Source organism: Myripristis murdjan, chromosome 6 (genome assembly GCF_902150065.1).
Source record: "Myripristis murdjan chromosome 6, fMyrMur1.1, whole genome shotgun sequence".
Classification (NCBI taxonomy): Eukaryota; Metazoa; Chordata; class Actinopteri; order Holocentriformes; family Holocentridae; genus Myripristis; species Myripristis murdjan.
In genome coordinates this window covers 16,668,129-16,793,005 of record NC_043985.1, presented here as the reverse complement: position 1 = coordinate 16,793,005, position 124,877 = coordinate 16,668,129, and the positions used below count along the sequence as shown (strand labels likewise).

The 124,877-nt window shown below is 41.9% G+C and overlaps 3 protein-coding genes and 1 long non-coding RNA gene across 6 annotated transcripts; 1 reads left to right on the top strand and 3 right to left on the bottom strand.

The window, feature by feature from the left end:
* Positions 1-6,514: 6,514 nt before the first annotated feature.
* Positions 6,515-37,373, bottom strand: tspan18b (tetraspanin 18b). The gene is made up of 9 exons (XM_030054569.1): positions 37,050-37,373; positions 19,719-19,802; positions 11,475-11,570; positions 10,162-10,356; positions 9,657-9,731; positions 8,917-9,015; positions 8,523-8,699; positions 7,705-7,788; positions 6,515-7,397 (listed from the first exon to the last, which is right to left on the bottom strand). The coding sequence occupies exons 2-9, from the start codon at positions 19,719-19,721 to the stop codon at positions 7,350-7,352; spliced, it is 777 nt and encodes a 258-aa protein (XP_029910429.1). The 5' UTR covers positions 19,722-19,802; positions 37,050-37,373; the 3' UTR covers positions 6,515-7,349.
* A 7,719-nt stretch (positions 37,374-45,092) lies between these two features.
* Positions 45,093-47,356, top strand: LOC115361211 (uncharacterized). Its single transcript, XR_003928401.1, has 3 exons — positions 45,093-45,162; positions 45,739-45,869; positions 46,533-47,356. It is a non-coding gene; the product is annotated as an uncharacterized LOC115361211 (long non-coding RNA).
* A 13,087-nt stretch (positions 47,357-60,443) lies between these two features.
* Positions 60,444-81,420, bottom strand: cd82b (CD82 molecule b). Of its 2 annotated transcripts, none has more exons than XM_030054372.1 (9): positions 81,276-81,420; positions 76,213-76,285; positions 74,874-74,946; positions 69,752-69,876; positions 68,735-68,809; positions 66,896-66,994; positions 64,806-64,979; positions 63,294-63,377; positions 60,444-62,533 (listed from the first exon to the last, which is right to left on the bottom strand). In XM_030054372.1, exons 2-9 carry the CDS (start codon positions 76,273-76,275, stop codon positions 62,456-62,458), a joined length of 771 nt encoding a protein of 256 aa, XP_029910232.1. In that variant the 5' UTR covers positions 76,276-76,285; positions 81,276-81,420; the 3' UTR covers positions 60,444-62,455. The 2 variants fall into 2 exon arrangements, with proteins under 2 accessions (XP_029910232.1, XP_029910233.1); XM_030054373.1 differs by having other exon boundaries at positions 76,213-76,282; positions 81,276-81,393.
* A 971-nt stretch (positions 81,421-82,391) lies between these two features.
* tp53i11b (tumor protein p53 inducible protein 11b) lies at positions 82,392-123,775 on the bottom strand. Of its 2 annotated transcripts, XM_030054233.1 has the most exons (8): positions 123,373-123,773; positions 118,777-118,909; positions 98,635-98,774; positions 88,654-88,712; positions 88,424-88,472; positions 87,833-87,929; positions 85,871-85,972; positions 82,392-85,318 (listed from the first exon to the last, which is right to left on the bottom strand). In XM_030054233.1, exons 3-8 carry the CDS (start codon positions 98,761-98,763, stop codon positions 85,185-85,187), a joined length of 570 nt encoding a protein of 189 aa, XP_029910093.1. In that variant the 5' UTR covers positions 98,764-98,774; positions 118,777-118,909; positions 123,373-123,773; the 3' UTR covers positions 82,392-85,184. The 2 variants fall into 2 exon arrangements, with proteins under 2 accessions (XP_029910093.1, XP_029910094.1); XM_030054234.1 differs by lacking the exon at positions 118,777-118,909 and having other exon boundaries at positions 123,373-123,775.
* Between the last annotated feature and the right edge of the window lie 1,102 nt (positions 123,776-124,877).

Genomic DNA, 124,877 nt, shown 5'->3' with positions numbered 1-124,877 from the left:
TTCTTATTTGATGTGTTCATTGCAACCAAGAGAAAATGTGTAGGATTTTTTCCAAACATTTTGTGTAGCACCTGGTCATCTTCTATGCTCCTGTCATGGAAAATAATGAGGTGTGCTAAGGACATACTGTTTGAATTCAGCCAAAAGAAAAAAGTACTACTGCCTGCAGTGGGCATTGTACAAGGCTATAACTTACAAGGAATTCACTGCCAACCCCCAAGTGAGTCTATCAGAGCATGCATCTTCCCATGTCTGAGAGGGTATGAGATGGCTTTGTTACTCTGTGGTCTTCTCCAACCTCTCCTCCATTTTCCCATCAGCTGACAGTGGCCACCAAACAGCCTACGCTCTGCCAGTTGCCTGACAGACATCTCTGTGGTCTGTAACCATGGAGACAGCCTCACGACTCCTTGCATCATTCACTGACTCCCACTAATAAAACTCCAGTTTATTAGAGTGTGGAAATGTCTAGTGCGGCTTTTTGACATGCTAACATAAACAGAGAGGGAAAGGATTTAAAGTGGTACTGACACATGGAAGTAGGTTTGGGCAGGGTAAAAGAGGTGAACAGTGTGGATCTAACCACCGGGTTAGTGGGTTAAATCAACACTCAGGCATCAGCGTTTAAGTGTATTGTTGCGGAAAAGCTGCAGTGTCAAGATAACAAGCGAGGACAAAGAATCAAATTGAATGGCAAGCATGATATATACAATATGCATATAGTATAACATGAATAACGTGACTGACAGAATGACTTGTTAACACGTTACATCTGTCTACTTGCATGCTGTAGTGGTGTAACGACTCACCCTGTTGATCCCTCTGCTTTGCACCTCTGCACGTGTTTAGCCTTTTAAAACAGAGGAGTCACAATATCGAGATGAGGAGCCTCTGTGATCCCACACCAAAAACATGCAGATTCCCTCCTCACACGCTTCAAATGTGTTATCAGGCTGTGTTTCTAACCTCCTCAACCCCCTCACCCCCTAACCCTCATGGCAGCCCTTTGCTCCCCTCTCTACAATATGCTTCCAATTATGAATCTGGTGGATATGGGGGCGGTAAAGCATCCTTCTGATTTATTGTGTACTCAAGTCCGGCCGTGTTCGGTGCATTTGCACAAGGAGCCCTCCTGCTGTAGAGCTCAAAGGTCAGAAATACACAACAGTTGACCTCTTGCGGACTCGTGTGCACCGGGTCCTGATTGACAGGCAGCATTGAAGACAGGACAGTGAGGGCCTAAACATGCATTTGTCTCCAGCTGCAAGAAAACGATACAGCTAGAAAAATAGGAAGAACAAAGAAAATGATGACTCTCCCAAACAGAACGAGATAACTAATGAGGAATAATGAAGTGGCGGTACATACGAGAGGCCCTCATATAGTCACTATCAGTAGATGGCTTGTCACTGGACATTATTCTTTGCCTCTGTTACCACAGAGCTCTTTGTGGTCCTCTCACATGGGGTGGCTGGGACTATCTATTTGTAGTCAACAACTAAATCCAAGTCGCGTAGACTAAAAACACATGGCTCAGGAGTGAGTCACAGAGTATAAGCGATCTCTCATGACAGCGGTGATGCTAGGCCTGAGAAACGTCCCATCCCAGCAGACTCATGTCCTGGCCATTTCAGCTCACTTCCTGTTTCATGCTGGGTAGTTGGCACCACACTGTGCGTCACAGAGGCTGCTAGTTCTGTGGGACTCGTCAGTAGCTGTGGGACAGTTCTGTTATTTCATACCACAACAACAGGGCTCACAGCCAGATCCCGGGCTATTATAGTGGGCTTGCAGTATTATTTGGTTTTCTGCATGTCCTGTATATCAAACTGTGTCATTGAGAATATTTTGTACATTCTCACATTCTCGCAATGGGTTTTGCGGTCTCATCGCAGCAGATGTGAATCGTCTGCCCTGGTATGGTTTCTGTTGTACAGTCCTCAGGGGCTTCTCTGGGCCCTCAGACTCTCCACCGGACCTAACACCTTTCACACTGGATAAACATAACACAAGGAGAGACTTAAGTTTTATGTTAGAGGGTGGGTTATTACACGCAGGAAAAAAGGACTTTCTAATTCCTCTGGGAGTCTAACCACTCATAAATCATTAAGCAATGAAAGTTTCCTCTCCAAACAGGGGGCTAAAACAAACTGAACACGGAGCCCTTCAACCCCACCCCCATCTCTTGCTCTCTTCTCCCTTTTCCTGGTAGGAATTTTATGAGGAGAGAAGAGATGTGGTGGTAGATGCAAGACTACTCTAGAACAAAGAGGTAAATACTACAACATCAATTCCCCTCGGTGACCCACAACTAAAAAGAATCAAACATTATTTTAAGAGCTTTTACACAAATTCCTACAACAGCAACAGGAAAGCTAAAAGTTCCACCCCTGTAACTCATAGCATATCAAGATCAGAGGAACTTTCGTGAATGGATCTCGCTCACTATTTGCTCTTCCCTTAATATTTGTTACTATAGAGCAGATCCTAGAACTTTTGCCAGGCTGTTCTGGCAACCACAATTCACATGGAAATGGCTGACATATTGGACAGCTCAGCAAGAAGCTTTAGCAAGGGTTGTCAATTCATAAATCCCAAATTTAATACTCTGGTCTTATGCAGTGAAATGAGTGTGGTCTTCAGCGGGTATGATATTACACACGGAAAACTCCACGGGATATGTACCCCACAACATTTTCATGAGATTGGTTTTCAATTGATTTTTAAATTTAGCTTCTTGCATTTGATCTCACTGGTCTAAATAACAAGCCTTGTCATACGGGAGGGAGAAGCGATGTTGCAGCACAAAGAGGTGACACAACTGACCATATTTGGGGTGGCAGGATAGCCTTGTGGTTAAAGAGACCTTCAACGAGGGGACCAGGGCTCAAGTGTCTCTTTTGGCAAGTGTCTGTCCTGCTGAAGTGTCCATGAGCAAGACATTAAATCCCTACCGTCTGTAACTGGCACATGTAATGAGAATTTTTTGCATAATAACTCTTACACTGTGTGCTGTGAAACCCTGATGCCACTATGTCTCGGTGGAAAATAGCACACCTCCAGCCTGTGTTAATGCAACACGTGTGTGATCTGACCTGGGCACTCTGGAGGGAGAGGAAGCCCAAGACCAGGAGCCATGGTGCTGACCACCGGTAACATTTAGCAGCTGTTAAATATTCAGTGCGATCCTGACCTGAATCAATGCAGACATTTTAAATGGGAGGGAAGGCGGGCACTCTGACACATTGACTGCTACTGGTGGTTACTCTCTCATCAGCAGGTCAAACACAAAATGTGCCTAAAATACCAAAGACACACTGTTTTAATTTAGGATACGGCCTTATAGTCATGTCAAATTTGCTTCAGTCAACACTTGGAGTTTGTAGGATAAAAATTTGAGCCCTCTTGAGAGTCAGCGCATTGGGGTTGACTGTTTAGAGAGTCAATGAAAGGGCAACATCTGCAGATAACATACAGCGTACAGGTGCCGGTCTATGGCGAGCAGCAACACCAATTTCATTACCACCAATAATCTGCTTGACAGGAGGGAGACAACCATGTCTGTTTTTGAATAGATCTATGATTGCACATCGAAAAACATGTCTAACTTGTGAATCTTACATCACCCTTATGAATAACGCTACTTTCTGTAACTGAGAGGTTGAATCCTTCTCTTTTCATTAAAATCAGTCTCTTTTGTTACTGCTTCTTAACCAGTGGAAATCAAAAGCTGCATTAAGTGAATGCAGGAACCCTACTGCCCTCATGTGGCGAGTTTTATTGCTGTTTTCTGATTAATTTGAAAATAGCATCCAGTTTTCTCAGCTGCTCTATGATTCATTTTAGTTATGTATCATGGTAAACTCTGTTTTCTTCCATAATACCCATTAAGGATAAATTGCACAGGCAAAAGAGCTTCACATTTCCCTTCTTGAGGTGAAGGTAATGAGCTCTGAGTTATATTATTGAGGGAGGAAGAGAAATTAACTGGCTATTGTTTAGCTCAGCTGGAGGCTTAACACATTTACAATGTCTCAAAGGTGTTTCAGTGATGCTTAATACGTTTCACTGGGGCTTTAAAAGTAAAATCAGAATCAGGTGTTCTACTCTTTAGGGTGTTAGGGAGGCTTAAGCCAGTATTATCACTATTTCATCATACCAGTGTCCGAATACACATGTTTGATGTAATGTGAAATGTAACTGTGATCCCTGAAAAGGCTTTTAATTAAAATACACACAGTGCTGGGGAATATGCTTATGCAGTTTTAAAAATTCTAACAGTTACTTCAAAAATAACAATAAAACTAAATAATATTTTAAAAATCCTGTCTAAGTCTGCAGTGCCTTATATAAAATCATGTGATTTCTCTTTGTAACCCTAACTAACATACGTTCCACATTCCTGAGTCTGAATTTAAAATTTTAATTATTGGTTTATTTACCCCTAAACTATTCTCAAACACTGATTACACATACAAAAAGAGCATTGAAATAATTACTTACTGTATTTATAACTATATCTCCTCAAGTAATAAACAAAGTTTATGGCAAAGCACACTCTAAAAAGTAGTATGGACACAGAGAGCTTTGCTCTCTGGTACAGTGAGTCTCGTCTAGCTATACTGGAAAGTTTAAAGACTCTGACACATGCCCAACACATTATTGCCTTAATTGCAATCTGGTGACTTCATCTCTTCTCACCCTCCACTTTCCTCCGTTCTAACTTCATTCAGTACATCAATGGAAGACACAGCAGAAGAAGACTTCAGACAGGCTGCATGTAAATATAAACGACGCCTTTGGCTCCATACATATTTTCTTTATAACACACACTGAATTACAAAAGACATTACACCCCTCCTTAAAAGGCAAACGAGGCTTTCAGGGCTGAGGGCTGGGAAGATGTTAAAGCTGAAGCTGAGCTGAATAAAATTAAGGGTGGAAAAAAACACCTACAGGGAGAGAGCTGAAAATAAGCTCTGACACAGGAGGCATGGAGGCAGATGAGGAAAATCACAGCTTATAAGCAGCCGGGACAAATGATGGAAAGTAACCAGGAAAGAGTGAACAAGTAACAGGTGTTACTCGTTCAAGCCAGAGCTATAAGGACTTACCACCCGACACACACACTCCAACACCTTTGAGATTCTGCTCCTTCTGCGCCTCTGGCCCAGGCGACCGACTCTGTGCACCCCCTGCTTCACACTTATCAGGCCAAGACAGGCAGGGACAATGCCGTCACACCTGCTCCACAGGGCTTACCCACATCATGAGAAGCCTATAGGCATGTAGTGAATCATACTCTTTCATGTTATTTACTTTGATGATGGTGCATATTTCTGGAAATATATTTGTGCGACCTCTGCTCAAGAGAAAAGACAGAAATGCAAATATGTCCTGGTATACTCACACCTTTTCTGCATACGTCCATCTGCTCTTTCTGGTAAGGTGAACTGGCGACAAGTCATTGATAAAGCGAATAGTGTTTCAGTACAAGCCTTGACACTTGCTGTACATATGTATGACCATCTGTTGGCCTAGAAATGCAAATATGGTGCAGTTTTGTGTATCCTGTGTGTATGCACTGAATAAACAGTTGCTTTATCCATGTGTGGTTATTCATACTGCATATATTTAAAGTTTTGTGCATTTCTTGTATTTATATTGTTTGCTATTCTTCATTCAGTATGCTGTACTGAGCCTGAGAGCACATTTCATATATTTACATTTTCCTTTTGTTCTTATTTTTTTGTTGTTTAGGTGTAAGTTTGAGTTACATTTCACCTCAGTATACTAACTTGTCATATTTGTATCCTTATCACCTTTATTACACACAGAATCAGCTGTTTCAAAACGACATGTCCCAAAAACTACAAAGAAGCAAAATTTGATGTGAAAAGATTCTACCTATCCTACCAGGAAACAAGGAATATCATTTCTTGCACATAATCCTTTCTTTTGCATATAAAAATTCTTAGATACCATTTTTTGTTTACTTTGTTTTAGTTTGCCTTACCTTTTCATACTCAGGGACAATTAATTGGCTGGGACAGTGGTAAACCTTGTGTTCAATCTAACTTTTATTTAGATAAGCAAAAACCACAAATCACGTCAACGTGTTTATGTTGGACATTAGCATTGGTCAAACCTGTTTAGCTCTTAATTTCAGTTATGTATGTATATCAAAATCTTCCACACTCCGAGCAGGCCTTTTTTTCCCTCTTGTCAGACTGTAACGGTTAATAATGATTATGAAAAAAGGGGAAATCATATGCTGTTAGTTGACCTGGCTGGGTTTAAAACAAACAAACAAACAAACAAAAAAATAATACAGAACAAACAAGCAAAAACAAAAAACAAAACAAACATATGTGCTGCCCCTTTGCCAAGATTCTTTATCATTAATAATGACTACTTGAAAAAGACTTACAAATAAGACCATTTAGGCTACGTCTAATCCAAGTATAATTCAAAAGTATGAAATTGCACCAATTTGAGGAAAACACAAGGACAGTAATTTAGAATGCCATTTATGTCATTGACTTTTCAAGAATCTAATACAAATGCAAACACTTACATTTCACCAGCTAAAACCACATAGAACCACTACTGCAATAAACAGCACCATACAAATTGAAAAAAGAATCAGAAGTTGGCTTTCAAGCTTGGGGAGGGTCTGAAGAACCACGGGCTCACATGCACACACACTGGTTCACATACTTTCATGAAGATCATATGTACACACACACACACACACACACACACACACACACACACATGCTCGTACGCACACACACGCACACACACACTCAGTCACACACTAAGCTTATATAATACAGCATTAAAGAAGTGTGGCTCTGTCAAAGTCATGTAGAGGGGGGATCGTGATATCAGTATATGAAGGGGAGGGGGTAACAGCCAAAGTGTACATAAAACACACATTTTCTATACAGTTAAGCCAACTCTACTTTACTCAATATAAATATTCTTCATCCAAAAGTCAGTGCAGTGCCTTCTGCTCAGGCTTCACCTGGTCCTCCTCATGCCCGGTCCACATTATGCCCAGTCTGTGCTAGACCTGGTCCACAAAATTACTTGTTTCCATTTTACATACAAATCAGTTACATCAGTTTTTCCGATCTCCCATTTTCTGTAAGGTTTGTATCTTTTTTTTTTTTTTTTTTTTTTTTGCCACCCAGTACCTCAAAAGTCCAGCTGTGAAGTACAGAGTTTGTTTCCCACCAATTAACCAATATAAAAGAGATCAACAAATTTGCAGGTGTCCATTTTTTTCTTCTCCTGAATTCCCTTATTTTTTTCTTTAAAAAAAGTTCACAGGTGAAACTACTTTACTGGATCCCCCTAAACAGACACATTGCAAAGACCATGGCAAAGAGCTGTGGAAGGAAAAGAAAAAAAGAAACTTTAGAACACAAAATGAACAAATAAACCAATGATTCAATTCATATGCCAACCTATAATTGCACTGTGCACTTTTCATGACAAATAATCTTGCAGAGTCAACCTAACGGCAGCAATGTTCTTGTAATATCAACTTTCACCACAAGATGGAGCTCTCACCATACAAAATAATGCTACTCACAGAAAAGGAAAATTTTCCATTTTCCATCAGAATTACAAGGTTCTAAAATTACCATTCACATAGGTATAAAAAAGATGATTTGACTAAACTGAAGTCCATACCTCAATAGTCAGCACCACGATGGCCAGAGCTCCAGCCACATAGATGTACAGTTCAAAGTAGTCAACCACTGCAGAGTAGCAGCCCTGTGGACACACAGAGAGATGTGACAATCAGCACAGAATCAATATAAGCTTGCTGCAACACATAGGAACAATAAAAATAGCATCACAGCTTTAAGTGAGTGCAGGCTCTGAACAAAGGCCATACTGACTGGCAGGGAAGCAGGGCCCCCGGCCTCATTGCCTTTTAATGAGGGGCTCTTTGTGTGAATGCAAGAGACAGACGCCTTACGGGTATCTCGCATTATTCTAGTGGCTTGAACAACAACAGGTGGAGAAGACAGAAAAACCTCTTCCGTTCAGCTTTCACTGTAATTACATTTCACTCTCGAGGCATTCATCTCACACACGAGCAGATAAAGAATCCTGCATGTGTGTGGGAGCCTGCGTGTGCACATGTTTATGTAGCTATTTAGAACTGGTTATTAAATGCAAACTCATATTCAAATACCCCTAATCTTCTCTTTTTTTGTATATGCATGCATGCAGGACAGAAATTCAAATTTGCAGATGCACACAAGCACAAATTCATGCATGCACATTTCATATCACCACTGATTCCACGCCATACCACATAAGATGGACTCCCATGACACCCAGAACATGGAAAAGCACTAATCAGCCATGGAGGAGTCAGTTAGTCCCTGGATGTCACCCCTCAACTGTCTCCTGCTCTAATTAAGCCCAGGGCTGGAGGTGGTTTAGACAGAGAGAGAGAGGAAAAGCAGGGGGTTGGTATGGAAGATGTCAGTACCTACCTTGTTATGGCGAAACATCATATTGCCTGATAAGCACTGCTCCTGGCTGAGATAGGCCATGTCCCCGGGCTGACTGGTCTGCTGGCAGCAGGCTGCTGGCACCATCTCTTTTGGGTTCATCAGCCTGAACAGACTCTCCTTAAAATCCTCCGGGCTGTTCACTCCACAGCAGTCAAACTGAGCACAGGAGAGCAGGGAAGGGACAAGAAGTCGTGGCTGAGTGCCTGTTTGTGCTCTGGCCTGTGGTCGACTGTGTGCGCGCACCAGCCCAGCATGAATATTGACCTAAAAGTCTAGGATTGTATCTATAAAACATAGCTCCTCCTTGTTTCCACAGTGCTGGTGGTAAAAGCTACAGTATGTAACCTCTGTGCCATGCGTGCTGTGGCCTTACCGTGGTCATGATGGCATTCCATGTGGAGGTGAAGACATCAGTGTTGTTGTACCCCTGATAATGTCTCTTCAGCTCCTTGGTGAAATACTCCCTGGTGAGCTGCAGGAACAATAGGGGATGTATCAGTACTTATAAAATAATACTTACAATACTTTTTAAATGCCAAAGCAAACAATACTACTTTTTAAATGTCAATGCAAATACAGAGAACAAAACATAGTGGACTATTGACCGATACTAAGTACTGATCCGATATGTATACAGGCTTCTGTATGACAAAAATGCATACAATCAAGAAAGATTGCTTTTATCTCTGACATGCTACTTTGTTGTTGTTATTTTGGATGTTAGTCTCAGGAAGTGCTGAAATGATAAGCTGATTAACTGATCAGTCAATCAACAGAAAATGAATCAATTAGGATTTTGATAATTCAATGTTTTAATAATTTATGAAGTAAATATACCAAACTGTTGCTAGTCACAGCTTTATAACTACTGAGGTTTGCTTGCTTTACTCCATTTCATATAATTTTAAAATGAAGAGGGGGGGTTCTGGTCAGACTATGAAAGCAATTTTCAAATAATCCTTTTGATTCTGACAACTTGTGATTGGCATAAGTCGTTTAATTGGGGGAAAAAAATCATCAGATCAATCAACAATGCAAATAATCATTAGCAGCAGCCTTAATCTCTTAATCTTAATCTTCCTCAAAGGAGGAATGAACACTGAGTCAACTTACATGCTCCCGGAATATGAAGGCCAGTATGGCAGCGGCCAGCTCTGCCAGGAAGATGAGGAGGATGAGCATGAAGAACTGCCACAAGACAAAGGGACAAAGGCAAAGAAGGTGAGGAAGAGAGAGAGGGGGAGAGGGAGAGGGAGAGAGAGAGAGAGAGAGAGAGAGAGAGAGAGAGAGAGAGAGAGAGAGAGAGAGAGAGAGAGAGAGAGAGCGAGGGGGGTGGGGGCGAGAGAAGTCAGGAGAAGTGCATGTGAGTCACTAAAAAAAAATCATAAGCTTGCTGTGCCGACTTCACTCTGCATTAAGTATGAATGAGGCTTGATGCACGAAGGCAAATAAAAGGCTGTTTTGGTCATTTGGTTTCTACAGCACTCTTTCCTACTTCGAGCATGACAGTCCCTAAACTGGCAGACGACACACATGCACACAAACAAGAGCAGAAACATTTCTGATTCCTCAGTGCTCTGCCAGCCACTGATGCATTCCCTCGCAGGAGCCTACTTACAAAGAGCAGCAGGCATTTGTTTTCGCGGATGGCTCCACAGCAGCCCAGGAAGCCCAAAAGGAAGAGCATGCCTCCCATGGCCAGGATGATGTAGACACCGGTGAACAGCAGGGGGTTGGCTGCCACGATCTCCCTGAATCCTGTGGGGTCCACCAGCACCCACACTCCAACCCCCAGGAGGAAGGAGCCACCCAGCTGACAGAGAGGAAGAGCAAACATAAAAACTAGAGAAAACAGAAATTGGGTGCATTTCTTTTTTTCAAAATTCAGGAGGATATTATCATATGGAAATAACTGGACCGTCAATATCCCTTAATGGAAAATAAATTTGTGCCTTTTTTCCTGGGCAGTAAAAATGGCAATGTTGAATAGTTGAATAAAACAGTTGACCATCTGAGTGAAATGCAAATTTTTGAAAGGTTGGGAGGAGGGTTCAGGGAGATATAAATGGCTGGTTATCTACAAAGCCTTAATGCCTTCATGGGGGGTAGGTGGAGATAGCTTGCTCACTTCAACTAACCCCCCACCTGTCAAAGAACTCCACTATACCGCTGCCTCCATCCTCTCCCATCGTCCCTTTCACTAAAACCCTATCTTCAGCCTCCGTGGGGTGACTCATGTGATTAAGAAAAGCCACAGAGGTAGGGGGAAGAGATCTGAGCCTCATGCACGTCTCTCACAATCCCCGTCTTCCTGACAGAGGGAGAGACCCGGGTGTCTTTAAATAAATGGCACATAGGGGGAAGGGGGCATTCTGAAAGCTCAGTGGGCTTGAAAAACACTCTTGTCTCATATGGGTGTGAAACAGTCACAACAAACACAAAGGGGTAGCGGGGACAAAACAACGGTTGTTATTGAGCGGCACTAACAGCAAAGTTCATTCTTCGCTCGGCTGGTGACATTATTACTTCAGCCTTGAACGACCATGTTTGAGTAGAGTGTCTAAAAGGCTTGGTTGTGCTTAATAAAGCAGGAAAAGAGAGGAACCTGCTTACTCCCAACCCCCCTCCTTTTATAAGCTCACTCTAATGGGATTACCTTTGATTGTCTGATCAAGACTGATAAACTCAGGTGCCAGTCACAAACTCCGCATGGCACAGTGTGCCTCAGATGTGTGTCAGCACACTAAAATCTAATCAAAGGAGAATTTGATAGAATCAAGATTGCCTTCGTCTAATGAAATGCAAATGTGGCACCATTAGTCAGCCGGGTGGGGGGCAACCATGAGCCCCGCTAAAATCACTAGATTGACACTAACATCAGAGATGGCCAGATAAAAGTATCTTTGAGAGGGAGAATCGAAGAGTACTTACAAAGATGAGGAAATTGAAGACAAACATGAGGTACTTAATGCAGCTGAGACAGTCACCCTCCATGGTTGTCCCTCTTGCTGAAGCTTCTCCCTGCCCCTGAAAGAAAACACAACATAAAACACACAGACCTGCCACGTAATGAATTCTGCCAAGTGCTCTCACAGCTTTCACATTTCTCTTACTGTGTGGATAGGCATTCGGATGAAACTGCCAGGAAAATAACAGTGTAAAACCCACTCACATTTTTAATGAGTTCTGCCAGTCAAACATATACAAAGCACACACACAGACCTGTCAGTTTAGCTGGTCCAGTTTCAGCAGAAAATCCTTGTATTATCCCTCCGGCTTACTGTACCAGCAAGAGTTTCTGAGCAATTCCTGAGTAACTACAAGTTTGGGCAACACATTCATGATGTCAGCTCAACCTGACGCAAGACATCTCACAACAGACTGTGACAACTCATGTAAGTTTGTAGTCTTTACTGCCAGATGAACTGATTCCCTATCAGCACTCTGGATACATGGGGTTCCAGGGTTCTGCGTTGTATTATCTCCACACATTTTAAAGATATGAGTCCTGACTTGGGCTTCATGTGCATTAACTAACAACATATTTCCTTTACTGGAGCCTCTCTTTCTTAATGTAATGGGAGGCAGGGGCTCTGTGGTCCCACCGGCCATCCTTCTACCTGACATAAACACACTTTGCCTGATGAGGGCCCATCCAGGAGGCACTCCTGGCTAATGAAGAGCCCCTCTTTTTTCATTAAGAGACAACATGGGTGTCACGGAGTCCATGACCCAGCACACACACAAACACACACACACACACACACGTACATATGTGTGTGTATGTATGTGTATATTTCTGACCCATTAACAAAGCCTCCATTGCAGCACTTGTTTAACCAACAAACTGTGCTACTAGTGAAGATTTTCCTCTCAGAGTGTGTAAAAATTGTCCAAGTATTCTCTAAAACCAGAGGTGGAAGCAACCCATGGGGCAGCGATAATTGCAGTCTCGGAGAAAGAAGAAAATTAATTATTTGGCACAAATGAACCGGCACTCTTTGCTTTGTAGTTGTGATTATTAATTTGCTCTCCCATAGTGATAGCCTGTTTGAGGCTGGGTAACAAGCAGATTAAAAAGCCATTTCTCCGAGGAACTGTAAATAGGTTTGGGCAACAAGGCAACCCACACAGCCAAACTGGAAAGGAAAAAAGTTCAAATGACTTCCTTTCACTTGTTCTGTCTGAGCTTTACGGTACGTCCATCAGACATAATCTCATAATCTTCAGGCAGTCTTTCCCCTGACTGATGTGCTGTGAAAGGACTCCTCTGGGTGATCTCTCTGCTTCACTGAGGCAGTGGTGAAGCTTGGGCCACGATCGACCCGGGCTTTGATGCCTGTCGGTCTACAGGTGAGGTGGGGAGTGGAAGGGCTCTGCTGTCGCTCAAATTTGATTTAGCCCTGACCTTTTCACCTCTACCCACGCACTTCAGACTCACTCCTTCAGCTGAGCTAAGCCATAGCCCATAGGCCTTCCTCTGTCTGCACTACATGTGTCAAACTCCAGGCCCACAGACCAGATCAGGCCCATGGCACAATTATATCCAGCCTGCGAGATGACTTTTGATTTTCTGTTAATACCAGCCCAGTTCCAGCCCACAACTCGGACACTACGAACCCATGTACAAACCCAACACATATGTGTAGCTGACGTGGCCATAATGAAAGAATATAACGTTAGGAGACATTATGAGACAGTAATTGTTAAGGGTTTTGTTTTGTTTTGTGTTTGTAGTCACAACTCAGTCTGCCCATACTTTGGTGACTTTTGGATTACTTTGGCATATTTTGACCAAAGGACTTGTGGTTTAACATGAAAATATTATTTCTAGTTTTTATTTATTTATTTTTTTATTTCTAGTTGGATTTGTGGGACAGTGATAATCATGTATGAATACAAACATGTGACTGTAGATTTCTCTTCAGTAAAATATCAGTTATGGGTTAGGGTTATTTTTAGGGGTTATTTTTTTATTCCATGTGATGAAACTATTTGTCATTTGAAAAGATTCGGGGTAGGCTTGCAGATATAATGTGCCAGAAAAAACAAACATTGGACAAAACATGCATTAGACTCTTGTCATATCATCCTCTACTATTTAATCAGTTTGGTTTTAGATATCCTTGTTTGTTTTATTTTTTGGGGAGGAATGTCTCATGTAAAGTTCATGCTTGTGTATGAATCATTTTTATTACACGAGACATATCTTGATTATTTGATATTTTTCAAAGGCATTTAATCAAAATAGGCACTATTTGGCTCTTGAATTGGTTGCAATTTATTAGTACGGTCCCTTCAGTGGTTGAGTTTGACACCCCTGGGTTAGACTGTTTTGTCTTGTTCTGTGTTTGCTTGCGCAGTTTTGTTTTCCATCCTGCTCTTGTTTGGACTGCGCAATAACCCAAAAAAGTTCCCTGTTTCACTGTGTGCTTGTGAAAGTTGGCCTGACAATAAAATTGAACAATACTAAAGATATGAGGGCGGAGTGAACACTGAGTGGGAACATTTCCTCCCTTCACCAGCTTGAACGCTTTTGATTTCTCCCTTTCCTTCTCTCTCCAGACCTAAAGAAATTGATTTAAAGCTGCGGTTAAACACCTCCTCTAAATCATAATGATATGCTTAGGTATTGATTATTCCTCCTAGTGTGGTTCTGAGAGTAACCAGCAGCCTTGTTGCCAGAGATGGTTTTTAATTAACCCCTCCCTTTCCTAAGCCCTTCTGAGAGCCCTAACGAGGGCACAGGAGGTCTTAATTGAGATTTGCATACATTACAGGCTCACAGCAAAAGTGTTAGAGAGGGGCCTCTTTCTTATACCTCCTGCTCTCTCTGTTGAATCTCGGGCTCCTATGATGAGAGCAAACCCATTTAGTGGAGCAAGGGATGAAGGGGCGGAACGAAGGGGGGGAGTCAGCTGGAAAAACTCTCAGAGCTTAACTCACATCTCAAGCCCCAAACAAAATGTCTGATTTCTCTCCAAGCTTCAACCTTCTTGCCCCTCTCTCTCCTCTCAGGGTCAAACCACTGTCAGATCTGGAGCCAATTTTCTTTTATGCATTAAAATGCATTGGATGTTTAAAAATGAAGTGGGCTATAAGGACCGAGCCAGGCTCCAAATAACAAGTCCATGGTGCACACCAGCACAGTATAAATCAAACTGCCACAGAGACCTCGGAGAAAGTGCAGAGTAAACAAACTGGTCTTTCCCATGACTCCCATGGGACGGCAGCTCCTCATCGATCACAGCCCAGCCATGGAGATCAGACCGCTAAGTCTCTCTGAATATTCTGCTGGGTACATTAAGTAGACAAGAGGAAGAAGGGTTCACACCCGAGGAGCTCCAGTCCTGCACTAACATGCACAGTGAAAATTTATAGATTAAGGACAGATCCTTCTCAGGTGTGTTGCCTGGCCATGTTAGCAATGAATCAAGATAAAAAGCGGTTTGGCTTAATGTGTGTATACAGTAGCACAAATCCACCCACTATAAACAAACACTCTGACACCCACAGTGATGAGGACTACTGCATAACTATCATTGCAGATAATGTGCTTGTTAGTGGGTAATATATGACTAATATGTTCTCAATCTGACAATCTAAGCGGCAAAGCAGTCTTTGCCCTGAGGTATCAGCCAGTAAATGCCAGCTCCATCTACATCTACAGCGTCTCCCATTACTGACATCATGAAATGCCACACGACCCTAAGATCCTGCTCAAAGCTATGCTTATTCCAAGCAGTGACTGATTCACAGCCAGCTTGGGCTGTGGAGCCCAGCCTGGTTGAGTTTGACAGCAGAGTAATGAGAACTGATCCTAAATCAACTTTACAGTACAGAAAGAAGACAGAACTCTTTAATGAGGGCAAACCCATATGACCTAAATTATTTTCTGTTTGAAGATGAGGAATTCAGAGATGTTGCTATGTTACTGCATGCCGTCCTTCATGGTTAACTCGGAAAAAGAGCAGTCCGCTTGGCTTGGCCTGTGCATCAACACAATCAACCATGATGGCCATGTCAACTCACTGTAATTAAGAGATAAGGAAGACACAGACCCACAGAGAGAGTGTGCTCAATATAAATAGAACACCCTTGGGTGGTTCTCCTTGAAGTTGACACTTTCAGCACGATTAATGAAGTGAGTCCATATCCCCCGGTCCACTAGCTACCACCCAGGACAAATGGATCAGCAAGACAAGGACACTGTGTCTGCTCCCAGCCAAACCGTCACCACTGCCCCCATCCCCAGATACCAGCCAGCCCACTTCATCTCAAGCATGAGCCTGCATACCAAATAATCATTAATACCTAGACACTGCTGAGATTATAAGGGTTGGAACTTGACCCCTTTAAATGTCGTTGACCCCCTAAATGATCACCTGTAATTGAACCCTGGGGAGGGTGCAAATCGTCCTCTGGCTCCTTATGCAGCTGGAGCAGGTGTGTGTATCCTTCAGTTATACACTACACAGCCCCCCTCTGGACTGTACTAATACCCTCTGACAATGACACTAAGGGACCACACACATGCAGCTTCACCTTTTATCTCAATTAAAAACCCATTTCATATTTCTCCATGACTTCCTAAATCACTCTCGGCAAGTAAACACCCAAAAATACGAATAAAGACAGGCTCCTGTGGCAGTGAGCAGGGCTCCCCTGAGGCACACCCTGTCCCTTAATGAACCTCCAATTAGGAGGGAATGAGCCCTGGGCTGTGCTGTCACACTGAGGAGCTTTGAAGTGTACTGCATGCTAAGCAGCTATAGCACTGTATGCTGCTTTAGAGGGCATACAGCTTGCAGACAACAGGGAACAACCACGGAGAGAAAGTGTACAGAAGTCGCTCAAAGGCAACCAAGCACACAGTTTGTGTGGGTGTAGCTCACACAGAGAACAGAGTTTAGGAACTCAATTTGGTTAGGTAGTTAGGGCAACTGGTTGGCAGGAGGCCAATGTCCTGACTGCTGGTTAGAAGCCCACGTAGGGACATACAACTATCCTGCCTGGAGGCAAGGTAGCCTAATTAGTTTGCAGAATAAATGTTTAGTATTGGTGAACGTTATAGGCTTTCTGCATTACAGGCACTGCAAGATCACCACATAAAGTGGACAGTCTCTGATGAATTCGCTCTGCCTTCCAAAGCCATTTATCATTTCAGTTCCTTGTTCCAATGCGTGCTGTGAATCTAAACCAGTTCTCATCAGAGCCTTTGAGTGGCGCTCTTCTGACCCATTCAGCATAGAAATGAGATTATGTGAATCCCTGAGGGCAGAAATTCTCTGACCAGGCAGCTGACACACTCCTGCACAATAGGCTGATTAACTGGAGAAGGCTCCCAGTAAGAACAAACACACAGTGGAGACACATGGAGACTGACCATGTGTTGTCAACAGCACTGCAGGCCACATTCTTACCATTGCAACTGGGCACACATCCAGCTGTACTCATACTCATATGGTGAAATGAATTCTCCATCCCATTAAGTGAGACTGGAAGGCAAATGGCATTGTTAGTATCTGGTATCGCCCTCCAGCTTCTTGGCTGGATCAGCTAGCGGACATGTGATCATGATGAGGAGATTCTGGCTTGTATCCAGCACCAGTGTGTGATACTCCAATTTCTCTTACACAAGACGCTCCAATGCAGAGATTCTCACTTAATTGTGTCGGCACCTCTATCTGGCTGAGTTAAGATACAAACTGGCTGTGTGGGGCTGGATCAATACCGCACTAGGCAGTGGTCAATGATGCATTGATCCCCTGGAGTTCAAGCTCTTACTCCTCTAGATCCCTGGTTGTCTGGGAGTGAGGGCATGTGGTAGCAGCAAACAATGAACACATAAACACTTCTCTGCAGACGCCTGTTAGGACACAGCTAGGGCTTTTCCCAGGGGGAGCTTTAGAGATGACATATTGCCACTGGGGCTTTCCACAAAAATGAGCTACAGTATAACTCAATTTAGGACTAAATGCTCAATAATTACTGTGATGACAATGGGAGAGATTATCTGTGCTTTGGTTAAGGATATTTCACTATAATCGCCTTGATGCCGCTTCCTTGGCAAGGTCTCCTTCATGAATGTGATTCCTAACCTCAGTAGGACAAACAGATTTGAATCAAAGTGGAAAAAACACTGCCCTTCAGTGGAATCAATACAAAACAGCAAATGATCCATTCACTTAGTCCACAGTTTGAAAAAATTGAAATCTCACCAACACTACACTGACCAGTCTTCCACTTAAAATGACTGAAAAGGCAGGGATGTTCCTTCTGGATGCTGCTCTAAATAGAAGCTGAGTTTAGTTCAAGTTGTCCTCTTTGTCAGTACTTCACACAAACACAAGTTACATCACAGATGGTCTCGGAAGAAGTAAACAAATGGAGACACAGGTCCTGATTTATGGAAAAACAACTATTTGAGCCTCAGGGGACTAGATACAAAGGGACACAGAGGAGCTTCAGCATATACAGGAACACAGACTACACAGTAATGCACACATGTAAGTGCTCATATGGCTCTATTCATCTGAATTTTGATAGAACAGAAACATGTACAAAGCAATGGAACAGATCATTAATCTGAGCTGTTATTTTTCTGTAGGGGGGAGGGGCAACAAATAGGTGATTTTGTGAATTCCTCTGCAGATTTTTAGGATATGATGGAAACTTTCCAAGACTGTGTCCAAATCCATGTGTTCACCAAGAAGGACAGTGGTCTCTAGGCTACCGGGATATGGGGTGAGAGTAGTCTTTGTCCACTGAGTAGTGTTTGGCCTCTCCACTTAGCACTAGTTCCTGCTACAGAAAACAAAGGAGCACAGTGTCGAGCACTTTTCAGCAGGGGGACAGCTTGGCCGGCCATTTGTCTAATGAGTGATCACTCACACCCTGTTACAAGGCCATGTGTTAGTTGGAACACAGCTAGAGTCCCTGTGCAGAATGTCGAAAACCTGTTCATCAGCACACTGCTGATTATTTGAAAAACTGTTTTGTGAGAAGTACTTCTAAAGCTGCATACAGAGATTAAAATTCAGCCAAGAAAAAGAAACATAGCAAAAGCAGCAATGTAACCTAATTTGTGGTACAGGCTGGGGTTTAATTGCGATGAAATGCAAAGATGAAAACAAAGCCTTGAGGATAAAGTGCGTGTGTGTTTGTGTTTTTTGTGGGAGCCTCAGATAAAAGCGATATCCGCATATATCAGAGGCCCCACTGCAAATACAGAGTTCAAGGAAATAAATCAAAAAGTGTGTTAATAACTTTGTGTGAATGGTGTAAGTTGCAAAATTCATGATTATTTAATCTCGCTTTAATAATAATCTGCTGCTACAGCTGAACCACCTTGTACTTGATTATTAATGTGACATATAGCTGGGGCTTAGTACATGCTAAGTGATTCTGGAGCACTTGGTTCAGATTATTGTTGTTTAAAGAATATATCACTGAAATTGCATCAGTACTTATAAAGAACAAAGTGCATTTCAAATGAATGGTTACAACTTTATGGTACCTGCACATTTAACACACAGTTTAGATGGTGTGGTTGCACGCTTTTATGGTTATGTGCTGTAGTAGATTACGAATGATGTGTCTGGTTCTAAACTCCCCTTTAACCTCTCAATCTATACATGTCTGCTGCTCAGGCATGCCTGGAATACTAATGTTATAAATGCCAATGCAAATCAGAGGCTAACAAAGAACAGTGCTGACCTACTGTGATGGTGAGGGACAAAGCACTCAGGCTGTCTGTGCACATAGGACCTGCTTTACACACAAACTCTCGCCGGCACCTTGCCTCCTGTTGACCGTGTAACAATGGCCCTGCGCCTCTGTCGTCAGCATCTTACTAAACCAAGTCTGTCTACAAGGGCTTTCTGCTGGTTCTCTTTCAGGTTTAACATATTATCTGCTGGAGTTGACTCTCTGCGTAGGGAAAGTGGGTTTTGGTAAAAATCACTCACAGCATCACTGCAACGACACACAAGCTTAGGGAGAACTAATGGCAGAAACGTCTTTCACACGGGAATACTGAAGTGTAGGTGATTTTACAGATGAAAGATGTAAGCCTCAATGAAGCACTCAAGATGCAAAGAGTACCTTGTGTTGAGAAGCAATGTGTGTTTCAACAGAGAATACAGATGAAATAGTTCTATGTTAGTGCCATACCATGTGTATCTGCTTGTGCTTCGTCTTTGTTCAGGTGAAGCTGATAACTTCTCTTGGTCTTTGCTCCTCTCCTGTTTTCATGGGCTGTTGGAGAGAAACACAAGGAAAAGCAGAGGTCATGTACTGAGCCAGTGACATGAATAAACAGTGAGACTCCAGCAAAGAGCCAGAAGTGAGGCACATTTGTCACGCTTTGTGTAATTCATTTGATGAGAATAAGACTGGTGCTGGAAAACATTGAAAATAAAATTCTAGGACACTTAAAATGACCGGGTTTGCATCTATTATTTATGAAGCACTCGCTCCCAGCAGCAAGCTAATCTAAGACTGAAACAGTGTTTTATCCATGTGAATATTTCACTTCTCAGCTGGAGGGCAAAATTAACAGGGTCAGAGAATAGAAAAAAGAAAACTACTGCCTTCCACAGTAGCAATCCAGGCCTATGTGCTGGGCAGGTAAAATTTTAATGCCTGCCGTGAGTTATTAAGACCTGCGTACCTTCCTACTTGGTTAATTACCCTTTATTACAGGACCCGACACTCACCACTCTCTCCTCATAGAGCTTCTGACGCAAATCTTGATTAGCATCTCAGCTTATGCATTATTCATTGAAAATAGCATACCTTGCTTGTTACATGTTGCTGACTTTAACTGTCAATGTGCATCTCCAGCCGAGTGAGTCTAATGAGCGTAAATGCTTTTAACTTCTTACTTTTCTAAAATGCTTTGCCACAAGTGTCTCCCAGCTGAAAATAATGATATAGCAATGAGAGCCAATTAAACTGCTGGTGCAAAAATAGTCAGCAGCAGGGTTCTGACTGACAATACTTTGGAGCCTGTTTCAAAGTACTGGCACTGACAACTATAGCATCAGATATGGCAAGCTGTCTATGGAGGCATGAACAGCATGCAGTTCTTGCCACATTAGATGGTGAAATACAGGCAGTGTATGCTCATCCTTACAGAGGCTGGGGATGGAAAATATCCCAGGAGTATTCTGGCTGATGGAACCAGCCACATCATCTAGCCGACACACCATATTGCCAGCAGACATCAGATTCACCAGGACACAGAACCCAGCTGACAGTGGCAGCAACACACCATCCCCCATATATAGAATACAGGGCTCTGATTACATCTACCAGAGGCAATCAAAGCCTGAGTGGGGAAACAGCCAAATCTGCGAAGTGGGGAGATGCACTGGAATGATACACTCCCTTATCACAAAGCCTTGAATTCAGCCACTACAGCGCATACATACTCAGGGAATCAATAAAAATCTCCATAGTGGTGCAATGGCTACATAATACATGTGGAGCTGAGGGGGTGTGTAAATTATTAGAAAGAATAACAAATTCACCATATAGCTTTGCTAACGTATCCTCAAGCAATTCAGCACACATAGAAATCAATTTACATTTTGTTTCATTTTTTCGTTTGTGTTTTTTCTTCCAGCACCATGACAGAGTCTGTTCAAACAGCAGCAGATAGATACATAACTGTCATCATCATGGCTATAATCTAGTATTCAGCCCAGGAGTGGTCAGATTTGATCCTGAAGCCTGTTGCAGGGTAGTCTCTCCTGTACCCCTGTTTAGAGAGCTATTAGCTGGTGGAGAGCAACAGTGGTGAGGGTCTGCATTATTTTTGGTTTCCATGGAAACCTGTTCATGGGAAAGTGGAGCAATAGAATCACAGAGGCTCATTGAATCGGTTATGGGGGTGAGAGGAGAGATCAGCACAGACGACTGAGAAAGCACAACAATAGGACATACCCTCAAGGGAGACTAGAAAGGCCAGGCCACTGAGGGCCCGACAAAGAAAGGAAAGACTCAACGCCAGACAGCAGTTTCATCTACATCCGCTCAATGTTTTGCCTTTAAATGAATTCCTCTTACCAACATGGTATTGACATTTAAGCTCAGCTGCTCTGCAAGCAATTTAACCATCAAGGCCGCCGCTAATTGATTAGTCTCTGTTGATATTTCAAGCTCTGCCATATTATTGCATCACCAACATCTACAGCTATCACGTAGTTATAAGTTATGATCTTCTACGCGTTTTTCCACCACTGTTCTATTCACGACAGAGTATGATCAGAGACAGTACAGGAAGCCGTAACCATAAAGAAATAACCATAGGGGAATTCTGTGCTTTTGGCTCTAGAGCTATTCATTTGGGTTTTCAGCTTGCCTTCATATGACACACCATCCTGCCAGTCTAACCTTGACTACAATGTGAGAGGTCAGAGAACAGCAGGGACTTTGATCAGGGACACTTCCTCTGGGGACAGGAAATAGACAGGGAAATGAAAAAGGAAGTGACAAATCCTCCTGCTGTTGTACATCTACACCTCACAGCTGGGCTTGATTCTAAATGATGCTGACAAGAACAAACCTCAGAGCTTTGGGAGAAACTCTGAATTTGGAGCTAATGACCTGCGGGGCCATTTACTCAGCTGGCAGCCTCAATTCCTAGCTTTATAAAGACACTTGATGAAGAGAGAAGTCTGTAGCTCTGGACATCACCTTCCCCCAGTGATCTCAGGCCACAACTTGGCCGGAGATTCACATACATCACAGTCTAATATTGTGGAGATGAGAAAGAGGGCAAGTGCCGCAGGCCGTATATCTCCTGGAAGTCTGTTTTAATGAGAGCAATGCTGAGACAGAGTTATCGCCTTAGCCAATCCAGATTTATTGATCTAACAGTGTAAGTCAACCACCAGAGATAAAGATAAACCACTAAGATGGAGAAACAATCCCCACTCTGATCACAGGGCATCACACAACTAATCACTCACTCTCCTCTCTCTGGCCACGGCTAACCCAGTCTTTGCTTCGTTTTTCCTGCTCTGGAGGTTACAGACAGGGTTACAGCTTATTCAGCCACTTGGAGTACACAATTACACCGGCTAAAAGATTCAGATTGAACTCATTAAGCAAGTCCTCTGTTTTCTCAATGTTAATAGTTTTGAGCTAAATGGAAACCTCAGAAGAATGCAGTCCCTGCATTTGTTAAGATGGTGCTGTTTTGATGCTGATGAAAGCTGACACATCATCCACCTCTTTGCTAATTCAGAGGAAAACAATAACCAGGCCTCTTTCTTTGTAATAGATTTATTTTTTTGGCAGTGAATGTGTATATTTCACATCTCCAAGGATGCTCTTGTCAAAGAATGGGTGACGAGTGTCTTGGCTCTGCAGACCTCTCCAACATCTGTACCTTGCTTCTATAATTGCACAGCCCCAGCTCTGTTCTGGTCATACGGCAATGATGAACAGCCACTGAACTACTTGTTGTTGTTTTCTTTAAGCACTGCCTGTCTGTCTTTCTCAACCACCCCCTTCACTATCACACTTTCACCCTACTTCCCAGGCCCCCAAGGCCAGCCCTCATCTCTGAGGGGCCAGGGGCCTAGGGGGGGCATCACAACACTGCTTTGAAGTAGAGCGATTAAAGAGGAAAGACCTGTCGAATTGGGATGATGTTGGTGCGGCTGGAAGAGGGGGAAGATCACTGTGAGGGACAGGAAAGCCTGTGAATACTGAGAGCTGGGAGCCCATGGGACACAATTAAGAGCAACACTTTTTAGTGAGGGTTACAAAAACACAGCGAGGATAGCAGCAGTGCAGCCTTCCAAGACATGGTAAGAGTACATTACAGAGGGGGTTAGGGCTGTTAAACTCTCACCCGTTTGTTCACTGGCTCTCCCACACACAGCCCTGTGAGCTGGTGCTGAACAGCCGCATGATAACCATTTCCATCACAGTTAAATCCTACAGCCCAGTGAAGCTGGGGAATCATGCAGCTCATAGCTCAAAGTTCGCAGAGCTCCCAACTCAGACAGTAATTGTCTTAGAGATGAGGATCCAGGCTGCTTGCAAAATGCAGAAGTCGGTACAGAGCTGCTCTTTATGATGATATGTCTTCCTCAGGTGAAATACCGGGAGTGCACATAAGACAATGTATGAAATTTGCAGTAAAGTCAAAATCGAGTCATATCAAATTAAATGCACTAATATGAAAAACCTGTCTGTGGAAAACGTAATTGTAATGACTGATTGTTATTCAATTTATAGATATAGATGTGACTCAGCTGTAACTTACCATAACTTTAAGAAGACTAAGGATAGTATACCAATGTGGCAATATGAATACTTGTTTTTCTGACCTTACTGTACACTGCTACACCTGTAACATTCACATCCATAGGGATTGCAGGGATATGAACTACTAAAACATATGTCCTACAATATATTTTTTCACCAAGAAGGTGAATGTCAGAATCGGTGGCCACCGTTACACCATAATTCAAACTAGCCTCTTAAGCATGTTTTAAGAACACATCTGGTATCCATTCCCAGGCCTCATTTCAATCATGCTAAAATACCATAGACTAGTGGGTTTTTTGTGTTGCTTTGTTTAACAGGATTCTGCAGCACCAGTCGTCATAGCTGTGATCATCACACAGCCCTTTGCAGAATTTCTTTCTGTTATATGAATATTGAGCAAGTGCGGCCTAGATGTGCCCTCACCTTGACCTTCCTGCCAGCTTAAGGCTCATGAAGCATTGTTTAGTGTACTGACAAACAATGCGGTAAACATCTCAAAGCAGAAGACACTCAAGAAGTGGAAACAGATTCCTGGCTCAACAGCACCATACGCAACGTATTTTCATAATTAAAACCAGGGGAGGGCATTTGAGTTTGGACTCTTCTACAAGCAAGCCTCCTTTTCTGTGAAAGCCATTTTGCCCATGTACACAATGGCCTGTGCCAAAGCAGTGGTGTTGTACTGTTGCCCATCTGAATCTTTACCCATGACTGCTCTACAATTGACTATGTATCACTTACAGTGAAATGACAAACAATTAGCTTCAGTGCATTTCAGATTAGCAGAAAATAAAAATCTCAATAAAGAAAATTATAAGATAACCTAACTGGACTGAGGAGCAACTGCATAGCTGTCCAATATTTCCTACACCTTTCCTGCCTGTACTGGGAGGCCCAGAGTGCCTGGTTCTCATTGTTCATGGCTTTCACTGCATCACTTCCTGTGCACATCCTGCAAAGCTTTCTCTATCCACACTCTATTCTATTCAGCCTCCAGAAATTCAGATGACTATAAGAGGAAGGCACTAGTCTGCAATGGATAGAACAATTTAAGCACAGTTGGACCACAAATCCCTATGTTGTCTATTTGAGATGTTCTGAAGCCTGCCGCACCAGCTGAATTTATGCATAATCCGGGTGTGCAAAGTCATCACAAAATGGTAAACTGAAAAGAAATTGACACAAAAGCTGTGTCTTTGTTTAGTTACATGGAGACTTTTTAAGGTACATGTTTTGTATGTACCTCGGCACCACTGAAAATGAGGGCTCTCTCTCAATGTGTTTTCCGAGGTTTTAAATGAATGAACGAATGAATGATGTTTTAACTAATAGAGCAAAAAAACAAACAAAAAAAACCAACCCACAAACCAAAACATTGCTGTAAACGTTGATGTTTTCACCATCCGTGAGTGATTAAGTACATGCCAAAATCAATTTCTCTTGTCCCTAAAAACAGCACCACAAATTAATATCCAACAACTTATGGGAAAAATAGAAAAAAATCATGAACCTATCTAATTTAACATCATCAAATGTCAAGAAATAAGTGTCATCTTGCACAAAATGTTAGGATTACTTTGTAGTTTGTTTACCTACTACAACCACAGTCATAACTCTAGGTAAACAGCCAAATGTAACTCATACAGTCAATAATAATGACATCAAGTGGTGTAACCACAGACTTCAACAAGCCAGTAGTTACACCTTATCAAATTTCTGCATTACTTATTTTACTGTAAGATAGCTAGAACTGTAGTTTGGTTGTTCCTCCAGCAAGTTTTGTGCCATGCCAGCACCTATTTACTCCTGCCTGCCTTTCCTCCGACAGGGTGGTATAAGACTCAAGCGTCTACACTGAAACTATTTTAGTTGGCACAAATAGTTTATTTCAGTAATTTATTTTAGTAATACCAAAGTAAGGACTCAGTGAGAATTTATGTACACAATAGCCTGTGTTTTAATTTGTAACAGATTTTTGTTTCAGCAATGTTTGTGACAAGTACAGAGCAGGATTTCATTACAAGAAAAAAGCCAACACAGAAATATCCTACATGCTCTTAAGGCAATGAATAAATAAATAAATACACAAAAAAAAAAAATAAAGAAAGAAAGAAAGAAACGTGACATTAGATTAAGAGACAAGCTGCACAGAAGTGTGACATCAGTGATCAGCAGTACTGAATGGTTGCATGGTTCTTCCATATGGATAAATGGTAATCCTTGTCTCTCTGGATTTTGATTTTGTGGGGGCTGTACAGGAGCAGCAGGGCAAGTGTCCCACTGGGTTATGAGAGCTAGAAGCCTTGCATCTGGATCATTTCCTCAGCCCAGAGGGAGCTCCACACTGGGACCTCCTCGTAAAGTTGCACATGTGCCAAAGAACCCACTCCAAATCCTCTCCAAAATGCTTTGTATACATCATCCTGTATGTGACGGCTGTGACGATACAAGCCAAGCAGTGACATACTTACAACATCTAAGAGAGATCATTGAAAACGACCCATGCTTTTTGCATTGCACACTGTGACATGTGCTTGGACTGGTGGCCAAATAGCTTGGATATGTGCTCCTGATGGGCAAAAAAGTGGTTTTATCACCCATGTTCTCCGACATAAGGGTGAGATTGATGGCATGAAGATTACTGGAGCAGTGGAAGATGAAACCAGGATAAAGTGGGACACTGAGCAGTGTGAGTAAGAGTTCCACCGCTTCAAAACTCTTAAGTTGCACTCCCTTCCATATTGGTTCGCTCTAAGCTCAATACTCGCAGGACAAGGAGTTGAAAGATATCCTTCAGGAGATATCCTGCCTTTAAGTGAGTCCCAGGAGGAAGCCAGGAGGGACTGAAATGTGGAAAAAGGGGTTGGACATTTTCCACGGGACAATCTCGTGAAAACGCAGGAGTGCTTTAAGGAGCATTCCTTCGACAGGCTGAGGAAGCCACAAGTGGGGAGACGTCAGGAGAAATCACGCTTGGCTCAACACAAAGAGCACTCAGAGAAATGAGATTTAATCTTCTGAGCTTAAAGGGCATGAGCCAGATGTAAACAGTCAGTACCAGCTGTGAGAAAGTAAACTTCTCAAACTGTACTGCTTCGAAAAATAATGCATAAAACATCAAACATTATCAATGAAAACGAGCACTGCGATTACTGATATTTACAGGCCAAAATAAAACTTTCACAAGACGTGACCACAGTGGAGGGACTTTTCTGGGAACCAGTGGGTTAAGGTTAACTGGCCACTCTGAAACACTTTCTCTCTGAGAATGCTCTGCCTCCAGACCCAAGCTGTGGGAAAGGGAGTTTACGCAATTACATCACATTGATTTATGGGAGAGAGAGGAAAGATGGGGAGAGGATGGAAACTGAGCTGGTTGGAGGCGGTCCAAGATTAGGTCCCTGAAGAAACACAAGTCAATAGGTTTCCACCACAAAACATGATGAATATGAAGCAATTGTAAAAGGATGAATGTGGTCAGAGAAAGGCAGACAACATGGTCACCTAAAATCGTTGGTTTGAGTTACAACTGAAAACATTACACTCAAAACACTGTGAAAGGAGCCATAATTATAATGCACAGGCTTTGCAGTGAACCTGTTCATCGAGCTCATGCTGACATCAAGTTCAGAATAATAATGCCTCCTTTCAGCTTACTTTCAATTTCCCCGACTCTGGGGAACTGATGACAACTGTCTTGGTAGAGCAGATGCTGCAGATGCTGCCTTGAGTATTAATTGGGGATAGTGATGAAATTGTGAGTAATGCGTCCAAGCGTGCACTGCAGCTTAAGCAGGGTAGCAATCTCCATCAGCCCACCATAGCATAACAGTTATAAATAAACAGCCTATTTAGTGCTCTCCAGTGCAGCCACACACTGCAACAGGACCACACATGCCTGCAGTGACCACAGCTGGCATATTTCTGGTGAAACACATTACCGTGTTCTGCTAATTTAACACAGCATGCATGTGACTTGGGATCTTTTTAAAAGTGAAACCCAAAAAACAGAACTATCTTCTCTATCACATAGTGGTCTTATGATTCAAGGCAGGAAGGCTGTGTGACTGAGATGATAATCACCTGCAGAGGTAAATGAAACCATGTTCACATGCTCTGAGCTATATGTAGATTGCCAGAGATGAGAGACTTGCAGATTACGGCGATATATTGCACTAAAACACCAATATTCATTCTGACATTGTCATAGAAGAGATTTACAAAAAAAAAAAATCAAGACACAAATGTATTATGGACCAGAAAATGAAAAACAGCCTTTTAGCTCTCATTAATTTCACTGCATGATACTTGAGCTTTGATGCCAGGCGCCAAATGGTGAAGATATGAACAAAGCAGGGGGAGATTATAGAAAGCAGGGGATATATAATGAGCTGTGGAGGTACATTAGAAAAAGCTAAATGGTTTTCTTTTTCAACTCTTCAAAATCTCCTGCTTCACCCTCCAATGTCTCAGATTGCTTAAAAGCATGACAAAACTATGAGTCAGGCCGAAGGCAATAGAATAAATATCTAGACATTAAGAGGAGCCCGGGCGTGATGGGGGTGTTTTGAAAGCCTGGAGTATTGACTGGATTATCAAGGGTGAGGGGGTTGCTCTAGATGTGGCAATTGGATGGAGAGCTTACCCAGAGATGTTTTGAGCAGGAAAAGATTGGACATCTGCTTCTTGTTAAAGTAAAAAAAGCAGATTATCCAATTTTCAGCTGCCTGCAGTGATAAGGAAAAGTGGTTGTGATAATTGCTCACAACATTGGCTTCCTCCTCTGTATTGTTTCTCTTGAGCATCATTTTCATGTGGTGAGATCACCTGAGGTTATAGACAAAGGCAGCTACATTTCATTTACGTATTAAATGAAGTAATTTATTAATACAAAACTACTTTAATCAGGTTTCATCATGCTTTGTTATCTCTCCAGTCAACATACCAGCTTGGAGATTTTTTGGCATCCAGGTTTGGGGCGTACGGCTGGCAGACAGATGGATGAATGTTACTGTATGCCTTGACGGATAAAGCCCAAGGAATCCCTGCACATCCATCGGCTTCAGAGACACCCACAAAATTACTTTGGCTTCAACATTGGTACTACGGCATATCACATGGGATCTATCTCCTGCCAAGTGTTATCGGGAAAGATGATCTGAGCCCCATTTCTTCAGGGTGCAAACTCTTGGAGAGATGCCTGAACTGTCTGCTTTTGCCTTGCGCACTTCACTCTTCAAGCATTCATGTCACACACAGGTGGTCAAGATTAGGTTGGACGACTTTGCTCCCAGGCTGTAGTCCTGAAATGGGACAGGTGACAAAGGGAACCTGTCCAAGATTGCCTGACATTCCATTTTTTAAAAAAATCCCTCAGAGCTTCAGTACTCAGTATTTTTTCACTACTTAAATCAATGAACACTAGAGCCAATTTAATTTCTCATACTGGAGACACCTGCAATGCCCGCGTTATCTCCGGTGAGCACATGCGATGGCGATCCCTGGATGCTACTGTCGGAAGCACCAGGACTGAAATGCATTTCCATGACAATATCAAAGACCTTTTATATACTTCAAATGTTTAAACAGTGGCCAGATTTCTTATGCAGTGGATTCTCCTTTTCGCTCGAGCTTCAAAGAGAGGCAGATACACAGAGGTAAGGATTAAGGTTGAAAGGGATTATGCTTCACAGAGTGCATGTGTTTCTCTAATAACTATTAGTAAAGCAATAGTATAGTGAAGAAAGTGCCAGCTCAATTTAAAAGGCTATATCTAACTCTGCTCTTCTCTTTTTCAACAGCCTAGCGTCTCAAGAACCTCGCTCCTTGTGCTGGTTGATCCAGTGATCTGATTCAAGGTAACACATTTCCTGCACATCTCCACATTAACCATAGCGTGGTTTGCTTGTGGCTGTACCACATAGGTTGGAATTGACCGTTTGTTTGCCCAAAGGACAGAGGGTGCGTTTTAGTGCAGTGACCCAGGAATGCTGTCAGGAGTAGCACACTTTTAAAGTGGTAGTGGGCTAAAAATTTCATAAAGCGATATAAAAAAATCATAAGGTAGCAAGGCTCTCGGTCTTTGCTGTCTAATTGTTTCCCCTCTGAGGAGCAAAAATAACTATGTACAACATGCACATCTGAACTGCTGTTAAGCAGCAAGTCTATTAGTCAGACAGACATGCAAGAGCCTGTCCAGGCAAATAAATGTAGAAATGTCTAAAGCAAATAGTGGAGCTGTCTGCCAGTGACTTAAAGAACTATAAGAGCAATATTCACAAAAGAAAAAAAGGTCTCGATCACAGATAATAGGTTGGTTGAGTGACCTCAGCTGGCTTCACAGCTAGTTTGTAAAATAGTTGAGCACCTTTTAGCTTTGAGCTTCTGTTTTCATCCACAAATGGTTGAATAGTGTAACTGCAGGCTATAACCAGTTAGTGACCCCAAAGGAACATTTTTGCCGTTTTTCCACACACATCGATGGCTGGCTTGTCTCTAGTCAGTTTGACTCGGCATGTGAGTGTTTTCATTACAAAAGGGCTACTGCTTAAATATGTATTTTTAACTAAAAGCAAAGCTCCACTGGTGTCCTGTATGTGTGTTGACTAGTTTTTCTTCCCTTCTCTACCAAATGAAATTTGGTAGAGAAGGTGAAATTTTTTTTATTTTCATGTTTAGATTATCAACTATGGTACACCTTTCATGAGTGTTATTATAGGAACATCTTGGTTGTAAGCAGCTCTATTTCACAGCTGATCATTTTCTCTCTGACCAATGAATGATGATGAAGTCCTCTGACGTCACTGCGGCCTGCCTGAGGGTGGGCCTACTCTGGAGATGGTCCATCTCTGGCGTGGCTCAGCACAACTTGGCGCGCTTTAACTGGTAATGGAAATGCAAATCAGCGCAGCATGGTTTAACCAAAGAGAGTGGCCAGACATGCCAATCGAAAAATGGCTCAGCAGGTTTGAGTAAGTATCCTGTAAAAAACACAGCAGGTGAGATAATATGATCACACTACTAACCAACTTTATACCCTCAAGTAATGTAAACCACCGAAGTGGTCTACAAGCAAAAAAGACTTAGCGAGATGGGCTCCACCTGCACAGCTACTGGTTAATAAAAATTTCCAGTTCCTGCTCTTTAACACTGTTAAGTCTGTTAAGTCACAGTTGTATATATCTAGGAGGCATGTGGTCCTAGCAGGAGAGAGATCATTAGCTGGCCCTTCTCCCAAGGTACCCCATGTAAACTGTGGAGCCAGTGGGGGATTTTTTTTTTTTTAATAAAACACTTATCTGTCACCCAGGCAGGTCCCTGATGCTGTGGAAGCTGACAAGGAGCACAGACATCTAATGGACCTGTGGTGAGACTCGCCCTGTGGGAGGGACTGTAACTTTGCTGCTATCCCACAGGATCTGGGGGAAGGTACTGTGGGCAAGGTGTGTGGGCTTCAAAGCAAGCAAGGCAGCCAGGCTTGTAAAAAAAAAAAAAAAAAAAAAAAAAAAAAAAACACAGCCTAGGCTTTTTAAGGGCACTTACTTTCACATCAGAGTGTTATGTGAATGTACATAATCAGATTGAAGAAAAGAGAGCAAGAATCACATTAGCCCACTTAGGCCCTCTGAAGTTTAACACATTCACCTACAAATCAAAGGGAAGAAATTTCTGCTTACCTGAGCTTTTTCTATGCCAAGATCATCACTATCTGCATGTGCAACGTTTAGCCTAGAATCAAAGGGATATGTGAGAACCACGCAGTAGCTTCAACAACCCCAATTCCAGTTGAGTTCTGTCAGCAGCGAGGTGTGTACCCACACGAGTCTGAGTGTGAGCTCATGGACATTTGTGTTTGTGTGTTTGGGGTTTGTATGGTTATCATTGACTGGAACGGCAAAGTGTTATTAGGAGACTTGGACGCAGAGCCAAATCACGCTCAAAATAAATCTCTTAGAGGTACTCTATAATTCAGCCAGGCTTGGAAAAGCCGAGACAGCAAACAAGACTACGTCATATGCAGCAACTAACAGTTCTCTCCATGTCTATAAATCTGATTTAACTGCTCCCTCTCAGCATAATATCCTGACTTCCTATCGTAATTCCCCAAACAAGAGACCCTTAGTTAATGAGCTACCAGACAGCCCAAACACCAGATACATGTTTAATTTGTTTAAAATGATAGTAGGCTAATTAGTGGGGTCATCCTTAACAACCAACGGTCCATCCCTACAACAATTTGTGCACTCAAAATTACCAAATCAATTTGTGGTGTGAGTGAGCTTGTGTGTTTGTATTTGCAAGTAACAATTATCATATCACATTATACTGTGAAACCCTCATCAGTAATTAAAAATAAACAAGATATTTACAGGGGCTAGAATCCCCTTCAGGCAAAGGAAATAAAAATGCAGAACAGAAGATGCAAAAACACAGGGCACCACTGTGCACATACTGTAGCCCCCATATGACTAATAAGGATTTCTTGCAAGGTGATGTTCTCTCACTCTAAAAACCTGGATGGAAAGTGCAGGGGCACTTGAGAGCGAGAATGTGGGCAGACAAAAAGATAGAAGGGAGGGGAGGAGCAGGAGCAGAAGCAGAAGAGAGAGAGAGAGTTGGGACACAGTTGTGGCTGGGGCAACAGAAACAGAGAAAGACCAGAAGCTGGGAGAGAGTCCCATTTCATCAGAAAAATGCCTGAGTCAGGAGACGGGAGAACCATTAGTGAGTCACAGGGAGAGGCTGTAAAAACAGATCTGGGCTCAGCTCGGCTCACAGTACCGTCCCTGAAAACAGCAAGAGCAGGGCAGTCGTCTATCTGACCCACAATGGATGTGTGTACGTATAAAGGTCTCTATATCCACTACTGTATTCTCGTTTCACTACAGACTGAGACAAGACACTGTCTTCATAGTCAGCATTTTCTTTTCCTTTTTTTTATTTACAGAGGGTCCCTTAAATCATTGATAACACTATAACTACTGTAGTCAATCTGCCATTTGTGTAGCAGTGAGTCCTCTGTAGATGGAGTCTTTATCCAGACCCATAACAGGATCCAAATCATTTAAGCAAGATGTAAAGCAAGTGAAGGGAGTCTCACAAAGGCTGCTTATCTTGAAATGTTTCAGCCTGCCACAAAAAAATGTCCGGTGAAAGGTTCTAGTGTCAAGCAGAGTGGATGGAAAACAATCCCACATCACACATCCTTAAAATGAGCCCTTCCGTCCTGGTGAGGCTTGATTAGCACTCAGCTTCCTCCTGCCCAGTGTGCCAACAGTGAACCCAATGTGAGTCAACCCCAGTGCCATTGTGCACCTCCAAAGAACTGGTTGTGTATCTGGCAAACAAACGCCTCCATTTTATCCAGATAAGGCACACTGCTGTGTGGCGCTGATCCATCTCGCTTGTTGCTTGTTCTCCGAAGCAGCAGTGTGCTTAATCTCCAGCATCACTCTGCGTGTTGGCTCAGAGCTGTGCCTCTGTCTGTCCAGAGCAAGGCAGGTAATCTCCCCACACCTTCGGCCTGTGTCACATGTCTATCAGGCCCTGACTGCAGCCAGCCTAAGCCCTTCTCGGAGCTTTGACTGAGTCTGGGGGGATGAATAGAGCACAAGGTGATGGAGCCTCCCGGTGATAGTGTAGGGATTTACTGAGTGTGCTTACTGTCTGTAATGACCAGCGGGTCCTCACTGCCAGCCTTTAATGGACACCTGAGTGACACGGCTTATTAGCTCTGAAAAACATTGTGTGGGGGGGAAAGATGGCTGAGGGGATTTCAGCGGAGAAGTGTTTTGAACATCCTGAGATGGGGCTGAATGTATCCTCAACTAAGCGGCTGGCAGCCCGTGAGCCTGTCGGAGAGCCCGCTATCTGCTGGGCCCAGCTTGTCAAATACATACCTTTTACCTCATTACCTGCTCAGCACAGCCATTATTGAGGGAAATAGGGTGAATGCAAGATAAGCACAAAGAATCCTTGGGCTGAACATAAACAAGCGGCCTGCTTCCTTCTGATAAAAAGGAAGTGTCAGCAGAGAGGCCAGTGGACTTCCCGCTCTCAGTGAACTGTGGGGCTGCCAGCTGCCCCAGTCTTAGGTCACTCAGTACTTCCTGGCCCAGATGGAGACACGCAAGGGCTTAAGGAATGTATGTCTTTGTGGATATTATTATGCGGCGTTTTCTTCTGCGTTCACACTGGAGTGCCTTCTAAAAAAGCATGCTGAGAAATTTAAGGCAGCAACCAAACTAGGCCGTTACTGTACTCGCTGGCAAATTGACAATTTTTGATGCAACATGACCTTCAGCTAAATAAAAACATTGCCTTCAGCAGACTACATCAAACCAGCATATCTCAAACCTTCAGTAGTTTAAAAATGCAGACATACACAGCAACATACACCCATGTAGCTTTTAAAAGGCTGATGAAAAATACACCTTTCCTGGAGTAAATTATTTCTGCCAGCTGAAAAGCAAATTTCATTTTCTCATGTCTCCTGACAACAAAGATACTGAACCCATTACTGGCCGAGGCCTCTACATCACACACATTAAATGAAGGGTCCTCTAGCAATCGAAAAAAGCAATTTTCTCATTGAGCCAATAGATACTCCATTTAGTTCCGGGCTCTCTACGGACCGCTGGTGCTGTAGCGGGGCTGATACAGGGGAACTGAGTGTAGAGTGATGACCCGCCTCGTTTTCCTCTGCCTTGCTGCTCTAAACCCATCGATATGGATACAGACGTGCCCCGCAGGCTGTATGAGGGAGGGGGGGATGTAGAAGAGGAAGGAGAGGAATAGATGAAAACAGAAGAAAAAAGGGTGGGGTGGAAAGAGAAGAAAGAATAACAGATGAGATGGTACACAGGGAGAGGGATGGAGAACGTGGAAAGAGGATGTGGGGAGGCAATGGTGCAGCATGAATCACCTGGTGCGTTCAGGGTTGGTGATCAAATGACTGGCCAAACAGGCAGCAGCCTCATTTGCAGGCATGTCACCAGATATTAAGGAAAGAAAGAAGACAGGGAGCAAGAGAGAGAGAGAGACTGGAGACACCCTACCATGTGGAACCACAGATTGATTAATTTCAGCTCTTTAATGAGTGGTATTCTGCCAGGCCGGGCAGCATCCAGTCACTCACCCCCTCCCTCTCAGCAGGAACTGCCATATACTGCAATTCACACTATTACATCTCAGCCAAAGACTAGATAGCAGAGGAACAAAGAGCTCACCACACACATACTCACAGTTCCCTTCCTGCTCATTTGTTTTCTCGTCCATTTTATCATCATGGCACTGCAAAAGCCTGATTAAGAGCAACACATTATCAAAGGCACCATTAAAATGTGTGCACCGATCAGCGAAGCCAAGTCTCACACCAGGTGTTCCATGTTATGTAGGCGGAATAAATACCAGCTTGCTCGTTGGAGTTTTCAATTCACTCAAACATACTCTCTCCTAATTGCTATCTTCTGCGGTCCACCGAGGAAACCAAATACATTGTTGCTGCTAACCTTTATTCCCTGTGTAATTACATTGTAGGTTTACAAACCCTGTTGTTTGCTTTTCTGCTTATCCTGCAGACATAACTTCTGTATCTGAGCAACAAAACTGTTTTCTAACACTCATGTAAACCAGGGCTTCGGGCGGAATTTAGTCATCCGTGTTGGCAGCTGCTCCAAAAGCATCAATACTACTGTTTTTTTTTTTCTTTCTTTTTTTGACAAGGCAAAGGCTTGCCCGCAACATCGTGAACAAACGAGCCTCTGTTTCCAGTTTGTGTGACTCTTTCTCTACAAATTGTTAACTCTGAACCGCTTAGTTTGGAGGAAAAAATCCAGGGCACAAACAGAGGCGAGGAAGAGTGAGAGAGACACAGACAGAGATGAGAAACGGGGAAAAAAAAAGCGAGATGCAGCACAAACCTACATCCTTACACGATGCAACACTATTGCCCAGCCCATTAATCATGATAGGAGATGATTTGTCAGTCTGTCCAAGGTGGTGGGTCATGATATGAGTCTTCTCTCCTCTGTTTCTCGCCCCGTATCTTGCACACTGACTGTTGTGGCCTCGGGGAGATGAAGAGCCTGAGTGAGTGGTTGTGACTTTAACCATGGGCAAGGCAATCCAGCACAGCTCACTCACCTGGCCAGTGGTTGGTGTTAATGGATCCCATGGAGCCAATCTCCTCAGGCATCTCTAAGCCCTATGGAGCAAGTGCACTGCCTATCTGAGCAGCTTTAGACTGAGAAACCACACTATTCTGCTGCACTGCTCAAGCAGCTGATGCATAACCCTTAACCAACTCAACCTGCAAACTTTTGAGTGGACAGATTGCTTTACACCACAGGGACAATAGGACAGCTACAGACACCACAGATAACACTTCATAAACCATATGTTAATGCCTTCACTGTGCCCACCAAATTATTTAGTCAGTTTAGCCCATGACTACTGGATGTGTCATGTTCTCTCCAGCGGAAATCAAATGGCAAGAGGAGTTTTGTATGATCCAAGCCTGTGATTAATACAAACTGACAGTGAACTCCTGCCCTACAGCAAAGGTGCCGCCGACAGAGACATCCATCTGGTGACCCCCCATACATCTCCGGAGACAGGCTCGGTTATGACTGAGCCCCCGTGGGAAGGATGCCAGCTTGGAGACTTGACACACATCGCCCTGGACTCTCCCTGATGTCGGCTTTCTCATAACAAAACCCACTAATCTAAAAGCATTAATCTAATGACATATAATGACGGGTCTGCGATTCCGCGGACATTTGGTCCTGACTGGATACTCAGTGTTATAACAGTCTGCATCGCTCTTTTAATAGAAAATGTCAACCAAATTCGACTTAAACCTGATTACAAACAACTTACACAATCAGGATGCGCCTTCTTCACTCCCTTTTATAGAATTTCTCACATAAAATCTCTGTTTAGACAATTATAAAACATTTGAGCTCTGTGGCTGCTCTGATCACCGGATTTGATTATAACTTGCAGCAACAAAAGTAACCAGAGACGCCAACAAATGCGCACTGCCTTGTCCATCAGTCACAGCCAACCAGAAAATAATGAGTCCGCTCCACAAGGCAAACAAAAAAGTCACATTGCAGGAGAAAGAAACTAATTTATCTCAACAGCCATTTTTTTTAAACAACGTTTGTAAGTTGCAAGCAGTTTGTTGTGGAGCAGCGATGCGATCGCTCTTACCTCAAAGCACAGCTCAGTGCCGAAACCTTTCGCTGTGATAAGCTGTTTCCCTGCGAAGATGTCAGTAAATATTTGTACAGCCTACAATCAACGGAAATAGGTACAGCTGATTTAGAAAAAGCGCCGATCGATTGGGATTGTCCACGGAGGGGGAGAAAAGCCCAGCAGTCCAACTAATAAATTCCACCGCTCGGAGATCTACAAGCCCAGTTTGGTCTTGCAGTATTGAGGGGAGACTGGTATGCAAACAGTTTTCTTACTAACTCATTGAGCGCTGGAAAGCTTTGCGCTGCATCCAGCCTGTTCAGCTCCGGAGGGCGGAGACTCCCGACATACACACCTCCTTCTTACCTTCCAGCGACGTGGTAACGCGTTACTTAAGGATAACTATTTAACGAGTAGCGCATAGGATGTCTATTTCCTTCATATTACAGTTAACCAATCAAAAGCAGTGTCACCTTTTATTCGACATAAGTATCAGATTGAGGTTGAGTCACCAAAAAACTCCCTGCAAGTAAGATCACTGAAATCGGAAATTTTGGGAATTAAAGGAAATTGCAGCACGGAGCCAAAAGTCTAATGACTACTTAAGAAAGAAGCCAGGCACAAAGATGCCCAAACTAGGTAAAATCGAGCCCTTAGATGCTTGTAGTTGTTGTGGAATTGTTTGTTTCTTAATTATTTAAGTTGTGCCTCCCCCCTCAGCCACAAGACAAATGGAGCGCTTTTGTTTTGGGGGGTGAGGGGGGCAAAAGGGTGACTGAAGTGTTTTCTTTCCTTCCGCGCTCCTCGTGTCACAAAATCTACCACAGATGGGGAGAACGATAAGCGCTCCCGAGCCTGATCTCTCTGCCTTCTCCTCTGAGGTCGTGACACTGACATTCCCAGTGGCATACGCGATACTTGCACCCCCCAACCAAGTCTCCTTGTGTTTTCTCCTGATCCGGTTCTTATTGGGCCCCTGGATCCATTGAGCAGCCTAATAAGAGCATTTTCTCCTTCAAAGTACAAACATCAAATCATCTGCTCAAAGCAAGACCCCATAGAAACGCTGGATGGGCTTTCAGGGGAGCCAGGCCCATGTCTGTGTAAGAAAAGTATCACAGGAGTGGTTTAGCTGTTTGAAACAACAGCTGTGAGGTATTTTCTTTTTTGGCTCCTTTGGTATTTTCAGTGGGCTCAGAGGGTAAGGAGAGGCTGAGGTGAAGTCACCCACTAAAGAGCTTCCTCCCCCTCCTTGGTCACATGGAGAGGTCACTGGTGTTGGGGAGAATTCATCTCTAAAGTCAATCAGAGAAGCTCTGGCTGCTGCTTACACAGATACAGATCAGTGAAGCAATGGACTGGTAATTAGTTCTGTTTAACCAATCAGTGACTGATCAGCAAATGCAGTGAACCATGGCCCTTAAGCTGTACTACACAAGTCAATACTCAGCCAACAAAGGATCTTACCAAATAAGAGGTTGAGACAAAGAAAAAAGAAATGTAATTTTTTTCTGCAAGTTACTGATAATATTTGAGGTGGTTATAATGAAGTGAACAAGTAAAACAAACTGTCTATTAAAGCTGTTCACTTGAGTGAAGAGTCATTAGTGATGCGAAGGTTAAGCCGTAGCTAAATTGTATTACATGCAGTGTGTACTGACTATAATGTTTCAGTTCAACCCAATTTCTTTCTCCCGCATGATTTGGTGCACAGTCTACTTGTTCCTCCCCCATGCAACTTGCTGCTAAAGAAAATTACTGTTGTGTCCATGTTAATCACATAACAGACACAGTGATAGGCAGACTATCCTAGCTCGCGGGCCATTCCTCACATGCGCATTCTTATCACACGCAAACCCATTGAATTCAATTTACACAGCCCACACTTCAATTTCACACACACAGCATCATTCCACGTGTTATCTCATTAAACAGGCCGTGGTAATGCTTCACAAACTATCACAAAGTAACCGTCCTTGTGACAAACACACAGGCGTGCACATGCACTTGCACACTTGCAGCACACACACACACACACACTTAGACACACACAGATGCGCACAGGGCTGTAATACTGAGGAATTTCACCAACAGTGGCAGGGAAGTAATGTAATATACTCCATTTTGTTGTAAGGTTGTTTTGTCTAATGTTTTTTAAATGTAAATGTTGAGTCCCTGCAAGCACGGGACCCAGTTTCAATGCTCCGTTGTTGCATGAAGATAAGATTTCCTTATTGTTGAAAAGCGGATGCATTTCTTGGCGTTGTGCAGGAATGTTTGTTGAGTTGGCATCAAAGTTCCTTTTCCATTACAACTCTGCCTACTGTTTCTCTTCTACTGCCACTGCTGTGTGCAGCGTGTAGCCCACATCTGTTCAACGTAAAGTTGTTATAGGCATCAGAAACAGGCCCAGTCAAGCATAGATATTCTATGATTAAACAGAGAGAGTTTGTTATAGGCTTAATGAAGGTCTCTGCCCCTCATCCACACAAGATCAACTCAAGTGTATTGTACCAACTTTGGGAGAGATCCTGAATAAAGTGGTGCTGACATTGGAAAGAATGGAAACAAACAGTTCATTGTTAGTTTTAGGGATAATTTTTTTCAAATTGGAAAATGAGCAACCCACCTGCAACAAAATATTAGGCATAGTGGGCAAAGAAAAACAACAACACAAACAAACAAACAAACAAAACATAGTGGTATGCAGTTGGGGATGATCCTATTATTGTGATATTACTTTAAATTAAATATAACTGCCACACACACACACACACACACATACATGCACAAACACAGTTACACAGTTACACACACTCAGAGATGCTAAACACACCCTGGCAGCCTCATTCTGTCAGGGGGCATCATCCAATGCCCAGGGGAGCAGTGCCATGCGTCACAGCTTCCTGGCCCCTGTGTGACTCTGGGATCAGGAACAAACTGTGAGTTTGGGTGCAGCTTGGCCCTGTTGCATCGCAGCGGCTGTGCGGGAAAGATGTGGCGAGACTCTTCTGCTGGATGCCCTGTAGGGGAACCACACAGACATTCTGCAACACCAGCTCTGAATAGGCCTGCTGTCTTTAATCTTCCACTTCATTGTCTGACTCATAATATTAGGTTTCCAGCATTTAACTTCAACATGTATTTGTCTTTCCTGCAGCAAATCTCTGTGCCTCATTTGGAAAAGAGTTTTCTCTAACATAGATATCCAACTAGGAGCCTTTCCTTATGAGGTACATTGACTGTACAGAGGGAAAAAAAAAAAAAAAAAAAGTTTTGTTTTTTTTCTCCAAAGAAGTTGTTTGAGCCAGCACTGACAGCTAGTGCCAGTTTTCTAGAGGTATGCCTTCACATGATACATGCATCTCCATTTATCCCAGTAGGCCTGTTCTGTATCTCTTACCTACCCAGACTCATAGAGAGGAGACAGGAAGGTGACAGTAGAAACAACTCTTCACAGATTTGCTCTTCAGCTTACAGGTAGTGAATCATCTTTATTTGGAAACACCTTCATCTTAACAGCTGCTGTGGTAATGATGTGTGTTACGTGGTTGTCACCTAGCAACAAGCCATAACACTGTTTAGAAGAGTAATTGGACAAATCCTTCAGAAGAGGCATAAAAAAAGAAAATCAAGGCATTAACACTAAACCTGCCTCTATAGAGCCATTAGAGCAATAAGTGCCTTAGAAGTATTTTTTTTATTGTTTTCCATTTTTATTACAATTTTTTTTGCTCTGTATTTCATTTTCACCTTTTTTTTTGCTATTTCTGTGTGTATTCCACTCCATCTAAAAACACCTGTAGGCGATCGACTGTGAAGCTTTCCTCCTTCTTAATAATTACGGAGGTCTACCTGCAATAGCTCACTCAGTGACAGGAGCCTGAGGGCAGGAGAGAGAGAGAGAGAGAGAGAGAGAGAGAGAGAGAGGGCATGTCAGTCTACCCAGGTATTTTATCCACTAACCATTCTTTGAGAGAAATCACAGAAAAGAACCATCTGCTATGGGTCTGGGCTCATCCGAGCAGCACAGCACGAGGCACCTCAGTAGTAAGGTGAGAGGAAGTGCAGAGTGTGAAGATGGAAAGGGAGAAACAACTGGACTATTTTTGCTTATGCATCCCTCCCCATGTACAGTAAGTGTGCTGACTCTTTCCCCTCCCCCCCAATGTGTAGCCATCTCTTTGGCGTCTTGCAGTGACAGGCCAAGCGTGGCTGAACTCCCTCCATATACCTCCGCTGTTCCCAGGAGGATGGACTGGCTGGTGAATGGAGGAAAGTAGGCCAGGGGAGCCACCACTCCACCCCCTCCTCCCGCTCTCCCTCTCCTCCAGAAATCTGATTCACTCGAAGGGAATGATCCATTTGTCTGTCGCTCAGAATTTCACTTTGCTTTCCATTTCATTAGGGGTTTTCATTTTCCTCAGAGAGAGCATGTATTTTTAACCGTGTGCTAAATTCACCCATGTTCCATATGTGTGCTATGCTTTCTTTAAGAGCGCTTTTGTATGCGCCTTTTGACAAGACATCACTCCTCATTCAAATTGCCCAAGTCGAGAACCGAGCAAGGTCTGCTGTCAAGGGCCTGTGGTTGAGTGGACGGCAGAAGCATGGAGCGCTATGGTTGTTGGTCCAGCCCAGACACATTTTCTGGTTAGGGAGTCTGGGGAGGTGGGACTGTGGGATATAAGAGATTTTGAAAATGAATTATGATTTGTGGATTGAGATGCTGTGGCTCAGTGCTTTTGTGGCAGGGCTGTTAAGGCAGAGTTTCTGTTTTCAGAGCTATTGCTTGTGTTAAATAGAGAGCAGTAGCCAGGTGAGGAAACAACAGTGTCATGGTGGTCACTGTTTTTTTTTCTCCCTCCGGCCTATTAGAGAGCGTCTTGACTGAGGCTAATGTGAAAACCTGTTCATACAGTTTCAGCTGGGAGCTTTCACAACCATAACTCTTGCTGCTGTCTGATCCCACCATTACCCCGGCTCTAATGTCCATGAGTCTTTAATGATGTTCCCAGAGTTTATTTTGGATCAGCTACAGTTTATGCAGCAGCCTTTTCACAGCTGCCTAGGTAATTTTCCTCTGCGCTGCTCACCTTCCCTTCAGAGAACTTGTATACATAAATGAAATATGGATGCAGCTTGAAATCAACTCCAGCGGCATCCAATCTCCTGTATCAACTTTGGGGATGTTTCCCTGCCAACTCCTGCCTGGATACCAACACTTCCTTAGCAACTGCATGCCCAGCGGCTATATATGTGCATTTAATGCTGACAGGAGCTGCAGGGCTCAGCTGTTGATGGAACACTGTTATCCCTTTTCTCATTACTGTCTGCTATATGTGCGATACACCCGGTCTGAGGGGATCCATCAGGGACCTCATACATGTGTGTGCACAGTGTAACCAATAAGGAGACCAGGCCCTTCCCTTGGAAACACCTGTCCAACATTCTGAATCAAAATGTGAGCATACAGACAAAGGATTTTCCTCATCACATCCCTGCTGTCACTTGATATGGCTGTAAACACAGCTCTGGAGACCAAGAAAATTGCTCAAACAAGTTGAAGCATTGGAACTCAATGCATAATTTAACTGGGGATCATAAAAACCAAGTTAGGGTGCATCATCAGGTGCTCTGTCCATGATGGTAGCAGATGGTAGTAGAATGCTAACCTGTCTCGACATGCACAGGAACTGCAGCCATGCTTGCAGTGACTAACATACAAGGCTGGGAATACCCCAAAACCAGTGTCCAAAACAAAACATGCTGCACATTCACAGCCTGATGAACAGCTGTGTTTTGCTTTGGTCTTGATTCCGTAGATAAATGAACGCACACCTTGTGCGGGAAAAAAGGTGAAGTCATGCTTAAAGGGACATTACACAGAATTTCCTATAATAAATAACCACTGCACTATAATTCATATTACTTTAAAAGAACATAATTAGGACGTGGCTGCCTGCTTTAGTTGGGTTGTTCAAATCATCACCTTATCTTGTCAAAGAAAGTGGATGGATGGACAAGAAGTCGGTGATTACTTGTCCACTGGGTCACTGATGATTCCCATTGCGTCTGAGTGATGCGGCGTGTTCATTCTGCAATGGATCTCAGTCTCATTATTTGAAGATGTGATAGGTATTCAAAGACAATCCACGTGATTGATTGGAATAGTGTCCAGCAGCAATAGCCTGCTCCTATCATGAGAAATCAAGGCGAAATGGTGTAATTATTCCTAGACAAGGACAGGACAAGGTGAAGGTGGGAGAGTTTGAAATGAACATTTATCTCTGGGTTGGATCAATGGTAATACAAAGCCCAGCCAATGAGCTTATAGGGACATGCTCAGATGAACTGCTTTGAAAAAAAAAAAAAAAATGTCACATGAAGGATCTTCCTCAAGATCCATCTGTTACCTTCAAAGAATAACTGGCAAACATGTCACATACCATATGAGAGGTAGTGTTAATGAAAGGGAAAAGGAGAAACAAAGCAGCGCAGGCTGCATATCATCCCCTTCATGTCAAAACTCAGCAGGTTTCAGGGGAATCACCTGCCTGCCTGGTTCAATATAGAAGCTCATTTTTAAATCATAAAACCAAGAGCCAAAGCCCATCAAGTAACTGACAAATACCTACGGAGTTTATAGATTTGTCACTTAGCAGTGCACATAGTCTCAATAAAAAGAATCCAGCTCTTTGATGTGATATTTATATCCCCATGGGACGAATGTTCAGTTTGCTATGATTCTCCGATACCACTCAGATCCTGACAGATAAATTAAACATTAACGTGAGATCTGGATACAGGGAAGAGTGCTCATAAAAAAGCAGGCCCCCGGAATCTGTTTTCTTCTTTTCAGTTTAACAGGAAGCCTTGTTGTAAATCTGACTTCTTGTAAATCAGTTCCAACCGATCACCTTGTGTCAAGAGCTTCCATTTCAGCTGCCTTCCTTTTTTGTTTAACTGTTTATCCTGAAGGAGAGTGCATTGTTAATTACAGCTAACGATGCACACGTTGGATGCCGGAGGGCTTTGTTTAATAATGAAAGCATTTTCCTCTCTCCTAGTGGGGATATGACAGGTTGCACACAACTGCTAAACTGAAACAAATTACTGCATGTTCTGTTTTACCCAAACAATGGTCAAGGTATACCATCCACATGAGTCCAGCTCAAGAATAAAAAAAAAGGATAGACTGGTTACATTGTTTATGTTTATGCCCTCACCTTCAACCCTTCTCAGATCTTTGTCTATTTTGTGTGTCCTCCAAGAGCTCAAGCATTCAACCTTTAGGATGACCGCTGCTCTGAAAGAAAGGACAAAATCAGAGCTTTGTTGCAGAGATCTTTTATTTCATAAATGTTTCACAAAATGAAATAGAAAAGGACACTCCAGTGCTGGAGGGAGGGGTGGGGTAACCAATCCTCCATCCACGTCCTTCCCTCTGAACCCTGTATAATGGCTATTTAATTCATAGTAATAACGGATTATCAAAGCCATTTAAATTAGTCATTAAGGAGAGGATGGACTGTAAGACAGCCATGGGAGGTGGGTCATGTTAACAAAAAAGCCTGGAGGAAAGATGGGGAAAGCATGCAAATGAAAAATAAAAGGGATGATTTTTCCTCTGTCCCTGTAGATTCCACAGGCTCTGCTTATGATTTAATCTTCCATAAAGCTGAGCCTACTGTTGAACAGCCTTCAGGGAGGAGCCGTTATCCTACACTTTCACCAGAAATAATGTAACGGATTCAAGAGAGAGTCTTAAGAGAAAGAGGGAAGACAAAAGAGGATGTGTCTGTGTTACAGAGGACAGAGGATGAGTGTTGAAATGGGGAACAAGGGAGAGAATGGAAAGTACAGGAAGCACAGAAAGAAGAAGCCAAAGAAATATAAAACCTTCCTTGTGACCACACTTAATGGTCCAGTACAGAGGACTCAAAGGCTACAAGGTTACACTTATCATTTCAATGTGATTTATGAAAACTGATTGTGGCTGCATTTTTTTACAGTTTGTGTCTACATCTCCGTCTCTTTTACAGGGTTATGATGCACGCACAGCATGGTGACTGGATTGTATCCAGACGATGCAGAACTGCCATCATAAAGAGGATCTGACAGCAATGTGAGCAAAATCTGATCTGTATACATTCAGACCTTTCACTATCACTATGTATCAAGCTGTGATAGATGTCAAATTGATGCTAAAAGTTGCAGTAAAACGATAAGTGCAGCCATAACCAAAAACTTGGAATCTGTGTCAAAGCTTACTGTGAGCATACTGTGTTTCCAGGCTTCTTCAGCAGACATTAATGATACAGCTTTGGAGGAATACTGGAGCACAGGCTGGGAAGTGAATGTATGTCAAACACCCCGAGGCCCTGTTTCTATGTTACACTGAATTCCAACATTAATATCCTTGTAGCTATGAGATAAATATAATATTGTAATTGGGGAACCAAAGGCTTTGAAAGTGTACTGAGAGATACACTTGTGCATTGACACACACGCACGCAGTCACACATGTATGACATAGACCACTTCATCAACTCATGTCTTGCCTCACCACAGGCCATGGCACTTCTCCACCATGAAGATACCCTCCAAACCATATAAATATTTATGCCCATTAATAGTAAAGAGGCAGGACAAGTGGATGCATAATGCTGAGCGCTGGTCTTTTTTTTTTTTTTTTCCAAAGGAGATGCACTCCAAGTGCCACGACGTCGCTGTCACCATGACAACAGAGTTCAGCGAGTGAGCCAGGCAGGACTTGGCCCTGTCACTCTCCTCAGACAAAGGAAGTATGATTTTCTGAGCGAGAGAAACAATGTGCGCATCAAGTGTGCTCCAGCGGCAATATGCATGTTAATGTTTACTTATAGCTAACATCATATCAGCGGGACTGGGGAGTGAGTGCAACACGGTGTAATGTTACCTTTGTGAACAGGCGAACACTGATGTCAAAATGGGGATATGCACATGGTTAGATCTCAGGCCATATCCTGACATTGTTACCAAGTGGCATGAGCCGCAGAATAGTTTGACCATATAAAGATGTGGACGTCTATGAGGAAAGCAGATGTGTGGAATTACAAGCTATCACATTCACATTCCACAGACCGGTGCCTGTCCAAAAAGTCCAAAACATTGTCTTTACAAGGAGTGGGAGATTTATTGTCCTCTGCTGTTAGACATCCGATGAGGGAATTTTGACAAAATCGCAGCAGCTCATGCATATAAAGACATACACACACACCCAGAGCAAGGCATACTAGTGCACACATACACAAACAAACAAACAAGTTCACCCCTACTTCACTTCTTTGTTTCTCTCTATCCTTGTCTTTCTCTCTCACCCTTCCTCTCTCACTCTCTGTTACTCTCACACACACACAAGCACATCGGGTGTGTGGTGCTCTGGGCCTAGTCTGTCAGTGCACTGAAGTTTTGTGAACACAGACATGATTTCTTTTTACGTTGACATCTCCTCAGGGAGCAGCGGGATGGAAGATGGATGGAGTAGAAGGGGACCATTCCGGTTGTGCGGCGGCAGGATGTGCAACAAATGAAAGACAGGAAACACAGATAAAGCGCGGCGTGTGTCAGAAAACACAAGCTGAGTGTTATTAGAGTGTGTGTTGAACAGAACAGCTCTGCGAGGGATTAGGAGGCTGAGCAGCAGGAGCGATCTGCTCTGGAGAGAACAGCTTACTGACGCTGCTTTCAAGGTAACACTGCTCTCACTCCCAAACTCGGCATGGATGCACCGTCTCAAAGCACCTGCTGCAAGATTAACAGGGAAATTTCCTCTTTGTGTGGAGACAATCAGAAATCCTTCACCACGAAAGGGACCTGGGAAAGTTGAGGCTGTGAGATGGCAAAGTTTAGGAGGTGAGGGTTCATATAGTTCATAGTAGGGCTGAGCAAGATGGATAAAATCAAATATCACAATATGTTTAGAAAATATAATGTGGGACTGACTTGTAACTTTGATAACTTTAAGACATTTACACAGGAGATCATATATAATATTTTTTAGGAATGTTAACATGATGACCATGTGGGTAGAAACTTATAAAAAAAACCACAGATGAGTCTGATTAGTTCAGAAAATTGCACCCCTTTACTGTAATGCAGCCTTCACAACCAGGAAAAGACAAAAATTATGTCATGTCACGATTACATCATTAAAAATCCCAGACAATATCAATATATTGTCTATACCCAGTTCAGTGTTAGTCATTTTCCCCATGTTGACCTTGGATGACAATGGAACTCAGCTGACCTTGGGAGAGAGAAGCAGATGTAAGGAAATTCTACTTTTTCCATCTATTTTTGGCATTATTTATAATCAGCTCATTGGAAATTTTGCATTATCCCTGCATGAACGTTTCCATTCAACATGCTCCTGCTTTGTATCGTCTAACCACTAGAAATGATGTAATTAGTCCAGACTGTGACCTCCCCGACACCCCACCCCACCCCACTCAAGTCTGTGTGCAACAGAAACCCCCATGGTGAGACATAAACGAGGGTGAGGGGAATGACTGGCCGGCCTGCGGTGACAGCAGGGCGTTCCCATACGCAGCACCCCCCCACCCCCCCAGTCCCCCTGATATCCCTTAAAAGCAGAACACACCCCGGGGAGTATGAGGGGTGTGTGGAGAGGAGAGAGAGAGGGTGTGTGTTGGAGGATTGCATGGAGGCGTCAGCTGTGCCTGAGGATAGTGAGACAGCAAGATCCGGGACAGGGCCATACACACACCAACAGACAAAAACACATGCCACTCTCACTGATATTAATACAGGTCATCAATTAGGCCTGACCTAAAAAGCCTGTCTGCACGAACACAACAAGCTGAAACAGTTTAAACCCCTCCACATATCTCTCTGGATTAATGCACACATACACACACACACACGCACATATGAAAATAAATAAATAAATAAAATACAATAAATAACACATGCAGACACGCAGCAGCATTATGAAAATGGCACTTTAAAAACTCACCAATCTTGAGAGAGATTTACAGATGCACACACACACACACACACACACACACACACATATAGGCATAGGAACAGTGACACACATGCGTGCACACATTGTACGACAAAAACAGAGATATGGGAAGAGTGCCGACACAGAAATTAGGCAACCAATTTCATGCCTTTGAAGTTGCTTTCTGTGCGATTGTCAGCAGAATGTGAGCCAACTTTGTGCGATTCGTTCCAGCGTGTCTATGGCTTCTTTCTCTCTGAAAACTGTGACCCTTCTGGTGACTGAGCAGTGCGGAGAACCTGGCAAACCATGACTGGAAAAAAAAAAAAAAAAAGAAAAGAAATGCAATGCTAACCAGCAGTGGTGAGATGGAACAGCGATGGAAGCAAGTCTCACATGCTGTTGCGGACGTCCTGGACCCCGTGTTTTTCCCCTCCCTCTCTCCTCAGCTGAAGTACAAGGAGCTATAATGTCAGTGCCAGGGTCTCTGCCCTGCATAAGAGAGAATGGGGGCAATACTGAGTGCATTAGCAGAAGTGCTGGAGGAAGGGTTGGGGGAGGAGGAGAGGGATGCTGAAGGTGTGGAGGGTGAAAGTTGTCCTCCTGTGCCAGGCATATGCACTCAGTTAGTGGGCAAGGAGACGCCAGGGGCAAGCAGTCGCTTTTTGGCTCTGTTCCCTGCTATCATTCATGTCCTAATCTAAAGGGCTTTTCTCCCTCCATTGTTGCACAGGGCCTATCTAAAGGGTTTATGCTTCTGACTTCTGCTAAGCACTCGGGGTGACAGAGCCAGAGCTCATCACAAATCCTAAAACCCTCTGCAAATGCCTCTTCTCCTTCCTCTTTGCTCTCTGTCTATATTATTGTTTTTCTCCACCCCCCCACACCACCCCTCCTGCCCTCCCTCCCCTCTGTTCCCCTGCCTCCTCGCTCTCTGCTCTCCCCATCTCTGAATGCCTCTATCTCCTCTCCATTCTCAGTGTGACAGCAGAGTGCAGGCGGCTTCTAATCTAAGCCAGATGAGCTAGAAAAACACAGGCTTCCTTTGCCGGTTGCTTTCCCCATTAACCAAGAGGCCCATCATTTCTCTCTCCAATCACAGGGCAGCCCTCTGAGGTTTACCCGCACGTCTGCATATGCACTAAAGCAGACGAGCCAGTAAAACTCCTCTATGATTGATTTATAATGACACCCAGTGGCCTCGCTGCTGCCATCCTCTATCTCCTCACGGCACATTATTCGTCAGTGGCTCTGAGCCAGTCTCATGGCACCTGTTGAAAATACTACGGGGTCAAAGCCCTCCTATATAATATTCAGTGGATTTGGATGTCCAGTTTATTTATGATAGTGCAATTGGGTGCAATCTTACATTAAGTCCTGGTTCCCGGCCAGCCCGGGTGTCACATGGCCGGTGCATATCCCGATCAGGGTGAGCCGAGGCTCTGTCCTCCGTGTCATTGTGAGTTTGGGATGAGGCTTTTATTTTGGACTGGCTGGCTCTCACTCACCGCTGAAGCAGAAGGACATCACATGCCTCTGGGGACCATCGCTGTCCCACCCTGTCACTTTTGCTCTCATATCCAAAGGCCACAAAGCACATGGCATGGCATACAAGACAGAGAAAGACAGAGAAAGAGAGAGAGAGAGAGAGAGAGAGAGAGAGGGGGGGGAGAAAGAAAGGGAGAGAGAGCAGAGGGTTGTAGGTAATGAGGACAAAATAAACAAAGATTACATTAACACTGTGGATTTCAGAGAGCACATTTGTGTCCGACTTAATCCCATCTTTACTTAGTGCACCACCATGCTTTAGCAGAAACAACACATTTTGAAATGCTGGTTCCTAATGGTGCCGACAGATTAGAGGTCAGATTTTTCACCTGATTTTGTGTGAACACAGCTTTCACCACTCTCCAGGGTGGGTGAGAGGATCTGTTTGGCAGCCGAGGAACTAACATGAGCAAAGGCGAGAGGTGAAAAAGCGGCTGTTATATCCATAATCATGCACTGCTCTCTGCTGTCATGTATTGCACGCCAAATCGAGCTCTTTTCAATATTCTCCCTGGTGCTTTCTCCCCCGCACTCCTTGTCCTTCCTCCTCTCTCTTGTCTCCCCGTCGTCCACCCACCTGCGACACACAGCGCCAGGAACGTTGAAGACAGTGACATCTCAATCGGTCACATGCAGATTTGGAAAACGAATAGAGAAAAAAAAAAATAATTTCCTTTCACAGTCTATCACTTTCACGGTCCCCCAGTGTCTCCTCAGCTTTTACAGGGCATATCTAAGATTCTAAGTTAATAACGTAGGGAGAGGAATATGGCACAGGAGGAGAACGGGGAGCAGGATTTCACAATAACACACTCACCAGCGGGCCCCACATGAATCAAAATGACAAAGCCAATCTAGCGACAAATTCTCTCTTGCTGGCTGTAAACTGCTTTGCTCTGTGGATGGGTGGATACAGGCACACAGGCAGGGGAGATTGTGGGTTGACTTTAAAAGGTAAAAATTCAATTAGGTGTGCAGCCTATACAACCCCACCTCCTATTCCCGATAGTGGAATTAATAGGGGCATTTTGGTTTATGGGACTAGTATTCCTCCTGATGATACACGCTTGCCCTTTTGTGGCTGCACATGTGTCTTATAAAGGCCCGTCAGCAAACATGGGGAGGTCAGTAAAAGTCAAATGTGTTCCCTTATCCCTCCAGCTGCTCCAGAGTATAAAACTAACCAGAACCACAAGCCAACCTCAAGAGGGTACAATATGCTGCACATATACTGTGTACTTTCACTGCTGAGTTCTGCTGCATCTAAGAGAAACCAACAGTACCATAAAGGCAGCACATCATCAGTAGGTGAATGCAAAAGCATAAAAAGGTCCATTTTTCTGTGGCGTTTCATTATTTTCCAGTCGGGGCCCAGCAAAACCACAAAGTCCCATAGGAGACGGGGGTGGCTTCACCTGACTAAATCAGAGCTCCTAACCACAGTGGAGGGTTACAAGGGAACAATAATGAAAGAGAAATGGGAAAGGGAAGGACATGGCTGAGATAAGAAGAGGTTAATGAAAGGAACAGTTTACCCCAAAATGACAATTTTACAATCATCTAATCACCTCTGGATGAGGAATACAAGTCATGTGTTTTTTTCTCACCGGGAAGTAACGTTTTAGCTCCATAGCATCCTTCTCCAAAATGAAATGAAATTAAGTTAATGGGTAGTACTAAAACGTGCAAAACAGTGGCGACAAAATGACTTAATATAGCATATGCTGCAAGACTCAAATCCTCCAAAGCTAATCGAGACGATCCTAGTGGAAAACTTATATTTGCATCGTTATTTAACATGATGCAAGCTTTGATAGGAACAAGGTCTCGCTAACAACCCTTTTGCTTTCAAATCCTGCTCAGTGAGAACTCATACGGCTGCTTCTCCCAGCTGAAGCATCTAGAAAAAGCACACACTTTAACCATTTTCAACATACCAGGATTAAGGAACGAAGCCACAACAGCTTGGTATGCCAGCATCTCTCAGTTTGTGTATCATTAGCATTAATGACACACAACAGGAGACATCGCTGTGAGTTTGTGCATTATGAGAGCGCTCTCACTGAACAGATTGTGGACATGCACGGCTTGAGAGCATGTTAGCGGTAACTGTTTTGCTGTCAAAAGCCATCGTGAAGTACCGTGCTAAGTAACAGTGTAAATGTAGGTCTTTTCCACTCGGCATGTGATGACTTCAGAAAACTTGGATCATGCAGCACAAGCTGTATACAGTCATGCTGCTGTTGTTGTTGTTGTTGTTATTGTCGGTAGAGGTTCTCAGTCATTCAGGTCATAGTTGTCCACATAGAGTTGAATTGAGGTCAACTGGACTTGTTTGTAGATTCTCAAAGACCTTTCACTTCTCATCCAAGAGGCCTCTTCAGTTGTTGTTTTTGTGTTTTTTGTCCAATTTAGAACTCTAAAAAGTGCTACCCATTGACCTCAGTTGTTTTGAATAAGGCTGCTACAGGTATACGCTAGTTGTGCTGTGTTTTATGGACAAAGAAACCTCACCTGTGTTTCACCTGACACATTTTCATTTCTTGGAGTACTGTTCCTTTAAGTATCTTCCCCCAGCCGGATCCCAGGTGCATCATGGCCCAGCCTCAGGATGTGAGAGGTGGAAGCACACTATCCCCAATACTCCATAAAACACAGTGTGTCTCTGTCCCATTCCTCCTGTCTGTCTGGTATGGCCTCATAAAAGACTTAACTGGTCTCACGTGACCCCTGGAGCCCCCTGCACCAGCAGTGTGGTGATTGGACAGGCTCTGAAATGCAGTGTGTGATTCGATGGCTTAAGATTGTAAAGGGCAAGGTGGTTCAGTGCCTCAGAGATGAGCTCATCTGTCCTGCTGTCCAGTTCATATGAGGGGGGCCCCTTCCTCTGTGGTAACACACATCACCTGGGCCTGGGCTGTGGAGGACAAAGGTTGCACTACTCTAATGTTTTGCACTGTCCAAGAAATGTTATGGTAAAAAGAAGAGGAAGGAATTAAATGTTATAGTGTGTTTTAATGTAGGATAGAGTATTTCAGAATCACATTTTCCTTCTTTACCTGCCATAAGGTAAAGAAGGGAATTTTTTTGTCATAAAAATATGCAGTTAATTGAATTCAAATACTTTCCTGTGATTTTTTTTTTAACTTTCTTGCATTGACATGTGAAGCAACTATGCTTAGTATGCTTAAAAGCGGACTAAACTATGCTAAAGAAACACATTACATAAACATTAAAGACTATTTTAAAATACAATTTGGCTCAGCCTGGCTGTGTTATTGTATCATTATGGAATTATGGAATTTATATGATTTCACATCATGTGGGAAAATGATTACATATCATATGTCGGGGCACAGTATGCCAAAAACATGTGACCAGTGAGTTTCTGCAGTACAGCTTAGACAGGAGAAGTGTGCAGTCTGCTGAGGCATGTTTACTTGTGGTTTTGGTTTTTTGTCCTTCCTCTCATGGGGGAAGCTGCGTGTTGTGACCAGAGCAAACACAACTCCCTGGAGTCTGTTGCTCCACCTGACCTTTCCTGACCTCTCCTGCTTTGTCCCAACTGTGTGGCTGTGGCCACTCAACCAACATGGCTAAAGAAGTGTGCGGCCTCGGGGATGCCATTAGCAGCAGCCCCTCTCTTTCCACTGAAACAAGATCGCCTACGCACACAGCCACACTTCTGCTTAATAGGGGCCACTTAGTCTGGGAGAATATACCTCCAGCCCCCTCCCTGCTGTCCACAATCCTATTCTCAACTATTTCCTCAGGAATTTCTCTCTCTCTCTCTCTCTCTCTCTCTCTCTCTCTCTCTCTCTCTCTCTCTCTCTCTCTCACTCTCACATACACACCCACTGACATACCGACACACTGATATATTTTTTCAAATGTCCTGTGTTTTACCCTTCCATCTTTATTTCTAAGTATTTCTATGCCAAGAAACGTAATTAGGTCACAGTTAACTGAGCAATGGTATTAACACAATAGTTGCATCTCCAACTTTTTTCCTTATGTGCAGGATATGTACTGTATGTGTATGTCTTTAAACTTGCTGGATTAAGAGTTCCTTTTTGGGGTCAATAGAGCTGAAAGCCTCAGATGTTCTCCCAATGAACTCATCCTAAAGCTTATTGAGCTAAAACATCTGGGCCCCCTACTTTCCCTGCACAGCCTTCCACTGAGCCAGGAGATAGATCCTTCAGGATTTGGCTGGTGGGCAGCACAGATCTCTCTCTCTCTCTCTCTCTCTCTCTCTCTCTCTCTCTCTCTCTCTCTCTCTCTCTCACACACACACACACACACACACACACACACACACACACACACTACACACACACGCACACATCTGAACACACACAGACTGCAGCGTACTGTTGAATGACAGCACCTGAGAGGCTATGATGCACTGCTTAGCCGGAAAACCAACAGCAGTGGCCCATTTGTCATTACTCCACTTAATATGGCCCAGCTGCCTGCCTGTCACGTGGCGCCACCCGCGCCCAAATCCCAAGGTGCCTGGTGTGTGTGTGTGTGTGTGCGACTGTCTTGGCTGGCTACTCCTCCTGCTGAGAGCCCCTCAGGAAGTGGAGACGGGAGGGCTGGGAGAAGCGTGTGATGTTAAAGTTGAGACTGTGCGGCTGCAATCATCACAGAGTATGGTGGCAAGGCCAGATCACCCGCTGTCTTTGTCCCATGTAAGCATGGTTCCTTCTGTGAGGACAGAGGGAGGAACAGAAAGAGAGACAGAGAAAGAGGAGGGGAAGCACAGGCACAAAAAAAAAAACAAGACAAGAAAAAGGGGACAGGGAGAAGGGGACAGAACAGACAGCCACAGCAGGGCGCATGCTGTTCTCCATATTAGATTGTGCCAATGAATCTCATTAACAAGGCTTCTCTAATCAACCTCTGAAAATACTCAACTGAAGGCCATCCGCTTGGCTCCCCACCTCCTTCCTCTCATTTAGATTACACCAACGCATACATTTAGCATTTCTTTTATTTATTAAGGGGCCTGATTAAAACTCCTTTTAGAAAGTGCTGCGTGGCATCTGTCGTATGCTGCTGCAATCATGCACAATGGCCTGTCTTCATCAGCTGAGTGATGCACAGCAGGCATCCATGTTAAGGATATCAAGCCTGCCCCTTGTCACATCAGGGGGAGGCTTGTTTTCCACCATTTCAGCATCCCCAAATAAGCAGTGGAAATAACTGGGCAGTCATGCTGAAAGCAGCCTTTTCCAAATGACAGCTTACTAGATAAATAAAGCCGAATTACTTCCAAACATGGCTCACAGTGACACAAAAATTTGGGGTTGCTGGAAAATAGTAACAGGGTTTTCTGAAATGCTGACAAAAACCTAACTTGGTTTTATCTTTTCACATTTGTTGACACCACTTGATGTTCTTGCCAGTGGGTCCTTTTGAATTTGTGTGTGTGTATATTTGTATATTGGGCAGGGAGTGGAAGGATGTTTGGATTTTCTTTTGTTGGGGTGCATGTTTGCCCACCGCCACAGTCTTCAAAGGCAGTGGAGGAACTCGGGGCATTCTCTTAAAAAGTCCGGGGACAAAGGAGTGTCAATGACCTGTCAGTCAGACATGTCACATGATAGGGCCCCACCAGGAAGTTGGTTGGGTGTTAAACAGGAAAGCCTGACCCTATGAAGTGGGAGTTCCTCTTCTTTATGTGCCCTGTGCATTTCCTTAATGAGGGGCAGCCGGTACAGAACACATATGGGCCCAGGCCACTGCCCAAAGACATAAAAACAGGAATAGTTGATTGTCCTCAGAGAGAATGGCAAGGCATGAGACGAAATGGAGGGGATTTGAGGTCGGTGCCAAGAAGTCATGCCAGAGACATTCCCAGTGCCACACATGCTCATTCTTTAATCATGATAAAGTTGTGCCAAAACCTGAAATCTGAATTCCAAGGGCTGCTCGGCATCAAATGGGACTGATGGAGACCACTATCTCTCTTACATCTGAGGGAGTGGGAGGTTTTACCCCCCAACCCCCACCTCCCAAATACTCTCTCTCTCTCACTCTCTTTCTCTCTCTCACACACACACACACACACAAGTGCATCCACCTCCTAGATCCAACAACATCTTACGAAGAAACCTCTCCTGGAGCATGACATGCCGCAGTTCCGCTGCACATCTTTTGTCTCGGAGCGATGTGCTGTCTGTCCTCTAAGTCCTCTTTCGCTTTCTGTTCACTCACGGCACCATTCCCATAGTCCTGTGAGCTCTCAGGGTGTGTTCCTGGCACTGAATGTGTGGATAGGATAAATAAATCACACAGGGCCTCTGGAGAGCTGAGGATCTGACTGGAAGGGACTGTAGAGAATAAAAGAAGACATCTGGTGATGGAGCTTCTTTTCTGGTGGCAACACAATGAGAGGAAATGGGACACTGATTACTGGTGCAGTGTGAGATTTTAAGTTGCATCTAAGCTGAATATCTGACAGTAATGGTCCGCTCAGTGTTTGATGAAATGAACCACTGACCAGACCAGAAGGAGGTATCACATCTCTGTCAGCCAGCAATGCATCTAATCTAACTCAGAGGGCTTATGCAGTGTGATGGCACATACTGTACGCCACTTTGGAGAGGCCCTGCCACATTTGTAGTCCATACACAAACAGGGTCCCGTCGGCTGGAGCAGGATACAGTTGGTCTGGTATCAGCCTCTGTCCCACTGGGTTAGTGAACACAGATTCTATTAAATACTGTAGCTGCTGCTGCTTTCAACAGAGCAGGGGAGAACACAGACACACACACACACACACACACACATACAAACCTCCATCTGCTATAGTGAGCTTTGGCACAGGGTCAGCAAAGACTCCCGTCACTGCTCCAAACCCCAAAGCTAACTTCTGGAGTGTGTGTGTGTGTGTGTGTGTGTGTGTGTGTGTGTGTGTGTGTGTCTTTGGGTGTACACAAGTGAAAAAGAAATTGAGAGAGAAAGCGAGACAGAAGGAGATGGATGGAGCGGGGAGGGAAGTCGGGCGAAGAAAGAGCGAAGAAGCGAGGACAGCCATTCGCAACAAATGTGCTGCGAGGCTTTCGTGTCGAGGTGACAGGTGCATTATCATAGGTTAATGAGAAGCCGAGTGCTGCCTGTAGCTGCAATCAGGGGAGCGCTGCCTCCACTCCCACCTCCATCAATCAGATCAGACATAAACTCCCACGCACGCAACGAGCGTACACACACTCGCACACACAAATACAAACACCCACATATGCATATACACAGATGCACACACGTACACACATACACAAAAACACCCCTGAAGCCTTGATACTGAGATAGCTCATTATAGCTTGCGGCGTACACTGATGCAACAATATTATGGCTATAATTTGGTACACAAGATTACGGTGTGATTATGAAGTTTTATGAACACAAAGGGATAATTAGCACCCCAAGCACAGTCCTCAGGTGTGATTATCAAACATGTTAACTAGCTAATACTGCAGTCCATCATCTTTGTTTCTTACTGGTTCCCCTCCAGAAACAGGCTGTCCCTGCACACTGCTCCCTGTGTGGTATCTGTATGGAATATACAGGATAGGAATGATGACTTTGACTGGCGCCGGCTACAGTTTCTTCCTCTCTCTTTCCACACTTGGCGCCGGGTGTCTTTCTTGATGTCCCACACACGCAGCACTACCTCCCTTTTTCTCCCTCTCTCCCTTTCCCTCTCTCTCTCTCTCTCTCTCTCTCACCCCCATCTCACCGGAGTGAAGCGGAAACAGCATGTTTTCACAGACTCATATTGCTGATGTCCCCCGATCTTTGGCAGGGCGCTGGAGCCGTGCCAGAGTGATTGCAGAGGTCTGCGCTCTCCATGGGCCACAGAGGCCGCATGGAGAGGAGAGCTCGCCCTTATCACGCTGGATTAGCCTGCAAGAGGAAAGAGAGACAGCGGCAGAGAGACAGAGAGAGGGAGAGAAAGGGAGGTGGCGCTGGTGTGTGTGTGTGTGTGTGTGTGTGTGTGTGTGTGTGTGTGTGTGTGTGTATCTTTCTTGGTGCGGGATTCTACAAGCCACTGGGCAGGAAATGAGGCGGAGGGCACCCACTGACCTGCAGCCACTCACTGCCTCTCAGCCTATCACAGAAACAATTTAAACAGCTAATGGAACGAGCCTGATCCTCTCTCCCTCTCATACAGGGCCAGCGTGACTCATACATCTCATTTCTGATTGCAGCTCCTCTCCTCAGGCTTAAAGTAATCTGCACCAGACAGGGAATAGACCTAACTAGGTATATTACAGTGTGTGTGTGTGTGTGTGTGTGTGTGTGTGTGTGTGTGTGTGTGTGTGAAAATATGCGCCCATCAGATGCATATGTGTCAGTGTGAGTGTGTGTGCGCCCGCTGCTCATTTGTGCAGAGAGAATTAAAACAGGAAGGCCAGTGGTGCCGGATGTGGAAGGGGGACCAGGCAGCCAGGTCAGTCAGCAGGTGGAGGTGGGGGTACATGGGGTGACTGAGGGGGGTCTGAGGATGCTCGCCTCAATATGCCCATGACTCAATGTGAACAGGATACTGCTGTGAGACAGGAAGAGGACAGTGGGCAGCAGGCACCACCGGAGAATCTTCCGCTTTCAACTGCACTGGATGAGCACCGACACAGTGGAAAGCTCATTATTAAAAAAAAAAACAAAAAACAAAAAACAAGCACACACTGATAGCAAGTCAAATTATTCTGAGACTGCCTCCTGACTCTTTCTCTCTCTCTCTCTCTCACACACACACACACACACACACACACACACACACACACACACGTTCAACTTTTAACTTCATGTTCAAAGAACAATGAAAACAGCTGATATCCCAGAGAATATGCTGCAGTGTCCAATAGTATAGCACAAAATAGATTGCATTAAACAATACAAAGGATATAAAACAGTGCATAACGAATGGACGCACACACACCTGACTCTCTGTTACACAAGTAATATGTTATGAAATGTGTGCTTGCTCCACATACAAGATACTGTTACAAAGCAGTTTTGCCTTAAGGCACTATTTCACATACTCACATGAGACCCTGCTTCAGCAAGTTGTTTTGAATTGCTCTGGGTTACTCAGTGTTTACGGAGCATGTGGGTATGAAGTCTTCATTATTCATCCCATTATTTCATGGAGTCTCAGTGGACTCATCATCAGAGGGAAGCCCCTCTGTCCCACTTCCTCCAGCCTGGACCTGGTGACAGTTACATGGAAAGAAACGGAGGAGGCTTTCCTTCCTCACTGTTGGACCTGAGTGGAAAGTGTGTGTTTGTATGGGTGTGTGTATTTATGATCTGATGAATCCAGCAGAAGCTGTCTGTCCGGACCACAGAAAGGCATGGACCAAAATGTTGACAGACTTTTTGTATGAGCAAATACCGGCTTTAAAAAGCAATATCATTGATCCAATATATGGTTGATTGTGAAATTGACACGTGTGACCTTCTTTTACTGAGAGTAAAATTGGAAACTTACTAACTTTGGTATATTAAAGCAGACCTATCTGAAAAGCTGAAGTGGTTTTGCACCTGCATTTGTGTTACAATTCTTATAAAATGCACATTGGTATTGGCACTGAGTGTTACTAAGAGGGGAGATGTTTGATGTTGGTATTGGCCTTAACAAACCATATCATTTGATCTCTACCATAAACTCATTTAAGCCTGTTTTCTCAACATGCATAAATAGAAACGCACACATGTGCAAACAAACACACATGCACACACACCTTTTCCCACCAGTGAATCAATAATAAATGAAGCAACAAAAGGAATTGACTTATCTAAATCCTGACTGTACTGAATCTCGCCCACAGCTCTGCAGACTTCACAACTGCAAAGTGGGACAATCCCCAACCTTGCTTCTGCCCCAATTTAGCCTGAGGTTGTAACTCTTGAGCATCATATGATGTTCTGGCAAAAAGGTTGAGGTATAGCGCTCTATGCACTCATCATGGATGGAGGTCCCTGATGAAGTACTTGAAAGTCTCCTGAGAGAGCTAAGCAGTGCTCATTATGCCTCACCAAGTGCTAAGGTTAAGTGTCACAGCCAGCCGTGGATTAGATTAGAGAAACATGGTCATCCATGCTGTGATTCTTTTGTTTTGCTTGATAGCAGTGCTGGTGAGTCAGTGGTGTGCTGAGGTATTAGCTTGTAGCATGACATGACATCATGGGGCATAATTCCCTCGATAAGAGTCATTGTCATTAAATCTTTTGAATACAGTGATATTGTTTTTTTTTTTTTTTTTTTTTTTTGCGGAAGAAAATTTGACTCCATTACCTGGAGAGGACAAATGACCAAAGGCTCTTTTTTCTTGTTTATCCTGGTCTTTGTTCTATTCTTAAGTCTGCCTTGCTACAAGAGAGGTTTAATTTGAACCTGAAAAATACCTCATTAAACAGTCAAATCATCAGAGAAGAAATGGACTGGCCAAAGGTAGGGTGACTGGGCAGGGAGTGGGAAAATGTGTGTTTTAGCTGAAAAGAATTAAACCCACCACTTATACAAATCAACAATTAAGACATAATTAATCTATTCATAAAGCATTTTTTGTTTCTCAGAAAATACAAGTCACTCATTTCTTGCCCTCCTTTGTCTTGTTCTAACCAAATGTGTTACTCCCATAGCCAACAACAGCAAGTATATACTGCCATCTTCTGGCTGTCTTAAGTATATGAATGAACTGGAGTAAATCTCTAGGGGAATACTTGGGACTTTCCTTAGTATATGCTTTCCAAAACGGCTCTGTGTCCCAATTCTCAACTCTACCTCTGTTACTTTAAACTAGGTTTGAACTAATGACATGAAATAAGACAAGCACTCAGTGGACTGTCTTGGGTTCAGTTTATTAATAATTCGGGACAAAGAAAAGAAATGCACTTAAAAAAAAAACATGGCTTCTAAACATAGTTTTTTTTTTTTTTTGTATAAGTGTATAAACATTTTAAACAAAATAAAAAGCCTTCATCTATATTTAAGTTAAATTAATGTTTCAATTTGGCAGGTCATAAAGCAGAGGCTGATTGTAACAGTCTGATAGACTCCATTATTTTTTTTTTTCATGACAAATGACCAGTTTCCTCTCTCCTGTGTAATTGCAGCTTGAGAAGCACAGTCTGAAATGGCTGTTGAATTGAGCTAATGTGAAATGCATGACAAACTACACACCACATAAAACAGCAATTTCTCCACTAAATTAACCGGTAAAGTCACCCATAATAGTGTGTTTGAAATGAAGTGGAAGAGTTGAGATGGGGAGATGGATAAGTGGGACTAGGACACTTCAAAGCAATATTTAAACACTTTTGTAGAACAAGTTTTATCACAAATACCAAAAATATAAAGGTGATGAACAGTCACTTTCTGGCGTCACTACCAGCTTCAAGCTTATCGCTATTGTTGCTAATAATATACAAGCAAACCTATAGGGAGAAAACACACAGAGCAAGGAAAAATAAGGCAACATTGTTGCAGTTATCATTCACAATATGCTACCACTAGGGCTGTATACCAAAGGTGTTCAAAATAACAGGTGTGAGTGACTTAACTACAGATTCTGGGGAAGCCACTGTGGTTGGTCTGTTGACAAAGTCATGTGATGGTACACTTGATTAAAAAAAAAAAAAAAAAGAAAAAAGAAAAAGAAAATATCACTTTAGGAGGGGAAGACAGACTCAAGTCAAGGACAAACTTAAAATTACCCTTCAATTTCTCTGATTCAAGCCAAAATAGTGCTGACAGCAGCTCTGGCAGCTGCACTCTGTAAATCATAAACAACAGGCTAGAGACAAAGAACAATAGGAGTCTTAAAACATGAGCATGTGGGTGACCGTTTTCCCACATATTATGCTGACCAAGCACAGTAGTGCAATAATCCCTTACCAAAAACATATATACAGCGGTAAAAAAACAGAGATGACATGAGAATGTAATAAAAAAAAAAAAAGAATCGGAAGAAATAAAATACTCACTCAACACATTATACACACATGTACTTCATGCAGAACTAATCATTTTGGAAGCTACTGGTTACCAGTCAGACACACCCAAGAGGAGGACAGAGAAGAAGAGAAGCTGACAGAAGATGGATGCATGGATGGATGGATGGGTGGGGGAGGAAGAGGTGGTGGGGGAAAAAGTGAGGTTAATATTAGGGCTCCACAGAAAGAGCAACTGATGGCGAAAGGCAAATACTCCACCACAGAAACCCTGCCCTGGCTCAGCCCGGGGCCTCTCTTCTACCCTCTACACCAAAAATACCACTTCTGGGATTACAGAGTAGGATTAATTTTAGTGAGCATCCAACATGCACCCACCCACACCCTCCGATTTCCTTCTCATCTTCCTGCCTCGAGTCAGAAGATGCTCCAGCTCTCTGCTCACCAAATGTCAAAGTGCTCTCTCCCACAGAGATGGGGCTAACTGCTAGAATGGTAAGCACTTCAGAGAAGACAGCCAAGGAAAACAATACCACACAAACATTCACACATGAACATTGCATATCATTACACTGCAAAAACAGTCTCTTGCTCCCACCAAAAGTCATCACCTGGAGCTACTAAGTCTCTCCTGAAAAAAAGTATTTCACTGGAGGTAAGACGAGAAAGTACATGCACTTGTGGCCCACGGTAACTTGTGAATGTGTGTCCAAATGGGGGGGATACATTTGGAGTGAGAGATTTGCACAGTTGTCTAGGCAGGAGAGGCTTAACGGGTGGAAACAGCTGCCTCCCTTTGTGTGTGTACCAAAGAGTGTGAGAGAGAAAGAGTACGAGAAAAGAGAGAGAGAGAGTCCATCTGTCTTTGTGGCATGAAGCTGGTCCTGTCTTCAGCTCAGTATTTGGGTACTTTGGTGTAATCCTCCTGGACAACACTCTTGCACAGACACATGGATAGGATCATTCCCAGGAGCTGGAGGAGATGGAGATGTCAACTGAGTTACCAAAGCAACAACTTACTTTTTTTTAGTTTCATCAACCAGCACACACAAGCACACACTCAAATACGTCAGAGTTCTCCTACACATCAGTGTTGATTGTGACGCACATTTTTGGATTTAGTCGAGTAGCTATCTTGTGTCAGTGTGACTAATTGTTCTTGTCACATTTTAGTCATTTTGATTCAGTCTAGCTACTTTTAAGTTGACTAAATCTCTAATTACATGCTGTCCATTTGCAAAAAAAAGGGTTAGGGTTAGGGTTAGGGTTAAAAAAAAGCAAGTTTATATTTGTCATTGGAATTTGAGTTATTCCACTGTAGCCTGCAATTCTCACCAATGATAAATTGTTATTCATTGTGCATGAATTCAACCAAGGTACTAGAGAAAACCATAGACTCAGAGATCAACATTTTTGTCCCATTACCATGTCAACAACCTTCAGTATACAAGGGATTTAGTTTTAGTTACTGTTTTTTTAAAGGTGTTGTGGACTGTCTGATTCATTATCATTTGTCTGAAAAAGCGGGTGCTTGATGAACATTTTAGTCATGTTTTTTGTCGACTAAATGAACACTGCTACACACAAGTGTCCACGCACAAGCAATCGCACATGTATGCACACACACAACAGGCTTCCTATAAATAGAGGTCCGAGAGGGTGCTGGGGTCATCTGCACAGCTAACATGTGCCTAATTCGCATATTAGGGTCACTGTGAGGGAGTGACAGATACCTCCAAGACTGCCACTGCAACACAGATTCCAAGAATAACTCCACAGTTCTCCAGGAGCCATTCCTCCACACTGGAAATACACCCCTAGAGAGATGAGACAGAGGGGGAGAGGGAGCGGGAAAGAGGTTAAGAAAGACACAGAAAGGCAGGCAGCATGACTGCGAGTGTGTGTAGGGGTAGGGGCAGAGAGAGCGATGAATGGCCGTATGATCCCAGCCGGACATGAACAGAGCCCTCTCCAAACACAACTGTTGTCTTTGGACTGAGCCACTGAGGGGAAGAATAGCAGGGCTTAGCTGAGACTGAGGAAAATGGTCCACTGAGAGAGATAGCTATATAGTGAGGGAGAGAAGGTAGGGGGGTGGGGGGTCTGAAACACACAGACCAAACAACAGCACAGAAAAGCTTTCCTGGTGTTTGAACAAATCACACAGTACAAACAACACGCCTCAGCTGTCAGTATTCACTTGGCTGATTAAGCACGACCATACAGCCACACTGAGCTGGCAGTGGGAGTTACACAACGTGAATCAAATCGGGTTACGTAATGAGTAAAGGTGTGAAGTCTCAAAGAACAATGCAGGCAGAGCTTGTGTTTCACGCTGCTGAGGTAAACTTTAGTCAACCCAACCACAGTCTAGACCTGGGACATGGGATGTGTTTATCATAGAAGAACAATTCAGATTGGGTAAGGTGAGGTGTCAATCAGACAAAGAGAATAAAAATATAGTAAACTGATTTTCAGATAGTCATTGTGATTGTCTAAACTATAAAAACACTCACTGTTCACTGTCTTAAAAATCAAAGTTAAATGCGTTAAAATCTACCGCTTACATACTTAAAGCAAAAATCTGTATTGCTATGACACTTAAAGGAAAAGTTCCTTTAAGCGTCCTTTAAGTTCACCCAAAATTTACCCCATATACCTCAAATTTCTACATGGTGAAGGTGGACAGATGCAGTCTGCCAATGTTCTTCATCAGGAAATAGCTCCCAATGAAACAGCCCCCAAGGGCTGTGACTTATGCTGGGTATCCACGTCATTGTTTTTGGAAAGAACTGCTGCTGCTGTTGCGTTTTTCCGCATGTAGATTTTTTAATTTGACCTCCTCAAAACAATACCCATCCAGCCCCATTGTATTAGGGTGGCTAGAGACAGGAAAGAGTGTGGCAGACTGGAAACCTCACCAAATTATACAGAAACTCTACAGAAACTAACTAAAACATATATATATATATATATATATATATATATATATATATATATATATATATATATATATATATATATATATATATATTTATATATATATATATATATATTGTTTTTTGGGTGAACTGTCCCTTTAAGTATATTTATAAATACTATTTGATTCTGCCATGCTGTTCCTGCTTCTATTCACTTTTAATACTGGCATAGCTGCAGAAGTGTATTTTAAAGAGATTTATTTTTTTACAGATTTTCAACCATGGTGACAAAATGACATTGAAAATTTTGTAAGCACTACGTACCGTTTCATAAACAGGAAGATCTGTGGATAGATGCTCACACAGCCCTGTCTCCTTGATGTCAGTGCCAGGCTGGGAATCATTGCGACAGGAGCAGGGATAGAGGATCTGGGAACTGTTCCTAATCCAGATGTTGTCGGACCAGTTACCTGGACCAGTCCACCCGCAGCACTTCATCTGGTCAGAGAAACAGAGGGAGATAGACAGACAGAGGGAAAAGAATATAAGGAAAATGAGAAAAGAAGTTCAACTTAGTATAATAATAAAAACTTTTTAAAGCAGGATATTGGCAAGGGCAAAAAATGCTCAAAAAGAGGACAAAAGAAAGGAGAGAAAGCACTAGCGAGATTTATGGCACATCAAGTAAGATTAATATAAAACTGTCAAATCCATTGCAGCAGTGAAGGAGCATTCCAATTGTTTTGTTTGAGACCAATCCCTTCTTGGCTGCTGTCCCCAACAATACCACAGGGAAAAGAGGCTTGGCAGGAGAGAGGGGAAGAAAGAAGGGGGAAGGAAACAGGGCAGAAAATTCAGAAAATCTTGTCTAACAGTATCAGACCATGGAGCCTTCTGGCTTCAGCTGGTTATAGACTGTTAATTTTATTTGCTGTATTATTTTATTGGGTTTCATGTGTTGTAATGTGGTTCTGCATTGTACATGGGACTAACTCTGACAGGGTGGTGGTTCAGTTCCCCTTGGGGGCACGCACGCTGCAACTATACACATGCACATTGCTGTAAGGCACTTTAGATGAGAGTGTCAGATAATGGTGTACGTTCTACTGATACTGATGGTACAAACCTGAGCTCTACCACTCCTACTGATATTACTGCTCTACTATTTGTAGCAGAGCAGTCACATGCCTCTACTACTGCTCATACTTCTACTACTTCTTAAAACATTATTACCTATTATTCTATTCCTTCATAAATACAGTTTTTATTATTTCTTCTTCTGAGATACTTCCTAATTCATATTTTCTGTAAGGCACTCTAATATATTACATGGCTCTGTGGTATTTGTCCATGTTTAATGGGTATTGATGAAGTCAGCAATAAAATTTATCTCTCTATCATAGTTGTCTGGTTCGATACATTAATTTGTTCCTTTTAGGCCAAACAAAATAATACCTTGGGTTCCGGTTCCTTCTCATTTAAGGGCATGAGTAGGTAGGGAATTTATTTTATTTATTTATTTATTTATTTTATTTAGCATTTTAAGGATGGGTAGGGAGGATTTATTTTATTTTATTTATTCATGGGAAGGATGGGTAGGTAGGGATTTTATTTTATTGTATTCTTTTTTTTCTTTTCAGAAACAATGCACGGGTTACTTTTTAAATATAATTAATTCAATATTTGCATAAGTTACCACCTTTTTAATGGACGGAGCAGCGTTATTACTCGCAGAGGGAGGTGTCTCTGGCTCGCATCACAGCACTAGGTACCTGAAGTCGAATACACCCATCACACCCACCGCCATAAAGCCGAGCTCCATGGTGGGGGCAACATGACGGATCCCCCGTCATGTTTGCCTGCTGCACTTGCAAATCTACAATGGCACTGCTTCACCTCTTTCACTGCATCTGCAAAGGTTTTCTCTTATAGTCAGATTACTTTCACTGGTGGTTTGCGAGGACAAATCACACACACCGTGCAGAAGTCCATTCTTTCCATCCAGTGCTGTCGGTGTCGATGTGATTCCATGAAGTTATTTTCCAAAGTTACGTGAGAACATCACAAATAAGGCGAGTGCAACATAGATCAAAATAAAAGCCCTGCTTAACTTTTGACCAATGCCAACAAGGTCACACTCGGTCGCATAGTGCCTTTATTCTATTTTTTTTAATTTTATTTTTACACAGAGGCCAATAAAATAACCTGACTCGGGGGGTAAATGGGACACTCGGTCGGGAACCAGAACCCAGAAATGTTTTTTGTCTGGCCTTATATTGCAACACTGTAACTTGCTTATGAAAAGAGTTTTACAAATAGATACTTAATAGCTACAGTCAATCTTCATTAGTATCCGCTGTGTAGACTCATGCAGCCTTGACACATGTGTAAAGCAGGTCCAGGAGTCAACTCACCGTCCTCTGGATGTAGTCCCAAGTATGCTCTGTGGTTCTGTTCTGGCCAGTGTAGTTGACCATCATGCCCTTAATGATGTTGGACATCTCGAATTTCAGCTGAGGAAAACAAATGAGAAAGGCATATCAGTCATCAAAGTGAATAATGTACATAATACTGACTGTTAGTTTAGAGTGCACACAAACAATATGAATGGTTGTACATTTATATGTACGAGGATGTGTGTCTGATATAAGTGATATAAGTTAATCTTATAAATTAAAGGTGATGCTGAGGAAATGAAAAAACATGCCCGCACACTGAACCCCTTCCACTGAGATTTAATTGTGTGACTTTTTAACCAAATGGTATTTATCAGGCAAGACCTGAGTAAGTAAAGTCTGATAAAGCACTGCTTCTGTTTTTATGTGGGGTGACTGGGAGGTATCTGCAGAGCACTACAGAGATGAGTGAGAGCCTCACCCTGTTCTGGTAAAGGGCACCACCCTGCCCTGTGGTAAACCTTAAACACAGGGAGCAGGTCTGCGCAGGGACACACACATGCTCTCGCAGACACATATAAACACACACCCGCACACACACACATTCACAAATGCAAACACACAGCTCAAAGGCAAACAAAAGAAACCGTGACAGCACTCTCCACCTATCCTGAGTCCTGGAGCGGTGAGGTTAATCACAGGAATGGCTTTTAAAGTGCTGAGGAGAAAATGGTCGTGTTCATGAAATATGAAACCGGCTGGTGCGGTAGGTGTGTGTTCAAACAAAACACTCCCTTTATGAATGGAGAGCAAAAACACGTAGGCTTTATGCCTTATTACATCTCGGCATTGTTCCTCACAAGCGATCACAACAAGATTATCTCAAATGCCCCTTTTCAACCAACCATGGTGAGTTACTAATCCCACCTGTAGAGGGCACTATGTCATCAGACACTTCAGCAAATGGTTTCCACCCCTGAGGGAGTAGTTACCACTGCCTCAGACATTGCAATTTTAGACATACCGGTTAAATATGTCAGCATATAACAGTAGCTTATGCCCCTACTACCCCACCATAAACCTTTTGCTCTCTCTCTCTCTCTCCTCCTCCCTCACACACAAATGCACACACACACACACTAACACACTAAGTTTGAGGGATGGAGACATACAGTGCATGAGCCTCTACATTACCTCCTCTACACATGTCACACATCTCACTGAGCCCACCTGCTCACTCTGTCTCACTTTCCATCACATCAATCAAAAACCTGTGCCCCCATCATTGCCCATGTTTCCCCTACCACAAAAATTAGTAATGACAATCATCTACCCACTAATGGTTCAAATATGTGGCCTCAATTACGCACAGTAGTTTGTTTACATAGTTGGTTTATAATTTGTTTTATTTTTATGTGTAAGGAGGAAATATAAATATGAGCAATGTCTAATTCAGTACGGCTTTCATATTTCTGTTGCACATTTCAGTCCCTGCCCTCATCCCTGCTACTAATAATGATTCCTCCAGAGGAAATGCTGCTCTCTATATTCTGAGCTAACTCTCACTTTCATCACGAGGTGTACAGCGGTTTCTTAAAAGGCCTCAGTCAAGATCTGAGTGCAGCAAAAAAGAAAAGTGGAGAAGCAGGAATACCAAGTAGGTCCCAGGTGTATTGAGGGCAGGAAGGATGAGGGAGAGAAAGAAAGCAAGGAAAGAACAGGGGAGAAGGTTATAGAGGAAATAAAAGTTCAACAGAGAATAAAGAGAGATGGACAAATTACGAGGGAAAAGAGTAAGCACGCATGAGCAGACAAAAGATGGAGATATTGTACTAAAACTAGGTAACAATGACTTACCCGGTCCCTCTGGAAGTAAATGAGCGCTGCAGCAGTCACCTGGGCGATGAGGATGAGCAGGAGGCAGGTAAAATACTGTGGCGGGGGAAGAGATGAGGCATTACAACTATGTTCGCACACAACTAAAAAACTAAAAAAATAATAATGTGCTGTCTACAGAGAATATCAAGGAAGGATATGATGGGATATGAGCAGTCACACACAAAAAAACAGGAAAAAGCAGGAAACCACTGTTCTGCCATTATAAATGAGACCCGGAAACACAAAAAAATCATGAAACCCTGAAATCTCTAAACAAGACCGGTGGGGAAAAAAATGAATCACATCCCCAGGCAAGGCAGACACTGTTACTTTCATTTTTGTTTGGCATTAATCTGCATTAAGAGTTCCAGCATACCAACAATAATCTCTGAAGCCATTAACAGAGGAACAGTGTAAGCCATCAAAGACCCTTCCACAATAATGTCAGTATGTCCCCCCCTAAGCATATAGGATGTCACATGGAGGAAGAGGGGTGGTGTGTGAGATCCCCAGGCTAGGGGCTGCCAGCTGGTCATTGTCATTTGGGGAAGTAGGTCACTGCAGTGTGTCTGTTAACCCCTAGCAGGTTTAACCCTTTGGAGGTCGTTTACTCATCCCCACTCTTCCTGTAACCCCTAAGTCTCACTAGCTTTATCCCTGTAACGGCCCTCCTCTCAGTAAATCCACACATGCTGCTGCACCCCACACTGACACACATACACAGAAATGAGAAAGGGCTTTTCTGTCACCAGGTATCCATCATGTGCTCTTAGTTTTGCTTCAGTTTTCTAGCAGGTGCATTTACATTTAGGTTTCCTTTCTCACCTTCAGAAGAAAAAAAATAACTCTGCTTTGTGTATTATAAAAGTTTGTATAGCAATTTAAACAGACAGCCAGATGGCCTGAGTATTATTAGTTTATGCACTGTGGTTGGGTGTTAGGTCTTAAATAAGTTACAGTTTGAGACGAGTTAGAGAAGTGACTATAATGCCTCACCAGGCCCAGCAGACAACGGATTTCATAGATGGCTCCTATGCAGCCGAAGAAGCCCATGGCCATGGACAGGGAGCCCACTCCAATAAGGATGTAGGAGGCCACCTTCAACGTGTTTGATGACTCCTCTGAAGAAAACAAACACACAGGAAGAGGTTAACTGTTTAGCACATCACAGAAATACAGACACAAGCCAGCTGCAAAGTCTACATATGCTACCTTGTGACTGTGTATTAACCTTTACAGCTAATCTCATGGTATATGTTTAACACTAAATACAACCCTGCAGAGCACAGCATGCACTGACACATATAATCTTGTCTGGTAAAGCGAGAGCACGGAAGGCCTGTTCTCTGTTCTTGTTTTTCTTTCAACCAGTGCGCGTCAGACAGCAAATCTGGAGCTCAGAGGTAGGCCTGGTGCACACACAAAACCATGTTGATACAGAAGGTTACAGCAACTAAAAAAAGGTTTCACAGAACAAAGCAACAGAAAGCCTTGAATTACCATGCTGAATTCAGAGCTTTCAGTTGCTTCTCTATACCAAAAGATCATGTTAATAGTTCTGGACATGACAAGACAAGTTAAAGTGCTGAGTTGATTTGTCTCTTTTCCCTCCATCTCCACGTATGTAGAGAGGGAATGATCCAGGAGAATGGGGGCAGGGACTGGAATGGATGACTATAAGGATGGAGAGGAGATAAACTTTAGCCAGTATGTGAATGTGTGTTATCTGGTCTGGAGAAGCTCCAGAGATCAAGAGCTTGGTGTGCAGATGAGGCCTGGATCTGTGCTCTGTGATATGGCTCCAACTCCCAGAGAATCCTGGTCTAAGCAAACCAGCCAGCGCTATCAGATATCTCACCCTTTCATGACCCATAGTGGAGAAAACAGACAGTCACAGCAGCCCATCTACCACTGTTCCATGAATAAAATGTAATGCTGCTTCAAAGCTCTGGCTTGTTCACTATGATGCTAAATAGTTATTCCAAAACCCTGTGTCATATTATCTGTTGATTCTCCATGCAGCAATCATGAGATAAACCCTGGCACATAAACAATGTGAAAGAACATTCCCACATGAAAACTTGCAGCCTTTCCAAGTACAACTCCACGGTGCAAAATCATATGAATGTAAATATATACCCTGCTAAGTACCGGTGTGCACACATACACATGCATGCATGTATGCACATACACACACACACACACACACACACAATCATACAAGCATAAACACAATGACGCATGCAAAGACGCATGTACATCCCTGGTTCTACATATTGCAAGAAAAACACTTCTGTCGTGGTGGTTTGGGAATAATTGAAAGCTAAAAGGCCTCGTGGGCCCTCCACCTCTTTTAAGTAGAGAGCAGGCACCATATAGAGTGTGTATGTGGCTGTAAGGTAGCATTTAAATGGGGGGCAGAGAAACATATAATCTATATTCAGCACTCTTGCACCATTTCAGTCTCTCTCTCTCTGTCTTTTACTCACTCACATACACAGCATCAGCAACAGCAACAGCCTTAGAGATGGATATCACATAGAGGGATGCATAGCGTGCTTAGTGCAGGAAATCTCCCACCACTAACAGAGATTCACTGTAGAGATAGAGAGCAGCAGCCATACTGAAAAAGTGTGTTTTGTCAAATGGAGACATCTGATGCTCAAATCAGTCACATAAAATATCAATATCTGTAGTACAGAAAATAGTGGTGAAAAAGAGCGCAGTTCTGAACTAGGGTTGCTCATAAGTGGGTAAAATGATAATGTTATTTATTCTGCTAGATGTTGTCACCTTTTTTAATCACAATTATTGGTCTCAATGATCTGAGAAGCTCTAATCTGCTATTAATAATTTAAAATTGTGATGTGTTTGCACATCTGCAGCCCTAGGTTTTACTCAACATGTGTCCCAGTAAAAATATACACCGTGGAGTTGTCGGAAATGCCTCGCAACATTAATGCAATCTCAAAATAATTATGCACGTGGGCCACAGCTGAATGCTTAATTGAAGTGCTGAAATGATTAGTTGATTCATCAATTAGTTGCCTGACAGGAAATTAATCTATTATAAATTTTTATAATTAATTCATTGGTATTTTTATTTTATTAATGACTTCAATAAAGATTTGCTGATTACAGCTTCACTAAAATTCAGATTAAGATTAAGGTTTAAATTAAGAAAACAATTTCAAGCATGACTTTGGGCTCAATTAACTGACAATTAGTATTTTTGATTATGTTGGACACATTATACATGCTTAATCAATTAATTTATTGCATTGTATATGTATTGTATCATTCCTGGCATGTAAAAGTAACTCATCCATTTGTTTTGCCTGACAGTTTCCTTTGTCATCTTACTGAGCTAGAATTAGCAGAAAACAATGCAGAAAAGAACATTCAGAGGGATTTTAACCTTTCAGCTGCAATTTGTATCCTACATTCTTAAAATGAAGATCTTTTCAAAATTCAGACATGTGTTTCCTCAAGCTCTCCACCAGGTGTATCCAAGCTGCAGAGCAACAGATACTTTACAAGCCCTCCTCTGTTGGGCTAGCATCTGTGTGTCTTCTGTGGTAATGCTAAAACATAGCTTTCTCCTGAAGTCAGCATGTGTTTGCCTGGTTGCTCTGTGCTGCTCTGTCTTGTAAGATGGCAAGTTTCCATCTAGGTCTCGGCTGGATATTCGAAAATAGTTCCACGGGTTGTTTCCATGGAAATTTCCATTTAAAGAGGCAAGAATCATGGTGCCCTTTAAGAAAGTTGCTCAAGGAGGAGGAGAACTGTTTGGTAATGCAGGTCCTTATGTAAACACAGCCAAACACTATACATTCAGTCTATGTAGAGTTGAAGAAAATGAATGCTTGACATTATTTACAAATTTAAGCTGTAAACATAACATCAGTGCTACACTGAATTTGTATAGTTAGAGGTATGCATGATTTTCCAACCTTACTCTGGAACATTGGAAAAGGTTTCCGAATTGAACTGCAGCTCACCTCCATATTGTGCTTTGGCTCACTTCTCAGCTCAAAGAGCTCCTCTCCAAGGCATACTTTTGTTTAACTTAAGACAAGCTTTGTTTTGGCAAGTGCCACTATGATAAACTCAAGATGTCATATCACGGTGGTAAACTGTTAACAGTGCTGCACTGATAGAGAGAATACATTGAAGGGAAGCTGACCTTTTAACTAAAGAATAGAGGGACTGAAACCAAAACATTCCATAAGTTCCCCTGAAGTACTTGGGACAGCTGCAAAGGGCTCTATTAATGCAACTCGTAAAGAATGGAAACTAAAAACACAGAGATCCTGTTTTCGGTTAGGCTATGGTACAACTTCTGAGGAGAGCCCAGAGAGTCAATAAACAATGTTGCCTGCTGCTTTGGTTTTTGTTCCTCTATGGAGAGTGGTGCGGAGTTTCCAGTGAAGTTACAATTCCAGGGACTGATGAAGGAGCTGAGGAGGAACTCAGGGTAGAGAAAGAGAAGGAGCAAAGAGGGTCACTAGGCCCCACATAGTAAGGGATATCCTCACGGTATCAGCAGAGCGGGATCGTGGCTATCTCTGGAGGAGCAGCTGGATTATCATAACAATTGGACTGGGGCTAGTAGGATAGTGGGGATAGTAGAAAGGCACTGTGCTGGCTTCTGTGGTTCAGACTCCAAACTAGTGATACGCAGACTCAGCTCAGCAATGACCTTAGAGTGATTCCACTGAGGGCTGTGGCCTTGAGTATTGAAATATGAGCCAGAGGGAGATAGGACCCAGTTTGACTGGTGCAGGAAACAAGGCCAGCTCTGGTCAGTCTTTGTCAAAACTTCATTTTTTTTTTTTTTTTTTTTTTGCAACTCATTAGTCAAAGCAGCATGGGTGTCCAGTCTAAATATAGATTACTGCTGGCCTGTTCAGCCTTCAAAAATGGACCTTGCCCTTTTGGACAATTCTCATTGTGATAGACTGCATACAAAACAGCTAAAAAAAATATTCCAAGTGTTAACTAGAATTAAAAGCAAGAGTTACGGCCTCTTGTGCAAAGCATTCTTGTTCAGGGGCAGTAAATCTCACACAGTCTCGTTACAAAGTATTGTATTTGCCTTCCAAAGCATACCAAGTTGCCAGATAAGAAATTGAAAGAATTCTTCGTTATGGACAAGCTTTGGGAGCACAACTTCACTGCTGCTCTTGGCAACGCTGCATCTGGGCCAAACACATTGAAAGCATTTATAACAAGATTTATGGTAGTTTGAGTTTCCATCCATGGTTCCCTGTGCTCTTCAGGCAAGATTGAAACGAGGATTCATTACGCTTCTATGACTTTAGGCAACTTGGTTTCACTTTCTGCAGTTTCTGTATTCTAAATAACCTAAATTAGACACAATGTGTTCATGATAAAGGTAACAAATTTGCCACCTGGAGGACTGGCTTGATTTTTTTCTCACAGAGTTCATCTGTTACCTCCCACTCACTCAGCAAGAAAAGTCTAGAAATAGATCTGTGACATCTGTATAAGGGTGTGGGTGTGTATTTGTGCGCCTCTGCAAGCTCAGGGGGTGAGAGATGGTGAACAGGCAGGGTAAAAGTACTCAATAACCTCAATAACCCACTGCTCAGAGGTAAGCGGCTATTTTCCAACATAAGATGAAAAAACTTGAGATACCTTGATAATCATTTTTATAGTGAGAGCCTGTCACCTCTTGTCACTGACCAAATCCCCTTGCACATACACGCAATGTCTGTTACTGTATGCTCATGAACGTCTAAACAAGAGAACAGCTTTCGAGTGGTTGAGGAAGTCATCAGCTTTCAGTGCCGTGCCACATTTTTGGTTTGCTGTGAACATCCGTCTGATTTTATTGCCTGCTTCCCTTGGGTCCGTGGGAACGAGGCCAACGGGATGAAATCCACATAAGCTGCACAGAGCGGGCCAGGGGTTTTAGGATTTGACAAGCACACTCTCCAAACTCTATTTTCATTTTTGCTGTGCTTAGAACAGCTGAACCGACATGGATCAAAAGTGCTGAATGTTTGCTGGCATGTGTGTATCACTGTAGGACATAGTAGAAGTTCTCTGTAGGTGTGTGTGTGTGTGTGTGTACATGTGTCATATTACTTACGTAAAACAGCAATGAAACTTTGATTATCAAGGAGAACCCACAGTCCAAAGCCCATGATCAGTGCTCCAAAAATCTGTGGACAGTAAATTGAAGAGTCAGGTACTACCTTAGAGGATGTATGGCAGACATGCATGAGATAAAACAAGATGTTTTGTGTTGGTGTGTCTCAAAGAGAAGGCCGTATGTTTGCTTCTCCAGCCTTTCACATCTGGGACTAATCAGATCCTGTCCTCTCTCTGTCTGTCTGTTTCTCTCTCTAATAGCACAAGTGAGGGAAAAAAAGAGGATGTGGAAGGAGTTCAAGAGACCCATTCTGCTGGCTTGGTGGACAATTAATGCATGCCATCATCAAATATTTGTGGAAGATCTACCACTCAGACACAGCCTAACCCCTTAACATTAGAAAACTGGGTAGCATAAGTAATGATAAATGGGTCAAGACCAACGGCAGCAGAAATGGAAGGAATCATCACCTCTGGAGCGGAATGTACTGGCACTTGTGTCTGAACCAAGAAGAGGAGTAGGTTTATCCCCAAGACTGTTGTAATGAGGTTATGAAGCTGAGAACTTCTGTGTAATTAAGGGGATCCTTGTTTAGGAGATGTGGGGCGATGCAGTGGGGGCTACGTCCATAGATGAGAGGGTCTGTTGATTCACCAGCTTCCTCCTTCAACCCCCAACCCCGACAAGTAATTAGAGCCCTGGTTAAGAGTGGTTCACGTTGGAGGGACTGCTGAGCTCCTGGCAGTCATCATTAGCCCACCACTTCCTGGCTGCCCCTAGCCTCCGTTAGTCTCCTCTGTCCACACAGACACACACTGGTGCGTACACTCACACGCTTCCCATTAGACACCAGTCGAGTGTTCACATCAAAAGGTCTGTGTCAGATTTACAGCTGCAGACTCATTGGAAAGGTCTGGACATCCTCGGTGCAGAATTTAAAGAGAGGAGCAGTTGAGTCGGTTTTAAGAGAACCTGGGGTTTTATCAACCCCTGGACCTTGTGTTGTTGCTGGTGTGAGACAGGAGGCAACAAACAGAAACCATCTGCTCTTACTCAGCTCTGACTGTGCTGCGGTACACTGTAAAGCCTCTTCCTCAGGCACAACCACAGGTGATATTTCCCTGTCTATCTTTGCTGTGTTTGGTGTTATTTGAATAAAGAAGCCTATTCAAATAACCAACAGCTGAGAGGTTAAAAGAGCGTATCTCCTTTTTTTAAAAAAAAAAACTTAGATCAACAACATTGCTGGCAGTGAAAGTCCTGTGAGTTTGACAGTGTGAGCTGTGCGTGTGTAGGTATTATTGCATAGTTATGATGATGAAATGTAGTAACTTACAAAGAAGAGGAGGTTGAAAAGGAAGAGGAAGTACTTGGTGGCTGTGATGCATCCTTTCCCCATGGCTGATCTTCTGAAAAAGAGACATTTTTGAGTTATCCAAGCTTAAACTGAGAGTATCAGAAAACAGGAGACAGAGAAAAAGAGAGCTGCTTTCATTTATTTAAGCTACACAATAGGGGTCTTGACTGAACAGAGCTTTAATGGCCAAAGCAGCAGCAGCAGCTTTTTCGACGCACATGTTTTTCAACTCCCAGACAACCCAACATACACTAATCCCCTCTTTTGCATGAAAACAACAACTGGCCTGTTTTCTTAGGATATTAGATTTATATGCCAGTATTTCATGCTTATGACAAACAAGAAAAACTACCCTGGTGAGACAGATTGGACAGAGAACAAACACAAAGTCATGATGACTTTGTGGTCAGCAACAGAGTCCATGTGGTCAAGCATGCAACTGTCATCACTAGCAAAGGGAAACCATTCCTATCTACGGCTGTTTGTGGACAACACAAGGCCTGTTGTAATGAAACAAAGTCTTTAACAGTCAACTTTATGAAGCATTTCAAGCCTATAAAAAGAAATATCCAGCCAAAATCAACAGGTCTGCTGAAGCCATATGACCACATAAGTAATTTGTAGTAGTAGTTACTGCTGTGAATCAGATAGTCATGACAAGTTGAGAACTGTAGCAGACGGTCTTTACTTGAGGCGTGTTACAGCAACAGATGTCTGTTACAGCAACAGATGTCAACATTGTTTTGCTATGATCAGTTTACATCTTTACGTCAGGGATCAACACAGAATGCCCATGACAAGCTCCCTCATACACACCTACAGAAACCCAAAAAACCACGTGCCCCACACACATGGTGAGAAGCAATGAACAGACACAGTGGTGAGAAACAACTTCCTGTGAGAAACACCTGCACAGGCCAGCTCCACACATACAGCAGGAAGCCTGGTTCAGAAACTCTCTGGCTACACGATTCAGCCTGTGCTCCAGAAAACCAAAGAAAATATTTACACCACCAGACCTTTTCCAACACTGAAAGCACTGAAAATATAACCGGCCATTGTGGTTATTTGACGAGTCTGAAAATATCCTATGAGGACAACTCCCCATGTATCAGATGACAAGCTATTCTCCTAGCCTCTTTTCCACGGCTGTAAGCTCTTCCCAGTCAACATTGTGATATGCTAGACCTTCCAAAAAAAAAAAAAAAAAAAAAATCGTTTTTGGCAGAAGAAAAAGTCTCTCTAAAATAGGAGGATTCTGCCCATAGAAGTGTTTTTTTTTTTTTTTTTTTTTTTTTTTTTTGGGTTATCCAAGGATTTATAATTCTTTAAAAAGGTCCCAATGCTTTATGCTATTGATCACTATAATTACAGGTGTCACTTTTTTTCAAATGGTGCATACCTCATTTTGGGATGAAACTGTACATGCACAATCCACAGCACATGGCTGTTGTGTTGGGTTTGTACAGTGTTGAGGAACAACGTTTAAAAAAACGTTAAAAGTAACACCTCTTGATAGTCAAAGTGGTTAAGTCGAAGTAATCCCCTGACTAATGTACTTTACTTTGCAAACACCCCCTTTATACACTCACTTACTCATACATTATAAATTGTGTACCTGTGTACTTACCCAAGAAACAGTTCATTAGAATGATGTCATAGCTACCATCTCTCTTTGATAAGTGGTTCATGACAACAAGACATGAGTTACAGGATAATTTCAACAAGACATGAGCTAACAGGTCTGTTTTGTTAAAAACGTGTTGTATAACACTTCTGAAGTGATATCAGGGTATTTATATTGATTAAAAACACATTGTTAGGACAATAGGTCCAGAAAATACTGGTTAGATATTTTTAACTCCCCCGGCTAGATTCATCATTCAGACAGCAGGATGAAATTCAAAACCAAAAGACAACCAAAGTTAACAGAAGTGGTGCTACTGGAAACTAATGGAGCACTTCCTGCAGCACATTTGTGGGTAACTGATAGGTGCCCAACCCATCTATTGTTTTCTGTCCTTAGTCTCATTTGCTAATGAATTCTGTATCTATCGATATCGTGAGTGTATAGCCTATAGCATCAAATTACATCAAAGATCAAACAAAGCCAGACACATGTTCGAACATAGATGACACTGCATTACCTTACTGACATTCATGGCGAGATGTAGCCTACACATACAGTTGTTTCCAGCCTATCAAAAAGTTGATTATACTGAACAACTGTGTTAATAAACCATAGGCTAAATTGTATCAGATAACAACAACACACTGCCATGTTTAAAAATTGAATCCAGTAAAAAGCTAAACCACATAGCAGATACACCGACTAAGAAGACAATCCTCCAAAGAGATTGTTGGTCTTTATGTCTAGATGGTGAGCAGCAGTGCACATTTCAATAGGCTTAGTTATGAGCACTATTATTTGTTGATTGAGTCAAGTCAATCTGGAATCTACTGGGGAAAAAAAATCCTAACAGTGCCTTGGTTTTATTTGGTATATTATTTCAAACAACGCTTTAAACAGATTAACAGGCCTAGACCAATGTGTTTTGAAGGGAAGTGGCCAGCTGACCATATGCCACTGCTTAAGGTTAGCAGCAATACCAAGCCAAACCATACACTCAGATTTAGTCTAGAACTTCCATGCGAGCTCACAGACTGAGCAGAAAAATAGCAGGACTGGAGACTGCAATGGAAATTGTAAACAGCGCCAAACTGCAATTGCAATGAACAACCGTTATAACCCTGATTATTGGGGGGTATCCATAATCCTGCCATAACCAAAATCAAAGGAGAATGTGGTTTATCTGACATCTGAAATGGGACAGGAGTATAACGTTAGACTAGGCAAAAATCTTCGAGCTCAGAGAACATGTGCAGAGCAGAACTGACTTGCCCTCAGAAAACTGAGTATGAGTCACCTGGACTCTCCAAATTCCGTTACCTCATACAGCTACTTTTTTTTTTTCTTTCACTGCCCCATTTCCCTCTTCATGGTTTGGCATGAGGTGCATTCACTATCAGATAGTGTTCAGGGGGCATTCAAAGGGGTGGTGCCATGAAATAAATGTCTTTTTAATATGCAATATAACATAAAAGTCAGTTTAGATGCATGGTGTGAAGACAGGATTATGGGAACATCATGTGGGTTGGTGGCATCAACTAGGGCAACCGACACAGGTCAGCAGTGGTCTTACTGTACTCAAAAAGGCAGGCAATATGCCAAATTCGCTATACCACCTCCTTCATATTCATATAGCATGACCCATTTATACATCTGCGAGTCCATTACAAGAGAACTGTCTAAACAACCTTGTATTAAACCCTCTAATAGCATGACAGAATCCCGCTTAAGCATCTGCAACTCTGGCTTATCTCTCTAAACAGACTGGATGTTGCTCAGGGTGTATGATGGCTTTACCATGATGAAACTCACGAGCGTAAATGAGAACTTGTGTGAAAGCAGAACGACTACCCATGCACCGCACACACAGGCACTTTCAGTAAGCACAGTGTCAGCTCGCAGGAATTTCACCTTTGTGAGTAATAATGCAGTTTGCATGCAGAAGTCTTATTTTGCATGCATACAAATGTAATGTTCATTCTTCAGTCCAAGTTAGGTTGAATGCTGGACCATGTTTTGCCATAAATGTAATTGGTTAATATAAATTTCCCACCCTCACCAGAGGCAGAAGATACAGCAGCATCACACTTACAACAGAACCAATAAAAGCCCTCTGAGACAAAAAAAAAAAAAAAAAAAAAAAAGGATTTTGTTGGGTGATATTACCATCTAACAAATTGTTCTTTCTGCTATGTAATTACTGTATCCTATGTGATTTTTTTTCTCTCGTCTTAAGGCTTCCATACCTGAGCCACAATAAAGGAAAAAGCTCTCCTCTTTTACCCAAGCTCTTAGTCATGTCCATTGTTTTAGGCTACTTTGTATGGCCACTGTGGCACAGTGTACAAGCCAATCACAACACAGTTTTCCACAAAGGGGATTTACAGTAACCCATGAAGTTTAGGGACACAATGGCCCAGCACTGAGCCCGCCCTGACTGTCAAAACTAAAAGAAAGTTGGGCACAGCTAAAAATGCTTGGAGAGCAGAGCAATTGTGTGTGTGTGTGTGTGTGTGTGTGTGTGTGTGTGTGTGTCTGTGTGCACTCATGAGCTGCAATATTGCTCAAAGACATGAAGTTCTCTCTCATAGAGGAGATGTGACTGTATAGGGTGGAAAGGCCCATACACTTGGTGATGACATTTCCCTTCTTGGGCAGGTCCCATGCGAAATATCTCACTTGTTCTCGCATGTTTCGTCATGGAAATGTCACCACAGTATCTTACAGACTTTGTCCTGCCCATATAGATTAGAGCAGAGATGAGATTTTGTCCAAAAGAATGCCCCCTGACATGCTTGCTGTGAGATGATTTTGTAGATAATTACATAACTGTAAACACTGTAGATGGGTTTGACGCAGTGAACCCTTTAATGAGGCCATGTTTCTTATTGTGCTAACTTCAACTGAGTGAAACAATAATGACATCTGGACCCAACTAGCCCTCATTTTGCCGAGGCTGAAGCTTCTCAAGGACCTCGGAAAGTCCACAGACCCCATATTGGGAACCACTGAACGGTCGTTGACTGAAACTTAAGTGCTTTACATTGTGTCAACATCAAAAACAAAGAAAAAAAATGCAACTAACTACTCAAGTCTTTCAAATAATGTTACATGGGCACCAAAGAAGACAGCATCCCCAGCGTGATTCAGTCACAAAAGACGGCACTGGCGTGAGAAAGTTGCAAAGTCTCAAAAAGTTTCAATCTGTAACAAGACATACTGCTACAAACTTAACCCGTTCTCTTAATTCATTCCCGTCTTGCACAGAACTTGTTCACAGAGAAAACGTGACAAGAACGAGTCGTTTTAGGCAAAGTAAAAAGTTTTCCAACGCCAGGAGAGAAGGCGGCTAACATAAACTTTACATCCGCGCGTTATCTTTAACCGTGAAGATAAAATGACCAACACTCACCTTTTTTATTCACAAAGTATACCGTCACAACGCGTGAGCTGTCCGTCTTCTGTCCAGTGCCGTGTGGCTGAGCCGCTGTTCGTCTCCGCTTGTGAGAAACAAGCTGTGTGCATGTGTTTGTGAGGGTTGTGTGTGCGTGTGTGTGTGTGTGTGTGTGTGTGTGTGTGTGTGTGTGTGAGAAATTAATGTTCACAACTCCACCACGCGGCAGACAGGGGTTACTTCATTAACTATTTACTGTCCAGTGCAAAAAAGTTGCCAGGTTGCTCTTGAGAGAGAGAGAGAGAGAGGGAGAGAGAGAGAGAGAGAGAGAGAGAGAGAGAGAGAGAGAGAGAGAGAGAGAGAGAGAGAAGGCTTTTAAAAGGGCATGCAAATATGATGCATATAGCTGATGAAATTGAAGTGATCCCTTGCATGCAGCAGACATAATCATGCCATGACAAGTTTAGTGTGATCTAACCACAAAACACCAAACATAAGCACTCTTCTTTCTTTCCAGTGTGCCGAGACCTGTCAGTGAATACTTGTTGTGGGTGCTGTTCTGTTTGTTGAATTTATCAGTATGTTTTGCTGAAGGCTCTGTACTTTCAGAGGTTACTCCAGATCGAGGGCATCCTGTTCCAGGCGGTGGGGCTGACAGCTGCCACATGAATTAATGTGTGCATTGGTGTTTTCCTGTGCGTAAAAGTCACAAGTCTCTCCCCGTCACTGTTAACACTCTAACCTCTTCTCATTGGCTTCACAAAGGGATCAGGGCTGCTTTTCATTGTTTAGGATTTGCTATTTTCCCAGCTGTATGCCTTTGACTTCACACTTTAATTTCAGTGAAAGGGTTGTTTGATATATCAACATTTTTGATTTCACAACAGAACAGAAAGCATGAGGTAAATACACCATAATCCTTGGGAAAATGTGAATCATGTGCATCATGTACACCATGCATGTATAGTGAGTGTGTATTTATGCCTTGGTGTGTTATGACTAACCTCCTAACTGATATACACCATGTGAAGTATCCTTGCAGCACCGTTGGGATTATTTCAGATATGTGCTCTCATTTGTGGCATGGGTGCTCTTTGCAGACACAGAGCACAACAAAGAAATATGTTACATCACTTTTGGAGTCTCCAAAATAAACAACAGTATCCTTTATTTCAAACTAATTGATGGAAATCCATAACAACTCCATGGTGAGGTACAGTGTAGCACATATATACATAAAAACACTTTGATGCTACAGCTTGAAACAAACTGACCTTGAATGTTATCCACAACAGTACAATATTGGTTTGGATTTACATCACAGGAAATTCATAACTTAACCATTCCTGTATATTTTCAAGGAGACAAGACTTACTAATGTTATCTCATACTAATTTACTTTCAGTGGCCTCGGTTGACCCGTAGAATTACTACTTTTTGTCAGTGCTAAACCAGAAATGCACAACAGATGATCAAAGTATGGCAGAAAACTAGAATGATGCTAGAGTCATCATTTCTTTGCATTCCCTCTCCTGCCGGTCCCGCATAGTGGATCTCTCCTAAAATAACCTGCTCCTCAGTGCTTTGAACACTTCCACGAGGCTGATGATTTGAGGCCTTGCGCATCAATGGAAATGGAATGATATTTTTCTTGAACTCCATAATTACCATGCTAGTGAGGGCAGAGCAGTAGGTTGGGGCGCACAATGTCATTCAGGATAGCTGCGTCTAATTAAACACTGCGAAAAGGATAATTACTACTTTAAAAAGGAGCATGGGAGACCTCACCCATGTTTCACGTTCTCTATCTGCGTTGCACGCTTACCCAAGTAACAAGCACATCTGCCTTGAGCGCTGCACTAACTCAGCCACAAAGCCACAACCACTCTGTGCTCAGGACTACTCCCTTAAAGGGCAGGACTGAACATGGTCATTTTGCTAGAATATGAACCACCTTTGTAGGAGGCCTGTGTTCCCTGTTCAGCTCAATATGATGTCGCAAGCAAAGTCACAACATGAGGGGAACTATCTGCAGAATGTCTTTTGACTGGCCTTAGGTATTAAAGGTTTGGAGTTCAAGAGACCAAAGACAAGATGGCATTTTTTTTGGCAAGGATCTAAAATATGAAGCTGGAGCATCACATACCTGAGGGCGTGTCCGGGAATTGGGAGGTAGAGAACATAATAACAGAGAGGAGCAGATTGGCGCGAATAGTGAATAAACACTGTCAAGTGCTGGGCAAAGTCTGTTTTTCACCACATACACTTTAAAACTGTGATGCACAAATAACTTTTTCCTTAGACTTAGCTACAACTGCTTCCATTTTTGGCTGAAACATCCATTCACTGTCATTAGATGTTCATTAACACTGCACACTAATTACAGTGCTGTGGGTACTTTGCTACAAAAATTTGTCTTTTTTTTTTCTTCTTCTTTTTTACAGTGGATTATATTGCATGCAGAATGTGACATCAAAACACAAATGTCACTTAAATATGTACAAGAAGACTCCGGACACATTCAATTAATGAAAAGGATTTCCAAGCGAAAGATTAACCTTTGAAAACTAATTAAACTAATAATGAACAAGTTCCCTGTTCTGCTCACAAGAACACCAAATGGTGGTAAATACTTTTATTTACAAATATACAAGAAATAGGATGCAGTGTTAATGACTGTTGTGTTAAGTAGTTTTAAGGCAAGGCTAAGTTGTATGTAAAAAACTGTGCTACATCAATATAAAGGAACCAGCTTAAGTTTACACTCACATGCTCGGCTTGTGACATTGGCTTACAGCTTAGGCAAGGATGTTAACAAGTTTCAGTAAGATCATGCAGGCAAAAGTCTTGCCTAGCAGTGTGCACACGGCTTCATATAAAGAGACCAATTTATATTGCTCCCTTTGTATGGGCTGGTGCACACATTAATCTATCAAAATTACATATAATCATCTCTTTTGTGTAAATAATCTGTACAAAATAATTCTTTCACTTTGGTAGAACCTCTTGACTGATACCGAAAGAATATAAAAGACAGCTGTCCCTGAAAAAAGGGTTCAATCGTGTGCTACGTATTGGATGGTCTAAATCTGAATTTGATTGATGGGTATGGTGGACAAAAAAATAAACTGACCTTTTGGGAGTTCCCTCACTGAGCTGACTGAGAGAGACAGCAGCAAAGAGAAGGTAGTGCCAGTCATCCTTATTTTAGGTTATCTGATTGCAAATGAAACATCCTCACACTAAATTTCAGATAAAATTTCAGATACACTAAGCATGGTTGATGATTCCCCAATCAGTGTGTTCACTGGCGGAGAAGCATGCGAGAGCACAGATATTCAGGCTTCACTTTAGCATACATATGAATTCACATCAACAGCATCAAAGAGGAAACAATTTATAGCACAAACTCTTGGTCCTTGGGTGTAAGAAGCTGTGTTAATATGCAACTTTTTCTAACCAAACAGATCACAATATATACTCAATCTGCAAAAAATACTCCTGTAGCTAGCTGTACATGAACAACACAGTCTAGTGTTTCAAATTACTCTGTACATATTAAATCACATGACGAGGAGCTACAAGAAGACACTGCACTACAAACCGCTATCCCGGTCTTTACAATGACAGCACTCAGAACTGCACATAGGAGTAATGTGTCTCAAGAGGGGCTTGATCTCTCAGCCCACTGAAAAGGTATTTTCACTGTGAGGTAATTTCTCATTCTTGTAGAGTCTGGATTGTGAGGCTGTGCCCATCTGTTGAATACTGGGGGTTAGAATAGGCAAGGTCCCATGGAAGGGGAGAGGGTGTACCCACGGGAAAAGTAAGACTCCAAGGCCCCACAGAACAAGATCCCAAACCTTCTGACTCCACATTTGTGATCTGTGCTCAGCTGTCCCCTCCCAGGCAATCCATGCGTACAACTCAGATCTTCTTTGGTCTGCGTCCCAGATGGTAGTAGTAGGCCAAGGTAACCACCAGGAAGAGCACTCGACTGAGGAGCAATAGGATGGCAGCGTTCGACATGGTGCCAATCTCCACCAAGGTGATGGATGTCACTATAACCACAGATCAAAACAATACTTCAAATGCCATGAATGCAATTCACTGACTTTGCAAGGAGCAGTTACTTTATTAACCTGCGCAGAATAACTCTAAATACAGTGCAATGCTGTCATACCATACTTTGACCACAAGATGGCAGCATTAGCACATTGCTAGAATGACCATGAACATTACCATAATCTATAAACAACTGACACAAGATCAGATATTAATGGGTGATTTTTCACAGTTCATTTGCAGAATGAAATATTACTAATTGTATTTATTTCTATAAACCTTGTTTTTTCCAATTAATATCAGTGAAAATATATGCTAGTAGGTTAACACGGGCAATATTAGCAATATTGTGACACAATTTTGGTTTCTGGATTTAGAGAGTTGATTACATAAATTAAACATTCAGTCATTTTCATCACAGAAAAAAAATTGAGTTTTTCAAAATTCATCTGTTTTTGCAAATAAACTTACTATTCACCCAGTACTGTCTCTATACAATCTCCCATTTCACTGTAAAAAGGGGTGTTAGGGGTGCAATTTTAAGTCACCTAGGAACTGGACAGCAAAGTAGCAGGCTTCACTGAGCAGAGTCCACTGGATGATGACCTTCTCTGCTGTGTAGAGACCATTCCACATGATGAGGGCCAGGCCTGGAGGGGGTCGGGGTTAAAGGACATTCGAGGTACAGGGGCATGGGAATGAAAACAGAGAACAAAAAGAGAAGCTCAGGAAAAGAGGACTGGCAGGTTCTAGGGTATTTCCCTTTTCAAATCTAACATTTCAACAGTTAGTAGTTGCAGCTGTTGGCACATTAGAACTGTATGCTATGCAATACAATTTGCAATCCATGTGATACCATGCATACAGCAATAACTGGAATACTGATTTTTATAATTAATCTGACTCATTGGATTTGATAAGAGATTGTGTTTGACGATTATTCCCCAACCTTTCATGGAGCTCCATTTTTCTGTATTTTTCTCCCACCCACGCACATTACCTATCTAGGCGATGGGAGTGTGTGGGGGAGGGCTGATGGGTGGGAGGGCAGAGGGACTGTATCCTCTCCCTGCCAGGATCCATCTGCGTGGCAGATGAAACCTTGTGCTCCTCCCACCTTTACTTTTCCCTGCCTTGTAAGACATCATCTTATCCTCTTGCTAATCCCCACAGTCCTACTGACATATACAATAAGAGGCCCATCTCTTGTCAGAAACATGACATAGGAGGGTGGTTTTCCTAGATTTACACTAGTGACATGGTATTCAGGTGTTATCTCCTCTTGGGCAGTACAGTATTTCCTTTGTCATGCAGGAAGGCTTTTATGATTTTCTCAGATTCATCAGGATATTATTAACATTGTACATTATAATGTGTGGTTCCTGTCACTTTCCCATAAAATCTCTGGTGAAGGAGGAGGATAAGAAGAATCTATGTATGACATTCTTTGCACTAACAATGGAGCTGTCCGCTGTCCTCCTCCATACTCCCCAACTGTACATGCAAGGCCTACGTACACTTAGCGTTGTGGAGAGAGGCGCTGACAGCAATATTACGGAAATGCAGTGTACTGTGCTCTAACTTTGCTGAAAGTGATGAGCTGGAAAACTTCACTGGAATCACGGCATGATTGCTCTCCTTCTATTTTCTTCCCCTGGTGAAATCTTTCTTTCCCATCAAAGAAGAGTCTAAGTGCTACCTGCCTCCGTCACAGTCACTCTGTTCCTCTTCACAGGCCCATCAGAAACCCTGTAACTACTGACTGACTCACTCAACAACTTGCCCGACTGTCTTGTCTAAGACTCAGGCCATTAAAATAATTGCCCACATCTCCAACACGAGGGAGCAGAGCATAGAGGCAATAATTACCTTGCACTTTTATGAGCATCTATTGTCTGCTGTCAATGGCATGGCAGTGCAGGGCAAAAAGCTCCATTTAATATGTGATTAAGTGAAGTAGCAAAGCAGCAAAATTTTAATGCAGAGTAATATGCTGCCTCTTCTCTGAGCTTCAGGCCAACCCACACACACTGGTCTACCATCCCCCACTGTGTTCCCATGGGATTTAGAAGTGATATATGGGGGCACAGCAACAGTGGCTACTGGAATTATCATGGCCAAATAATGTGGATGTGTCCTTGTGATTCTCTCATATTGATCTGTAGATATGCATAGCAGATTCAAACTGTATGGCTCCTTTATTGGGTCAAAGGCACACAGCTTGAGCAAAAAGAGGGCTTTTTGTACATATTCTGAACACTAATGTGTGAATGGGAAAACAGGCATTTGATTGCATGACCAGAGGAGAATGTGTGCAGTATAAGCACAGCATATTATTTTTAGCATGAATATAAATAAAGATATTGCAAAAGATGAATATAAATAAAGATACTGTACGTCAGCAGAGACACAGTGAATGTAATGCAGCTCTGCCTGAGGGAGCATGAATTGCAGTACACAGTTAATGTGCGTGTCTTTGTTGGTACGCGTATTAGCACTGCAAGACTCACTAAGCAGTGCTCCTCCATAAAGGCGGATGGAGATACTGGTTGTGGAGAGCTCCTCCTCAAAAACAACCTCATAGAGCTGGTTGGGAAAGACCAGGGCCTGTGTAGGAAAGACAAAAGCACAACACAACTCTGTCATATCAGCATAGGAGCATTCTGTTCTCCCAAAATGCCCTGAAAACTGTTGTGGCTCCAACATACAGCAGCATTGACGAAGGACAATGTCTTCCTGTTTGCCAGTTGGCATGGCTGTGTGTGCCCCTCTACACTGAGGATATTGAGCCTCAAGGTGGTCAAACAGACAAAGACTGAGCTGTTCCTCCAGATGTCCTTCACTGATAAGCTAGAAAGTCTCCAGTAATACAGTGCTGAGCTTATATAAAATAGTTTTCCTATTATAGAGAAGATGACCTTTCCTAAACTTCCTTAAAAGAGTGCTTTTAGCCATTCACACTGGACTTGGATTGGATATTTGATACTCAATGTGATTTAGAAAACTGAATGAAGGCTTGTGTTGACCAAAATTCCATAAAAGCCATTAAGATTTGGATCATGAATGTGAAAACGTCTTAGTTTGGGTCCGTAGACACTTACCATCAGGGCCATAACTGTGAAAGCCACTGCAGATATGAGGATCCACACCCTACAGAGACAGAGTGAACAACATGACTCATCCTGCTTGCAACTCATGTCGATTTTTCACCTGTGTCCATAAAGTTGAAAAGATGGAAAAACTGGTTGCAGGTGATAGACAGGTGACCTGATGGTTTCTGCTATGAGCTGCTCTAACTGATATTGAGTGATTGAGCAGCCTGGAGTCTCACCTCAGTCCGATAGGCTCACGCACTGCAAACTTAATCTCATTTCCCAGCATCTGACTGATCTGTGATTGAAGGAAAAGTAAATAGAAGGCAGAGAAGGGGGAAAGGAAATGATTTAGGAGAGATATTTAATAAAGATCGGGCTATTTTAATACATTTTCTTATTATTCATACCAAACTTTGACTAAACACATCAGCAGACACAAACAACACATCACAATGCATAAAACAGCCTCCAAGGAGGGGTGTGTAATGTTTCTGACACCTCTGTAGGAAGCAGTTGAAATGAATGGCATTAAACATAGCAGCACGTAGAAAGGAAGGGAGGGAGAGCAGCAAAGAAACAGTCATTAAAATGTTAATTAGGGACTGTAAATGTCCTCATCTTAATTACCTCCTAGAGATATTTATGTTCATTAGGATCCCCATTAGCTGTGCCTTTATGCAACAGCTACTCTTCCTGGGGCCAACAAAATGCAAAACAGTACATCACATGGATACAGTACATGCAATACATTACAAAACCTTATTACAATGCATTGCAGTAACTTTCATTACTTTACACAAGCAAAAGACCTTTGTGTAGGGAAATACAGGGGACAAGAAAATGAGGGAGAAAACAATAATAAAAAAGCTTAAAATGGTTTTCGTCCTATCTCATCTTGACTGTTTTGAAATGTGCTACATTGCCTCAACTGTTGGAGATGCATTATACAGTGAGATATTTCCATAGATTCCATTTATGCCCCTTTATGGTGAATTTGCTTGTTGTTTAGTAATTTCTCTCAGTGGGGAATTCCATTCAGCAATTGCTCAATACACTACTGTGCATTTAACAAAGTTAGTTCTGGATTTGAGGATGGGAAAAGGGCCTCCGGTTGTGTGTATCATGGGGTAAATGTGTATGCCAGAGCTGTCTGTGAATAGATTACACGGCATGTTGGGGTTTTGACACTGAAAAACAAAAAGTGATGCATCTCTTCTGTCTTTTACTCTGAGCCGACTGTGAATGGTATGCATTTTGTTGATGTTTATTCTGTGCGCAGTGGTGGCATGCTATTTCATCCGGGAGTAACTCAAGTTTTCAAATGTCTTTTTTGTGGCGCTTGATAAAGCACAGTCCTTTCCATATCTTTCCAACAGTTTTTTCAATGTGTGTTGACCATCATTTGCAATCAGCAGTGACACTCAGAAATATGGTTTCCTCTACTTGTACCTTTAATGAGCAAATTTAGCTGTGACTTCAAACTTCATTTATGATTTCTATCAAATGTGATGGCTTTGTTTTTCAATATAGTAAATGCTATTTAATACTATACATACTCTTTGTTCATAGCCACATACAATGTCAGTGGATACAAAGAGGAGTCATCTGCATACATGGATAAGTTGGCTTTATTCAAGACTAATAAAAGCCTGAATATAACAATGGGCCTACGCAGCTCCTCTGAGGTACTCCCTATGAGTTAGACTACCCATAGCTTTCTATTAAAAAAAAAAAAAAAGGCACAAAGTTTAAAGCCATAACATAGTAGTTTCTCTAATGCACTTCACCAATAATCATTGTTATGCTTAAGAACCAGCTGTAAGTCATTTGTATAAGGCATGTTGACAGATGGTGGTCAAATTGTTTACTGTGAAGTAACATTGTTTTTGATCAAATATATGTTTTTTTTTTTTTTTGTCTGTTCATTGCAGACAAAGTTGGTCACACCAGTGAATGGTGCTCCATGTTTATAGGCATTGAAATTACTTAACCTCTTTCTGGTCTTGTGGAGAAACATTTTATTTTTCAGGCTGGTATATGTCAAATGGGATGGGCAACGTCGTTTGCTACATTACTTAAAAGCTTACCATCAATACTGTCAGTGCCTGTTTGTTTACTTTCTTTGACAGACAAGAATAGTTTTTCCACTTCCCCCACTTACTTCATGAAATTCAAACAAGGTTTATCCATCATAATTAGACTTTTTTTTTATTATCATTATTTTGAGAGCCGATGACTAATTCCTCCCTGCTTTCGGCATGCCAAGCCTCAGTTTACTTCCTTTGCCAATGAATTATTTGTTTAAATGTCTGGGGCTGTCAAGAGGTTTTCACTGATTCAGCCATTAGAGTCATTTGAAGATGGACAAGGATTTCTAATTATAAAGTTGTTCAAGAATTTTATTCCATCATTTTTTAAATTGCAGAATTTATTTTTGGTTACATTTAGTTGTATATTTTATCAAATTATAATACTTTGACCTATCTGCTTAACAGCCAGATTTGTATGCTGTTTCCTTAGCCTCATCCATTTATGAATTGGCACATGTTTATCAATTATTTGCAAAAATAAGATTTCAGCATATCATCTGATTCTGCTTCAATATACACATATGACTGTGAAACACTTCTTTTGAATTTTATGACCTTTTATACACCTTTTTCTTGTAATTACTATATTGTGATCACTGAAATGTATGAGAGCTGATATAGATGTTGCTTTACAGTTGAACTTAGCTGCAATAAATAAAATCAATCCATGAGGATGTTGCTGGCCCACAGTATTGGTACTGAAGTTATTACCTGCATAATATTGCATGCATTAGTGACTGTAATGAGCTTTTTTTAATTTTTTTTTTTTAAATTACAATTAAATTAGCATCCACATTTTCAGAGGGGACTATTTATGAATTAACATCAAAAACACTGAACAGCATTTTCATTGGTGTTCAAATATTTGATCAAACTCCACCAAGTTGAGCTTGGTGGAGTTTTGCATCAACTCAGTAATACTGGTTTTAGAAAAGGCACAACCATAACAATGACTCAGTTCCACAACTCAGAAATAGCCAAAATATGGATGTTATTTAAGACCAGATGTCAGCTAATTAATCTAGTTTATTCCTTAGGCTGCAATTGTTCAGATGAGCAATCTTTAACCTTTCCTTGGTAATTTGACATGACACATGACATGACTGAAGAAAAGTTTAAATCAGAATGCAAAAGTACATGCAGGCTTGGAAATGTGTGTGTGTGTGTGTGTGTGTGTGTGTGTGTGTGTGTGTGTGTGTGTGTGTGTGTGTGTGTGTGTGTGTGTGTGTGTGTGTGTGTGTGTGTGTACATCACTACAACACTCATTATGGCAAGCAGGGTGGATGATGAGTTTGTTGTATCTTATGCAAAGAATTTCTCTCCTTTTTCTGGCAGCATTCATCTCAGGCCTCTTCAGTCTAATAGCATTCACGTACTTGACATTTATGAATATGTTGATATATTGAGGTTTTTTTTCTTTTCTTGTGACTGTTTTTCTATCCTTGAACCTGATAAACTTGACCATTATTTGCCAAGGCCTGCAAGAGGTGCATCAGGAAGTGCTGGACAGTTTCCTAGAGTGATGAGCTCTTCCCAGTTCCATTTAATCTTGGTCAAGCCCCAGCATCTCTGGACAGTCTCAGAACTTTTTCCTCTGACTCTGCCCAGTTCTCATTTTCTGATTCTGTTATGCCAGCAGTGACAATATTGTGGTGCCTGGACTGTCCCACTAATCTAATTTTGAGTCAATTGTGATTAGGGACTCAGCTAGTCGATGTATGTCAGACTCAAACAATTTGCAGTCAGACTGAGAGTAAAAGATTTCTGATGATCCGCTAACTTACTACTTGGGCTTGTGACACATGATCTACACTGTTATCTTCCCTCTTGATAGAAATTCTGATAATCAACACTAGCAAAAGCAGATAACACACAGCATCCCAAACCAAGCCAGAGAATTATTTATCTACTTATTTATTTATTTATTTTACCATAAATTACCGTCACCATTTGCATTAAGCTTGGATATTTTAGCTGTAAAAGACCAGATTAGTGGCAACTTCCTTGCCTCAGCTCATCAAGCAATTTAAAATGTATGCCCATTCAAAAAAAAAAAAAAAAAAAAAAAAAAAAAAAGGATAAAAATTTCTAAGAGCAGCATGCCAGATTAGGAGAACAGTTAACAGGAAGGTCTTCCAGGGACCTCAAGATTGATAAGCAACGACCAGCTATTTAACAGGAAACAACAATGTTACTACATAATATCCAAAACCCATGCTACACAATATGCTTAATGTATCATCCTGAAAGTGCATCTTTGCAAATGCATTTCTTAAGTTTTTAAGTGCATTTTGTCAATGTTATGGTAGAAACTGCTGGTAGGAAGGACCACTGACTAATTGTCCCAGTCTGTCCCTGCACACTGTCACTCTCCAGCAGATTGCAACAATAGAGTATAGTTAACTGTCATGAAATTCATGAAACCACTGTCATACAGCAAAAAACACTGTAGAGCACCACACTGATAATATATATTCTCACCAAATTTCGTTGTTGTGCACATGCAACGACAATAAAGCCATTCCATCCCAGCATTTTGCCTTGATAACATCTGCAGGGTTCAGTATCACTTATCACAGATGTTAGAGTAACGGAATGCCCACGATTGGCCTGATTTTCTAAATCAGTTCCTACCGTTTGGTATATTCCTGATATATCCAGATGATTCTTTTACAAACACACATAACCCTGCAGCCTTATTTTCAGACCACCCAAATCTACCATGTGTCTCCACTTCCTTGCAGTCTGATCTCACCAGCTGTGCAGATATTTAGCTACAACTCTGAGGCTCAGTATGCCCACTGTGATGCCATATCTAGATTGCCACAGCACACAAATAAAGAGAAAGTAGCCATTTTGAAGACTTCAGGCTCAAAAGCGGGGGTATACCCTTGAGTTATAAATCAGAAGATATTTTTTTCTGCCACTGCAATTCAATTATATTAAGATCAAGCTAAATGCGTGTTATTGCTGCACAATGATTTCCTCTAGCCTTGTTCAGTGCCATATCAGCCGCAGCAGGAGACAAAAAAATCCTGTGGGGCGAACATAGCACAAAAGTGCCAACTAGTTGTTGAGCTCTGAACCAATTTTAAATGTAATAATGAAGTCAAATAATGTTGTGCCATACTGAACAAGAATCAAATTGAGAGATTTAAAAGGTAATGTTCTACACAGTGACTATAATAAGTTCCTCACACGCAGAGAAATAGCTTAAGAGTTAACAAAATGAACAATGTACAAAATATTAAGAACAACAACCTGATATTCACTTGCAGCACCTTAAGCACAATCTACATTTCAGTGGTCTTAATGTTTAAAACTCCTTTGTCTAACTTGCTAGTTTCTTCTCCTTATCTATATTTACTTTGTGATCGGTTTATATTTAGTGTGGAAAATCAAGACTTTTAACCTTGATTCGCCTCATTAGTATACTTTATGAAGAGAATATTTTGTTCCTCCAGTGTATATTTCAGTTATAGGAAAAAAAGATGAGTGGCGAGCACTGATGCATGTGAGGCTCAGACCTTTTGGTAAAACTTAGTTTTATTCCCAAGACACATGAGACACAAATAAATAAGCTGCCCGAGAGAAACTGCAAATAGGAAAAGTGGAATAAATAAACTTAGTGTTCTGCATGAACTTGATACTAACAGACAAAGCAATCTCAACCGCTGGCAGGCTGAAATCCTTCATCCAAAGCCTTCACTTCTTATCATTCCCCCATAGCATCAACAATCCATCTTCATCATTAAACACCTCATCCCTCAAGAACGCTTCTTGTGTTGCATCCCCAGAATCGCTGAAACTAAGACACTGAAGCATGAAAACCACTAAGGCAGGGAGACAGATTCATTTTCTGGCTGGCAGTGTTTAGAGAGAAGTCGCCATCAGTTGCAAAGTAGTTTTCTGCATGAGGAGCCCATGAAATGTCGGAGTGAATGAAATGGAATGATTCATTTGATATCAAGACTAGGGGTTTTGCCTTTTGCTATTTTTCACCCAGTAAATGCTATAATGCTCTTCTGGAAACCTTTCAAAAATCTATCTAATTGCTCCATCAGATCATGTCATGAGAACAAAACAGAGTTTAAGGTCTAAGTAATTATAAATTGTCACTATAATGATGGGATCCATTTGCAGTGCAAAAGACAAAATGATTGACTGTTGAATGTGGCCTTCTTTTCCATAATTCATTCATTGTCTTGTACTATAAACAGAAAAGCTCGACAGGAAACAGTGCACTGTGGCTTTTAGTTTGTCACAACATGTCCTCAAACAACCTCACAATTATTTAAATTTTGGCTGTAAACAGTCAGACTCTGAATAAGCTCAGCTTTTACTGTATACCCTATTAACTCCCAGAGGACAGAATATTCTCACTTGTTCCCTTTCATATTTATTATGTGAATATGCCAGACGCATCATGAAAGACTGTCCAGACACACTGACTTGTTTCAGCATGAAAAACTACTTCAGCTGTCCAGTGTGGTGTGAGTGTTTGTAGCTGTGAGAGCATCAGGTTGCTAGACTGTATTGCTGGGTAGGAGACTGCATGATGACTCTTTCCTCCCCAACATGAACACAAAGGTTCGATATACATGTGTGCACTCACATTTTGCAGCAACATATGCACACACAGATACAGAGAACCATAAACACGTAATACCAAGGCTAAGGCAAAACGGCCTAGGTTCAACTCTTTGCTGCATGTCATCCCCTCTCTCTGCCCTGTTTTTCCTGTCTCTCTTCGCTGTAGCTATCTAACAAAGCAGAAACGCCCAAAAATGTGAGAGACTGGAAAAATCTAAATTGTCTAAACTGAAAAAGCATGCTAAAAATAATCTGTGTGATCTGGACTCTTTTTTTCAGACTTGCGAATATTTCACTGATGTTATCTGAGCGTCTTAAACATATCCTTTTGCCAATGGCTGCAGTTAGCTTTGATCTCATAGCAGAACCCTTCAGAAATGACTCCCTTTGGTGTGCACTCCTAAAGCACTTTCAGATGGAGAGCTACAAACTAGCCCTATTAAAATTGCTCCTTGCTCGGGGGCTGTTGTGCCATTTCATGAATCTGTCGCGGTTTGTCCATGTCCCTTTTGTGGCAGTTGTGATGACGTGACCGTGTGAATCAGGCTTCCTGTGCCATGGTTTTAGGGTGCTGTTTTTGACGAAAATACATAAATATTCATATCTGGCATGAGAAACATTCAGTGAGAACCAAGTCACAACTGATGGCACAGGGCTGGCTTGGAGTGGAATGCAAAGGACGGGAGCTAGGGACAGAGGGAGAAACAGGAAAAGGAAGAAATACACAATGCTGTTTGTGGAGCGCCGCTTAATCACAGCTGTTATTGCGTGGCTCTGTCATCAATCATTCAGCCAGCCATGCTAGGCAAACAAAAGGCAACTTTCAGCGTGAATAATGTTCAGGAGAAATAAGCTCCATTTCCCACAGACCTCAAATTGTATTCTGTCATTTTACTATTTTCTCCATCTGCTGGTTGCTGTCAGATTAAGATGATCATGATCAGCGCCTCATTGCATGTGGCTTCATGTCTAAACACACAGAACAGCATGTCTTATTTATGAAGGTATAATTGCATGCTGTAAGGTCTGGCTTCTTGCTGTGTTATTTTGGCTCCAAAGTACCAATGGGTTTGTTTGTGAGAGCGGTGCAAGTGGCAAGAGGATCAATATCCCCAGCAGAAGGGATGTAAAAATAATTAATACTTAGTACCAGGTCAATGCCAACATTTTTTAAATAATACCAACACAGGTGTTTTGAATAACAGCAGTGTCGACACAACTTGATCCCTCACTCAGTACCTCAGTGTTGTTATTTCTAAGGTAGCCTGTACTGTCTGTTTAAATGCTGAAACACTGAAAGCTGCTGTCATGCTTTAAGGACTGTAGATAAAAATGGACAATATCAGTCCATTGTATATACTGTTACAGCAGGACATTTCATACAGTTCCTCTAGCCTGAAATTAGCATTTTGCTGGCCTGCCTTGTTTTCTACTTGAAGGCTGTAGGCCAATGCTGCCTTTGTAACTCAGCGTTCTTAATCTCATGTTGTATAGATGTTAGGCACTCAAAACACAAAATTTCTGTTTTCTTGATTTTGCATGTTTAGCAAATCTAAAAAAAATGTATATACTTCAGGCTTCTGCTGATATTTGCCTAAACAAGCAGTCCTACTTTAAAACTACAATATAAAAATGAACTTTCAGAGACTTCAAACTTTCCTCACACAGCCATACTAAAGCCATCCACATTAGTTTTCCTAAAAACAGCAGCACTGTTGTGCTCTGATGACTTGAAATTGGAGTGAAACAGTTTCTTCACCAGAAAAGGTCCCCAGGGAAACATTTGTTTTATGAATTATTAGTTCTGTGGTTTATGAATGATGATGGCTTTGGTAGCCACAGATGCAAAGCATTGTAGGGTGGGTGTTTCAAACAAAAATTCTAATTTGAAAATCGAGGGATTTTGATCATATGCTGTGAAATTTTTAGTATGCCTGCATGATTTGCAAAATGGTTTGTTGCAATGTAAAATGCTGGGAAACTGTAGTAAATGGGCCATACATTCCAAATCACTGGTATAAGTTTTTCAATTGTTTTTGCCATAGTATCGCACCACATATTAAAAATCACATATAGTGAGATGTCTAGGTGGCACAGTCGTGTTCTCTCCCACAAAGAAACGGGAGCAGTAACTGTCTTGTTGTCTCTAGGCAGTGAAAGAGGCAGGAAGGCAGACAGGCAGCAGGCTGGAAGAGCACTTCCCTCCTTTGTTTACAGGGACCACAGGGACCAAGTCAACTGTTTCCCCTCCAAACCAACTCCTGCTATGCAGCTAACCTTACTGCGAGATCCCATGGGCCTCTTTACCACAAACACTTGTGGCAAGGATGACTGAAACATCTCCAGAATAACGACGCACTGTAGCTGAACAAGACAACAATTACACTGTGAGAGAAGCAATTTAATTTCTCAAATAGGCTCAGCATCACATTTAAATAGAGAATAAAGCTCTCTTCAAAACAGCATGTACAGCAGATTACATTAAGCAGACATAGGCCACTGTGTTACCTGGCATGGATTTCTGCTGGATCACTATGTAGTAATCTACTAATTATAGTTAGTATCTAACCTCAAGTAGCAGACTGTTTATTTCATCCCCAAAGCTAAAGATTTGTTTATTTTATCCCTTCAGAATATGTATCTTGTGGCTGCATCAGTAAGCTCCAGTGTCAAAGGGAGTAAACACAGGGATCTGAGCAGCAGATGTCTGGGCTGTCCCCGTGTTAAAACACTGAGAGAGAAAGCAAACACTCAGGAGGTCTGAGGAAAGAGGGCTGACATCTCATCACAAGCTAGCTGCCACCACCGTATGTCTGCTCCCTTCTGTTCTGCTCTCTTCTCCCACTTGCCTAATGAATATTTCAGTCAGGAACAGCCTGCCCTGTCTGCTCATTCTAATGCAACCTGATTAAAAAAAAAATAATAAAAAAAAATAAGCATCTTGTCATTTTGAGTTCTGTGATAGAGGCCAAGAAATATTTGTCTGTTTGCCATTGCACATGAATGCGACATATGTTTTTGTGTTGTGGCCATGCGCATGGGCACTATAGTATCAGTATGCACACCACTGTCCATGTGCGTGTGTATCTGCATGTAAGGTGGGGACAGAATATGAGGACTGTAAGAATTGAGGACTCTCCCAAGGGACCGAGGCACATCTCAGTGGAGATGCTGGAGCTCATGTGATTACGTGATCTAGATTCGCTGAAGCATGAGAAGCAAATGCACACAATGGGACGCCATCAAAATAATGAGCCAATTAGCAGCCTATTGTGACTTTTAAAAGCAATCCACAGCTCTTCTCAGTGTTAATGAATGCATCTGTTGAAGGGCATCAAATTTGCCTATGCCCTATTGTTATAGCATTCATTTGATTGATGAATTTTTCACATAGTATAAATACGTGAATAATATAACAATAACCATGGTTATCTGGGAGTGATTAGATGTTTGCTGATCAAGTGGTTTTTGCCTTTGTTGATGCCCATAATCAATTAAAAATGAATAGTATATGCTCATGTGAAAGAATCTAACCTTTGAGCGGTGCACTTCACCATCATCATCCTCGCCCCCAACTCCCAAAACCTTCCGGGTCTTCAGACGGCTGATCAGGTCCGTCTGGCTGTGCTTCTTCATCAGGGGAGGGTGGGGTTTACATGCCATGGTATACACACCTGAGAAAGAGGAGGAGAGCGAGGAAGGTATGAACATGTGCATGTGTGTGCAGGCAAGGCATAAAGTAAGGAAAGGGCAAGTAATCAGGGGGTCCACAGTTAAATTTAATGCTTAATTAGACCTTTTGAAGACAAATGTTAATGAATTTTAAGATTGAATCTCATTAAGATAAGCACCACTGGTAAGTATAAAGCTAAGAGCTGCATATTTGGCCCTGTGGTAGTGATGTGGTCGGTAATACGGGTTCTATGATTCTATTATTGAACAGCTCATACTGTTTCCAAATGGAAATAGTATGAGTAATATAATCAACAGTACTGGTCATAAAGCCACCCTTAGATTTCTCAGTGAAAGCAAGGTATCAAGTGAGTTGCGTTAATCTACCATAGGCATGTGCGCAACAGGTGAATGGAGCAGGTAAGTAGAAAGGCAGTATCAGGTTCAGAGGTGGGTTTTTAGAGATTTATAACATTGGGAATGTTACCTGATCAAGAGGAATTTGACAAATTCTGACAGAAAAGACATGACTAGATAAATGAAACTAGAAAAATGGTGAAATTAAAAGCAAATAATTTTACAGACCTATCGATAGCGATGGTAGTAGGGAGAGTGAATCAGTTTGAGAGGGAAGAAGAAGAACAAAAAAGTTCAAGTTGTGATACTTTTTAAAGATATCTTACAGAAATAGAAGCGGAGGTTTGACAATTGTACCACTGTCTGAAGCAGACACTTCCCTACAGCAGTGAGGGAAAGATATCTATGAACCTACAACCCCCCCTCCCCCGAACACTTAACTTATGCAACACATTTATATAACAGGGGTCTAGTTAATGCACGCCACAGCAACCAATAAAAACCCTCCTCTCCAGTCAGTATGGAAGCTGGAGCCAGATGTCCTCTAGGTCTGCCTACTGGCCAATAGATGCAGGTGTCTGTTCAAAAAGCCAATGGATTTGATAGTGACACAGACTATTGCATTACATACACGCGCACACACACACATAAATGGAGCTGGGCTCTCTGAAGACACAGGGTCTCAATATCTATCTCGATCAAGTGTCAACATGAGATATGCAGACTCAGTAACCTGAAGTGGTTATCATGTGTGCCATGGCAGCTACAACACTCTATCCTAACCCTGACTACAGACACATTTGTGTGGTGCTCGAAATTAGCAGTACTTCCTGCCAACAATGCTCTAAACTTTTAACTTGCAGCATTGTTGCTTCATCATCAAGCCTGTTTTTGTCTGAAATATGGACAAAATGAATGTCACAATAATCAAGACATCATTTCAATGCTGATTTACAGGTGCTACAATCCACAAGTATTTCCAGTATCACATATCATCAAATTGATGCTCACTGCATTTAACCATATTGTAATATGGCGCATAACAGCATGGTAAAACTCATAACATTCAAAACTTTTTACCATTAAACAACAGAATTGTGTAGCATATAACTCAAAATCCTTATTTCATTGCCATTTAATTCAAATAAGAATAAATAACTAAATACTGAACTGAATTATTGATCAACAAAAACTGTGAAATTTAATATGTCTGTAAACAAAACCAACAAAGGTGTGATTCCTACCTTGTACTATACCTATTATGATGTAGATTCCCAGTATCCATAAAATGACTAAAACTGTTGGGTTTTTCTGTGGTTAAAATCACAGCCCACTATCAACTTCTATAATTCATGAGACATTTAAACCTGAAGCCTTTTAACTGGTCAGTGAGCCAACTTTAAAGATTGCAAATGACAAACCCTTACATGTAGAGTAACTGTACTGCCTGTGTGTGTGTGCATAATTGGTAGTGATAGTAGGACACACTGCGGCGGTCCTATCAATCGCTGATAATGAATAGAGCCTGTGGACGCAATGGGAACAAACAACAGTCAAATCAAGAGATAGCAGCACTTAGTCAGTGATGTGGGCACCACTCCATCACCCAGTTGGGGGCAAACAAGCGTTCACATGCACACATACACAATGGGACGGCATGTCTAACAATTGATGGTTACTCCACAGGGCAGTTCTCTAGAGGAGTAAAACAAGAGCAATTACTGAACTATGAAGGCAGCACCTCTTAACATCCAGCTTTGTCTACAGGAAAGGACAAAAAAGAAAAAGAAAAGGAAAAAAGATTACTGCTACTGGGAAAAAACACACACAAACACACACATACAAAATGTTTTTTTCTATCAAGGCAATTAAATGGAAAGTGTATCAAGCCACTCAGAGGCACAAAGGCAAGCATGAAGGAAAAATACAGAGAATAATGCTCTTGGTTTTCCTATGGAGGCCAAATTGCCCAGCTGGGCTGCATTAGAGAGCAGAAGGCAGATAAATATAGATAGATATCCATAAAAGGGTTATCTGTGCGTACATACATACATGCAAACATACATAGAAGCAGCTGTGTTAACACTCTTGCCTAGCCTGGAGTCCTTTAACGTCCAAAATGGAGATGGGCAGGAAACGAAGCCTTCAGAATAAAGTGCATTCCAGCCTATGACATACATAGTAAACAGTTTTTTACATTTTTCTGTAAATATGGCTTGCACACATAGTATTTGCAGAGGTCACTCAAGGTCACATAGCATGTGTTGAGGCCTCTGTTGCCAAATATACTATAGACTCCTACACAGCCACTGAGGCACCTGGCTTCCCTATTGTTTAACTATCAGGAGGAAAATGCACAGTACAAGGAAAGGAGAGAGAAAAGAAAAGGTGCTGATGTAGGCAATCTCATTCCTATAGCCTGTGAGAATGGCAATGCTATGGGGATGGTGGGCCACAACAATGCATCCCTACTCTCAATTAGTGTTAGACCAATTGATCAATTACCATTATATCACACTGATACATGCCTGTTTTTGAACATCAGATATCTGCATGTCCATGTCTTCACTCTCCAACATGACTGAAGTCATTCACTCTTTCATTAAAAAGATTTTCAATATTGTTTGAAATTATCTCATCTTTTAAGCTGCATTCGCAATATGCTGTTAATTTTGTTTAGTCAAACATTTCATTGAGAGATTTATTATCGTAACAGCTTTCTTGTTTATTTCTTTTGCATGGTAATTTTCAAATTTGAAAGGTATTGCATTGGCACAAGGTATCAGCTATTGGCAGCTTCTGTTTAAAAAAAAAAAAAAAAAAAAAATTGGCTGAACCCTACTCACAACCCTTTGCTCATTCCATGTAGAACAGTGAGTAATCTACTACCTCTCCATTCACAGAAAATTAAACACAAAGTGAATCATCTTTGCAGCTTTTATCACCACACAGTGAAACTTGTTTTGGGGAGTAAACAAAACCACATAGATATGAGATACAAAAAAAAAAAAAAAAAACTCCCTTGACAGGACACAAAACTCACTTGCTATTCCTCTCCTACAGCATGCACGGTTTAACATTTGCTCTGGCGCCATGACCCCATCAGACTCAGTGATGGAGCAGCAAATGAGACGTGCCTCACTACATGTCTTGGTAATCTACACATTTCTCCCAAATGCTGAAATACCCTTGCATGTCTCTTCCCCAGACTCTCCCCACCAGTGCTCTTCCACTTGCCACCGTAATGCTGATGCAGTTGCCTAGCAACTGCCAATGGAGCAGAGGTTTCTTTCTTATTGAAACTACCCTTGATGATGAGATCTTTCCTGAGAGCCACTGGCGGCTCTTTTGCTGTCCTCCTTGATGACAGAGGTGATGGTTTAAGTTAAATCAAAAGATGTTGATCCATGACGTGTCTGCTGGAGTTGAGACATGTCCTCCTAATGAGTGGCTCTTGTCAGAGCATAAAAGGCTTAGAGAGGAATATAGTTACTGTCTCAAGGTGAAAAGCAGGCAGGATTGGTAAAGTTACTGTCTACTTGATACCCGTGTTAATTTTGACAGGGATTTTCATTTTAGTTTTAGTCATTCTCAGAGATTTAAAAGTGACTGTTCTTACATTTTATCAATTTAGTATCCATATACTTTTGGTCAATATTTAGTTAACAAAAGCTACAAGACTTCTACTATAAGAAGAACTGTAAGAATTATACTTTTTGTTTTAATCAAATCTTAGTAATGTTTTATGCTGTACTTTTTGTTTAAATTAATTCATCAAGTTTGTTGTTTTCTTCCTCCTAATTTGAATCAGCATGGATTCTCTCTTACAACCACAACATGCTGTTTTGCCGTATACGTGGCTCATAGATGAAATGTGTCCAGATATAAGTCTCTTCTCTTTCTTCAGACATACAGACCCTCTGCTCTGCCATTTGCAGTCTGCGCTAACAAGAGTAGCAGTTCAATAGGAGGTACACACATCCAGACAATGCAGCAGGTGCATGAGAGGCAGACACATCTAACTAGGCACAGAGAAGAACCCACACACTGCTCTATCCTCTCATAAGAGTAGCCCCACTCTGTGGAGTCTGAAAGGGAACTAGTGGAGAGCGTACTGTAGCTCCGGTCAGAAACAGCGCTTTCATTGGGTGATGGGCAAGACATGGGCTAGATCAGAACAAGGTAGGGTTTGTGTCAAACAGTGAATTACTGAGATGACTGGAGGGGATGAATAGCGAGAGAAGCTGCTGCTGGGCACTGACAGATGAGCACTGGCTTCTTTTACTGTACACCCGAGGTTAAAACTCCAGCACAAGCAGAATAGGTGAATATATATGTGTTGGGCCTGGTGCTGTCTGTAAGAGTAGTTTGGGAAAATAAAATTAGAGCACTTGTTTGGGATGACATAGAGCCCTACTGACACTATCATACCGTCTGTTTCTAGTTTTAATTTTAATGAGACCTTAAAACACCCAAAAAACCCACTGAAATTTTATTTTTCCAATGCACCTACAGTACAGTACCTTACATGATAACAATAATGTTGCTGGAAATGGCAGGATTCAGCGTCTTGCTCAAGAACATTGTAGCAGGGTGGACTAAACCAAGCTCTTCTAGCTGAAATGTTGTCTGAATACATCCTACACTGCTTAAGGCAATTTTGTTTTAAAGCATGCTATGGTACATTTCCTGTGTTTATAAAGGTGTGTTATTATGTGTGAATGTGGGTTGGAGCCCCTTTTAGGTACAAATTACAGTAGGTGCATCAGTGTTTTGATGCCAAGGTGTAAATGGGTGAGCTGTGTAGTGTATGCTAAAAACACAAGCAATGCACATTTTTTACCATGCCTGCCTCCATGGAAAGGTTTTCCTGAAATGAAATAAATTAAAAGACATGTGTTGTGTAGAGTATGTCACCAACTTGAACACTGCTGTGAACAGGGAAATGGAAATTCAACAGATTTCTAAGACGCACTGCCATGTTGAGGACCTCTGATGCTTTGCCAGCATCCAAAAATACCTCCAGAACATATCTCTATTCAGCAGGATGAGAAACAGACAATGAAACAATCATTATTCAGGACGGAAATTCTATGAGACGTTTTTAGTTAAAAAAAAAAAAAAAAAAAATGGTATTACCCATGTGGGGAAAATGTTGTTTGCCATTTCAAAGAGTTGACTGGAAAAAAAATCAATTTTAGAACATCCTGATAAAAACACTAAGACAACAGATTTCGATGACATATGAAGGCATATGTTTTTATTTGCTATAGAGAGCTCTTGTGCAGAAACAACAAATACGACTCCATCTAAAAAAGGCACATACTCAGATTCCTTCCAGAATTACATTCATGGTAGTGACACATGATGCATGTAACATGTCATGCAGTGATAAGAACGGGGTGTATCAGCTATAGGCCTTAAAAAAGCAGGCCTGGAAAAGCCTGCTATTGATGCAGCCTGAAAAGATAGTTCCTTTTTACCTTCTTAAACTGAGCATGTCTTGGCAGGATGTCAATGCATTTACCTCACTGTGGCCTACAAAAACACGGGGAACAGAGTCTTACCACAGCAGAACATGTGAATATGGATTACGAAAGTAGGACGGGAAGAGGGCAGGTTTGTTCACCTAGGTTGAAGAATAAATCAAAACCTGATAGCCTCCGTGCCAGCGTTAATGTCATCAGGAGTAAAAAACAGTCCGCTCTCTGTTCTGTCCCAGGAGTTTTGAGATAGAGAAACATGCTCTCAAAATCAAAAGCTGCTAAATATAGAAGGATGATGGAAAAGGTGTGACCTCCCTCAGCGATCTCTAATCGGTAAAGTGGTACTCTGTGCAGTAAAAACAATTGTGTCATATTACCAGAGCATTACATGTGGGTGTGGAGTAATACCAGGCAGCGCCATAGCAGCAGAATGGGCACAAAATGACACCTCCGCACAACAGACTCTAGACACAAGCACTAAAAGTTTATCTTCAACAAAATGTCTGCCTTCATTGCCCACTCTGAATGATTTACTGAGCTTAGTAAATGCATTACTTGTCAGCGTTAGTGTTAACTGCATGGATTTCTCACTGCCCGGCTGAAGACTGGGGCTTTTCACCGCAGTGGACGTTAAAAGCAGAAGACAGGAAAATTCAGTATCCCATGTCCTCATGGAATTAGAGCAGGCGAGCTAGAGCCTTATTGGATTCCAGATGTCCAAACAGTGTTAGGAGTTGTCTGCTTTGTGCTCCTGGAGCTACAAAACAAATTACAGGGAGCTGTGGGCTGGAATCTGGAGATGTGGAGAGCTACTTGCTATTTCACTCAGGGTCTACAGTCAACATTTTTGCACACAATGCATTGTCACGGCCAATTACTGATGAATCATTTGTCTCTTTCATGTTTTGCCCAGTTCAGTAATTGCCATCAGCCATGCAGAGTCAAATACTTCCAAGTCATCTAAGCTTAGATAGGTGATTTTATGTAACCAACAGCTAGTATGAAGAGTAGCATCAACTTTGTATTTAACTATTCGCAATCCTCTCTCCACCATTCCAAGAGTAGACCTATACATCAAAGGAATGCTGAGGCCAGCCTAGAACAAACTTTGCTAAGCTCTTTGCCTGCAGGCTAATAACTAAGCTAAACCAACAGTGGTGTCATTTGTCACATTTCTTATTATAGTTTCTTTTTGTGCATCCTGAAGAAGGCAGTATGAGCCTGAACGCTCACCTTTAAAAAAAAAAAAAAAAATTTTGCATCAGAGTTACAAGTGTCAGGCTTCCCTCTCCTTCTTCTTTTTGCCTCAGAACATGTCCTTTTCAACTTGGTGCCACCACTTGCCTTGGTTGTTGTGGGTCTCTCGTTTCATGGACTCTGCCATAGTGAGTTTTCAGGAATGGGAGGGGGTAGAGTGCTTCTTCTAAGAGGAAACAGTGGGAGGAGCTTGAGCCCAACACAGAGTTTGGCAACAAACATTAAAGAGGAAGAGAAAAGGGCTGAGAACGGTAACACAGACAGTGCTGGTTTCTATCATTACGTCTAAAAAGGTCTCTACAAGGCAGACAATAGTTTCAGGATTGTTAGTTCAGTCTGAAATCTAAAATCTGTAGGTTTAAAACATGGGTTAGCACTTGGGGTCAGATCATCTTGTGGGTGGATCCTTTGGGTTTGGGAGGTAAAGGGCAAGAAGACAAGTAAAATCAGACTGATGACCCTCCGCTCTTCTTGATATCACCTACAGCAGTCATTTACCTTTCTGCCCTTTTGCCAATGGTGGCAAAAGGGCAGAGAAAACATGAGAAAACACAAAGCAGTGCTTATGACAGCTGGTTATAAACAAAGCACAATGGAAAAGGCAGCAAATTCCCATTATGAGTCAGACCAGGCCACCACTGCATATATAACAGCGCAGAGCAGATCTGCGCACAGAGTTGGTCTGTGGAGAGAACTGGTCCCTCAGCTGCCATCATCGAGTTATTGTGCTAAGCAAAATAGATTAATACTAGCCTATTAAATCATCTGGGGCTAGTTACCATCGAGTGAGCCTGACCTAATGAATTTTGGGATTAGGGGTTTCCCTGTGTGATACTCAGTTTTTTCATTACAATATAGCAAGGGACTTCACCCGGTTGTTGGCTGATTTACTCCAATACAATTATGTAAGAATCTTCCAGTTCTAGCTGTATACAGAGTACACGGCAATTACATAAAAATAATAATAATAATAAAAACAGTCACAACAGCCATCGAGCGGCTGCTCAGATGTTGATTTCTTTCAGCAGATCTTTCACTAGGATATGCTTTTTAACAGTACACATTAGGACTGAACGATTAATCGAAGTTTTATCGAAATCGAAAACATTTTTTTTTAACCATATCGTTCAACCCTAGTATGTATCAGTTGCAAAATGCCAAAATAATGAATGATAATGACACAGCCATAAACGCTGTTGCTATCTACTGGTGCCATGAACTGAGATGTTAAAGGGCCCCAACGAGGTTTAAAGCAGGAATCTGCATTTGTGATCTCTGAACACTTGAGCTGGCTGTTCTATGAACTGTCGTGATGGTGGATGATGACTGAGCTCATAGTACAGCAGCCCAGCTCTGTCTGCCCCCCCACTACTGCTACTGCTTGAGAATAACTCAGCAGGACATTTTTTTTTCTCCGCTGATGATGAATTGAACATTTAAAATCTGGATTTTTCCATTTGCTCCTATTTTTTTATAAAAAAAAAAAAAAAAAAAAAAAAAAAAAAAAAGGGGGGGGGAGAGGAAATGCTGATTCTAGCTGGGCAAGTCCATTTTGAGAAATTATAATATTATGCCTCTTTGAGTGCAGTAGCATCATAATTTATATAAAATAGGCATCAAAAACAATCCTCAAATACAACAACATATCACTTTGTGTGTTTTCATGCAAATGCAATTACTTTGTCATGCGCATATTTAAAACTTTGCCATTTTCTCCAGACTTAATGTGTTGATATCCAAATTACATTGAAAATAGTAAAAAAAGACTAAAGACTAAAAAAGGAGTTTTAGTCATATTGACAGCATTCTGTGAATAACTTGCAAATCAGCTGCCGTTTTTACAAATCCTTCAGTAAAATACCAAGTACTTTAGTCATTCACCACAGTGAGACAGCTAAATGCACTCTTTGTATGACTTTCTACCCTGAGGGAAAAAGAGTGCTGGTGATATTTACGTTGCCGTATTGCTTTATGACATTTCCGTGGATATGTTAAAGAGGAAAAAAAATCAGTGTTCAAGTGTTCAGTGTTCAAGTGTTTGTTATATTCAAAATATACCACTTCATTATTCACCCATGGTGCCTCACCATACATTTTGAGATTTTGTAATTCCATTTACAGTCAAACAGAAAAACATTTTGCTGATCTTGTATTAATTATAGCATTAGTAAAAACAAAAGCAAATCTTTTACCAGGCGTGCATGTTCAGACAGACAAATTTATTTGTGGGGTATGGGATTTATTTATTTGTGGGGACCACACATTCTAAAACACTAATGTCCTGGAAACTACTTACTGACATGAACAAAAATGTTACTTTCACAAGATAAAAGACCCACAGTGAGCCACTGTAGTTTTAGTTGACGCAGACTGAGCTGTTGCGTTGTACAACAGCCTTCATCCAAAAAGATTGAACACAGTATACCATTTAATCCTGGCTAAGAAAGAGGGGTGGTCTGTTTGTCCATCTGTTACAAAAGCCAATGTGGGGCACTGGGTGGCGGGTGCCTCCAGTTGTTTGGGGTCACCGAGGCCTGTCTGTGATTGTCTGCCGTTTTCTCTCTCTCCGGAGCTGGCTTGCCGAGGCAGGCTCACTGTGAAGCCAGAACAGGAACAGCAGGGATGCGATGAGGTAAAGCAGAACTGACACTTTCTGCACACACGCAGCTGGGAGGTGAATCATCTCCTCCAAGGAGAAACCCGTCGGAGCACAGCAGGGATCTGGCACACACAGCCGAAGGAGAGCTCCCCACCTTTTAACGTACACACTGTCAGAGTTGACAGAGTACAAAGCTTCAAACCTCCATCTCCCCTGTACAGCGAGTCCTCAGACACTACAGTGAGCGACCAAACAGCATTTCTCTCAATGTGACGTCAATTAAAGCTGCTGGGAAGGTAGAATTAGGACAAGAGATGAGTTCTGCCACAATAAAAGCAAAGCCAAGAAATTATTATAACTTACATAATTATTATTATTATCAGAGCTGTTATGCATTGACTGGTACTTGGGGAATTGCTGATTTGCTTATCTCCGCAACTGCCAAATTATTACATTGTCACTATGATTTTAAGATATGGGGTAATTATAATTGAACAGTAGGGCAGGCGAAATATAGAAATAGATGATCTGTTTTCATTATGATAAGCCTAAACAAGGGTTTGACTGTTGAAGAGAGCTTGGAAATATATTGAAAAACATGAGAATATACAGAGACAGGGCTGCTGTAGTACGTAGATAATATATTACGTGCATGCTAATCAACTAGCAACTCCTCGCAGCTCTGAGAAATTGAGGGCCAGATGTCAAGTGCTTGTTGCCCAGGGTAACTGTTAGCCAAGTCTAATTACCTGATCTAAAGAGGCAGGCTTTAATGTCACATAAACGGTTATCTGTGGATAAAACTATGTACATGCAATTACTACAGTCAGCTGGCATGGAGCTGAGATTTTTTTTAATCCCTTAAGAGTAACCATAGGCTTGACAGCATACAAATCACATCACAGTACCAAGATTAAAGTACAATTCCAGTTAACCTTCTTTTCCCACTCCCTGTCATTATGACAATTGATTTGTGCAAAATCACATCAGTTACTCACAGTTGTAGTAGCACTTCACAGACGTGAGCTATAGACCTCCAGGACACCTTGAGAGATGGTACTCAATTACTAGCATTGCACATATACTTCTTTGTTTATTTTTCTCATGTGTTTAACTACACTTTAACTACACTTTTTGAGTGTAGTTTATGGTATTACTGTGAAAATAACTGATATTGTGATTTTTTATACCTCTCATCGCCAGCATCAGTGGATGACTACGTCTGACTATGTTTACTGGTTGTGCTGACCCACTTCCATGATTTGTAATGCTGAGTTGGAGATAATGCTGCCGACCAAAAATTTCCAAATATCCGACTGGTTGATGGTGATGGATGTTTTTTTTTGTGCTAGCACAGCATCTGATGAACACAGCATCAATGTTGCAGTTGCCAATGTGTCCATGCTGATTAAGCTAGTGTGTCTAGTACCACAGTACAAACAGGTTTCAAGCAGTGGATAATAGACATTGGGTCAGACGTCAGTAGTGTAAGTGTTACTTTGGTGAAAGAATGCTGTAAATTGCTTTTTGAAACAGCTGAAGACTGTGTGTGTGTGTGTGTGTGTGTGTGTGTGTGTGTGTGTGTGTGTGTGTGCGTGTGTGTGTGTGCGTGCGTGGTGTGGTGTGTGTGTGCGTGTGTGGTGTGTGTGTGTGTGTGCTGGAGAGCACCAATCCCTGAGATCTGTGATCTGGAGGTTTAAAAGCTCAACAGTGAGATAAATGGTGGCATTTTCAACACAATCTCTCAACATTTAGGCAAAGACTTGGAAAACAAGGCACAAATAATCTGAATTATCCTTCAAGCAGCTGCATGTTGTCAGTTAAGTCACTCTGGAACCAATGTTTACAGCAATGACCATAACTGCAACACAAAATACGGGTATGTAGGAAGATGTATATTCATAAATACTTGCAGTGCAATGACATTGTTTCAGGAATGCTTGTAGACTTGTGTCCTATGAGTCAGTGCATCATGATGACAACATGGTAACATGTTATGAGGTGTTATATCTTATATTCGCACACTGATACTACAAAACTATTAATAGTCCCCAGCTGTAAGCAATACGAGCATTTTCCATTTACATAGTACATAAAAGTTTATGGCAGTTAATGTTTGATGTGGACAACGAACAGGCGTCATTTAAGTTTACACAGCCTGCAGCTATAAAAATCAAAGTGTTTTTCAGACAAAACAAAGTCTCTTATCATCTTGTATCGTCCTCTTGGCCACCACGTGCTTCAGTGTAAACAGGCCACGTGAATGCTATTTACAAAGCTAACAAAATAGTCGTGTCATATTAGAGACGCAACACACAAAAACGAGTTTGCATCACCGCCACACTGCTTAGTGTGTGGGAAACCCAGCGGTGGGTAACAAATACAGTTAACCAGCCTTAAAATACCCACAGCAACAGACACACTGGTGCCTCTTAAAGTGCTTTGAAATGGATTTTGCTTTGGAGCAGAAGATTATTACAGGAGTTGTGTTGCAGCTACAAGCACTTTCTAGCAGAAATATGAGAAGCTGCATAATAAGTACAGATTGCTACAGGAAAGGAACATTAACACAGACAACGATGGATCACAGCAGAGGTTAGAGGCTGGAGTTTTATAAATGGTAGTAATTAAACTGCATTGTGTTTCCTATTCTCTCCTACAGTGAGGAGCACAAGATCCAAAGGGGACACATTAGATAGCTCTGAGCTCAAAACTATTGTGCTGGGAAGCTCCTCAAGTTAGAGAGGGTAGGATTAGGATCCAAACGAGGGTATACTGAATTTGTTTTTAGGCAGTGGAAAGTTCTACTGCTCTAGCAGCACGGAAACAACAATCCACTTAGCTGGTCACTGGACAAGTCACTGTGGCCTGCGGACAAAAAAAGGTATTTCCTGTCATGTTAACAAGAGATAAAGATAATCAGCATCACACACTGTATAAAAGACTGGCTAGAAATGCTTGGGGCTGCATGGGTGTGGTTTTGTGTTAAAATAACCGAAAAGGGACTCTGGGTCATCATCTCCTGCTTTTCTATGTAATAACACATAACTCTAAGTCGTATACATCCTATTTAAAGTTGCAAATTAGACCAAATAAATGAATATGAATGTTTTCTTTTCTGTGCAGTTTCTATTTCATGCTGACTTCCCATCCTTTTATCCACATTTACATTGTTTTGCTCTTCTCTTCGGTATTTGACTACATTGCTTCAAGACAGGAGAAATAACATGAGCAGGGGTCCTTTTGTAATCAACATTAGTCCTCAGTGGAAACCTGTATTTGCTCTACAACTTACCTTCAACTCAATGACTTCAGCTATGCAGCTGATTTTACTAGAGCTGCAATGATTTGCCGAATAATCAAATAGATACCAACTATTAAACTAAACAATTCTGATATTTGATCAATCGCTTGAGAAGAAAACTTCCAAATTCTCTGATTCCAGCTTCTAAAATGTGAATATTTTCTGATTTCTTTAGTCATCTATGACAGAAATATAAAGATCTTTGGGTTGATCGATTGATTGTTTGATTGATTTTACTTGACTAATTACAAATCTGCTGCATACACTACAACAAAATCAGGAAATTGCAATAATCAGGATATTGCAATTAAGTCACATGGTTTATTATGGGCTGCTGGGTTGGGACAAAACAAGACATTTGAGGATGTTACCTTGAGGATGTTACCTTGCAATATGGGTAATTGAGATGAACTGTGATTTTTCACCATTTGCGGATATTTTATGGACCAGACTACTTATTGATCCATTGAGAAAATAATAGATAGATTCACCAATAATTAAAATAATTATTAGTTGTGGCTCTAGATTTTACTGGAATGGTTTTTATTTGAAATATAGTTTTTATTTCACCTGGATGTCCCTTAATTCATTAACTCTTTAAAGAAACAATCCACACTAAGAGTTTTTAGCACAGTTATATTTCATCTGTGATGTTCAGTGCCTTTCTGGAGTTATTTTTTAATCAAGCGCTTCTAATTGTTACACTTCCCTTTTCTTCATCTATCTTTGGCTCCATTAATTATGTATGTGTGCTTATTTCTCCTTTTCTGTCTAAAAAGAGGGAACATTCTTCTTCTTTTTCCAGATGCCATCAAACCATGCTCTTCTTCCTTCCTTCTAACTTTTAAAGTTCACACTTCAAAAAAACAAGTTCTCTCATTCCATCTCTCCCTTCTACCATCATCCGGTCTTCTTTCATCAGCCAGCACGCTCTTTGGTCTCAAAACGTCCTTCTTTCCTGTCTTTAATCTACAAATCCTTGCTTTCACTCTTTTTTTTTTTTTTTTTTTTTTTTTTTGGTATTTGAAACTTACACTTTCCAAACCATCATTATGCACCCACCTATGTTTCTTTCCTTCCTTCCCTTCAAACATGCCGTTTTTACTCTGTTAAGCATTTTACCTTATAAGCTCAGTTGTTCTCTCTGTTGTAACAGCACTTTCTAACTACACAGCCTTCACAGGAAGTGTAAAAACACTGGCTATATTCACGGTGCAGCAACAAACACCAGAACATCATTTTACAATTAGAAATTTAAAAAAAAAATGTTGTGTAATGTAACCTACTGGTTTGAGACATTATCCTGGCTTGCCTTGTCTTGCGTACTGCCTTGTCTCAGTGCATACAACAGAATGAAGCAGCAGCAGTTCTGAAGGAGATCCTGGCCTCTGAAGAGCAGTGTGTAGTGGCAGCTTGTCACCAGCCCACTGAGTTTCTGTTTTCTCTACTGCCCCCAAAGCGTGAAAAGCAAAGGCATCGAAGCATCTTGTGTCCCACAATGGAGGGCTGATTGTTTACGTCACATCACACTCAACCTGTGAAAACTATCAGGCTATATTTATCTACAAGGCTCGTCTTGGGGAAGTCATATCTATATGACTCAGATTTGTGGAGCTCAGTACAGTCTGAGGTCCTGAGACTCTTGTTTGTTTTCTGTTTCCCGAAGTCTGAACTGAGATGCGGAAATCAGCATGCGTGCCAATTGCCAATGTTTTTACTGAGATGAATGTTACAATGTAATATTTTGCTCATCTCATCTTTCCGTCTTCTCAACTTTGTCTTAATTTCACTCTCAGTTGCTGCTCCACTCTCTGTTACTCCATCTTCTGTCCTTCATTTTCCCATTTTTATGTTTTTACTGTGTGTGATGTGTGTTACATGTGCCATCCTGTCTGCAACCTTGATGCTTTTGCTGCTATCTTGAACAAGTCTCCCCTTGAAAATCAGATACTGAATCTCAACGGGACTTCACCTGGTTAAAAAAATCACTAATGAGGATCCCATCATTCTGAGGCATTTCCTATTGCCTTGTAGCCTGAAATAGCCGTTGGAAGCAGCAAAAAAAAAAGTTGAGGTAAAGAGTAACAATTCTGTCATGTTTTTGACTACAGATACATTATCATCGAAGCAATCCAATATGTAAGTATCAACAAGTTATCATCAGTTTCAGTTATCATCAGAGGAAATCAAAACAACTGTGATTTTTCTTTTATCACATATGGAACGGTGCCAGTGGTGAATAAGAGTAATCGCTGAGGTGCTTCATTCTGACAGCTTCAAGCCTCGACTTGGTCCCTCCTTGCTCAGTCCATCTTGTTTGCTGAAGAGCTACCTGGTTCCTAGGCAACACAGTTGGATGATGAATTGTATTCATTTGAGGGCTCAGTCTGCATTACTAAGGATCCCCTCATTCCGCATTAATTGTGTGGCAAAGGTTAGAAACAAACAGAATATATCCAGCTTGTTTTCATCCACTTCAGTGTTGGTGTTATAGTTTTGCTACAGTGTCCTCTCAGGAATCCAATTTTTTTCTCCTCAACACATCATTAACGATGTTCATCATCAAGTAAGCCATGTGCCCATCTCTCCAGGCACAACAGTTACTTTATGTGACCTATCTGTGTGACGCATGACACACAGTGTATGCGCAGGCACGTACACAGCTTCACACACTCCAGTAACCACAGCTCTGTTGCCTGTGAAGCCGCTGCAAGGATTACTAAGATCGTCTTAACACAGTAATGACCGATAAAATCATCAAACGGCGTATGCGGTTGTTGGTTTAGTGGCCAACTCCACGGCGTGAAGGGTCCGGAATAAAGATGAGCATCAGGTATCTCGGGTCAACATCTTCTGCCTCTCAGTTACAAGACGTTGCTGCCTACCACTGAAATGAAACGCCTCTCCGTCTGGATGCAATTTTACGGCAAAACCCAGCATCTAATTTCAAGATTTCATCTGCTTGCCATTGTTTCTGTGTTGCAAAGCCCCGGTGCAATGATAGAGGCAACGGGCTGACTGTTCAGTTTCAATCAGTAGGCAGAACACCTACCGGGGGAGAAGCACGACACACACAGCCGCATGCACACATCAACGCAAGACACACCAGTCTTGTTACTATTCAGCCTCTGTGATTAGTTTGTCCATCACTCTCCCAGTCTGTAGACACAGCGTAAATAATAAAAGGTTCAGGCTGACACAAAATCAATTGTGAGGACACTGAATGTTATTACCTCTCACAAAGCACAACCTCTTCCCTGTCTGTCTGGGGATAATACACAACAATCTTTAGAAGAGTCCAAAATTTATCGCACGTAGCTCTAAATCTAAGCATCATTATATTTCTTTCACACAAATAACAGTTCTGTGGCCCTAGTTTGTCAGAGGAGGTATTGACTTGTCAAATAATCTGATGATAGTGAAAAGAATCCCTGACATTTCCTTTATGGGGTCATTACTACTCTTCACAGAAATGTTATGTCCTTACACAGGAAGCACAACATGGTCTGCAGATCACCACAAGTAACCGAAACTGCTTGTTTTACAGACAAACAAAGCCTCCATCTTTTATTTTCTTTCTCTGGACTAAAGCTTACAGGGGGAAAACAATTTGTTTCTCAATCTCCAGTGTGTGTGTGTGTGTGTGCGAGTAAAAAGCCTTGATGTAAGAAACTCAAGCCATTGCCCACATGTATTCAAGCCATATTAGGCTGCCAAAACTAGCTCAGATAGCCTGTTACTTAAATAGGGGACAAAATTCATTCAAAAGCCCACTGCAGCAGTAATCTGTGGAGACCTTCGGCTATTTCAATCACTTTCATTCTTAACTCGTAAGAGCTAAGCCAGTAAAGTTGGTTTTGTTCTCCCCTTCTTTGAAACCCTTAAAGGGATTTCCTTTTGTGTTACACCGCCGAACATCTTTTGGTCATCGCTACTAATTTGTGTCACCATCTCTAAGATTAACTCATATTCACGTTTGCCGAAGCTCCCCTCTCAGAGGATGAGAACTCACCCACGCAGCTCGCTAATCAGGTTTTACCGAGCACCACAAATGCCATGAGGGCTCAGGTGAGTTTACACAGAAACAAATGAGGGAATCAACCCTATCCGGTGTCCAATCAATGCCTGCACAGCACGGCTGATGTTAAAGCATGATGAGCTGGAGATCTAATCAGGGAAAAGGTTGCATTTGTCTCCTGGTTCTATTATTCCCCTGGTATGGACCTTGTTGTGATTATTTGACTGCATTCTATTAAGAGGAAAATTAAACTTGTGGTTGGACAAGAAGCAGTTCATTCACACAATCACGTAAACACGACTAAATTGTTCACACTCATCACAATCGTAATATATTCTATATGAAAAACTACACAATTTCGGTGTATAAGCACAACAAAAATCTGTGAGAAAAATATTTAGAAAAAAATAATATCCAAAATATAAATATTTCTAGCAATAATCCCCACTAGATTGTACTTACTGCACAAATATTCTGCCAAGAAATGCAATTGCTTTGAAAAATGTGAGTCCCAAAGAAGCACAAAATAAGCACAACTTATCAAAGTAATTATTTCATAATGACAGAAGTAAGCAGATTGGAAATTACTACGTGCTGTTGTTAGGCAAAATGCATTTCAAACAGTATTTCACTCAGTGGGACATATGAGTCAATGAGTATTAAAGCAGCGTGATGCTTTGACAATAAAGCTCTGTCTTAACAACGCTAGTCTTGGGGTAGAGCTGTGTGTTAGAGGACTCCAGAGCTCTAGCATTAGAGAGAGGGGCTAGCAATCAAACCTTCGACTGGAACCAAAAGCATCAGCTACCAGGGCAGGGGGAGACATTCTCCTCAGCAGTGTAAAGATAAAGCATTTGCACAGTAGCTACATTTAATCACATAATATATATATGTTGATATGTAAGATCCCGCGTGTCATTTTTTTTTTTTTTTTTTTTTTTTTTTTTCTTTGGTTGGCCTCAGGGCTGAATCATTATGTAATATAATCTCAGGTTTCAATCATTTTGCACAACAGGGGGCTAGAATGAATCTGTTGCTTAATCCTTCCGGAAACCTGATTTATTACATTAAAAAATGCAGAATAATAAAGAGTACTTCAACTGGGCTAAAAGCTTTTTACAGAAATATAAAAATCTGTTAAATTACCCAACTACAATCAACAAAAACATACTGCAGACATGTCAAAGTCCAGTGACTAAGTGGCTGTGTTTGTACAGACTGTGAAACTGAGGCATAGCTGACATTTCATGTTGGAATCATGCCACCAGCGTGTGTCACTCATCACAGCACATCAGGTGGGAAAGTGTGCTAAATCTTCATAAATGGAGCTCCTGCAGTCAAAACTGGTGAGATGTCTGAGCTGGTTTAATTGAACAGAACTATGTGTGTGATCACTAAAAAGAGGTTTAGGTTTTTAATTAAGTATAAAGCGCTTTCCTCACATCTGCTTGGTCAAGCTTGGAAAAAAAGTACAGTTAGAGAGAGAACACTGCAGATGATGCATGCAATGTGGACAGGGCTTGTATCCCTTTCTGCTTCAAGGTCAGAGGCCAACAGAAGCCTCTATTACGGGAAAAGTATGCAGATTTCCATTCACCAGCGATGACACCAGCTGATTTCACTGCTCACTTTCACACAGAGGGTGAGGAAATCAGCTGCTGTGGTGTTTGGTTGAAATAGACCCATCTGCTTCCACAACAAAGGACTGCACATCACTGGTTTACTGACTAAGACTGAATACCAGCACACCAGTGACATTAATACCCCTGTCCATATTGGCTTAAATGGTCAAAAACTATAATCATCCAGATAAAACAGATACGCAGATGAAAACTTGGCTCCTTCATATCACGGAGATTACTGTCCTTATCTAAGCCTACTTAACATGTACGCATTTAGAAACCTTATTTTTATTTAAACAGATGACTCAGTTTACTTGGGCCAATTCCAATCATTGTTATCAGGATTGGCTGATAACAATACCATCCTGCTGCAGCTTTTGATTTTTCTTGTAGAGCCTCATGTTCCAAAAGGTCCTTGCCGTGGTTAAGTCATAGGTGGCAGATGAGGTTTCTTGTGTTGTAATTCCTTACTGAAGTTTCCCCACATTAGATTTCCTTTTGGCATGTGTTGCAAGTGGCATTTTTTGAGTGAAACCCCTTACAAACTGGGCACGTCGCAGTCACACGCACACACACACACACACATGCTAGCACTAGCTTGCATGTTATAGATCACTTTTCCAGATAGACCAATTTGGCGAGAAATAATTAAGTCATTAGGAATGAAAATCGGCCAATTTAAATCAGTGGGCCATCTACCAAGTATCCCTAGAATAATCGGTATTTTCTATTTCCCACCAGAAAAAATCTCTTTTATTGAAGCAACCTTTCCACGAACCCAGCAAATGAAGTGATCCATAACGCAGTAATCTAGTAACAGTGGTTGGATCAGTGGGAGCTGAATGTGCATGATGATCTACTGCTGAGCTACCACATTGTAATGAAATCAATGAGTAAATGAAAAAGACTGATTGACTCCAGGATAGGGATTACTTTGGAAATCTCCATGGGGACATTTCTGTGGGGACCAACTGCATATTGTGTGCCACTGTGCTCGTGCTGAAAACGTTTAACCTGATGACGCATTAATGCATGAGTGCTGCTGAGAAGTGAAAGGTGACTTTGTCCAAATGGCGAGAGGGAAATGTGACACCACATCATAAAAAATCTTGCAGGCGCGCACACACAGACCCCGCCCACACAACCACAATGATCCACTGTTAGCATGAATACACAGACACCAAGCAACTAAGTCTCCATGACATGACTCTCTGAACAGCTGACCAGCACAACCCTATACATGCCTCATTTCATAGCAACTGTGAGCAAAAACCCACTGGGAATAAACACTCATTCCAAAGTCATTCAAAGCACTACACAAAGTAGCATCATGAAAGAGAGCCCAAATAAAGCTGACTTACTGAATGAAGATGCTCTGAGAGGTGGGGTTCACGCCTTTCTCCTAACCCCAGTTGATGATGATGATGACAATTATTGTGCTGCCAGAGCTGTTGTTATACACCAAATGTCCTGCAGGGTGCCAGTCAGGATTACCTGTCAGTTGAGAAGAAAATGATGCTACAAAATGAAAAATCTTGTTTACGACAGCAATTTAAAAAAGCAACCGGGTCAAATTACAAACAACAGTGCACTTCAACAGAAAAGCCACAGGGATAATTTTCCCTGAGCCGACAAAAGCGGATGCAACAGCTGGGATTGTTGTAGCAAAGGCACTAAGAGATTACTGCAAAGTACACTGATCACAACACTTTAAACCAAGCCAAATCAAGAGATGACAACACATGTTCAAATAAACATTACAGTAGGAACTAAAGATTATCAAGATAATGATTCCAAATTGAGATTTTGCTGGTTTTCAGTGGACACCTGGAAATGCCTGAAGTAAATGCCTTGCCAAATACACACAGCACAATGTTACACAGCTTACTGCCACCACTATATGTCTTCCAAAGATATCATCAGTGCAACCCCGTCTCCTAAAAAGTTACATTCCCATATAAATGAATTGCATTCTCAATTACTTTTCGGGGGGAACGGATTTTGTCACGGATTATGGTTGTTTGTGACATATTATTTTAAAAAAAAACATTCGTAATCATGTAGGTTACAGTCCATGTTCAGTGCACAAACAACTTTCATTCAAGCAACCCGAGTTTGAGTCCTGTGTCATTGGTGTTTGTTTTTTGCTTACGTTATATTATTTTACATTGACCAACTCGTTTTTGATGCCTAAACCTAACCTTATCCTGGCATTAACTAAGTCGTTTTTATGCCTAAACCACTCCTTTTTCCTAACCATAACAAGTGATTTTGGTGCCTAAACCCTGTGACATTGAAACACTATAAACGCCAGAAAGATGTGTTAGAAACAACACATAATCCACAACAAAATATGTTTGCCTCTAAACTTAATTAAAAATGCAGTTTCGTTCTATGGGAACATAATTTTTAGGAGACTGTGTTGCATCAATGAGTTGGGCAGCCAATCACTTCCATAAAAGGCAATGTCTGAGAAGCAACACAGGAGCTTGGCTATAATCTTGCCCACTGGAACTAAACAGAAGCACATCTGCTGCAGGGTCATTATTACAGCCTATGGCTGACCCGCTGACACAAAAGACAGTAAGGAAATTAAAAAGGGAGGATGCAAGGAATAGAGCCTTTGTCTATGACAGAATATTGCTGGTACATATAGTCTCCAGAGAGAGGTACCAGAGGGCAATACACAAAGATGAAACTAAGTATAGCTCACCACCACTTTGCAAAGATGAATCCTGTTTGTTGCTGTTTAAAGAATAAATCTGAAGCAACAATAGTGTAACTGAAGCAACACTTCAGTCCACTGATTACAGTGGTGATCCACAGAACGTACAAGCTTGTTTGCCATAGCCTAATGTTGGCTGTGATTAAAAACAATGAATGATTTCCTATACATTATTGAGAATGTCAAAAATGCAGTAATAAAAACAAGGTCTTGAGGCAAAACGTCTCAAAAGCTGTCACTGGTGAAAAAACACTTTGTGTCGCTGCGGTCTCTCAGGAACAAGTGTCTCATTTAGAAACAATGTGCCAACCTCTTAATTTCTAAATGGTCTGCAAATTTACATTACTAGCCTATAATATAAATAACCACCAAATTCATCATGCGTACCATCGAAGGTGGGCTGTGTAGTGAAGTGGACTGTCAATTAATCACGGAGGGGTTAAAACTTAAAAAGGGGTCACCATCTGCTTTGGCTACCCAGCATGCAGTATGCCAGCAGCGTGCAAAGGACCTAAGGGATAGCCCAGGGATGTGCTCGGTGCTGCTGCTGCCTGCCTCAGTGCCTCATCACAAAATCTACAGAGAGAAGCCCAGCCATCTACATATGCTGCTGCTTAACTCTCTAAGGCTCATTTCAGCTTCACAGCCCAGCTCCACTGAGAGCAGATTATCTCTCTTGTCCTCGTCTAGTTGACGGCAGTGAGGCACATTAATAAAACGGAATCCAGAGAGATTTATCATCCTTATTCTGCACTACAGTATGTGCCATATGAATATAATAATATTCTAATAATCTATTGAACTTTGAAGAGAAATTCATTTTTAATTTGTTCCTTGTCATAAGAGTCAGATGGGTCAGCTGCTAGAAATTCAGCATCTCTCAAGCACACCTGAGCAGGGAGGATTCTTGCCAGCATGAAAGCTTGAACCCATGTCCTCCAGTTGAAGCACTGTCTTTCTTTTTCATCTGACATCCCAACAGAATAAGACCTATGCCATTTCTCACAGGCCTGAGTGTTGAGCTGAATGCACAAAGAAGAGTATGGCTGTGCAACAAGCCTCTCCTCCCTCTGTGTGATAAAAAGCTATGCAAGCCATGCTTTCACCCTACACGAGAGCCATTAGGAAGATAAGCTTGTAATCAGGTGAAAAGAGTCTTTGATTGTAGGGCTTCCTGGGGTGCCAATATCCTGCTGTCAGAAACATTCACAGAAAAAAGGCACAGTTGAAAAGGTCATCATTAGGCCAGATCTGATCCATTAAACAGACCTGTGGCAGTCAGCAGGTACCATACTAAGTTAGTGAGAGCAAAAAACCTCTCACTGTGTGGTTAAAGCTCCCTTTGTTTAGCTCATCATAAAAAGCAAAGATGTTATCAAACATACCTCAGCTGGCATAGTTGCTTAAAACCAAACAAAACCACACTTTTTTAAAACAAACATCTAACACCCTGCTGCCCACTCACTCTCTATTTTATTCATTTTTCACAATGCTGCAACTTTGTCATCATTTGCACATAAAAGAGAGAAGGAAGCCCTTATCCATCCCTCCTGTTTGCTTGGCCAGTTAAAATCCCTTGCCAGCCCACAGAGAATGGATGACATGCTGATTCCTGATCATTAGATGATTAGAGCAAAGCAGCTCTACCGCTGCCATGGTAATTACGCCTGATTCATGAAAAAGACAAATCAAATAAGCTATTTCCAAGGCTTCTTGCTGAGGAATAAAGTCATTCAAGCAGTTACAGGCTGCTGTTTTGACCCAACCCAACTCATTAGGTTAGTTTTACATATTGAATGCTTGCATTCAAACTCAAACCAGATTGTCTGTGCAACCACAATTATCCATGCATTCAGCAGGTTTAGGTTCAAATAAATATGCATTTACATCTCAGACATGAGATAAGACTAACCTCAAATGATCCCCGATGAGAAACTGCACCAAGATGTTCAGGTATGGGAAAAAGGTTGATGTAGTGTTTGATTAGAAATTATAACACACAATTTGATTCCTCTGCCAATCTAAACAATAGTCTCACAGCTCAGTCTAGTGCTGTACATTCTGATGGTGCAACAACAGAGCTGAACTGCATCTGGGGCAAGTCTCGACACACCAAACACAAACCATAACTTCCCTGTGTCAAGCAGACTCAGGCAGTGAGTGAGCTGATTCCCAAGTATGAACAGCAGCTACACCAACACACTCTATTGTCTGTGCATTGTCTTATTTGATTAAATCTGCACTTTACTTTACAAAGCGTCTAGAAAATGTAGCCTTGTACATTTGTACTGTTCAAAAGCATGTAATGGATACAGCCTTCTTTTATTCTTTCATGCACATTCTCTTACAGCAGACTACCATTAATGGTTCCCCCCTCTTCCTGTTGCAGGAGTGATGATAACACTCCTGCAGAAACACCCTGGAGTTCTGCCTTTTATTGGCCAATGTCTGACAGATACTGACAGAATAGTTTTGACTCCTCCTGTCTTATTCAACACAAGTCAATCAAAAGCACATTATTCTAGAGGATCACCTCTTTATCAAAAGGATTTAACAGTATCATAGACCTTATGTTCATATTTAAGCATGAAAGGTAGACTCAACGCCCTGTACCCCCAGCTGACCAAACCTAACAGATTAGGTTAAGACAAATTCTGGTGACAGCATTTTTTCTTTCCAGAGGCATCTGATTATTATATATAAGCTCAATTAAGACTTGATTCCGAGGCTGGAAAATAACTTCATATTAACCGGGTTCTGTGTGTAAGCAGCTGACAATCGCTGGTCAACACAATAACATCTTAATTAGAATGGATAATTTGCTCATCATCTGATAAAGATGTCCTCCATGCACGCCACTTTCACCCACCCCGAAGACACTGCCAAACATACTGACTTTTTCCTCAGTAAGTTCTATTTGGTTGAGGTGCGTCCGTCAGTAACTCTCAACTTCTCTAGTAGCCATACTTTAATTGAACCCAAACAGACTACAGTCACGACACAGTTGGGTCTTGGAATTTAAAAAAAAAAAAAAAAAAAAAAACACGCCCGGCTTGTGATTTTCTTTTATTCAATCTCTAGCAATATCTTCGCAACTGCGTGGAATGAATCCTAGCTCTCCGAGACGTTGACAGACAAACAAAATCCAGAACAATGCGCAACTAAAATGCAACTTCCAGAGGAATACAGAGGTCGAAATTTTAGCACAGTATAGAAAACTAACAATACTTACAGAGTGAGGCTGACTTGTCTGGAGTTTGTGTCCCTCCCGGTGTGGCCGTGCTGCAGCGGTTCCGCACACAGTATACAGTGAGGATTCACATCGCACTGCAAACCCTGGAGTAGCAAACAATCCGACGATCTCCTGCCACTTACCGTAAAGTCAAGTGCGCACGCCAAAACGCACAGCGCACAGCGCACTGCCTCTACCGTAACACAGAGACTACCACTCGCTTTGAATGAGACTCAGTGAGATGTCATTCGCTGGGTGATTTGTTTGTATCCCACGATAATTGCTTGAACTTTTTAATATGGGTAAAACTGATGGCATGGGTGCACTAACGCACCAAACAAAGCGCACGGCTCTTTCCACCATGTGCGGCTTTCCTGTTTCAGAAGCCGAGCGAGGTAAGTTTGCAGGAAAACCGGAAGAAGCTCCCTTTTTCTTCTACCCAGTCAGCGCAAATCCACTTTAAATTGATGGGCAGCTTACTTCACTAAGCCAGATGCCCGTGCCACCAAATGCTATTTGAAATGAAATTGCAAAGGAGTGATGCAATAATATTCTAATGCTATCTTCTTACTTATTTATGTACCTAATACAGGAATTAGTCTATGTTGTTGAAATCAAACAACAACAATACCAACAATATTTCCTTGCAGAGCACTTTTGAAATTGAACCTTGCATTGCATTAAAAAAAAAATAAATAAATAAAATAAAAAAAAACACCAGCAAATGCATTAAAAACCAACACAACAAATATAAAGAAAATCGTGAGCCTTAACAGAGGTCAAAACAATTAAAGAAGGTAATTGTGTAAAAGCAAGTTAATACAAGTGAGTTTTACGATGTAATTTTGAGAGAAGATACTCAGCCAGCCTCAGGCGTGTCATTCCAAACTCTCCAGCCCTGATGGTGAAAGCTTGGCCACCACTGGTTTTTAATCTTCATTTTGGCGTCTTTGCTGTTCCGCCCGCCTGAGAACCTCAGGCTGAGCTCTACCTCATATTGGGTTGAAAAGGTCTGTAATAGCTTGGTGCCAGGCCCATCTGTGCCTTTGAAGCGACTATCTTAAAATCATATCTGGGGGGTATGATATTTTCTTTTTGTTTCAGTAAGAATCCTGGCTGCTGTATATGGTACTCGGTAGTTGAAGGAAAGAGCCACTCTTGGCTGAGGTAGAAATATAGAGAGCTGTAGTGAGTGAGGGCAGATAAAAGCAATATGATTTTGTCCAGAGCACTGATGGATAAGGACTGTTTAATTTTAGAAATATTCCTCAGCTGAAAGACACCACGCTGAACAACTCTATTGAATTGTCTATACTAAAATTAAACATGAAATGCCAGCTGAGGATCAAGATGAATTGGCCACTGTATGTTGGCAGAATATATTCTATTGGAGAAACAGGGGCTAAACCAGTGAACAGCTACTGTATGTCCTTTTGACCAAACAAAGCGTCTAATAAAAGGGCAAATAGTCCTGTAACTTCGCAATTTGCAAGACTCAACTGGCT

Coding starts and splice junctions, on each gene's coding strand:
- tspan18b (XM_030054569.1), bottom strand. Junction 9,732..10,161: donor ACAAATGCCTGCTGCTCTTT/GTAAGTAGGCTC, acceptor GTCTTGTGGCAG/TTCTTCATGCTCATCCTCCT. Junction 8,700..8,916: donor GGAATGCCATCATGACCACG/GTAAGGCCACAG, acceptor TCCTGTGCTCAG/TTTGACTGCTGTGGAGTGAA.
- cd82b (XM_030054372.1), bottom strand. CDS start 76,275: ATGGGGAAAGGATGCATCACAGCCACCAAGTACTTCCTCTTCCTTTTC. Junction 74,947..76,212: donor TTTTCAACCTCCTCTTCTTT/GTAAGTTACTAC, acceptor TACTGTCCACAG/ATTTTTGGAGCACTGATCAT. Junction 68,810..69,751: donor TCCGTTGTCTGCTGGGCCTG/GTGAGGCATTAT, acceptor CCCCCGCCACAG/TATTTTACCTGCCTCCTGCT.
- tp53i11b (XM_030054234.1), bottom strand. CDS start 98,763: ATGGCATGTAAACCCCACCCTCCCCTGATGAAGAAGCACAGCCAGACG. Junction 85,973..87,832: donor TTATGGAGGAGCACTGCTTA/GTGAGTCTTGCA, acceptor GACCCCCTCCAG/GCCTGGCCCTCATCATGTGG. Junction 85,319..85,870: donor CTTTGCTGTCCAGTTCCTAG/GTGACTTAAAAT, acceptor CTGTGGTTATAG/TGACATCCATCACCTTGGTG.